Genomic DNA, 106,908 nt, shown 5'->3' on the forward strand with positions numbered 1-106,908 from the left:
TTTCGTTCTATAAAGACTCCGTTTATATCTGTTCGGACCCTTTTGTTGTGCGTCGCAATAGCACTGGTTACTGCCGGAAAACCCCTGTTATTATGATAACGTTACTATTTCGCCTTACCTCTCTCCTTGTTCACATTAAGGGGTTTGCTCCTGGTTAGCTCATGAGCAATGTCCCGTTAGATGGCGCTGTTATCAATAGTTCCTTTTTTCAGGTTTTTTCGTAAATTATGAAGAATTATTTCACCAAAAACTAGTGGCGGGAGTATCTAAGCGTAACCGATTTTTTGACCCCACACTCGAAATGAAATATTCCGCCAAAGCCGCAAACGAGGTGCTTTACTTTGAACGTCAATTGCGGCCGTATACGGACACTAGGAGCTCACGCACACACTCAAATAGACAGCGCCAGCTAGCGAAAGTCTATTGCGACACTTAGCTACCCGATCGGGGTACTCCTTCGAGTAATATTCACTTTTTATCGAGTCACGAAATTTTGTACTAACTGTACTTTACTCGAAAATTTTACTACGACCTATAAAATCTATAAGTATTTTATTGATAATTAGAAGCAGGGTCTTGGATAACTGTTCGCATATTATAATACGAGCCAAACGCCTTTCAAGTGGTCATAATATGTGTACGATAAATTGAGAAATTACCGAGATTCTGACCACGGTTTCTTGTCTTGGTTGATGGTCTTGCTATTCAGGTTATATTTATAGTTACTTTTCGTAGTTACTACTCTTGCTAAAGTGGTCATGGTCGTCGGTTGAAAATCGGTAGCAAATCTACAGGACGAGTTTCTTGGGAAAATAGTGCGGTGGTTTGTCCTTACCTTCCACGCCGCAGAGCTGGAGTTTGGAATTCGTAGTTGGCAATAGAGAGCGCTGCCACCAGGGCTCTTAGTCATCTTGTACGACACGCACAGGAATGCACAGGCAATCAAGTTTATCAAGGGCATCCGTAAAGCCAAAGTCCCTTAAGACACTGTTACACATGCTCTTTAGTAGCAAGAAAGCATGCTACTATTGAACAAATGCTAGCTAGTAGCATGTGTGAACAGGACATGCTACTATCGAGCATGCTTATTAGTGGCAAGCTCGAGACGGGGTGGAAGGGGGAAAGGTAATAAGCAAGTGTGAACGCGTTTGCTTCAGTCCAGTAACGAGCATGTGTAACAGTGCCTTTAGACATACCTAATATTTTATGAACAGTGCTTCGTGTAAGCTCTTTCTATCAAAAGAGGTAATAAAATCCATACAGAGTTTACTATCCTAATTATCATCATCATCATCACTCAATTTCTGTGGTAAGACTTTTGGTAGAGAATTAGTAATCATAAACTGCTAATATAAATTATTAATAAGTTGCTAACCATGAAAAGAGTTGACGAAGAGTTTATCTAGGCTTCTGCATCTGGATTTCTCAGTTCGTATATATAATTACTAGCTTAATCCCGCGGCTTCGCTCCCGTTGAAGAAAAAAATCTACTCTGTAGTGTAGGTATTCGAATTAAAAAAAAAACTTCTTGCACCTCTGCGATCCTCAAGGAATACGTTTGCCAAATCTCATGCATTTTTAGGCCATGTTTTGCCTTTATAGGTATAAATAAATACTTACGAAATACTTACATAACAGCAAAAGTTCACCCACTCGCCGATAACTTGCGCCGATCAAATTGCGGTAAAAATTATCCCGTGCTAATTTTGTACCTACTTATCTCTATAAATTGATTTTGTTAGGATATCATAACCGATGATTTGGCACAATCAGCAGAAGACTACGAGCAGTTCCAAAATCATCTACACTCCCTTTGTTACCTTCGAGTCGAAAACAGTTGTCGATTCGTATCATATAACTACCTATTGTAAGTATTATCTGCTAGGATTTTTTTCCGATCCAGCAGGCTTGTAGTCGTGTGTACTGGATTATTGGCAGTGTTTCCTTTGGATGTTCGTGCGATGGAACTTGCGTTTTTTTGCATTAGTTCCTTTACAAGACTTGAAGGAAAAACTGCGTTTATTTTTTTGCCTTTGTTCCTTTCGCAGTAGCATCTTCAGTTCTTGCAAAGGTACAAAGGCGGAAAAATAACGCAGTTCTTTCTTCAAGGTCTTGTGAAGGAACTAGAACTACCGCAAATAATCCGTCGTACTTGCAGACTACGGGCACGTTCAGTTTAGCTGACACGTCATCATCGGAGACAGATGTTGCATCAAACCCAATTCGAAGCAGTCAAGCTCATAGGTAGCTGAACAGTTTGGTACTTTGTCACAGCAAGCTACAGTGCTAAAATGAGCATTTCTAAAAAAGTTTGTACATTTGATTTTTTCGACTCCGATTTGGGAAATTTTACAGGTAGATAGAGTGAATCGTTCACTGAGTTTAAATAACATAGTCTCCCGAAATGTCCCAATTAATTTGTATGGAAAGTTCCTTTTTTGTTACCGCAAATCCATAGTTTTGGTAACAAAAAAGGAAATTTCCATACAAACCAATTGGGACATTTTGAGAGACTATGTTATTACGACTCAGTATCGTTCACTCTACATACCTGCAATTTTTTATCACAAATAGGAGTCGCAAATCAAATGTACAAACTTTATTTAAAAATGCTCAAATAGTTTTTTTCACACCTCTCCTTCAGAAAAGTAACTTTTCCTCCCTACCGAGAGGGAGCAAAGTACAATTTTTCTGTTCAAGGCTTTTCTAAGTGATTTATTGCAAATTCAATTTTTTTAAGTTGATAATTGGAAAGCCACGTCATTTTCTATACCATTTTGCTCCCTTGTGACACAAATAACTATTGTGTCACAAGGGAGCAAAATGGTGTATTTACGGCGAGGGCGTACATTGAATCCAGAATGTAGCGAAGGATTCTAAAGTAGAATCCTGAGCGTAATGAGGGATTCAAGTGTTAACGCACAAGATGAAAATAATTTTGCTCCCGAGTCGCTCATACAACTTTTCACACCGAGCATTAAGAAACTTGAAAAAAGTAAATTCTAAATATTATTAAAGAACAACCAGCATAGAAAATGGCGTGGCTTTACAATTATCAACTTCAAAAAATTGCATTTGCAATAAAATACTTAGAAAAGCCTTGAACAGAAAAGTTCCACTTTGCTCCCTCTCGTCAGGGAGGAAAAGTTACTTTTCTGAAGGAGAGGTGTGAAAATAACTATACATGTCCTCAAATACTAAGAGTAAAAAGGGAATGTATTTACTTTGCTACTTTTTGAGCGCTCTTTGCCTGTAGGATCTACGGCTAACTAGTCTGGTTGACCGGGCAGTGGGTATAATTAATTTGTAATTTTCCCGCTGGTACAGTAAATCCACACAGACACCCCACACTTCAGTCTACTCGTGACCACGGCCACTGTAATGTTGCCGAAACATCGAGGTAAATATTACTCGTGTGTGTTAGCGTGATAAGTCCTGTGCGTGGTATTTTGATTAATTCCAGTTTCTTTTAATTATTATGTTGCTTTATTCCTCTCATCTGTCCAAGCACGCGAGCAGGCTGCAATTACCAGGCCCATTACTGCCGTTCCGCCTGTGACAGTTGCAGTTCTACCATACAATCTTTTCTTTGGGGTAAGTAAAATGCAGTATATCGCATTAGACAGCGTTTGAGAATAATTATCAGAATCAGGGCGTCAGGTCTGCTAGTGAACAACGTCGGCATTAGATTCAGCTAATACTTTGAGAACAAAAAAAAGATATAAACTGTGATACAAGTTAAATATGCCCGCTGTCCAGTCAATCAACAAGCCAACCGTACCAAGCAAAAATTTTTTTTTGAGCTTGACTGTTAGTCAGTTTCTAGAACCTACAGTATTTAATTTTGCCCTAGGTTTCTCTGCTGTCAACCGTGCGGCACAGTTAGATCTATGTGATACGTTCCTACATAATATAATAACATGCAGTACACGCCCTCCTCCACCTCCCTCCTCCTACATGAAATAATATATATATCACACAATACCTAATAATAGTTGTTGTTGTTGTTGTTTCTTTAAAAAAATATGGCTCTGTCCATCGGAGGACAATTTTGCCAGTGTCTAGTAGTTTTTGCCGTTGTACGGTAAAAAAATTCTAGAAAACGAAATATGAGAGGTAATGGTGGATGAACGATGACAGCGCGAATAACCCTAATAATAGTTATATTTATATAGTAGGTATTTGTGACAGCTAGTCTAGCTTGTGTGACATATACTATACATACATAATAACATATTGTTTTACATGGAAGAGAAAGAGAGCGGGCGTGTATGTAAATTTATTGTATAGATATTTCACATGGACGTAGTTGTGGGGCACGGTTCGTAGCGAAGAAGTAAAGTAAAAAATATTGTTATCAATTTATATGAGGTTCCGCAAATTAACAAGTTCTCTGTCCCGAAGCAATGTGCAGCGTTCTTTTGACACGTCGCCATAGTAATGATAAGGTAATATAATATTCCCGTAGCAATTTTCATTGTTAATCTAAATGTGGTCCAAGAATAAAAATAATTATTATAATGTATGTAATAAAGTTTATTATTTATTGAAAGAACAACTCCATTATTTACATCACTGGTCATACAGCACATGTGCCTCATGGACATACCAGTAAAGCCACGCATCAAGGGTCAAGGAACCTGGTAACACCGAAACCACTCAATTATTCAAGTATTTATTTCGTTAATCTCTATCCACTCAAGACAAGATAGATACAATCGAACCAATCAAAAATATCACATACTATTACAAGTCTTTCTAGGTCAGAATAAAAGTATGTAAAACACATTTTTGAAGCATTATATTATACTACACCTCGTTGTTCCGGGGGGTCAATAGTTTGAGCGGCCCATTTAGTGAACGGCATGTCATCGTCTACTAAAAGTACAATTTATATGATATTGGAAAAATTGGAATGGTAGGTATCCGTTATCTCACTCCATATCTCGGTAATGCTGTATGCGGCATCCTATAACGCCATAGCCCACTCCATGTGAATTACTGTTCGGATCTGACAACTGTAGAGGCCTGTCCGCTAGCACATCCTAATAGTGTATTAGGGATAGACCTCCAAAATTCTGCTCATCTCATCTATATTAGATATGTTGGCTGTGGTCCCATGCCTTTCAAATGACCGGGTCCAGATGGGTTCGTGATCGAAAATCTGAACCAGCTATTACAATAATAAGTAAAGACCTTTATTTCGGACAATATGGCCCAGATTTCATTCAAAACATTTCAGTCAAGCATATTGAGTGATTTTGAAAATTGACAAATTTGAAATTTGGGACACTAGATTGGATGAAAATAAATGTACAGCCAATAAGACAGTTTTGACCAACCTAACTTCTATACTTACTTAGTGCCTATAATGTAATGCAAACTCAAAATCAAACATTATTATGATGCCACTATAATGAAAGCAGTGACGCGAAAGATACAATTTGTAAGCGGAGATCTTATAAAACTAGCTAATAGCCGCGTGCACCTACCATGCAATAGTCCTAAATACAAAAGTCAAGGTACCAGAAGCTTAAAAATATATAATTTGTAATAATAGTTACACATAATTAAAAAAAAGTAAGCTCACAATAAAAAAATATCAATATATGAGCTTATACAATTCTTCTGATTTTGGTTCTTGATTCTGGGTATCTGTATGCGAGATTGTCATTTTACACGAGTTTCCTTTTCTTCTGAAGGGCAACCTGACAGTTCAGTAGCAATGACACTCGAAAAAGAACGCCATACTACCTACTACAGTTATCGCGGCCGGCTCAGTCAAGAATGTCTCTAAAGCTAGACATGAGCAAAGTCTAAACATGAGTGATATTATTATCGATATGGATAGTCAATATTTAGTCATCCTGTGACATAGAGCATAACACCAACTCGTTTGTTAAAAAAATTGAACATATAATAATTCTACTATTTTTCTACTACAATGTTTATGTTTCACGCAGAAGAAGATTAAAACTATCGCGAAAAGACTTGTGCTAGCACGTTACTAGTGATATATATTTTGCCCGCGGAGTTAAATATAAGCTGTAACAAAAAGGCCTTAGCAGGATAAAAAAAGGTCAAGTTCGAGTTGGACTCGTACATACGAAGGGTTCCGTACGTACAATGTTTTTAAAACAGTTCACTAATAAGTTTTAGCAACGCCTAGTAACCAAAAAACGCTGGGAAAAAACACGTTTCTTGTATGACAACTCCATTTATTTTTTAATTTTACTTACTTTATTATTAGTATTTGTTGTTATGGAGGCCACAGTAATACCTACATAATCTGTCAACATTTCAAGTGTCTAGTACACACAAACATGTATGCCTAAATGGGGTAGGCAAAGCACACGAAACGTTACAGCTTCGGAGCCACTTTTAGCAATTTTAGGTTTTAAGTTTGACGAAAACGGTACAATAGTGACAGGTTGCTAGCCTGTGGCCTACGGTCCTCAGTCGCCTCTTACGACATCCACGGAAGAAATGGAGAGGTCTAATTCTAACCCATCACACGGGTAGCTATTACAGCTCAAGAGATAAAGCCCTGTGACAGACGGATGGACAGACAGACAGACAGACAGACAGACAGCAGAGTCTCAGCAATAGGGTCCCGTTGGCCTAACTATAAAAACTAAATAATAGTTACGAACCAGTAGAAGACAGACAGACAAACACACAGACAGACAGCAGAATCTCAGCAATAGGGTCCCGTTGGCACCCTTTGGGTACGGAACCCTAAAAAGGAGAAGCAACTCCCGTCAGGAATAAAGAAATATTCCGATATAAAGGGAAAAGAAAAGATTTATTCGTGACAACAGGGAAAAAAATATACAAAAATGATTTAGAAATGTGCATGTCACAAAGTGGTCACAAATCAGTCAATTTTGTTTTATTTCAGATATTTTAAAAAATGACAACTTGGGCAAAGTTATCTCAAAGGTCAAAGTTGTACGGTTTTATAGTACTTTATATATATGTACCCCTATTATCTCATCATCTGATATTACTGTAGTTTCATTCGACAAATAAAAACTTAAGATTGGTTTTTTGGAATCTTTTTGTATTTTTTATTTCAATTCCAAAATTTTTACTTTTACGGTCATCCCGTAAAACCTAAATTGAAAATACAAACTGAAATAAAGATGCACAGAAAAAACAGAAAAATAAGACCATCACTGGGAATCGAACCCAGGTCCTCGGTAATCCGTACCGCTTGCTATACCGCTACACCACTGATGGTCAAAAAATAAAAACTACATACCTGTTGGTATTCTTGTTTTTAGAAGCTCCACTAAAATTTCCACCCACGGAACGCTAAAAGAAAGATGCCTACGAAGACTTTATTTCGTTGTGTACATCATATTTATTTAGAACAAACTTTATAACACAGCGTTAATAAATAAATCAAACATAGTTAATCAGTCAGATATTCCTTAATTTCTTGCATATCAACATTCAACGTTTCTTCTTTTCTTCACCTTGAATATTGCATGACAGCACCTAGGCTACTTCAGCAATATAATGATTCCAGGCAAAATTATATGCAGTTAGTTAGCATTGAATCTGAAAGGAATTGTGTATTAATAAATACAGAAATAGTATTAGCAGACAGACTATAAGATACCTAGGTGTACGAATAAAGTGACCGATGCTTTTTAGTTACAGCATATGGACGTAAATCAGACTATCAGTAGGTAAATCCCCTAATGTACCTACATACTGTTGCACGCAACTCTGTCAGCGTAGAATTCGTTTATAAGCTATTCCGCGGGAATATTGCGATTAAAAAAAAACTACCCTATGTTTTTCTACGGGACTCAAACTATCTGTATCCCAAATTTCATCCTAATCGGTTCAACGAATTAGACGTGAAAAGGTAATAAAGAATTAAACAAACAGACTAACAAACTTTCGCATTTATAATATGAGTGGGATTATTGTCTTATTTTAAGTCATCATCATCATCATCATCATCATCGGCCTATCTTAGCCCACTACTGGACATAGGCGTCTCCAATTGCACGCCACTGAGCACGACCCTCGGCCACTCTCATCCAGTTACTGTCAGCTACCCAGTGAAGATCATCGCTCCACCTAGTCTGAGGGCGTCCCTCGCCACGCTAGGCTTTTACTCGTTTACCTTAGCAGTTATCGGTTCTTCGGCTGATATGGCCGGCCCACTGCCACTTCAGTTTGCTTCAGTTTTAAGTAATCCTATAGAAATAGACGGACGGACAGCGTAATATCAAATTATCTGAACTATGTCTTTGTGACAAAGTTTCTCCATGTCTTTCATTGAATAAAGTTAGAATTCGGCAGCGATGACATACGACCATCATCATCATCATCATCGTCATTAAGATCGGTTTGTGAACAATACTTATCTTTTTCAAAATATCCTGATATTGAATTTAGATTTTTGCTATTCCTTTCTGCCTGCATGTAAAATTTACAGAGATTAGTGATATGGAGATAGAGTTGTAAAATTAAATATATAACATTGAATACCCTGGGTATTAAAAATAAACTGGCCAAGTGCGAGTCGGATTCGCGCACGAAGTGTTCCGTACCATTATCTATACAACATTAGACATTAGCAAAAAAAAAACTTAAATATTTGTTTTATTCTGGTTTGAGTATTTGTTGTTATAGCGGCCACAGTAATACATAATCTGTAAAAATTTAAAGTGTCTAACTATTACGACTCAAGAGATAGAGCCCTGTGACAGACGGACGGACAGACAGACAGACAGACAGCGGAGTCTCAGAAATAGGGTTCCGTTGGCACTTTTTAGGTACGGAACCCTAAAAACTAAATAATAGTTACGAACCAGTAGAATTTTATGTAGGTACCTACATAATAAATCCCATTTTTTCCTTATCTTAAATTTCAGCTTTTTAGGATAAAAGGTTTGGTGTGTGCGTTGGTAAACAATAATTAAAAAATAGGACAATGATGTAATGTTCACTTCGAAACACAGACAGACAGACAGACGGACAGACAGATGGACAGATCAACAGACGGACGGACGGATGAGCCGACGGAAAGGTACACAGACAGACTCACATACGCATAAAATTAACAACCTGTGTCACTCCTAACAGAGACAAATCTAACGATGCCTCTTCTGATCTCTTTATCTCCTAACATGAGCTATTTCTCAAGACTCTGCTTCTAATTATCAATAAAATACTTATAAATTTTAAAGGTCATAGTAAAATTTTCGACTAAAGTACAGTTGGTACAACTTTATTCACCATCATCATCATCATCATCTCAGCCGTAGGACGTCCACTGTTGGACATAGGCCTCACCCACAGACCTCCAGTTGCTTCAACTGGCAGCAGCCTGCATCCACCGCGAACCTGCGGCTTTAACCAGGTCATCCGTCCATCTTGTTGGTGGACGTCCTACGCTGCGCTTGCCGATCCGCGGCCTCCACTCGAGAACTTTTCGGCCCCAACGGCCATCCGCTCTCCGTGCTATATAGCCCGCCCATTGCCACTTCAACGAGCTGATTCGCTTGGCTATGTCGGTGACCCTTGTTCTTCTACGTATCTCCTCATTTCTGATTCGGTCCCGTAGAGAAACCCCAAGCATAGCTCTCTCCATAGCTCGCTGAGCAACTCTGAGCCTATTTATAAGGCCTAAAGTAAAGCACCACGTCTCGGATCCATATGTCATCACTGGACAATAATGATGTAGTGTTCACTTCGAAACACAGACAGACAGAAAGACGGACAGACAGATGGACGGATCGACAGACGGACGGACGGATGGGCCGACCGAAAGATACACAGACAGACTAACATACGCATAAAATTAACAACCTGTGTCACTCCTAACAAAGACAATCTTTCGCTTGCCTCTTTGTCTGTTTTATCCCTATACATGAAGCTATTCTCAAGACTCTGCTTCTAATTATCAATAAATAATACTATAAATTTTTAAAGGTCTAGTAAAATTTTCGACTAAAGTACAGTTGGTACAACTTTATTCACCATCATCATCATCATCATCTCAGCCGTAGGACGTCCACTGTTGGACATAGGCCTCACCCACAGACCTCCAGTTGCTTCAACTGGCAGCAGCCTGCATCCACCGCGAACCTGCGGCTTTAACCAGGTCATCCGTCCATCTTGTTGGTGGACGTCCTACGCTGCGCTTGCCGATCCGCGGCCTCCACTCGAGAACTTTTCGGCCCCAACGGCCATCCGCTCTCCGTGCTATATAGCCCGCCCATTGCCACTTCAACGAGCTGATTCGCTTGGCTATGTCGGTGACCCTTGTTCTTCTACGTATCTCCTCATTTCTGATTCGGTCCCGTAGAGAAACCCCAAGCATAGCTCTCTCCATAGCTCGCTGAGCAACTCTGAGCCTATTTATAAGGCCTAAAGTAAAGCACCACGTCTCGGATCCATATGTCATCACTGGACAATAATGATGTAGTGTTCACTTCGAAACACAGACAGACAGAAAGACGGACAGACAGATGGACGGATCGACAGACGGACGGACGGATGGGCCGACCGAAAGATACACAGACAGACTAACATACGCATAAAATTAACAACCTGTGTCACTCCTAACAAAGACTTATTTTCTTGTCTCTGCTCTTGTCTTGTTGTTTGCTAAGATGCATCAAGGCCTTGTTGCATAGCGTGCGAAAGAAATGACCATACATACGCTCCAAAACCATAACCCCTGCCGTTTCTCACACTTATAAATAAAATAAAAAATCTTGAATCACTTCATAATAGAGTACATACAGTACATACTCGTACATATGCAGACAGACGGTGGGAAGCGACTTACTTCTATGGAGTGAAAATGTTCACGACGCAACTAAGAGTTAGGGAAATTTGGCATGTTTTCGTAGTAGGTTGCTGCAGACCACAAGTTTGGTACACACGATAAGCCATACTTTGGCCACCCAGTAGGAATTAAATTCTTACAGCCCTGCCTCTGGTGTTCTTGTAACAAATATTAATGTTTCTGACAAAAATGATAAAATAAACATACCCGTGTATCCAATTACATAGGTATTCTTTTCATCATCGAATCGTACATACATAAATAGTTTAAGAGTTGCACTCTTGCTCATTTCTCTCGTCCGCCAACTTTTTGACTTCTTGATTTGTGTTCAAACCATAATTATTCAAACATAATTGCTTTTGAATATCAATCTCATTGACTTGACGTTGTGACAAAAATGTATTATAATGACGTTTAAATTTTACTTATCTAGCCAGTTATAATAATAAAAAAAGGTACGAAAACTACTTCGATTGTGAAAACCTTTTTATTCACCGAGCCTAGATTTAGCGGCCGTAAAAATGCCGTGATATGTAGGAATTTATTTGAGCCTCACTGTAAAACTTGATATTCATACATACACATGCAATGTATGTTGATTGTAGACCTTATTTTTTAACTAATTAGTTTAGTGATTACACCTAGCATCTTTATTGTGAGAATAAATATGCTTTATTTAAATTAGTGGCGCTACTGTCTACGTAAGAGTAAATAACTAATATCTGTTCAGAATTTGTAAGTTGAATTTAAACCACTTGTCCTAGATCGAAGCACCGCATTATAATGTATGTAAAGTATGCAATGTTATAATTTTTGCCGAGGACTGGGTCTGTTACTTAAAAAATTATTATTTTAAATGTCAATTTTTAAAGTAACTTACCTATTTTCGTCTTACTTACAGTTTGCGTCCTTGCATTAATCAGAAATAATAGTTTAGGCGTTTCAACTTCCGAAAATAACAGATTTAAAAACAAAAAAAGTAGATACTAGACTCAGAAACTTGAACTTGATCTCTCAGTGATCTCATGCTTTCTGCATTTAGTTGTCGTATTATCTGAGCCAAAGGTGATGGTCACGTGACACACGAAATAGTCGATACCTATTTACAATAGTTTGATTTTGTGACATTGACTCACGCACCCATATAAGATGTCACTACATGCTCGCTGCGAACACTGTCAGTTATATTCGTATATTGATATTCAAACAATTCAACCGGACTTTGAAAGCCTCGTGACCACATCTCAAGTAATCCTTTGAAGTATTAAAACCCCCTCTTTAATATAACTTGAACAATGGCGAGGATCGGGAGTAACAATGACAAAGTTTTCGTTCTATAAGACTCCGTTTTATATCTGTTCGGACCCTTTTGTTGTGCGTCGCAATAGCACTGGTTACTGCGGAAAACCCTGTTATTTGATAACGTTACTAATTTCGCCTTACCTCTCTCCTTGTTCACATTAAGAGGATTCGTTGATAACATACAGTTTTGTTGGCTCTGTAAATACGAGGCCGGGCGCTGTTGGTGTTTCATATATTGAAGGAAGTTTACGTGACACAGTTTTGACAGTGGTGTTGCTTTTATGGAGTGTTTGAACGTATGTTCATACGAGTACGATCGAGGAAACTGAATCACGTACCAGAGTGGTACCTTTTCGTAATAAATATCATTGTGATTTCTTTGGCAAATGCATGGGATGGCAAGATCACATTAGTAACACAAAGGTTCCACCCTAGTACGCGATTCAGTTTCCTTGACTGTACGACTTATTACGATGCCTTGACCTGCACCAATAAATTAGATTTTCGATTTTCCTATTCATTTATGTCACCTAGGTACGTTCTAAGTTAATTGGGTAGGGTAATAATAAATCTATTTTGTCCGAAACTTAGATTATCGGAAAGTATTTTTTATTATGTTTGTAAATTATTTGTAGAGGCGCTGTAGCTGTACAATTCTCTATACAAATAATTTACACCTTCGCTATGGAGTACGGCCACTGTAAACTCATGGTAGTGGTACAGTTGTTTTATGCTTGAAACGCTTGACGCACATCAATTTGCATCAGATAATTATAATTAGCAAATATTGTCTTCAATTACGATACAAAATTGATGTGGGTCAAACGCAGCGTTTATCACATGAAAACAACCGAGTGCTTATATCTTCACAAATTCTTGTTTAGTTTGACGACAAAGAAATATATGTGTAAAATACTTTCCGATAACCTAACTGACGGATTTTTAAAACACTAGCATATTCTAAAAACGTTGAGGCAATCACCCCTATTTCATTACAAAATGATCATCGCTTGCGTCTAAACATCAGATAATACGGCGCAAAGGATTAAGAGGAATTAGGATCGCGCAATTTAAAGTTTCGATTTGATACGGTCCCACGAGAGATGACGGAGACTTAGTTGTGGACGAGTCCAAGGCGCCCGACTCTGCCAAGTTTGCCTAATTAGTCGCTAATACAAACAAGCAAGCACGTAGATAGAAGTACTAGAAGTGAGCGAAAATGTTTGTAAGTACTGAGAGTAATTTTTGGTGACAGTAATCTCATGATACGAGTACATAGAAGGACCGAACGTTGAGAGAGTTTTGTGTTATTTTTTTTATTGATGTGATCAAAAGGAAAATATCCATACTAAGTACATTAGATATTATTCGATATAGAAGTATCTACTTTTATGATTGTTTGGCGATTATACCCACTCGTATATATAAGTAGGTAAGTACAACCGAAACAATCAAATAGCTGGTCGCTACTTTGTCTCTCAATGAAAGTATTATAGAGTACCTACATACAAATTATTTAGTCAAAACTGTACAATGTATGTACAAATTATCAATGTATACACAATAGTCTCTAAACATTCGACATAAAAGTATAGCTATAACTAGATATCAAAGTTCCAAATTTAGTGTACTAGATTAATTAGCTATGCCTAAGCTGTTTCAAACAAGATTCCTAAGCACTTGAACAAAAATGCTACCTCCTTGAGCAAAACCAAGGGGTTTAGAAGGGTACCCATACTTTAAAAGCCGCTTGGCAAATAGGCCCTTCCTCCAAGCTCCTGAGAGGTGTTACCAAAGGCTTGTAACTTCCATTTCTCACACTGTGTATCCCCAGTACGGTAAATAAAACAAGCCTCTTCTCTGTGCCAGTTTTGCTCTGTTTTGGAATAGGAACATGTCGCACTTCACACCCCTTCCCGAGCGAAAACCAATATTGCCTTCGGAAACTTCTAAATGAATTTTGGCTATGAACTTTGTTGTCTATCCGATGCAGTAGGGACGTAATAGAAGTTTAAATCTTAGCTTATTTTTTTGCTTTTTTATCTAATTAGAAGAAATGAAACTAATGCAATTTCAGTAAACTTTTTAACCTTCAATGCAGAAACAGGGGAGTTAAGTTTGATGCCAATGCCCATCTGTCTATCTGTGTGTCTGTGGCATCGTAGCGCTCAAACGGATGAACGGACTTCGATGCTGTTTTTTAGTTAAAAAAAAAGCTTGCGGCGGTGATAGCTAATAATTTCATAAGTGATAAGAAGTCATTTATTTACAGAAAAAAGTGTACAATGACATAGTGGATAGGAACAATAATGACACAACTATTATATTCTTAAAAACTTTATTAAAATTGATTTAACCGTTTTTGAGATATCGAACATTGAAATAAACAATGTCGGGGGTTTTTTGACTTTTCTAAGTTGGGTTAGTAGGTTAGGTTATTCAGATCTTTCTACGTGATACAGATGTTAGGCTAATTTCAAGAATATCTATACGTAGACACTTTAGTACCTCTACTTATAGGTAGAGTCATTCACGATAACGCGTGCCGTGGTTCTTATACAATGTCATTAATGTCTAATTTTAACAAAATCACGCATCTTCGTGGATCGCACTAGGTATAATCCTTGCCTATCCTACTAATTCCACTTCCTATCCTACTAATATAATAAATGTGAAAGTTTGTGAAGATGTTTCGATGTTTAGATGTTTGTTACTCAATGACGCAATAACCGCTGAACGGATTTACATGAAACTTGGCGTGCAGGTAGACAAAGATCTACATGGAGACATAAGATACTTGATATCCCGGTAATGTGTTCCCGTGGGATAATATTAAGTATACTAGGATATAAGTATACCTCGGCTCTCAAGATGACGTATTAACTTTGTTAGCAATCAATTAAATGGCGTTGTGTAAGCGAACGTTGTCCTTTCAAATTGTTTTCAGTTGTGTCGTAACATGCAGGCTATCGTACCTTTCGCATTCTATTACAAATATGATTTCAATAATAAAAAATCGAAAGATCTATTTTTTCGCTATGTTCTAACTTATTAAACCTGTGCGTATAATCGAAAGACATTCAATACGCACATTGTGACGAATATATTACGAAAAAATCGAGAAGGAAATGAAAGTAATATCGAAGACGTGTTCTCGCTCCAGCGCTGAGATCCGCCAATATACTTATTTATTAGGTATACAGAAATTGACATCAGGAAATTATTCCTTCGGCATAATATGAGAATGTGAGCTTTATGGCTCAACATCTATAGATACCCACCTACAGTATACAGTGTTAGAGTGTGAGAGAGTTTGAACTAATGAGGCAAGAATAAATAAAACTCTACCGAAAACAGCAATCATTAAGAAGAATTATGAAAATAATATACTTCAAATTGCAAGGTTAGATAAAAAGTATTTGCACTAAGCCAACATTTAAAAAGAAAAGTCAACGTTTTTTCTCTCTTCTCGTAGTGAAGTTTATTTAATCTATTATTTATTTAATATGCTATTATTACTTTAAACGAGCAGTCCTTGTATGTAATATGAAATTATGGTTCGGTAGATGAGATGAAGAATTTTAATGAAACTGTTGGAATAGATTACATGGAGCGCTTCATTATCCGGTATGGCCATTTTCTAGCAACTGCTAGTTTTTTCACTAACGACTTTCCGCGGTAGCTTACTTATCGTTTTTATTCTACAAAATTGGCATCATATTTTATAAAAACGATAGATCATTGTATCGCTTGTTAGTTCCATAAATATCAACGTGTTGTAATGTAAAGCTAGCATCTGGAAAGCTAAGGTAATCATATGCCATCAAAAATATTTTTGTTACTACTCACCAGCCTGTTTTAGTTAATCTGGGGGCACGGAGTGCCCCCGTCAAGTCAAGCAAAACAAAAACAAAGGCACGGCCGTACCATACGTTTCTCGGAGCCATTCAGGCAATTTTCAACATCCTGTAGTTTTGTAATGGTTTCAGCTAGAACCCTGAATTTTCAGTTGCCTATAGTAACTTTTATGCGAAAAATCAAACATGAATTAATGTACTTAACTTACCGACAATTTATTTATATTGTATCTCCAGAGCTACAACCAGTAATATCAGCAATAGTTACCAGTACTAGTGACGAGTTTTTTTTCTCAATTTACGAAGCCCCCAAAGTTCCAGGCTTACATTTAACCATTACATTAGGGATAGCCATTGCTCCGAGCTTAACTTGGTATAAAAAGTTATCCTATAACTCGTTTTAACACGAGCCAAGCTCGGTTGCCCCAGGTACTGAGCTTTAATACCCCAATGATAAATAAGCACATAAATACTTTTTCTTTTTCAAATTTATCTTATTAAAGTTCCCTGAAACTTAGGTGGCAGTTTAATCATCTTCATCTACTGCAAACGTACACACAGGTAAGAATCCAAATGTAGATTAATAGTTAATTTACTTTTCCCCTGGCGATACGGCGTTTAAAATTCATGAGCCTTTTGTTCCGTCGTTATCATTGAACTTGATAGAATTCAATTAGAATTTTAGGTCCTGTTTAATATTTGTATGGGCTGGATCTTTATCTATAAATTGTGATGGACGAGCTGGCCATTTGAAACTGACGGCAATTTCAAAAGCTAGAATTAAACACATTACGAAATACTAAAAAAACTGCACAATATATACCACCAAAAATATTAAATGATCACCAAAGTTGGACTCTCATTTTGAATGTGATCTAAGATCTTACAACCTTTTTTATAGAAATAATATCTACCAAAATCAATATTTTTTGCGTTTTTTTAAAGTATTATTTATAAGAGGAATTCAACGAAGCTCTGCTTAGCGGAAATCATGTTCTGCATAGTATAGGATCGTCGCGCCTTGACGCAATTCTAACCTAACCTAACCTAACCCAGCAAAACGAGCAATGACCTGCTCGTTTTCATTTCGATATCATGTTATGAATTGGTTACCCGTTTAAAATTAAGTTGAGCTTTGAATGCTAATATAGCTGATAGTTTCATTATAGGTATTCGATGATTGTTTTGTTTTTGGTGGTCGTTATTTTTTTAAGTAATAAAGCGAAGTGTTAGGTAAAAATCTTGGTGGTCCTTTCATTTGTTCCCATTTCTAAGGTGCATACCCAAAATTAATGTGAGAGCGGACAGCAGCGCTTTTCATTGTCAACTAGAAACCGCAGACTCCAGCTCTGCGGTGTGGATCGAAAGGGGAAACCACCACACTATTTCCCCAAAAAAGTCGTCATGAAGGTTCACTACTGATACTCATCTGATGACCAGTACCACTCCGTCAAGTGTGTAGCGACATATTAAGAAGATTCTAAATTATAGTCAATGGCCGTTATGAAGCCAATCGTGACACATTGCAAAACTATGAAGTTTCTGAATATTAACAATATGAATGAATCATAGACAAAAATACAATTCTTACTTGTAGCGTGTAACAGAGTAGTAAGTATAGCATTTTTTTTCAACGGTAACAATAATTAGGAACTTCATAGTTGCGCAATGTGTCGGGATTGACTTCTGACGGACACTATAAGCTGTTAAGACAATTATGACATCGGGGCTTTCAAGAAAAGGGCTTATACCAAGCTTATACTTTCTTTAAAGGCCGGCAACAGACCAACGACCTTGAGTTTGAACAATGGGCGGTGGTGATCATTCGTCATCATATGACCCGCATGCTTGTTTGCCTCCCTCTTACACTAAAAATAAAAAAGAGGACTTACAAGAAAACTTTGAGATTCTTACGAGACCTACCAAGCTACCAAGAATATCTAGTACTAAAGTAAACTACAAACTGTTTATTATCCCTTAAAGGATGGAGACGAATACTCGTAAGTACTTAAATGTTTTCAAAGGCATTTGAGAGAACTCACGAAACTACTTCGAGGGAATAGTTCATAAGGCTAATCTTGGTCAGGCCACAATATCGCAAGTTACAACAATTTCATCAGAGTACCTAGTCAAAGTTACGCTATCAGTTATATATTTATTGCTAATGGAATATCTAGGGTACCTACCTATTCAGAATTATTAAAAGTTTTAATGAATGCAGTTCAACGCTTGAACTTGAAAGGAAATTTATATCTATGCGGAATAATTCAACTGCGATCCTGCAATCTAGGAAGGTATTGTTTGAGTACGCTGTAAAACTACTGAGCCAGCAAACTGTCTTAAGTACCTTTTTGATGGAAAAAACTTGTACCACGTTACGTAATACAATTACGGACAATAATTAATACTACGTTGCGTTGACAAACGTTGACTACGCGAGCACAGATGAAATGTAACTTTTTTATATATTTTCAGATATGTTTTGCCTGAGAATGATAAATAATGAAGCATATTTGTCAGTGGTCGCCGTTTGCAGCTCTCATCGGCCGTGTGTACGGCATGTTATCTTTGATAACGTCGGGAGCTCTGCTGTTTTAGGTGATACTTTATCTCACTTTGTAAAAGTTTCTTAGCCAACAAGATTAAATGCAAAGTTTAAATGAATTCTAGGATCGCGAACATTTTTGGTATTAAAATAAATCTCGAAATGAGAAACTGTTCCAGATAACTGCGGCTGTCTGCTGTTTTTAATAAAACTTTGTTAATATGAAATTTTGATGCAATTTTGTTTTTATTTTCGAATTTGATTCCCTATTGGCGAGTTTTGGATTTGATAGAATTACCGAAGAAATGTCAAAGGTTTCCCGGAAATGCTAGTGTGACTCTTAGATTTTCAGAACTAAATTAAATCGGTACTTAGGTACTTATACTTTTCAAAGATGTCTTTTATTAGGGTTCCGTACCTCAAAAGGAAACAACGAAACCCTTATAGGAGCATTATGTTGTCAATCTATCAAGACAAATTTTCTTTTTCTTAGGAACATGTGGAGTTATTAAACTGAAATTAATATCAGATATTTAGGTCTGCTCTGCTACATAATATGGCAGCAGTGAAAAAATGAAACTTAGTTAAGTAACGCAATCAAAAGATACAGTCATAAAAAAAGGTGTTTCCACACAAATTGCTCGAACCAAATACTCCGCGTTATCTCAGAAACTAGAAATTTGCTATGATTGTCCAAGCAATAAGAAAAGTTAGAAAATTAAAACTATCTAAAATGACCTCACACTGGGAGTATTTTGCTAAGGAGAGGGGCTCTGCTATTACTAGACATTCATCGATTCCTAGAAAATTGCACGAAACCATCAGTGTGCGAGTACGACTAGCACAAGTTTTTTTTTCTTTTTCAAATTGACATAGGTACCCGGGTTTATTAAATAGATACAGACAATAAATTTACACTATGTGTATTTTCTAAACCTAACAGCTAAAAAAAACATCCCTTCGTGTCGACCAAACTCGAATTAAACTGAACAATTCCCTGAAAAATGAAATACAAAATACGCCAGTATCGTTTTACGTTTTTCACACTGAACCATTTCTGTGAAAAAGTCCAGCCCAAGTTAATAATTTATTTACATTGAAGTTAAAAATATAGGTGCCAAAAATTGACACGCTCTTTCCCAGAGCGACCGTAAACCACGAAGTTCGTTCTGTGTTATAAAAAGTTAATACTTGGCACAGAGCAGACAGGGAAGGGTTGGCTTGCGCATTACTCGCTACATTATAAACAAGCCTGTCTGTGACAGCCCTTCCTTTATGACCCCCTCTCGCGGGTAGCATGCATAATTAAATCTCTGCGGTCAAATTAGCAATTTGGACCCCCGACAATAGGATATAATTATAGTTCAAGCCTCAAGGGCGATTTTCGCCTGAAGAAATTAATTCTTTCATTAGTGCTTCTAATTAATGCCACGAACTCATTGCAAGCATAAAAGCCATTTCAGCACATGTTTCTATTATAATGTTTTCAAATTTTACGAAAATATTCCTTTTGAGCGCGCGAACAATTTCTACTCCGGAGTTTTGCTGAGGTTAAGAGATGAAAGGTTGCGTTTTGTGTGTTAAGTTTCTGTTAAGAACCCTCTTTTCAGTAAAGAAAGACTGATTATTTAAATTGTTCTAAATTTGATAATTTTAGTAGGTACGCCGCGTGCAATTTTCATAATATACAGTAAAAATGGTAGGTAAAATTTAGGTTTTCTTTTTCTTTTGTAGTTTCCGTCAAACACTCTTTCAACAAGTTAGAAAACTTGGTTGGAAGTAGCCTCGCTTGCACCTCGATTCAACTTGTTGATATATGGCAAAGGAATACACCATTTTTCATACCAGTCTTTGCTTTGACTTTTTCTGATAAGGGCACCTGACCAAACACAATTATAAAAGTCCGCTTTGGGCTTATTTCCACTTTTTCGTTACTTGTTTCGTGCGTGGTTTGCACGATTAATTTTACTCAATACGTGTTTGCGACTATCTTGGTGTTATAGTCAGATAATGGTTACGCCTGTTAATTTAATTTTAGTAGAAATTGATAGGAGAATTTGGATACCTTCCATCATAGAAGTTCCATGTTTGCTAATGTGGACAAGTAAATAGTTATGATATGACAATAACCATATAACACAAGAGTAAACATGTTACCTTACAGGGGTATACGTGAAATTATGATAAGTATCTTCGGGATAGCAAATGAGCATATCTGAGAACATATATAAGTTTGTCCACAAAAAAATCCGTTCACTTGGCAGTAGTTAAAAAACTTGTAAAAGAGCCCTTGTGACCTACTTACAGAATAAACGTTTCATTTTGAGGTATTTCTTATTCCTCCAAGAATTTGAGAGATTCTATTACTTACTGCCATCAAATACGCACTATTATCTATCTAAACGCGGGTCATTCTTAACATCTACATAATGTGCTTTGTTGGATCAAATCCATACTATTCTAATTACTAATATATATATATATATATATATATATATATATATATATATATATATATATAATAATGCGAAAGTTTGTTTTTTGTATGTTTGTGTGTATGTTTGTCCGTCTTTCACGTCGAAACGGAGCGACGGATCGACGTGATTTTTGCCATAGATATAGTTTATGGGCCAGAGAGTGACATAGGCTACTTTTTATACCGTCAAAAATGCACAGTTCCCGACGGAACAACGCGCGATAACCAAATTCCACGCGGCCGAAGCCGCGGGCAAGAGCTAGTACAGAATATGAAGAGAATTAAGATTATTACACGCATATTCTAGGATAAGATTCTCTTTCAAATTATACCCTTTTAATATATTTGGCAAGTTTAAGAATTTTAATGACTAGTTAGGTATATCGACGATTTACAGTGTCGCCACGGATTGTTTACCTTTTTAACTAAGACTGTCTGATGCAATCATTTTAAAAAATCATGCGAGAGTGAGAATCCAGTAGCTTCTTCTAATACTGGAAATGCATAGAAGTGGAAATGTCACTGTAGACAAAATTGCCTAAAAAAAATTATCTACTCATACTTGTCAAATTGAAACGGCAACTAAATAGGACATATACCTACAATACACACGAGGACGTGTATATTTATTTACGATTTTATAGCTTTACACACTGTTGCAAATGTAAGTGACATTTTAACATTGTACAAAACTTCACATTAACTGTATTACGTTAACTGAGTCGACAATAGCTCGTAAAGCTTAAAAAGCGTAAGCTTCCTGCTACAAATAGTGCAGTTAACGGCAGCAAGTCAAATTACTTCATAATACAATCCGTTTTTTCTCAAAACAGAATCTGTTCAATTATATCTTTGGTTTTGCCTGGAATGTTCACTTGGTCTGATTTGAATTTCAGAGTATCTATAAAGAGAAGCGTTCGATAAATACCTATATGGAAATGAAGTAGTAGCGAGGCAGAGGCGTGTGCGGCGCTGATAAAGGTTTTAGGTGATATCCAATTTGGTGGCATGACGACCGAACCGCATAAGACTTAACACAGCGAGGAGTTAGGGTATCGAAGGAGTTATTATTAACACGATCACGTTGAGATACAGAATGTGCATATGGTACTTACCAAAATTATCTATTTAGCATATTGAAAATATTTTACATACCTATAATTTTAGGTAGGTAGATATAGAGATTATAGATGAAGATAGCGAGTAGAAAACTGGCAATCGATGGAGTAAAATTTTACATATAAAGCAATGTTCACTTAACTATTTTGTGTCTCCCAATACAATGGTTAGGTACAAATAAATGACGATCTTTTTATACAGTTTTATACTAGTACGGGGAACAGAAGACGCTTACTCGCACCTAATGAGGTGTAATCAAATTAATCTTAATTCTTAACACTTGTACTATTACTTATTCTGTGTCTTAACTATGTAATTCTAACTATGTGTATTTAGCATTTTTGCCTCAATTTAGTGTAAGTTGTTGATTTGTTAGTAAGCACTTGTTGTTACATTTATGGCACTGATTTTTTTTTATTTATTTCATTGATACTGCAACTTTGCTGTCTTAAAGTCTCCAATTTAAGCCCATGAATATTATAAAAGCGAAATGTATGTGTATTGTGTGCGTGTTTGCTACTTCTTTAAGCCGAAACGGCTGGACAGATGGCATAAATGTAACAGAGATGAAACCTAACACATAGGTTACTCTTTATCCCAAATCCCATTTTATCCCAAAAAAAAAACATGGTTTCATGGCAAGTGCGAGTCGGACTCGCGCACCGAGGGTTCCGTACACAATTATATGTGTAAACCGGAATCGTGTGTTGAAGATATTTCGGCTTTTTCAGAGTGATTTAAAAGCACGCAGTGTGGGGTCAGATTATATTGGTCATTGATATTTACAGCCATTAAAAATCAAGATTTTTTAGACTTTTCTACTTGGTTGTGTTATGATAGCTACCTTCACACCAAATTTTAAGTTTGTATGACAACTGGAAGTACCCTATAGGTTTTCAGTGCACGGCAATTAGTATGGAATCACGTGACTGTAACTTTTGATTGCGTTGACTTAAAAGTTTGATTTTTTCAAGGCTTCAAGGGACCGCAGATAGGAGCATTCGATATCAATTTCAGCTTCTTGACAGACGGACGGACGGACGGACAACCAAGTGATCCTATAAGGGTTCCGGTTTTTCCTTTAGAGGTACGAAACCCTAAAAATACCAAGATTCGAGAGAAAGAAGGACTTGTGTACATTTAAAAACGGGCTATTGTTTATTTTTTATCACATTGTCATCAAAAGTTTACAAAAAGAACAAAAGACGGTAATCTGACTTTAACATGCTTTAGCTAAACTGCAGGCTAAAGCTAGTGATCTAAGAACAGGCCCCTCTTCCCCACTGGGCACACTGGTCACGTGCCCAGGGCCCCGCGATGGATTGGAGCCACCTAGTCCTACTCCATTACCAAACGATAACCGATAGCTAAATAGTGCTTTATTATGGTCATAGGGGCCCCATTATCCTAATGTGCCCAGGGCCTCTAATAGGTTAAAGACGGCCCTATCTAAAAATCAATTATTCTTCCGAAGACAATGTTTACAACTGCACCTTGAGCAAAATAAGTAAAGAATCAGTAAATAGAGAACTCTCAGCAGATCGTTTTATAAAGAAAGCTTTCTAGAAACCCTATCTTTGCAAAACAAAGAGCGAGGCAATGAATCAATGAAGGATTGTGCTAAAAATATATTGTGACGTACAAAACCTTGGGTCTTTATTAATTAGCCCCTATTTTCTGTGGATCGTATGCTGTCGCAATCAGGGGGCTACTACGAAAACTAAAAATCGAAGTTATTATCGTACCGTCTTTCTCACTCTCGTATTTAATAATATTAGCGTCAGCGGGACGGCAAGATACCGAGTTCGAATTTTGCACTTCGTAGTATGGGCCATTTGTCCCCGTAGGCGTAGCCTGTCAAATAACACTAATTAATCGGCTACCCGATAGACGGGGGCCGCAATTCCATTGAGATATAGTTCCGAATTTGTAGTGCCAAATAAAACTGCTCATTTACTTCATTTACACTGTGGCAATAAGAATGCTAAAATAAAACTATTTATAGTCATGCACGCTCGACTATAAATGCAGACTGTAGACGTGTGGGGTTCCTACTCCAATTTTGTCCATAGCAATAAAATTTTAATGAAGAAATGATCGCACGTGACTTTTGACTGCTTAATAAGGTTTGCGCAGTTATTCATTATACATGAAATATTAATTCTAAGGTGCTTACAGCAGCTAAACATCTTAAAAGGTTTGAAAGAATATCCTGTGCAGTTCGAGAAAAAGATATACCTATACAAAGTTATTATTTTTGACTTCCTTTAACTTTAAGAGAGCATTCAAGAGGTCAAATAAACGAATTGAAAAGATCGAATGAAATACACTAGAAGACTACTTCTTACTGTTTAAAAGATAATCAAGAATTAATAAAATTGTTTTTTATAGGCAATAAACAGTATAAAAAAAGAAGATTCTTAATTTATTGCATTTTTTTAGTCCGTAAGTAGTGTTTACTTCAGACATATATGTATAGCAAAAGAATATTAAGAAACTAAGTTTTTTTGTGTCTCTCATTTGTGTGTTAACTTGAGTTATATTATATTATGTATCTTTTTTTATTTATCTAAAAAGTTAATTACCATACCTGATGAACTCTCTCTCGAATCTGTCGAAATTAACGGAAATCAAGAAAAATTGTTGATGAAGAAAAAACCCGATTTGTTGATGTGGGGGACAAAAACCGCCAAACTCAACTGGAACTGGGTAGGTCATGTCTGCCGGATGCATCCGGATCGTTGGGCCAAAGTCACCAATGATTGGGTTCCAAGTAAAATAAGTAGGCCTAAAAGAAGGTGGCGGGACGATTTGGAGCGATTCCAGCCGGACTGGCAACATTTTGCCAAAGCCAGAGACGAGTGGAAGGAGAAAGGGGAGGCCTTTGCCCAGCAGTGGGACACTGTATAGGCTATTTAAAGAAAAAAAAAAAAACTCAAGTGCCAGGTGATTCTCGTCAGCGAAACCAGTGTTAAAAACTTGTATTTACGTCGTAAAATGACTCTGATTTGATTACCTACATACAAATCTTAGGCCACGCAGGCGTAAATGTTCCATTTAATTATAATTTGGAAAGTGTTTGGAAACTAAAGTGTCACCAAAGTTTACCACTGTTACGGGTAAAAAGATGCTTAACTATCAAAGATACTCACTATCAGATTAGCTTTAGACCATGCCCTGCCATAATTTTCAAATTCTTAAACAAGATTAAACCTTGATAAGGGAGAGACGATTTAGCGACCACATGTATTGATTTGGAAATTCTACCTTATTCTTTTAGTAATAAGTTACAATATTCATTGTAATTATTGAAAATACTCTAGCTTTAAAAACATCCTTTGCGATAGCTGCTTTTAATTCTGTGATAGTATGTTCCAATAAATGGGGCCTTATAAAGGGTTAAGATAACTACTTTACAACCAATTCACATTTTCAATTTAGGTTTCAACATAAAACAAAGACCTTTTAAGTTTTCGTGGAACTGGTAATTCCTGAAGTAAATGGTGGTCTAACCTAATCTAATACTATCTAAGTGTCTTTAAGTACAATTTGAGTACAAAGTAATTGTTATTTTAGATAATAGATAATTGATCAATATTGTTTTAACTGACATAACTAGCTATGAGGTTAGGATTATATCTAATATGAAAATGAAATGAACTATAAATTATAACTTATACTTACCTAAAAAAATCTAAAAACCCGACTGCCTTAAAAACTAAAAGGAAGAAAATAAGTCTAGTGGTCTAGAACTCTATCAAGAAGCTCATTTAAGGTTCAACAGTCGGGACCCATTACGAATATTTTTTGAGCTGGTTACGATTTGAATGGGTCCCGACTGTTGAACCTTAAATGAGCTTCTTGATAGAGTTCTAGACCACTAGACTTATTTTCTTCCTTTTAGTTTTTAAGACAGTCGGGTTTTTGATTTTTTAAATTTAATGTTTTTTATTTTATACTTTTTGATATTTCTGTGAAAATAGTAGATTAAAAGTATTATAACCCATATATATTAAGAATGGGCTAATTATTAGCTTTCATTTGATTCCCATATTGTTAGAATGTAAAAGATTTTTTTTTTATTTCTTCGGCATATTTTTTTTCGCAGACGCCATTTTGAAATATTATATACTCTATGTCACTCCGACAGTTATGACGAATACAATGATACCTCATATGTTACAATCCGTCCAGCCGTTTAGGCTGCAGCGAGGACCAAAGAAATGGACATACATACTCACATACATACATACATACATACAAACATACTTACATACATACATACTTACATACATACATACTTACATACATACATACTTACTTACATACTTACATACATACGCTCGAAAAACATAACCCTCCTTCGGGCAGTCGAGTAAAAATGAAGTCAAAGAAAATTAAAAAGATTTGGTAGAAAAAATTAAGATACTGAAGAATAATAATAGGTATTAATATTTAGAAAAACGGTTTTATGGTATTCTAATAACAATGATAGCAAATAAATTATTCTAGATCGACAAAAACAAATGTTATAAGCTATGCTTGAAAGGCTAATTTGGTTGCAGCGGTTTTTATAGATATAATATTCAACTATTTTACCTTGTTTTGGTGAAAAATATAAATGATTTAAAAAAAAACTTTACATAATATAAACACACCTTATTAGTTATTACAATTATTATCAATTAGTGATTTAATTGATTGAATGAAATGAAATAATTTTAATTGAATAATTTAAATTTAAGTGAATTTAAAATTAAATTTAATTTAATTGAATTTAAGTTCGCAGCTCTGACTAGGGCGATCAAAACACAACGGAAGTACTGCCACAGTTGGGTAAAACATATTTTATTTACGAATAATCGGGATTGTAACTAAATTTTAATTGAAAGAAAGATAGATTTATTTGGGGCCATCAGTACCACCACCTTACAGTAATAGGACTAATACACTAAAACTAACAATAAAAACTAAGTTACGTAGTGACATGACAGGACACCGAAAAGGCCTCCACTCAGCATGTGTTGCCACACGTTATGTGCAGCAACGCTGTTTTTCTGTGGAGCCCACACGTTATCCACAGGTCTCCTCTCATAATAAGAATGCTTGAGCCCCTGTTCAGTGCGAATGGAGAACTTCACACACACCATTGAAATGATTCACAAGTTTGTGCAGGTTTCCTCGCGACGTTTTCCTTCATCGTAAAGCTTATTATTAATTTCAAATGTAATTTCGCACATAAATTCCAGGGCGAGCCTGGGTTTGAACCCACAACCCTCTGTTTGAGAGGCAAAAGGGCTACCACTAGGCCACCGAGGCTTCGAAAAAAGTAAGCATAAACCCGGTTAACGTCATACTACATCAGATTACACGTCTTTAACAATCTTCTAATTTTTAAAGACAACATTTTTTACCCTCGATTCGTTTTTAAAACGTGCCTTTCCTTTTGCTGGTTTCATAATAGTTCTCATTAAATTATTGTAATACCACCGGGTCTCGGATGGAGGATAAAGCTAAGTAATGAATATTTTAACGTCATCAACCAGCTTGATGAATTAATTCCGTGGCCTGTGCCAATTAAACAGTGGGTGATAATAATGTCACCTAGTCTAATAGGTATATGGAATTTTGTAAGCAAAGGAAACTCTCATCTAGGTACCTAATTGAATAACCGGCAAAACCAATGCTATATTGCAACAACAAGTCCCGAGGCTGTATTTTCTTACGTTTCTGACACTCGCGATCACAATCAAATGACAGTTCTTGCATGCGAATACTGTCATTTGATAGCGATCGCGCGCGCCAGAAACGTTACGCAATAGACCCTGAGTTCTACTAGGAAATCTTAAATTCTAGTTATTAATTTAAGCTCACACATAAATGTAGTGTCCGTGCTGTGCGTGGTTTTAGCATAGGACAGACACATCTCTTCCCGTGGGTCAAATGGTGAAGGGACCCAATGTGAGAGTGGGCAGTAGTCTCTATTATCAAGTACGAACTCCAAACTCCAGCTCTGCGATGTGGAAGGCAAGGGAAAATCACCACATTATTTACTACCCATGAAGGTTGCCATGAAAGTTCAGTACTGATCTTCAACGACGCCACGCTGTCAAGATTGTAGCAACAGCAACTTAGAAAAGAGAGAAGAGAGAAAATAATGTCTGATGAATCAGGAACAACTGACAGACGGGTGGACGGACGGACAGATGGATGGACTCTTACAGGATCACTTTGTTGTATCCTGTAAGAGTCCATTTTGATAAATGAGGTACGGAATAGGTACTTAAAAACCCTAAAAGCCGGCCAACAACAAAATTAAAAAATAAAATTGACTAGGTACCTGTTTAAATTCATAGAGTAAATACAGCCCTGTAACGGACAGACAGAGGAACCAGATAGACAGACAGACAGATGGACAGCGAAGACATAGTAATTGGGTAAATTTATTCGATTCTTAGGTTAAAGGCAGTTTAAATTTAACAAGACAATTTAAATCTCTATTGTAGGTAGATGCACTCGAGTTAGGTAAGTCGTTTACCAATTTTCAAGGGAGTTATTATTAGTTTCCCCTATTAAACTTTGATGGGCATCCCTGTTAATCAGGAGGTTATAAATAGGGGAGGTAATCCCGGATTGTCTCATCACGGTTTCGCTTAAACCGTACCTACATTTAATTAATGTTATTAATACATAGTTTAAGTTCGTTAAGTAATTCAACTAAATAATCTTTATCGTGCATTATTATACCTGTGTTAAGCAAAATAAGCAGACTAGCAAATTCAGCCACTAAATTTAAATGAGTGCGTCAATCATCAACATTTTAGGAAAGGTAGATACATAGATTTCAATGGCATCAATAAACTTTTTCAATTATGGCAGATCAGTGTGAAGATACATTAAAGTTAATATTTCTTAAGGACTCGTCAAACCTTCCGACCCAGTTTGCAGGGTTTTGTCTATCTGAATATATGGTTAGGTATGCCCGAAAAGAGTCAGGAAACTGTTATTGTTGCATATCGACTATGTACACTCCTCAGTTTATGCAAGAAACATTATTTTTCTATTAACGTACCTAGCAATTGAGCCGAATCAATCATTCACATTAGCTGAAATCCTCATCTCATCCTGCTCTTTCTATAATGTGACTATACCGGGTGTGGCCTGAAATATGAGCAAATAATTAAAACATAGATCATACTCGTCAAACTGAACAACATTAGTTCAGCGACTTTTAAAAATAATTAGTTTTTTTTTAATTTTTATTACACTTAAGTTTAATCGAAGAAGCAATGTAAAGCAAAATGCTTGATGTTTGTAGCGTGACAGGCGACGTCAGGTTGTGTTCTAGGATGGCGTACATTGCTAGCAGTATTTAATTTGTATGAAAAAAAAAGGTAAATTCAAAGACTCCATAATTTTTAAAACTCGGTGAACTAATGTTGCTCAGTGACGAGGACGATCTATGTTTTAATTTTTTGCTCGTATTACAGGCCACACCCGGTATTATTGGTCGATTTCGAACTCTCCGATTCGCTTTACTTAAATTGATGCAAAATTGAAATAAGTCCAGATTGTACATTTTGATAAAAGAAAAACTGTAACACACAACAACACACCATTGCATTGTCTATTCGAGCGCTGTCACAACGTCATTGTGACAACTTCTCGAGTCCTTTAGTTGTTTATACCCTTAGGTGTTGCCTGTTTACTATAGAACACAGCAAATCATTAAATCAACAGCTTTTTTAACTAGATCAGTACCTGGGCGACCGAGCTTTGTTCGGGCTAAAACCCGTTAATAAGCGTTTTCTTAGAGATAGGACCGAGCTAGATCGATTTGTCATCCCCGAAAACTCCTACATAGCATACCAAATTTCACCGAAATCGTTGGACCCGATTCCGAGATTCTGATTCTGATTATATGTATAGAAGAATTGCTCGTTTAAAGGTATTATTAGAAGATAGTCCTCGTAATTAATAGAAAGTCCAAATGAAAAATATAAGAAAAATGTTAGCGAGAATATTAGTCTTTGAACATCGAGGTGCATTGAATACCTGATCATCCGACCCCGGCGGAGTGGATAGAGTCCGAGACGTCGTTCTCCTCGCATTCCTATTATAACAGGCCACGGGTCTGAGTGGTATCAAAATTCCTCTTCAAGGGAAAGGCAAATAGAATTGGGGTTGGCTTTCATTTCATATCGTATGCTTGTGATGTGAAACTTAATAATAAATTCCTTTGTGGAAAAGGAACAAAAAATTAAAATTCCTTTCGTGTCCCGGGGTTTCCCTTAGCGCAGTTTTGTCATTTTGTTCGGAGGGATCTCGCGTGACATACGCAATCCCTCGGATGGGTATACAAAATACTTGATTAACATTACGCACGTTTGCCCATCTCACTTGTCAAACTTGTGCTTTACCTACATTATAATGAATATTATCAGAGTTACGACTTGTCGTTATGAATAACCTTTCCCACATCTGCCAAACGGTAAGTAATTAATTCTGGGTAAGACGCGAACGTAATCGAAAATACAAACTCAAATAAGATGCACAGAAAAACCAGAAAAAGAGACCAGCGCTGGGAATCGAACCCAGTCCTCAGCCATTCCATGCTGCTATACCCCTACACCACCACTGGACAGGAGTACAGACAAAAATTACTCCTATGCACCACATATCTCAGCTTCCCATCCCAGCATATATACCGTCCCACTCCTGGGCACAGGCCTCCTCTCAGAACAAGAGAGCTTGGACCATAGTTCCCAGGCGGGCCCAGTGCGGATTGGGAACTTCATACGCACCATTGAATTGCTTTTCAGGTTTGTGCAGGTTTCCTCACGATGTTTTCCTTAGCCGCAAAGCTCGTGGTAAATTTCGAATTTCATATCTCAGCTTGTTTGTTTCTTATTTAGTCACTTAAACAGCGACACTAGCGACATCTATGTTTTAGCCGTCATAGAAAAACTTTCAACACTTCATCGGAATTAACCGTAATCTAATCGTTATTATTCCCAGCGTTTGAGTAAATTTAAAATTTGATTTTTAAGTATGAAAAGCTGATTCTGACGGCTTATTTCTTATTAACGCTTATGCTTTCTAAGTATACTCACTGAAGTAGTAATAACTCTCTTTTACTACAACACTCACCAGATTATATATAACTAGACTTTAACCGCGTCGCGCACGCGTAGGCATTCAGGAACCTAACCAACCTAATTTGACCTAAATTTGTTCAGCCGTTTTAGTGTGCAAGAATAACTATCATACACACACATACACGCACGCAAGCACGCACGTACTCACGAACGTTGACATTGATAATATGTAAGTATTATTGATGCGCGATAATTTATAAATTACGGAGTTGTGATGAAGCCAAATTTCCTGAGACTGGCTTCAGAAATCAATTTTTGAATCCAAATTCAAGTCCAACACAGAAAAGTTAAATCGACACAAAAGAGTCACCGCAGATGTGAATTGCCATTCCACACTTCTTCCACACACTTTCACATTCGCGATTGGAAAAGCCCATTCAAAACCATACGTTACAAGAAAAGTAAGCAATGTGTGCTATACTATAAGGCTTATTAACTATTCTTTTGAGTTTTGAGGCGGGCAAACAACCCACACGGACCCGAGATTACTACTCTTTACTAACTTATTCTTCCTACCTCGCGGCTGTTTCTTTTAAAACTTTAATTCCAGCCCAGTGAACCGCACTAGTTTCTATATTTGATCCATTTTCAGTGACCTAGTTATATGACGCAAGGAGCGCATTTCATAATCTTGCTTGATAGATTAAGCTTAATGTATTAAATAAATAGGTGCTAAGTAATTCAAATTCAAATAGCAAAATATTAAAATAAGATTAGGTGAGATCATCATGTAGAGCGATAATTAAATACTGAAAGTTAAGACCCCAAAATTAGTCAAAGTCAAAATATAATCAAAAATTTTACAATATGTTTCTCCAAAGGTTATAACCCTAATCTTCAAAAAAGTAGTACCGGACATGTTTGTTGCACGAATCAAAATACTCATCGTGTGGTAGATCGAGAGCTGAGAGGGCGCTGCCGAAGTAATGGCGCGTGAAATGGAGTGCATCTTGTGGGCGCAGCATTAGCAGTGCCTGCAGGTAGTCTCGGACTGTATTGGTCAGGGCTCCACTCTCGGACACGTAGCGACCACCTTCTGACGTTCTGGTGCTCTGTACACATAACATTCGTGAAAACTCGCCAAGATTATTATTTATATTTTTTTTTATATAGGACACTTGACACCAATTGACCTAGTCCCAAAGTAAGCAAAGCTTGTTTTATGGGTTTTAAGCAACGGATAAACATACATAAATAGATAGATACATACTTAAATACATACTAAATGCCCAAGGCTCGAGAGTAAAAATTTGTATTTTTCATACAAACATCTGCCCCGACCAAGGATCGAACCCAGAACCTCAAGCTTCGTAGTTAGGTTCTCTAGCCACTGGGCTATACGGTCGTCGTTGATTAAAAGCTTTAGGTATTATCAAAATCTCATCAATGCCAATATATTCACGAAACCTCTGTAAAAAATTACTAAAGGGTAATGGTTTATGAAAATTAGGTTCTACCTGACGTAGAGATTGTAATATATTACTTACGCGAATTTAAGAATTCTGAAGCGGACTACACCAGTACCACTACCATGAATTTACAGTGACCGTACTCGATAGCGACGGCGTAAATTATTTGTAGAGGCGCTGTACAATTCTCCATACAAATAATTTACGCCGTCGCTATCGAGTACGGTCACTGTAAACTCATGGTAGTGGTACAGAACAGTGCTTCCATGCATAATTAACTTTCGTCCCTACCTATAAAACTGGTGACAAATAAAGACTTGTAATAGCCAAGCAATTTAAGCAAGCTGTTCGTACCTTGAAGTCTAAGTAGTCCGACAAAAGCTGTAAGTCTTCACGCCAATTTTCCCGCAAAGGCACATGAGGCTCGATTAAATCTTTTTCAGGGACAATGTTCAGAAGTGGATTTATGTGAATGATGTAGCTATTGTTGGCCCATTCATGGCTCACGAGGTAACCTAAAATTCATAAATTATAAATATGAACAAGCACACTAGAAAAGCAATGAGTAAGGTTCTAAGTGAAATCATATAAGAAACGGTACCTCTCAAGGTTAGCACTGATAGTGTTTGATGAAGGATTCCATTGGGCTCTATGATGTGGCGTTCAACCTTACAAACGAACAGAGATTTGCCATTTACGATTGCTTGGCTAACACCATGGCAGACCTGCGTAAAATCGGTTAGTTTCATAAATCGTTATGGATGGTTTGAAATGAAAGAAAAAAACAAACATCTTACGTATATGCTTTCGCAAATAGTTCCATTCATCATAACAGTCTCTGTTCTTATATTGCCCCTGTAGCGGCTGAGTCCGAAGTATCTCAGTAAAACAACATTAGCGCCCTCAAGCAAAAACAGGCGGGCATCCTCAAAGTTGTGGTAGAAGCGTTTGACGACGTCTTGTTCACCACAAATACGGGTCACCTTATTGTAATAACCGTTTTCACATATCGCCATATAACTCCGGCGCTCTTTGGTCAAATCCTTCTGTGTTATGTGTCTGCAATTACGTAATTAAATCATACATTTAAGACGACATACAACAACACACTTTATTTACGGCCAGGGCCTTGCTGTTCATGAACTTATTTATTTATTTTAGTATATCAATAAAAAAACCGGTCAAAAGCGTGTCGGACACGCCCAAAATAGGGTTCCATAGCCATTACGAAAAAATTAAGTACTTAATATTTTTCTAAGGATTTCGTATTTTGTACGGAATACTTATTCCAAGTTTAGGTATATTTTATACCTTAGGCTGCTATTTACTATTAAACTACTAATAATTCTCAAGAAAACTTAACCGTTATAGTTTTCCTTGTAAGTTTGATATACTTACTACCATACTGAATTTTTTCAAATTTTTTCACCCACCGTTTTAGATTTTAGAGGGGGGGTGTTCAATTTTAATGAAAATTTTCACTTTACATTGAATATTTTGCAAACAAATCACTGAATCGAAAAATCGTGTTAGCAAACCCCTAATGGTTTTAAAAGACCTATCCCACGATACTCCACACTACAAGGTTGGATGAGAAAAAAAAACACCCTCACTTTACGTCTGTGGGAGGTACTCTAAAAAAAATTGTTTTTGATTTTTTTATTATACCATTTGGTCGGAATAGTTTACATATATATTCGTGCAAAATTACAGCTTTCTAGCATTGATAGTCAATGAGCAAAGCCGCGGACGGACAGACAGACAGACAGACTTGGCGAAACTAAAAGGGTTCCGTTTTTGCCACTTTGGCTACGGAACCCTAAAAACTATCTAAGGTTTTCTGTTGTGGCTTTCCTAAAGCGACAACACCACACCATTCGGCCAGAAGTCGGAGCGCAAGAACCACTGCCGGTGGCAACTTGTCCAACTACGACAGTAAATAAATACTTTATGAAAACAATTAGAAGGTAAAAATATTCGGTAGGTATGGTGGAAGTGCTGTGTGTTAGACAAAATGAAGATAGTCAAAAAGTTCTGATAAAGGTTTTACTCTGTTCGATTTTCTTCCATCGTATGGAGATTCATATCCAAAATACTGACAAGCTTCGTTCCCGCCTTAGCTCCTTCTTTCGACGAATGTGAAACCACTTGAACGAGAAACTTGTCTTTGTCTTCACCTAGACATTCTACGTTAATGCTCATCCCTACAATAGAAAACAAGTTTAAAAATTATTATTATTATTATTGAAACTTTATACTCAATAAATACATGGATAGCCGGCATTGCCGCCTCAAGAGAAAGCCATTCTTATAATAATTGTATTGGCCATGTGTGAAAAAAAGTTTTAAAAAACATGTCTATGTCTAATAAGTAATAACCATCGCCAGAAAACCTGCTTTTAAATAAAAAAAAACCGCATTCAAATCGGTCCACCCGTTTAAGAGTGCCACAGACAGACACACAGATACACATAGCGGTCAAACTTATAACACCCTTCTTTTTGCGTCTGAGGTTAAAAATAGGACATAACATTAACGAAAGTCTTCGAGGGCGATATTCAGGGGCTGTTTCACCATCTCTTGATTAGTGTTAACTGACGGTTAAATGTGATGCCGTCTACGTCTATTCGAACAAAACAAATAGAGACGGCATCACATTTAACCGTCAGTTAACACTAATCAATACATGGTGAAACAGCCCCTAAGTCTATAGGTAATAATAAGTAATTGACTTGCCTCCAACAGTGCTACAGCAATCTAAAGATTGCTTTTTAATTTTCTTTTTATAAGGTGGAGCCTTCACTTCGTGAACCGCACATGTTTCAGCTTCTTCCTTTTCGTCATATAATCCTAAAATTTTTAGTTTCTCCCGCTCTTGCTCTTTGTAGGATATTTTATCATGTCTATCGTACGCATAATCAAAGTACGTATGCCGAGGATCCACATCATGGCACCAACGATAACCATGCTTGCCAATTCTTTTTTTCTTTAACTTCAATCCTTGGTCTTGTTTGACAGTGCAAGTGCATTCTGGTGCACTTGTTGGCGTATCTAGACAGACACACTCTTTTTTCTCAGGTTGTGTGTCACAAAGACAAGGCTGAGCGCACTCACACACAGTGAAGCAAGCACAATCTTCGGCATTCCCACAGGTACAACACGGTGGTTTGGGATAACACTTGCAACCTTCTGGTGAGTTCTTGTCGCATAAACATTGTTTTGAGACTTCACAGCTACAGATCAATTTATCCACCTGGTCTTTACATTTAACCTTGCCTTCTGCAGGGTCGCAAAGACAGTTTTTTTGGACGCCACAGATGCACATATTTGGCTTGCAAATACAAACTTTGCCTTTAAGACAAAGACAGGGATCTTTTGGTTCTGGTTTTTGACAGTCACAAGGTTCCTGTTCCGCTTCGATTTCTGTTATTTCAGATTCGTTTTCTTCTCCTTCAGACTGTATATCGTCTAATGTAGGTTTTTTACGTTTACGTTTGCAAGCGCATATAGGAGTTGGAAACTTTCCTGGGTGACAAAAACAGGGCTTATCAACTTGGTCACAAGTGCAAGTAGGGTAGGGTTTATTTTCTGGGTGGCACACGCAAACCTCGCTTGACTTGCATTCGCATACGGTAGTTGGTTTAAATTCATCACAGATGCATATTGTTTCTAATTGGCCACATGTACATTCCGTCGCAGCTTTTGCTCCGCAATAGCAAGGTAGTTTAGCAAAACAGTCACATTTGCCAGCTTTGTCATTATAACAAGTGCAAAACTGAATGCCTTTAGCCACAGGGTTTACGACTGGAAAACCATCGGGCCCTACTAAAACGCTTGCTTTGCTGTTTGCAGGAGGTAGGGGTTTTGTACAATCCGGAAAAAAGTAAAAGTGGAAATCATGTTCATCGTCTCCGTTTTCCTCTTCGACTGCTTCTTCTTCTACTTTTTCCTTAACTTCTAACTTTTTTTGCTCATTGTCTTTGACTGGTGGGATTGATTCTTGGCTCTCCGTTGACGAGAAGCAGGACCATTCAGAGTCGGATGACCCATCGACCTCCCCTTCATAGTGTCCACAGCTTATTATTAATGTTTCACCGAAGCATATCGCCGCCTTAATAGTTTCATCTATATATTAATAGATCAATCGATAAGTACATAAACAAAATTTGAAGCTCAACCTACAGCTGCTGTAAAAGTCGTGTTCAGTACCCTTGGTGTAAGTTTTCGGTTACAAAATACGTCTCGATCGCGTTTGGATTAAAATCTCAATTTATATGGAAACACGAACAGCGCTTCTAGCGGAACGTTTGCGATGTTCGTGTTTCCATACAAATTGAGATTTTAACGCGAACGCGATCGAGACGTATTTTGTAACCGAAAACGTACACTAAGGGCACAGCAGCTGACCAGATTTTACATACAGACAGGGTAACAGAATTACGTATCAAGGTGGAACTTTTTCACAATCAATTTCACAATGATTAGAATGTAAGCTGATATTATATTTAGAAAATATCAACATGACACTTGCAACGAATAGGTTCCACCCTGGTACGCAATTCAGTTTTTTCGATTGTACTTGAGGCAAGATTTTCCTGCAATTCTGCGGAATTGTATGACCCCACGTGTCACATTGTTAATTATATGTAGGTATAACCTTGAACAAAATGAATAACAAGTATGTGCAGAACTTTACATTGGGGTGGGATAGCTGGTAGTTGGGTTGAGGGACTACTGATTTTTGATTAAAAACACAAAATGTCGAAAATAAACATTATTTATTTATTACGAAAGAGAAACGATATAAGTATTCATATTTTACTTAGTTTATTTGTCTCGTTTCTCGTCTTATTTCGCTCTTATATTGACAAATATGTAGGCGCTGAAATGGGGGACCAAGTGAGACACCTCCGTGGCATAAATAAAAGAAAATACAAGACTAAAACCAAGAACAAAACCTATAGTTTAAAGAATGTATGCAAAGCGAGATTGTGTAAATCAACCTCCAACAGGTAGAGGCTACCAAGTTATATTAAGACTTTAATGTACGCCCAAAAAGTAATTAGTAAGTAATCATTAATATTAATCAATCAGTCATCCTACTAATATTAGGTATAAAATTTTAAAGTTCGTGAAGATTTTTGGATGTTTAGATGTTTGTTACCTACTCAATCACGCCATAACGGCTGAACGGATTTACATGAAACTTGGCGTACAGATAGTCAAAAATCTGCATTAAGTCAAGATACTTGATATACCGGTAATGCGTTCGCGAGGGATAATATTTTAAGTTTAAACAAGAATAGAAGGCACTGTCTAACTTCGTTTGCAATCAAGTAGATGGCGTTGTGCAAACGAACGTTGTCCTTGAGCGTTTTAAAAAAAAGTGTACCTAGCCTTTCTTTTTTTTTAACCCACGACGCAAAAAAGGGTGTTATAAGTTTGACCGCTATGTGTGTCTGTCTGTCAGTTTTGTCACCCCCATACTGTGTATAAAAAAAACGTCGCAAAACTGAAATTTTTGAAGGGGACATTTTTATAAACTATCTGAATCGATTGTGCTGTTGATTCTGAGAAGGAAAAACCATTTATTTCCAAAATTTCAAAAAAAAAAGAAACAGTACACTTTTTTTTGAAAACGCCCCCTTTCCAATTGTTACCGTAAACTTTTTCAGGCCAAACTCCAAGACATTTATTTATGTCGTTGCCATGGTAACAATAATCGTGTACTGTTAATTTTGTCGTTGTATATGGTGGTGTAGGTATTTCAAAAATTTCATAGGTACAACAGTTCAGTTAAGACGGCATTAAACTATTTCTAATGCGGGCGAATCCGCGGAGATTCGCAGTCATCAACCCGGCCTAAAAACGTCCCACTGCTGGGCACAGGCCTCCTTTCGGAATGAGAGGGCTAGGCCCATAGTTCCCACGCGGGCCCAGTGCGAACTGGGAACTTCACACACACCATTGAATTGCTTCGCAGGTTGGTGCAGGTTTCCTCACGATGTTTTCCTTCACCGTAAAGCTCGTGGTGAATTTCAGATGTAATTTCGCACATGAAAAAAAGAGAAAAAAAACTCAGAGGGGCGAGGCCGGATTTGAACCAAACAACAAACACAACGAGCCTGAGCCGAAAATGGTAAATAATGCTGACAAGATACGAATCTGGCGTTCTGCGAATCTGGTACAATGCGAATCTGATATTCTGCGAATCTGAAATCTGGCATCGTGCGAATCTGGCGTTTCGCGAATCTGGCGTTTTTTGAATTTAGTACAAAGCGTCAGAACCTTTAATAATTGCGCTCAATACTTAAAACTTAAATATAGACTAACCTACCTACATAAATTAAGAAAAGTAGTCTAATACAATATATAGGTAATTCTTACCTATTTGAAATGGAAATTGTTTCGATAAATCTACTAAAGAAATGTGAGAGCCAACAGACATTTTATTTTTTTTTTTTTTGTTTGATTCGTATTTTCCGTTGACAACTTTGACATTTGACAAATCAAAGCAAAGAGATTAGAGCATCCAAAAAAAGCATTCGACAAATCATAACTCACACGTTCTAATATTAATTTCTACACCTTTTTGTCATAAAACATAGTGTTAGATTAATTAAATAAGCAATGATAAATAATAATCAGGGCATGAAATAACTTTATCTACCTACAATGATACATTGAACGCATTCGTAGCGCTGCGTTTAGTTACTACTATAAAGATCCACAAATGTCAAAAACTCATTTAAACTGTTAGTAAATATCGATTAAAAAAATCTTTTAATTTACCTATTTATCCGTAAAGCTGTTATTTTTTGCTTTAAAATTGTCACGTCATTTTTACAATCCAGGATAAAATGACATGAAAAATCGTAACCATGACCACTTGTCAGTAACGCAATAACGAAACGATCGAACGACTTGACAGATGATGTGGCTAAACATCTTGTGAATTTTATATGAAATAATATAAAATAATCTAACTAGAAATTTGCATGTAACGATGCCAGAATGATTTTATTAAGAGTTGTATTATTTATGTTACTAGTCTCATTATATTACTGTAGGCGGCCAGATAAAGTGTATTGCGTTAACAAGGAATGTAGCGGTGAGTGTCTAGCTCGATGAAAGTGAGTTTTTCTAGCACAAATATGTTACTTTCTTAACACTGGTACTTCCATTTCAGAACCCATATCCAAGGCAAAGACACTCTTGAGTTACAGCAGCCCTGATGACGATCTTATTTCGTTTCGGACCAACTCTGAAGCAATGATTTACATGAAATCAGCGGGTACTAACGAAGATTTATGGTACGCTGTTATCAATGGAAAGAAAGGTTTTGTTAGCTCAAAGTTTTTAAGAGAGTCTAAAGTGATTAAGATACCAGAAGAAATTGTGCCGCTGCCGCAAAATCCTAAAGTACAACCGAACAAAGTGCAACAGGCTCACGAGGTTGTTGATGGTACCACTATTTATACTACCGAGTCTACTCCTACCAGTGCCCATCAAGATGTTGATGCCCAATCACCAAATGCACCCCAACAGGATTCTGCACCAATAATGAATACTGATGATAATGCTTCCAGTGAAAAAAAAGTGGAAAGTGCTCCTAGCCAAAATAGCAATGAGAATAAATCGGACCAAAGTGTTTTAAATCCCACAGCCATAGGAAATAATGACCAATCTGCTGGCACTACAGAAAAGCCTCTAGATAGTAAACCTATAGTAAACACAAACCCAGAGCTCCCTGCAATTTCAGTTCCGGAATCTCTCCCACAGCCACAAGCACTCACTGCCAGCACAACTGATGCTGCTGATCCTAAATCCGTACAAAAAGTTGACTATGTACAGCAAAGTCTAGATCAACCTAAACCTGCTGAAAATTCAGATCAAAATACTTCAACACCATCTAGTACCAATGTAGATAGCACCACCACACAGTCGTATGAAACTAGTACTGATAAAATTAGTACAGAACATAGTATCTTAACCAGTGCTAATGTAAATACCGATTCTAATACTCAACTCCCACCAATGCCATCTACTGTTAATTACCATGTACCTGATTATAATATTAACAATCAAAACCCTCAACCACAAGTCCCACTGCCGTCACAATATGGCAATGGGGCATATGGGCCAAATAACCAGAATTATGATTACAATGCCAATCAAGCACACTACCAAGGCAATACAGCCCAGCAATATTACCCAAGTACCAGTGGGTACCCAGAAGGATCGACAACAGGAGCAGTTCCAAATGAAGGAATAGTTTACAATGCTCCCACAACAGAAACTCCAACCTATGCATATACAACAGGATCTGCATATAGCTATTCCACTGGACAAACTAATCCTCCCCACTATCAACAAGTTGAAACAATAACAGGCAGTGCATTTTCTCAGAGTTCATCTGAAACCACATATCAATCAACTGAGGCACCCATAAGTAATACATATAACTACCCTAATTCAGCTGAGAATACATATTCACAGCCAAATACTTATACTAGTTCTGAAAGTACTAGTATTCCTTATCAAGGTTCTACACCAGACCATTACAACTATGGCAGTTCTGAAACCACAAAAAGTCCTTTAAATCAAGATTATACAACAGGGCAATACCATTATGGTAATACAGAAACTACCAAGGCACCAGTTTACCAAGAATCAACAACAGAGTCTTACAATTATGGTAGTTCTGAAATTACAAATACTCATTTAAATCAGGATTCTACAACCGGACAATACAATTACCCTAGTACAGAAACAACCAAGTCCCCAATTAGTGCAGAAACAACAGAACAACAGAGTCATGCTAGTATAGAATCAACAAGCACACCTTCAAGTCAAGAACCTGCAACAGGACCTTACAGTTATGCCAGTTCAACTACTGCTACACCACCACAAGAAACCACAACTGAACAATACAATTATGGTAATGCAGAATCTACTACAGAATCTGTCTCAGTACCACCTAGCACAGAAACAACACAATCCCTACATGAACAAAGCACAACAGAGACTCCGGAAGCACCAATTATGTTGGACTTGGATGACTATTTAAAATCAACACAAGTGCCTGATACTATACCATCACCAGTAACAGATGGTCCTGGTTTTCTATCAAAGTTATACACAAGTCTAATTGATTTGTGGCCAACGAATGCTGAAAAACCAGCAATAGAAAGTATTTATAATACTGACCAGAGTGAAAACCAAAGACAAGCTGATAGCTTCTCATATTTCAATTACTTTTTATCAACTTATTACTCTGTAATGGGAACTAAATCAGACTCAAGTGCCCTATTTGCATCTCCTGGTAAGTAACCTTAATAGCAGGGGCGTTTTCATACAAAAAAACTTCATACAAAATGTCCTGAGTGTACCTTCATACAGAATGTGACGCCCATAGTGAGTGTAAGAAAATAAAGTCACAAAACTATTTTTTTTGAACTATCTGAATCGATTGTGCTCTTGATTCTGAGTAGAAAAAAACATATTTTTTCCAAAATTGCACAAAAAAGAAAAGGTACACTTTTTTGTGAAAATGCCCAGGGCAATCACAACAACAATGAAATGAGTGTACTGCTTTCTCATTAACTGTCACATTTTTAACTTTAAATGGTTGAATGTGGCAACAATTTTATACAGTCAAGGAAACTGAATGACATGCCAGGGTGGAGCCTATGTGCTACTAATGTCATGTTGACATCCTATCAATCTGCCAAAGAAATCATAGCAACATTTAATATGAATCCTGCCGTGGAGCAGCAGTGCTTGCACTGTTGTGTTTCGGCGTGGAGAGTAAGACAGCCGGTGAAATTACTGGCACTTGAGGTATCCCATCTTAGGCCTCTAGGTTGGCAACGCATCTGCAATACCCCTGGTGTTGCAGATGTTTATGGGCGGTGGTGATCTCTTACTTGCTCGTTTGCCATCCAGTTGAATAAAAAAAAAAACTTTCATCCATTCACTTCTTTTTATTGTCGTACCAGACTTTTCTTATCTTATATTGTTCAGTTCTCTGTGATTTATCATAATCTTTTTTACTATCAATATTAGCATGACATTGATTTTTAATATCCATGAGTCATGTTTCAATTTAATTACAATATTGAAATACCTGCAAAAGATGCAATAAGTGTAAATTTTAATAATTTTTCCTTATAACTTTCTGATCATTATAAAAAATATTGGCTATGTTATATTGCAGGAGACACATGTTTCACGGACGAGTACTGTGATGGCACTTCTAAGGATCAAAACAACCGCTTTCTTACATTTTTATTGACAACTGCTAGCTCTGTCCTGTTATTCACACTGGGGTACTACTACATTGATAACAAAAGACGGGATGGCCAACTCATTGGTACAATCAATTCATTGCAAAGGGATTTACTTTTCTCTACAAAGGTAGGATATAAAATACAATGTACATATTTATAATTTATAACTGGCTGGCTGGCTGGAAACTCCTTGGCCTCTTTATATTCTTTAAATAAATAATGTTCTTGTTGTTTAACCAGGAGTGTGAAATCCTCAAAGAGGAACTTGCAACTACTAAGTCGAAGCTTGCCGGCATTGAAGACAATTCCTTTGGCATGGATGATATGGTGCAATCATTGAAGGAAGAAATTGAAGAGCTGAAGGCTCAGAATGAGAGGCTTCGGAAGTCATTAGATGATAATGAGAAGTTATTGAGAGTGTCAGAGAATACTGCAGGGGAGCTGCAGAACACTCTGAGTGAGGTAGAAAATACTCTTAGTGAGCTCTTAGGGGAGAGAGCTCATTCTGAAGAGCATATAGCTGAACTGAATAGTAAGTAGCATCATTATTCAAATAGAAATAAGTATAAATTGAGATGCTTACATTTTTTTTTGTTGCTTGAATTGATTGTTGGCAAAAGGACAAAAGTTAAACGCCAAATCACTATCTATATAACCTATTATCCTTATTGTAAGCTACCATTTAAAGAAAGTAAATTGTTATATATCTGTGTGTTGTTAATCTGTCTGAAACTCATACCACATGTATCATTATTCATTGGGTGTCTTCATTTGAGTAATATATTTAACAATTTAGGTAGGTATTTGAGTAGTTTAATTAAAAGTCACTTCCTTGTCTACAGGTAAAATTGAAGCTTTCGAAGAAGAATTAATTTCAGTCAGTCGAGAGAGGGACAATTTCCAATTAAAATTTGTCTCGGCCGAGGCAGCTTCGGATGAATCTAGAAAACAAAAGAAACAATTAGAAGAAATCAACCGATTGTTGGCAGAGGCCAACAATACTATTCAAATTCAGAGCCATGAAGTAACAGCTCTGAAGGTAATTTTTTTTTTTTTCTAGTCTATACCTGCTGAGCAAATCTCATAAGCCATAACTCAACCCCGACAATAACTCATTCATTTTACTATTTCAGGATGTCATTAGAGAATTGAAGAGTGGATCTAAGTCAAATATTGATGCTTCATCGTTGATAGATCACACCGAAATAAAAGCCAAACTGGCCAAGGCTTTGGAAGAGAAGCATACATTTGAGAGCAAGTTTGAGGTAAGGTTAATTAATTAATAAAATTGCTTGCGATTTGTTTAAACGTGCCCTTACATCGAAATTAATGCTATTTCCATCTGCATCACATTTGTATGATTTTTATTAACATCTTAATCAAATAAAATAAAAAATATCTCGCGTAGTGAGGACTATTAAATTGTGAACCCAGCTAGGGGATTGCAATCATATTATTCCGAGTAAAATATTGTGCGTATTTCACTAATTTATTAAAGAGTGATGATAAATATACCACCTGTGTAAACTTAGAACACAATACTTCCGATTTATCAAATCATGTCTTCTATTGTATTCGATCGAATGGTTAAGTTAATGTGGTTAGTGTGGATACACTATTTCAGAATAAACAACTTTTATTTTTTTTTATGTTTTTGTGCGTATACTTCGTATTTATACGGGATCTAGGCGACATAAAATGACCTTTTATGCACAAGTGCAAGTGCATAAAGTAATGTCTCCTTCTAAGACCAATTAAGGTTCAGGCGCCCACAACCATGAAAAAAAGAATATAAAATCAAGTTTTGTTTAATTTTAATTATTCGGGTTCCGTATCTCAAAAGAAAAGAAACAAAAAGGAGCACTATGTTGTCCGTGCGTTGGCCGGTTTTCTCTTTTATTTTTTTTCGTTTTCCCTTTTGTTGTATAATTTCTTCGCAATCAATAGCTATATAAAACCAGTTACAAAACCACCATACGTGGGATGCACCTTTGGCCTGATCTCCACTTTTCATCAGGCGAGATAGGGTCAATAACGGGTCAGTTTTATGTAAAAAAAAAAACACCGACAGCAGAAACCCGCGTTTAATACCGAAGGCATTGGTCCTTTACCTACTCGTACCATACAAATTATTATTTCTTCGTAATATTATTCCTTGTAATATTTTTTTTCTGTGTATCTGTTTTCTGTATCGCTTACTATGTCTGGTGTACAATAAAGAGTCTTTGTATTGTATTGTATTATTTAGCATTCGGATTATTTGATTAATGAGGCAAGAAACAAGAAACACCAGCATCCTTGGTATACAGAAAAGTCATATTTAAAAAAAATACAATGGATGCCGCCGATCGGCAAGCGCAGCGTAGGACGTCCACCGACGAGATTAAGGTCGCAGGTTCACGGTGGATGCAGGCCGCTTCCAACCGGACCAACTGAAGGTATATGGGGGAGGTCTATGTGCAACAGTGGACGTCCTATGGCTGATATAATGATGAATTGATGATGATGTTGATGACTATGGATTGCTATTTTACTAAGTATTATCCCTTTTCAACTCAGATCGAACACAAGGAGCGCGTGCGGCTGTCCGAAGAGCTACAGAATTCGCAAGAGTCGATGCGCACTTCCGGCCAACAGGCCACCGAGGCCCTCACCAGGCTGGAAGTACTCGGCAAATACTTCCAGGAAAGAGAGGGGGAACTTTTGAAGTAAGTACACTGTCCCTAAAGACAACATTCTACTGTTTTATGTCCAGTTTTCCCATTTCTTGCTTCCTGCCTTTCCAGGTACCATCAGCCAAATATGTGGTCTACCGCCCTAAATTTGATAATCGTTTGCATGTCATAAAACAACAATGCCAATAGATATGTCTGTCAACTTGAAAGATCGACTTTAGCGACATATTTATTTGAAAGGAACTTGTTTAAAAATTGATAGACCACTTACTTGGCTGATGGTACCTATCTAAAACGGTTAAGATTTTGGCATTCAAGGTCACTTAACATAACAGTCCTATAGTTATAGCAAGACGCAGTATTTTTGACAATAACATTAATTCTGAAACCGCTAGTTGTTCACAAAAAAATCTTTGCGAGATACTTAAAGAATGAACATTTTATTTTTGTTTTATTTATTACAATGAAACAGCCCCTAAAAGTAAATGTGATTTATTTCAGAGAACTTAGCGCCAAAGAATCACTTTGGCTGAGCAAGCAAGGCGAATCTGCTAGTACGGTAGAGAAAATTGAGCTAATGCAGCAGGAAGTTCAACGATTTAAGTGAGTGCAACATTCCATAATACGTAACTGAATCTCGAGAATAAGGCATACACTACTTTTTACTCCTATACTCCCACCAGATGAGGATGTACTGTCTGGATGTCTCTTTCTACTATCGTTCTATATCAGCGGTTCTTAAGTTAACCTTAACCTTTTAGTTAGGAGGGACCATTTGACAGAATTTCTGTCTTGCCATGGACCACCAACTGTTTGAAGGTAATATACGGTAAAAATAAAATTGTATGTAAATGAATGAACGGTTGCGACCGTTACTTGACTGGGGCGTCGTTTTGCCAATTCGTTGTTGATGGCTTCGCTGACCACTTCGAGTTCTTCCAGGGACCACCAGTGGTCCGCGGCCTAAGTTAAGAACGACTGTTCTATAAATATGGTGTAGCAGGGTTGGTTCGATTCCAGGGTAGACAGTTGGTTGGTAGATTGCGCCGCAGCAGCGCGCCACCCGCAAGAGCGCTGCCTACTCAATACACGCCGTAGTGTCTATGAGATGATGATAGAAAGATAGATAGATTAGATAAATTAATTATTACCTTTTGAAAAAATACATTCTAAACACGTGTCAGGTAATTATAAGAAATTCACAAAAGGATCGTCAAATGTATACATTTACTATGTATTTACATTGCTATGTATGTATACTCAGCGGCACAAAATTTGGCCCACTTTACGTACAAAATTACCTGTTTGTGCATACATTTAGAGGCTATGTTTTTGTCGCACAGTATATTTTCATATGTTTTATTTAGGTACAATAAAGAGTTATACAATAAATTAATAACTTTTTTTCCATAACAACAGGGAAAAATGCGACGCACTCACGCTGGAGCTAGCAGAACAGGAGTCGGCGCGTCGCGCGGCGGTGGGCGAGCTGGAGGCGCGCGCGCACGCGGCGTGGCTCGAGGCGCGCGCGGCGCGGCGCGACGCTGACGCGGCTAAAGATGACGCGGCCGCGCTGCGTCGCCGCCTCGCCGCCGTCACGCGCGCCGAGGGCGCCGCCTCGCCCCATGCACGTCAGTACCCTAACGGTCTCCCCACATCTAACGACGCGGAATCTGCAAAATCCGATAGAAAAAAGCTTTAAGTCCACGCAATAAGAGCTAAAAAGGGATGGTTCGGCTTGGATCGGCTCGGCCGTCGCCTGCTGATGCGTCGACGTCTTTTTCACTTTTATTGCGTAGATATAAAGCTTTTTTCTATCGGCTTTTGGCGATACCGCGTCGATAGATACGTGGAGACCCTAATCCTAACCTAAACCTGACCGTACAAACTTGGGCGCCACCAGCACTAGCGCTGTCTTCGGATGCTGCTTACTCAATCCACGCCATAGACTGCATTTTTATTTGCATTTTTTCCCAATAAACACAATAATTTTGAACACCCCATGCTCCCGCGGGATCGAGATAAAATCAAAGTCTCCATAGCTGGGTATGGAGTTACGAAATTTGGCACTGTGTATATATCTTAGACGACCAGATGGCCTAGTGGTTAGAGAACCTGACTACGAAGCTTGAGGTCCCGGGTTCGATTCCCGTGTCGGGGCAGATATTTCTATGAAAAATACGAATGTTTGTTCTCGGGTCTTGAGTGTTTAATATGTATTTAAGTATGTATCTATATCTATATAATTATATTTATCCTTTGCTTAGTACCCATAACACAAGCTTTGCTAAGCTTACTTTGGGACTAGGTCAATTGGTGTGAATTGTCCCGTGATATTTATTATTTATTATTATTATATCGCAATCGTCAATAAAGTACCATGATGTAATCCCTACGGGAATTTTAACCAGAACATCCATCCATCTCGTTGGTGGACGTCCTACGCTGCGCTTGCCGATCCGTGGTTCGAGAACTTTTCGGCCCCAAGGGCCATCCGCTCTCCGTGCTATATGGCGAGCCCATTGCCACTTCAACAAGCTAATTCGCTTGCCTATGACGGTGACCCTCGTTCTACGTATCGCCTCATTTCATATTCGATCCCGTAGAGAAACTCCGAGCATAGCTGTCTCCATAGCTAGCTGCGCCTCCATATGTCATCACGGGTAAACCTGCCGCTCCGGCCCCTCCTCTTTTGCGAATCTAGGGCAGCTTGCCCCGCCGTCACCGCAGTGAAAATTTATGGTACACGACCCTGGTTATAGGCCTCTCCTATGATGATATCTAAAACTTATTTATATAATAGTTCACTATATTGTTCACATTATGTAATTGAAATCAACTTTAAGGTGGTACCTAGACCACATATTTGGCTGATGGTTTCGGCCGTCATTCTTAGTGTTAATTTGTTCTTTATAAAGTCCACGAGGACTCACGTGGATATATTCTTAATAATTCCAGATACGACCGACGCTATTCGCCGGAGAGCCGCTATTCCCCGGAAAGCCGGTACTCGCCCGAGAGCCGGTACTCGCCAGAGAGCCGATACTCGCCGCCTCGGCGGCCGTCCGATAGAAAATACTCGCCGGACCGGCGGACCTCTGATCGGAAATACTCTCCGGATCGTCGGACGTCCGATAGAAAATATTCGCCAGACCGGCGCAAAGTATACTCGCCGCGGTCGAGGCGACGGTCCAGAGATAGGTGAATTTATTTTATTATTATTCTAAACGCAACGACTATGGATTTAGTTAGACGAGAAAATTATGCCCACTTTACGTCTAGAGATACGCCATTTTGACGGCGTGGTTAATATAGATCTCCAGCGCTAGCAGTCTTTAAGTAAAGCTGCGGATGAACGGAAGGATGTGTGGAAACTAAAAGAGTTCCTTGTAGGACTACGAAACCCTAAATAGAAAAAATACACATAGACTTTATAATGCCACCCTTAGCAAGCCGTAGTGTAGCCTTGTGAAACGTTAGATATTCTCAGCGACCACGGAAGCCATGACTATAGACCCCTATAGCGTGCATTGAGAGTGGCAGTGCTAGTGTTGCCTACAAACGCAAACAAATTGTTGAAATGTGTTCGGAATCCAGACGTGAGAAGAAGAGTTCTTGGCGGTTTGGGTCCCATGCACAATGGCCAGGTCAATTGTTGGCTTTCAGAGCCAACATCTGACAAAGACATTTACATATACCACTTTTTTGATATGTCCCTTGTGTAAGAAAATGAGCGAACACCCATGAGGCTGATATGATCACCTGGAGTGTTCAAAGCCTCAACAAAAATAAGAAAAAAGAAGAAGAAACGCAAACTGCTCTGAAATTGATCCACTGCACGCCAATGATACACCCCATTTGTCTTCAACTGCTTAGCATCTCATCTTGCAGGTACGAGGAAGGGCGCGGGTCGCGAGCACGCAACGGACCAGCGGACACGGAAACCGAATATAATTCGGACAGCCCCTCGAGGCAGCCGCGTCGACGCCGCAGATATTCACACTCAGGTATGATTACGCTTTTTTTAATAGCCTATACGGTGTGTCACTGCTGGGCAAATGCCTTCCCTCCTTCCACTCATCTGGTTACGCTTTACCAGTCCCTAAATACGTATAAGTCGTTTTTAGGTCAGTGGGTCATTGCGAGGTCTTGGGACTGTGCATTAATGTTAACTAAAAGTAGGTAATTAAAATAAATAATGGAGGATATGACACCACCAACTCGATGAACATCCTTTTTATGTCCGGTCAAAACGCATTTCTCCCATAGATTTATGGTAAGAATTAACTGTAACGCCACTCGCTAGCTAACTCAATCGGGTAGATTCTTGGGTAAAAAAAGAACTGTTGAGTCTGTCAGTTAGATTTTTCAATATCCATACTTCCATACTAATATTATAAATGCGAAAGTGTGTGTTTTTGTATGTTTTTCCGTCTTTCTTTCTTTCGAAACGGAGTGACGGATCGACGTGATTTTTGGCATAGAGATAGTTTATGGGCCAGAGAGTGACATAGGCTACTTTTTATCCCGAAAAAATGCACAGTTCCCGAGGGAGCAGCGCGCAATAACCGAATTCCACGCGGGCGAAGCCGCGGGCTAAAGCTAGTTATCATACTATAATATGGGACACGTATTTTTTCTTTTGCCAATTAAACAAAAAATTACAAAGATGAAGCGCGTCAAATTAAAGTGTACGTATGTATGACGTCTCACACAGAAATTTAACCGGCTCTTTCTTAAACTTTTCAGTCACGGACCACTTTCACAAGTTAAACATTACAAGGACCCCTGTCAAAACATATTTTTGGAAATTTCCTAATAAATATGTTTACAGACTGGCCTACTGCGGACCTCTGATACATATGCTACGGACCCCCAAGGGGTCCCTAGACCCCACTTTAAGAAACCTTGGCTATATATCTACATATTTTTTTGTTCAATTGACAAAATAAAAAATATGTGCTGATATTTTTTGAACATCTAACTGACAAACTAATTAAATAGTTTTAGGAATCTAGCCACTATTTATTTCTTTAAATCTAACGTTAATCTTGATAGAAAATTGGTCTGTTATTATAAAACCGGTAGTGGCGCAATTTTGAATTCTATTTTCACTTACTGTTACATATTTTTTTTCTATTTATTCTGTTTATTTTTGCGGAGGTACAACTACATAAAAATATCATGACAAGCCACTAATGTCCACTACATAAAGGACGACCTGTTTTCTTTTGCTTATTTTCGTACTGTTGAACAATCTGTAATACGTAATCTTCGTAGTAACTGTGACAAGGCACTTAACCTTATGACTTATCTGACGTGACATTATCTGTTCTTACACTATGTTGATAAAGCTTCTCAGAGCTAATGTCGCTATCTCTGTTCGAGGTCTTAATAAACACATTCTATCTCACAACACGAGATTTTTTCTTGTTTAACAGTCTTGAGTCTATATATTTTGTAAAGTTGTGAATACTCGAACAATTTACCCTTTTTGTGTTACATAAAAAAACTTAAATCGTTAACTTAACCATGTGTTTAACACAAAAATGTCAGTTCATTGAAAACTGTAATTACATTTTACGTTTAGACTGTGCGCACCTATCACATAGAAATAGACACAGTCATTCTATAAGACACTTGATGCTAATTGACCTAGTTCCAAAGTAAATAAACACCCAACACTAGAAAACTAACATTCTTAGTATCAAAGTAGAATCCTTATAAAATGAAATTTAATTTGTTTTCAGGACCAAGCTCAGGGTCGGGTTGTTCATCCGAATCAGACAAGTGAAATAACGGTATCTAATACATTACATAGTAAAGCAAAACTTGATCTTACTTTGCTGAGTTTATGAAATGCCAAACTGTATTTTTAATTGTAGATAAGTATTGCTCACATAATTCGAGACTTTTTTATGTAGATGCCGTTTTCTTAGGGTTCCGTGTCAGTGGAGTGCAAACGGGACCTTGTTGGAAAACCCCCGACATTGTCACTTCAAAGTTCAATATCTCAAAAACGGCTGAACCGATTTTGATAGAACATATCTAAGAACCATCGCTAGAAAACATTCAAATCGGTTCACCCATTTAAGAGCTACGGTGTCACAGACAGACACACATAGTGGTCAAACTTATACCACCCCTCTTTTTGCGTTGGAGGCTAAAAACTGCTGTCTCATCTCTCACTTTTTAATTTAGGTGTAAACACACGAACGTGCACTAAGTACTTTGGCCAATGTGACAATTGTCCAATGTTACGGAACCCTTTAAATTCGACGCGCATTTAATACGTTTAAAATTTTGTTCTGACCAATGTATCCGTCATTAGATGTTAATTAATTTCCTGGTTGTTGTAAGTTTGGTGTTATGTGAGCTTATTAATGCAAAGAATAAATTAAATACATAAGGGAGGAGAGGCTTTAAGGGTCAGACATAGGCAAGGTTGTTTACATTATAATATTATTAAGTAGAGATAGTTTTATTTACTTTTGCGCATGTACTCGGGTCAACGGACCGATGATAAATCGCCACTGATTATTGCGTTGTACGAACAAATAAAACTTACATTTCTCTTGCGGTTCCTATATCAGACCAATCAAGTTCCATTTATATTATAGACATATAAATAAGAAGATATGCTAAAACTGATGTAAACATGTGACCTTAACTTATCGCTTCAAGAAGATATGCGCAAAAGTAATTGAACTTATCAAAAGTTGAATATGGCAGGCCGATAAATACATATTATGTATAACGTGCCTAGCGCTTTAATGATTGTTTTTAATTATGTCTTCGAACTAGTGTTGTGTAAAACGCTCATTTCAAGGCTTAAAGAGTCGAACCCTAAAGACTCTCGAGGCTTAACGACTCAAAGGCCGCAAACACGGTTTCTTGCATCCATTCGCGTAAAATAAGCCAATTTAGTTGTCAAATATAGTCGAGTCTTTAAGACTCTGGAGTCTCAAGGGCTCGAGTCTTTAAGCCTCGAAAAAGAGCGTTATCCACAACTCCAATTCGAACTGCCATTTAACTTTATAGGTAACCATTTAACTCCAATTATGTTGAATAATTTTTAAATACAAATAAAAACTATCACCCTTTCATGCTTTAAAAGTTATAATTGCGGTAGTTAGTACAGTTCGCTAAATTTTAAATAAAACAACACACACTTTTTGAAACTATGTTATTAATATTCTTTATTTCTCTCCACACTTTTTCTTGTTAGGGTAAGGCTCACAAGCGTTTTGCCCGCCCGTTACAGTGTGTTATTAATATTGATGCATACGATAACTATTTGCGTCAACTTCTGATACAAGTAGTTTCTCTTTTTAAGTGAAGTATTCATCCTTATATTAGTAGAAACGGGCCATCGTTCGTATGCGTCAATATTCATAACACACTGGAACGGGCGGGCAAAACGCTCGTGAGCCTTACCCCATTAACTTTTCTTAAGCAGCGTACTATTTTAATGCCATACTAATTTATCTACCATCACTTGTGGCTTCCAATCAATTGAAATCTTCGTATTAGATATTGCCAATGTTTTTAAAATCAAGTTTGCCAAGTAAGCACCAACATCCTTTAGATCATGTACAACCATTTTTTTTACTATTATTTTAATACAATAAAATCGGCGTGCTTTAGCAAATGAAATCAAACATTACAGTCAAACTTTGTTTGAAAATAACTATTTTTAACAACGTTCCTTATCGCCTAATGGATTTTATACTTAAAGCAATAATAATATCCTGGTGAATTAGCCTCGTCTGAATTTTAATTTATTGATTTGTTAGTTATTAAAATGTATTATAGTAAATAATTTTTATCTATTAACCAAATGAGTATTATTTAGCAGCACAACCATCCTTACTGATCGTCATAAGGTTCACAACATAAAAACGATAGAATGACGATAGTCCGATGAAAGTTACGTGCTTCGGCGTCCTCGACAATCTTTAATTATCTAATTATTGACAAAACCTCGGTCTGCCTGGTCAGTCAGCACCACTTTACATCAATGAAATGTTCGTTCTAGTCTGGAGAGCCATTATTGCCGAAACAAATAGCTTGCATCGGTTTTATAATGTGTACACCATGTGTAAATATACTGACATAAAAAGCGCCATAAATTCCGACATAATAAATTATAAGAAATATACTGTATAGTAGTTGCCTTTTGCCTAAAGTAAAGAAATATTTACATCTAACTGTAATAATATGCATGCCCTTTAAAAAAGTAAACCGAGTTAGGTACCTGTAGTCCTGAAGCCATGTTGTTTAACGCACACAGAATCACCATTTCTTTCTGTCAAACTGCCTAAAATGATGTTAGTAATAGTAAAATATTCTATTGCAACTACGCTTTACAGTAAAGCTTCAGACACAGCTTCAAATACAGATGCGTAACACGATTTGTATATAAAAAAACAGTACCTACAGTGTTATCGATTTTATACAGGATTATTTGTCTTTTAAAATTGTCTGACTAATACAATCAATGTTAATCTCGTATTTGAGTTATCTTTAATCTCAGATGCTTCTAGGAAAATAACTATTTCAATGGTTGTTCACGGCACTATGTTCCATGGCACGAAGCTTCCCTTTGGAGGCTGGTCGAGCTGAAAGAAGAAGCAGTTCGATAAGTATTTAAAAACATATTGACTTGTGGTCATTTACAATATAGAAATATAATATAGCTGTACATGCTAAAATATATAGCTGTAAATGCCGCGTGCTGTCCTCTGCAAGTTACATTTCTCAATCATTTCTGGTGAAAAATTGTGAGCAGGTTCGATAATTAACCTCTTCACCGCCACCCAACAAACGAAGTGACGTGCTCTGTACGCCACAGAAAAACCAGCGACAAATCATCTTGATCTTTATTTCCACTGTAGAAGGATTAATTTCGGGTTAAATGTTGGTCATGTACCTATAGATGACCGTGGCGTGCGAGGCATTCCATTGGCTGGCATGACTGGATGACTCTGGCGGTGAAGTGGTTAAAAAAATATTTTTTGTAGATTATGTTTTTGTTTTTTAAATGGCAGATTTTTCTTTATTCTTTATTCAGGAAATATCGCGAGGTCAGCAGCAGCATTCATAGTTACTTCGCCTGTACTTACTCGCTGTTTCTCTTCTACAGTTTTGGCTACTTATTTTGCAAAGTTAAAATTAACCTCACTACTTTGCGGGGGAAGAGTAAGTTCCATTTACTATTTTAAGGGTAATACCTTTTTAGTAATATGGTCTTCGCAAGCCATACGTATGCGCGCCGACGTAGCAGGGGCATCCATGTAAAACTCTGCCGGAACACCCGCGTCCACGCGCGCTGCACTAATCGCCTCCTTGATCGCGAAAAACACCGACGAAGCCAGGAACAACGGCGGCTCACCCACAGCCTACAAAATAAACAATAATTAAATGAAATTACAATAGATGAAACTATAAAAGCCTAAGTATTTACAAGAAATACACAGACAGTGACAAAGTCTTCAAGTAGGTTTAAGTATATAAGTCAAATTAGGGTATCCAAACCTACCTTTGAAGAGTACACCGCCCTTGGATTCGGTGCCCCCTTCAGCAACGACACATTGAATTCCTGAGGAATATCGCCAAATCCAGGTATTTTGTACGCCCCAGGACCCCGAGAGAACAACGTGCCGTTTGGAGAATAAATTAATTCTTCGATTGTAAAGAGTCCTTGGCCTTGCACGAAGCCGCCTTCGATCTGCCCGATATCTATGGCAGGATTTATACTTTCCCCCAAATCCATGACAATATCTGTCCTTATTACTTGGTGATCCCCGCTGAGGCAGTCAATTTCAACTTCTGAACATGCGACCCCATATGTGAAATAATTGAAAGGGACTCCTTCGTTCTTTTTGAAATCGTATCCTATTCCTGGAGTAGCGTGGAACCCAGTGGCGGATAAACTAACTCGGTCTAAATAAGCTGCCAAAATCCAGTTCTCCCATTTTCCATCAGGATTCTTCTCTTTGTATGGTTGGAGGCGTTTCATAAGTTTTTCGCAAGCTTCCAGCACTGCCATACCGTTAAGATCCGAGCCAGCGCTGGCAGCGGTAGCTGATGTGTTAGGTACCTTATCGGTAGCTGTATCACTGATATGTATTTTGGATATATCAATGCCGAGAGCCCGCGATGCTACTTGGATCATTTTGGTATGCAGTCCCTGGCCCATCTCCGTGCCTCCGTGGGAGAGGAGCACTGATCCATCCACGTAGACAATAAGCAGAGCACCAGCTTGATTCAGTAACTTTTCTGTGAATGCGATGCCGAATTTTGTAGGAATTATGGATATACCACGCTTTCTCCAGCGATGCTGTCTGCAAAGAATGAAAAATATTGTATCAAGAAAGAAAGAAAATGTTTATTCGGTAATATACATTAACTTGTAGGTAACATACATCAGGGACATAACTTAATGTTTAAGTAAAATTATAGCTAGCCGAAAGGGCTGGCAGCTCAGCAATGCTGAGGTACGGAACCAGTCAACACTTAATAAGTGCATTTACTTACTTGTTAAAGTTCTTAATGCTTAATTTTCGTTCTGCAAAATTACTTTTCTCGACGCATTCATCCCAACATCTTTGTAATGTGCAATGCGTCAGTGTTTGGCCGTAGTGGGTTACCTGATTTTCTTGATACAGGTTTAATCTACTTATTTCCTCCACGCTTTTCCCAACTTTGGCAGCAACGTCTCGGATCATATTCTCAGCTCCAAACATGCCTTGTGGACCACCAAAGCCTCGGAAGGCTGTGTTTGATGGCAGATTTGTTCGGCATATATTAGCAGTTACTTCAACATTTGGAATGTAATACGCGTTTTCGTAGTGGAACATGGCTCTCTCAACAACCTACGAAATAAAATTAAAATCATTACTCGTACATCGCTATCTATGTCCTTGCCAGCGTCTCAAATTATCTGCATACCAAATTTCATCTAAATCGGTTTAGCGATTTAAGCGTGAAGAGAAGAGGCAACATGATTACTTTCGTATTTGCGATATTACTAAGATTTCGAGCAATAAGTTCTATATATCACTGAGTTGGTTGTTTATGTAGGTGTACTTACAGGTCCAGAAAGATCAATTGAGTACCCGCCATTGTTGTAAATATTTACGATAGCACCCATCACTCGACCTTCTTTCGTTGCTGCTACTTTATACTTAATCAAAAAGGGATGTCTTGTGCCAGTCATCATCATGTCTTCATCTCTATCGAGCATACAGCGCACTGGCCTTTGCAGCTTGTGTGCCGCGAGGGCTACGGGTAACGCTACCAGCATACCTCGTGACTCCTTGCCCCCGAAACCACCACCCATCCGCTTCACGCGGCACGCGATTCTATTCATAGGAACGTGTATGACGTGGCTCACGAGTTTCTGAAATCATAAAATATGAAGATTTGAAATTAAGAAATGAATATTACTTACCTACATATGTGTTTAAAAGTTTAAGTACTAATAAAATACGTACAGCTATTTCAGAAGGATGTTGGCTCGAGCAGAACATTTCCAACTCATCGTCTTCTTTTTTAGGCACAGCCAAAGCGGCGTGCGTCTCTAAATAGAAGTGCTCCTGGCCCCCCATTCGGCACTGGCCCTCGATAATTATATTGTTTTTGTCTTCAAACACACTTTTTACGTCTCCTCTGCGAATCGTTTTTGGAAACTGTGGATAAAATGAATTCTTTTCTATAGCATCCTCCATAGTTACTATTATTGGGTGTATTTCTTCGTATTCTATTTTCACTTTCCTTGCGGCAGCTTGAGCGATTACTTGGTCCTCGGCCACGATCACACCAATAGTTTGACCTTGACTAACAACCTTTTCACTTGCAAACAATTCCTCGTCGTGGAATATTGGTCCTATTGCATTTTGTTCAGGAGTCAAATCTTTAGCTGAAAAGAAAGCTACGACACCTGGTTCTTTTAGTGCATCAGTAGGATCTACCGAGAGTAACTTAGCGTGTGCTTTCGAACTGAGCACAAATGCCAAGTAAAGCTCCCCTTCCGCGAACGGCATATCGTCACAGTAAATAGCTTCTCCCGCCGCTTGCTTATAAGCTGACACATGCGTTATTGGTCGACCCACTGCATCGCTTTTAGTTTGCTTGTCACCAATAAGTTCAAAATACTGAGCGCTTTTTGGTACAACACCATGAAACTGTTCACCGCCACTACTGTGGTATGGTATAATAAGTTCTTCATGTAAATAATCTTTAGTAACTTCTTTACCTATTGATAAATATGCTTTAAAGAATAAACTCATTGTTAATGCGCGCCTAAACTGAATATTTCCACCGGGTGCAGAGGGTTGCAATGGAAGTTCTTCTAACATGTGCGAGTAAGCTCTTTCGAGCATTTCCTCATTCCATTTCTGGCCGATCAGTGCTTGACTAGTCTTTGTCGCAATCTTAGTAACGGGAGCCATACCACCGAATGCTATGTTCATATTCTTTATAATGTTCGTGGTTTCTTCAAATTCGACATTTATAGCAGCTGTCACAATAGATATATCGTCCTCTCGTCTTTTGGCCTGCTTGTACGCCTTTACGTACTGGTACCTGGTTGAATACGGAATTTCGATAGACAACAATATCTCATTGGGCTTCACAACGTTCCTTCGATAACCAGTAAAGAATGTTTCGTCCATTAGCACTGAACGATGGCCTCCTTCTTTACTTTGAAGATTAAGCTTTACTTTCAATGACATCAATATAGGATTCAAATCTGATATAGGACTTCCAGTCATAATATTGCCACCGATGGCTGCGACGTTCCGTATTTGTTTTCCCGCAAACCAATTTAGCATATTTACAATGGCTTTCAGTGTCCTTGTCTTATACTTGGGTAGTAGATCGATTGATTTTCTGAATGTGTTTTCTATTTCCATTAAAGTTACAGCGGCTCCCACTGTAAATCCATCATCCGTTTCAATTATTTTACTCATTTCTGGGACACAGTTGGGCATTATTATAACTGGATACACGCAATGCTTAAATTTCACTTCGACTCCCACTTCTGTGTTTCCAACAACTATTTTAGCATCAGGAAACTGTTCTTTTAATTTCAATATTGAACCTAACGTTGTTGGGCGGTACCATTTCGCCCGTTCGCCTCTGAATATTAGAAATTGATCGTCATAGGTGGACAATAGCTTTAGCTCTGGTGGAAATATAGGCTCTTGGCTACTATCGTAGGGTAAGAAACTTGATCTGTCAAATATGTGTTCAGTTTCTCCTTTGTCTTTTTCATTTTCTTTATTTTTGCAGCAGTCTTTGCCCATGGCGCATACTCCGTTGGTTCCATTTGAAGTTCCATTGGTCGTTCTGTTGGCAACGCGATGAGTTTCCCAGTCTTCTAAAAACGTTTTGTATCCCTCTATAATGGCCCTATATCCAGTGCATCTGCAGAGATTGCCTTGAAACGCGACTTCCATGTCCGAATAGTTAATTTTGGTGCAAGTCCTTAGTAAGGAGTACATAGACATGACGATGCCTGGCGTGCAGAACCCGCATTGGGAGCCATGTGCTTTAGCAATTCTTTCTTGTACGGGGTGCAGCTTGGTTTTGGTATTGCCGATACCCTCAACCGTTGTCACGGCTAGGCCGTGCATCGCGCATAGCGGTGCCAGGCAGGCATTAACTGCCAAATGACTGGTTCTAAATTAAGGATCATTATAAACTTTACCTATGCATCCATTATTCTTGCTTTACGACATGGTATCAGAAATATCGATTATGACATGTGTATAGAATATCAGATATTGATAAATGTGTAATGGTGATAATTTATTTATCCCATCAAAACATAAATGTGAAATGAGAGCCAAGTTCAATATTATGATAATATGCCTTGATTGTTGACTTTTAACGACAAAAGAAGTGAGATCTAAATGGATGCTAAGTTCTATGGTCAGTCCTGAAATTTATTTATAACAAAAAAAAATTATAACAACATAAAATATAATTTCTTCTTATAACTTAGGATAATATATTGAAGCCTAAGGTCTGACTTGGCTAGTTCTCATATACGAATTATTATTAAGTACCTACAAAAACTTTACAACTTGCGAAGGCTATAATATAATTCTTTTATAAAAACTAACCAAGTCTGACCTTAGGCTTCAATATATTATCCTAAGTTATAAGAAAAAAATATATTTTAAGTCGTTATTAAGTATTTTGTATTGCTATAAATAAATTTAAAATAATAAATAATATTAGCTAATTTTAAATAAATTTCAGGACTGCCCATTGAACTTGGCACCCATTTACACTTCTTTTGTCGTTAAAGTCAACAATCAAGGCATAGGTAGGCATTATCATAATATTGAACTTGGCTCTCATTTTCACATTAATGTTTTGATGGGATATCATTAATTTTTGTACAGAAATAATTAATTTTAAAAGTTATAACAAAATGATTAGTAAAAATTTACTAGTTTCTGATTTATTCCTTAGTATTCATCCAGCTACCTATCTGGATGCCATGGCACTATACTAGACCGATACCTCCTACGTATACTGGTACAAGTGACAAATTTCTGATTTTTAGTTTTTTGCAATTTTGTGATTAATATTTCCTTATTTACCTACCACAAAAAATTTGGACGGATATTCCTATTAGTTTTGGAAATAAAGTGACGTATATGAATGCATCTAACACCGTTTTGCTAATCGGTACAACGTATACTGAGGCAACCGACATGCACCACTATACGCGGCACCGATATTGTCGCGGGGCCGGAGAAGTCCAGTGTAACTGGCAGTTGCCTCAGTGTACGCGCTAGCCGTCGCTGCGTGCGGACCGTTTAAACTGTTCTACGAGCACATAATTTGATAGTATATATAAAAAAAACATGTTTTGGTTTGGCAAGACCACAATAACCGTATTTCTCATAGACAGTCATGGAAACTAAATCCAATGTGAAACCTTTTCGTGATCTATTTCGCTATGATTTCTTTGGCAAATGTATGGGATGTCAACATAACATTGGTAGTACAACGGTTCCACCCCAGTACCAGTACGTGATTCAGTTTCCTCGGCTATACCTACATGTACGCGTGCTAGAAATATAATATTGCAGTATTACATTGCATTTTGGTAGTTGAGCATCCCCAAAAAGAAGGCGAAGGCATGCATGCTTTAATTACAATGGGAACAGTAAATTTCAATATACCTACAGGTTGATAAAAAAAATCCTGTACTATACTGTAACCCATATTAGGGCTACTGATTACTAATACGATATAAGTGGGAAAACATCGAAATTAGAAAGTCTTCTTGCGACTCCACTTCCATACAAAACTTTTTTTTTCGAATCACAGTATTTTTCTACTTGGATCATATTAGTAATTAGTAGCCCTAATGTGGTTTAAAGTATAGTACAGGGTTTTAATAACACCCTATACACATTTTTTTATACACACCTAAGAAATGGTACCTGGCTATGTATATGGCGAAAACGGGTAAACCGTATGCAGTTATAGAAGTTTCCCAAGACTCAGAAACAGACACAAAATTTAAATCTATTGTCAAGAAGACATTAATATATAAGGCGTATTATTAAAATTAATGATTATATCATGGATAGGGAAATTTGGAAATAATTCCGATCCGCATTGGCGAGTGCTTACTCCAAATAGCGAATTGAGAACTGTTTTAAATATGTAGTTGTGTTAAATACTTGTGATGTATAGATATCACCAAAATATGATTGTAAATCTGTTTACAAAATTTACCTAGGTTTATTGCCAGACTCTTCTCAACAGAGGTTTTTACGAACCGGTGGTAAATTTTTTGACATTCATAAGTGCTTGTTACAATCTAAATTGAATAAAGATATTTTGACTTTGACTCAATATTTCATGTCAAAGCTTGTCTTAAGCAAAGTGCCAATCAGACTCGCGCACGAAGGGTTCTGTACCATCTATACAACTTCATTAGGATTAGCAAAAAAATGGCAAAAAAAAACATTTGTTGTATGGGGGCCCCCTTAAATATTTATTCTGATCTATTTTTTGTTATATATATATTATATCAACTACAGTTATACATAATCTGTGAAATTTCAACGTCTAACTATCATGGTTCATGAGATACAGCCTGGTGACAGACGGACGGACAGCGAAGTAGTATAAAGTAGTAGGGTTTCCGTTTATACCCTTTGGGTACGGAACCCTGAAGAGGCACAAAAAGCTAAACCGTTATGTGGATACAAATGGGTGCGATGCGATATATGTATCACATGAAGAACCTTTCACAATAAAATACGAGTACACATTTGAACAGGAATACGAATCCATTGAATGTGCTTCCATTAATTTAAAGCACTTAATACAATTACTTTTCTTAATAAAACCATTTATATTTCAAGTGAGGTTTTTTATAAAGGTATATTTCTGTATTTTGTATAGCACGTTTAAAACATTACTAGCGGTATATTGGTACAAGTGGCATGCTAATGTTAGCGTATATTGATGCAAGTGATAAAAACGTTTATAAATCAATAGATGAAGGTAAAAGAGCATCTGTTTTATTGTTCATTGCAAGCCATATAAGTATTTCATCTAAAAATTCATATACAATATAAAAATATCGTTAGATCAGTAATCTACGCATTACGCCGTATACTGGAGCAAGTGGTAATTAGCTCAGTATACCGCACAACTACAAGATGTAAAATACGCGTATAGTAGTGTATCTGCAATTTTCTTATAAGAAATTTCAAAATTCCATGAATACAGGTAGAAAGCAAATATTTTCTTTGGAACCAATGCAAAATTTTGAAAAGTTATATCATCAAATGAGAAAGTTACAGGTTTTGGAACCTTTGAACAGCTCTCCTGTAAATTTATGATTATGCACTTGTACCAGTATACGTAGGAGGTGTCGAGACATACTATGCGTATCAGCTGAGTAGATTCCAGTTAACAATGTCATCAACGTGTGACATATATTGTTCTAACAGATAGCAGTGTCTTTGTCGCTACGTCGAGAGCTCAATCATCTATATCATCATGTCAGCAGAAAGACGTCCACTGCTGGACATACCTCCCCCAAGGCTCTCCACTCAGACACATAACAGATATGTCAGGTACTTATCTGTTTTGTGAGTCAGACTGGTCTTGTGCTTACGGCATCCACCGCGATCCCACGATCTTAACCAGGTCGTCGCTCCATCTTGTTGGAGGCCTACCGACAGCTCGTCTCCCGGTCTGCGGACGCCATTCGAGAACCTTCTGACCCCATCAGCCATCAGTCCTACGAGCAATGTGCCCGCCCACTGCCACTTCAGTTTTGCAATTCTTTGGACTATGTCGGTATAATCATCTACATGTACTGTTTGAATTCACGTAGGTATGTGACTTCTACCTACCTACCTAGGCCTAAGCTATGCTAATTTCTAAGCCACAACCAGATCCATAGAGGTACCTACTTAGGGCTGTTCGTGATAGTAAGTTTATGACAAAGGATACATGACCCTCTTCTCAGCGCGGTTATATTTCGACACCATCACAGTGCACGCGCCACAGCCACCCTCGGCGCAGCCCAGCTTTGTTCCCGTGAGCCGCAGGCGTTTGCGTAGGTACCACAGCAGCGTCCATTCTGGGTCCGGATTCGGTTCTACCACCTGAAAACGAACGGCGCAGATGTTGAGAAAATAGTGGTTGGGGATGGCAAATCAAAGGCACAGCATAAAAAATAACAACCAGTGAGTAAACTGCCGTCTGGATAAGGTAGCTACCTACGCGGTGCGGTGCGGGGTAGGGACACGTCACCCCTAACACTTATTTTTTTAAACGGCGTGAAATCACGAGTAAATGGACCTCTACTATAATATATTCTGTGCCTCTAGGCGCCTAGGAGGCCCGATCGGTTATGTGGGGGGTCCAGCCGCCCGCGCCAAAGAGAGAGGTATCGCAACGTTTCGACCCCTCGTGACTGAGTGAGAAGAAAGTAAGAAGAAATGACAATAAAACGTCAAGATTCTTAAACCCAAAAGGTAGAGTTGGTACCATTGTCATTTTATTACTATGCCAATAGTGTGCTGAGATCAATACTCATAAGGGGGCGTCCATAAATTACGTGAGACATTTTTTAGGATTTTTTGACTCTCCCGCCCTCCCTGGTGAGATTTCGTAAGATTTTCCTTAACTCCCTCCCCCCTCCTCAAATCTCACGTGAGATTTTTTGAAATGTGTTGGCTGTAAACCCGTCGGATTTAAAAAAAAATACAAAAAAAAAATTCGTTCTATTAATTTTATTTACGACTTGTGATTTGAGAATATTGCCGTAGGTACTTTAAAATCACTGTGACAACAACTATTGTGTTAAATTTCGCCATATTTTTATTCTAGATTTTTTTTACTTTAATTTTAACTTTACTTTCACGCAATTTTACACGGTTTTCTGTTGAAAAAAAATTTACATGATATTTGTGAAAACCCCCCCTCTCCCCCAAGTGAGATTTGGAAAGATTTTACTTGACCCCCTCCCCCCCTTGAAGACCTCAGGTAATTAATGGATGCCCCCTAATTAAAGAAAAGGACCATTAGTAATAATAGGTACCTAAGTTTATTTTTCTGCTCTGCTGATTTATATGGATGAGTGATCTGAAGGATATTGCTCTACTCGTGCGAGTCGCAGTTGTAAATCAAATATAACTAGGTAACTGATAAACGTACCAGTTAGGTGAACACTTACTGAAGTCAACACAATAAGAGTAAGTTTAGTACAACTGAGGCAACAAATAATTTTCAATCTACTGAATACTATAAGTAAAGAAAAAATAATGACAACCTTCTTACGCACTCGTACCTACCGATCTACTAAATCCCATTCTGATAGATAATGAATGATTTATAAAAAATCAGAAACGGGAGGCCTTAAGAGAAGTTTCCCTGCAGGCCGCGACGCCGCGTTAGGTATCCGTTTAGGATATTGCTGTCTTTATCGCTCGTGACATAAGTCCCCCCCCCATGCCTTCCGCAACGACGTCCGTAATTTATATCGAGATAGCTGTAGGCTTTTCAAGATTTGGGCGGTTGAATTTTGGGTTTCGTTGTCCTCATATTATACGAAAAGTATAGCACAGAAATCAATGATATTTTCATCATCATCCCAGCCTATATACGTCCCACTGCTGGGCACAGGCCTCCTCTCAGAACAAGAGGGCTTGGGTCATAGTTCCCACGCGGGCCCAGTGCGGATTGGGAACTTCACACACACCATTGAATTGCTTCGCAGGTTTGTGCAGGTTTCCTCACGATGTTTTCCTTCACCGCATAGCTCGTGGTAAATTACAAATGTAATTCCGCACATGAATTTCGAAAAACTCAGAGGTACGAGCCGGGGTTTGAACCCACGATCCTCTGCTTGAGAGGCAATAGGTCAAACCACTAGGCCACCACGGCTTGATACGGCAATGATATTTTACAATCAAGATATTCATTATATTTTCTATGCCTGTGGTTTTTTTGATTTTTGTAAAAATGCTTTATTAGTCGGTAACTCTTGTGCAAAGTTGACATCTTTTTTTTGTCGACTTTTGAGCTCCTGTGATTCTGATATTACACATTTATATGACAATCTGAAAAACCACAGGCATAGAGAATTACGTCTAGTCTACACTTACAAAATTTCATCTATTTCTATTGCCTAGTTTTCAAATGAGACCGGGACTACGTTTGTATGTAGAATGGAACGAAGAGACTTCTCTTAACAGACTTTTTTATTTACGCCTTATTAAAGACATGTAAAATAATATTATTTAAAAATTCTTAAGATTCTTTTTTCAATGAACAATTTGTACTTTATGAAGTACATTCGGCCGGTATTCTTAGTGTTAATTGGTCCTTTATAAAGTACGCGAGGGCCCACGAGGCTATATTTAATTTCCTCGCATGGCGGACCTTACCTAGCTTTATATTAATGAAAAAAATAATGTAACAAATTATAAAATTATCTTTGGTTATCGACCAGAGTTTAAGCACTACTTAGTTTTTGTTTAAATACCTAAATAAGTACAGGTGCACCCACTAGCTAGCTGACCCACTCGATATTTCTTACTCCAGATAATATTTCTCGTCAACCTTGATCTAAATACTTAACAGTATAAATTGTCCATAAGTAAGCGGGTACAATCAATTTTCGTATAGAACTTCATACTTTGCACCAAATAGCGGTTCGAGAACCGAGGCGGAGAGGAGATTAGACATCTATGTATCCAAATAACTTGACTTGCGTGCGACCCGCCTGCAGGGCTACTACGAAACTCGAAGTGATATGTGTCAAAATGACCGCACGACACGAACTTCGAGTTTCGTAGTAGCCCTGCTGTTCACGCCCTAACACTCTCGTACTAAATAATATTAGCCTAAGCGGAACAGCAAGACACGAAGATCGAATTTAGCACTTCGTTCATAGTAAAGGGCCAGATCAGGTTGCATACCTACTAGAACACTATCTTTATAGTTTCACTAGCTTTTGCCCGCGACTTCGTCTTCGTCCGTGTGGAATAGTATAACTTTGGGAAGTATTTAATTTATTTAGGATACCTATTCCGCCAATAATAGTACATAGAAACTTCTTCGGCTTACCGAAAATAACCTATTTTAATACATTGCTAACTAATTTTACCCGTGTGGTGTCGGGTTAGAATAACACCTCTCCATTTCTTCCGTGGATGTCGTAAGAGGCGACAAAGGATATAGGTTAAGGAGGGTTAAGGTATACCTACTGTAGGCGACAGGCTAGCAACCTGTCACTATTGTACCGTTTTTGTCAAACTTAAAACTAAAATTGCTTAAAGTGGCTCCGAAGCGGTAACGTTTCTTGTGCCTGCCTACCCCATTTGGGAATACAGGCGTGATGTTTGTGTGTGTTTGTATAAACTAATTTTTATGTTCTTCCATCCATGTTCTTTGGTAAAACATAAATATTTTGCGGGTAGCCAAATTTTACCTATACGACGTGTACCTATTCTACCCCACCAACATAAAAGGACTACTCGTAATTCTTCATAGTGAACTCTTGACACCTTACGTCCTTTATTGTAAGTTAGGAGGGTAGGATTATAATTAAGACGGCATTTTTACTAAGCATAGCTACACATATTTCCGATAAATATACATATAGTAAATTTGTTTGGAATTCCTTAAGAACTTTCATCCCCATATTTTCAAGTAAAAATCGAAATTTAAAAAGCGCCGGTACAAATGTTGCTGTCCGTCCGTCCGTCTGTCTGTCAAGACCCTTTATCTCGTAAACGCGCGGAGTATAGATATCGAGTTCAACTTAAAACCCTATAAACTCAGGTCAATAGTCCCGAAAGCTGTGAAAAAATGAAACCTCTATCTAAGTCAAGGCAATCAAAAGCTACAGTCATTAAAAAGGTGTTTCCATACAAATTTGTAATTGTTAATTTTGCGGCTTTAGGTGTATCCGAACGTTTGTTTGTTTCTTTTTAGGCCTACAGATTTTGAAAATCGAACTTAGTATCGATTTGATCCTATCTCTCGCTTTTTTCATATTGAAGTGAAAGTGACAGATCAAAGTCAAGTTCGAATATTTGGAATTCAGTGAATTGAGGTGCTGAGGTGAAATTTTTTTTCCACCCCGGGCGGCTGATGCCTTCGCTACGCCACTGGATTAATAAACGATCGATTATCGACGACAACGCCTATTAACGCAACTCATACCATGTCATACGAGTCTGCTCCGCTGGCAAGGCAATAGAAGATGAACGTATTGGGCCTTGTCACACTGGATACATGTTGAGTCCCCGAATTGTACATTTTATTAAACTACCCGGATGGGAGGACGCAGAGCGCATTCTGTGTTTTCTAGCTCTCAAAATACCCTCAATGTAGGCACCGGACCTATAAAAAAGCTTTCAATTATTTATTCCAAACTTATTCCTACTGGCAAGTTTGAGGTATGAGTATGAGGAGGTAGGTTGTATTTATTTATTTATTATTTATTTATGAACATTTACATACATTAGTGCATTGTTATTTTACGTCCTTTGTCAATTTTGAATGGTGTCATCTTTTTGCAAGTAAAGTAAAACAAGTTATATGAACACCAGGTCTATTGTTTTGATTTATAAAGAATTCATAATCTTCTTATTAGAATAATGCACTATACTCAATACGCAATTTTAATAAGTAGAAGCCGTGTAATAAAAATAACAACTTAAGTCCGAAAACTTATTCCTTAACTTCCCAATTATTCCCAAAAACAATGTTAACATTTGTTTGAAAGGTATCTAGTAGTTGTCGTTTGGTGTGGTGCCATAACATAACAACTTTTTCTACTCCTATACTGTAATATGTGATTTACTTAATCAGGAATAGTAATATAACAACATACATAACAAGGTTCTGGAAAAGTCTATATTGTCTATTCCCCCATAACATGGTCGTACGCCACTGTCAATAACGATTGATTTCGTACGGAACGTCAAACGCAATTCATTCAGTATACGTCCCTCCGCTGCAATCATAGAAGTTTCGTATAAGCCCTGTCACACTTACTTTAAGTTCCGATTTACGTTTTCGTACTAAGGCTGCAATCACATATTTTTTTTGTTTTCGTACGTTCAAAACACGCTAAGGTGCCAGTTCCTATATATAGTTTTTTAAAAATTTATTCCGAAACTAATCATACTTGGCAACATTTAAGTAACTTTTACATACATTCAACATTAGTCATATTTTACTCTTTTCAATTTTAACAAATTTTCAAATTGTCATCTTTTTGCAAGTTGTTTTACAAGTATGCGGTCTTTTTTTAAAGTATAAACATTTCAATAACTTTTCTTAAATAATCTTATATTAATTAATAAGTACCCAAGTCGAATAAGTAGAAGCCGTATAAAAATAACAAGTAAGTCGAAAAAGCTTTTCCTTTTCTTACGATGTTCGCTAAAGCTCACATCGTAACTCACGCCACTCACCTTGTTGTCCCTGTTGTTGCATTGCATAACAACTTGATTCCCACCGGGTTGACGAAATCCTTTCGTGACGTCAGTAATGACAAGTATGGCAAAACTTGCGTACCTACCTATGTTTATGGTTATGTTATTCTATAGGTATCATTCATTTATGTTGATCTATAGACAATTACCTATTTTGCTCACCCTGACGATAGCTACGTCTATGCAACAAATGTGTGTACATGAAGCTCCTCCAACTCCAAACTGTAAGAACACACAAATCACACAAACCCAACTATCACCATCCCCACACAACACTGATGCGTTTCGAACTCAATCAGAGTTTATCCTCAGATCAAGAGACTTACAGATTAGTTGCATAAATAGCTATCGTAAAGGCACGGGTGAGAAAATATTGATATGGGAGGTCCAAAGTAACGCCTGATGCAAAAAATTATATTATTGTTAGCCTATTTTGTCCCATTGATGAGTAAATGCCTCCTCCGATACTTCGATAAATGATATAATAATATATGTTATTCTCGAAGGCCTACACACTACACATACTACTTTATCCAAACTCGTTTAGCCGTTTTAGCTTGAGAGAATAACTGAAACACACGTGTAAACTATCGCATTAATAATATTATCTTATCTTTATCTAGTACTTTTTATATACATTCCTGTAACAAAATACAATCTGATCGAACCGAAAGCATCCACACAGTTATTTTTTTTTTAATATAGCTCTAGCTCAAATGATACTATCGATGATTCCGCCAATGTAGATGTTGAAAAAACATCGGTCGGCCGTTGTTCGGTAGCTACGCATTCAGTGTAACACGTCTTTTATAAGTCGAGAGACGGAATATAAATCGCCGCAACGTCGTCGTCAAACTTGTTTTGATTATTAGTCTGTCGGAGAGCAGCGGGTCAGTAGGTATCAGGGTCGGCGAGCAAGAGAACATTCCTCTTTAAAATATTAAGTACCTTTGAAATAGTGCTTAGAAACATAGTTAACTGGGCCAATCAACTATTTTACCGACACTTTGGGCGTCTCCCGCGTTACCAAAATTGTCTCAGGCGTTACCAAAAAATCGTACTTCCAACAAGATATTTCACGGTTGAATAGCTTAAACTTACGTAGGATGGCATGTATTCATGTACGCACCATCTATTAAATTACAGAAAAAAACATGTTTACTTACAAAAATCTGCAATTGTTTGAAATATGTCGCGGACAGATTAGTGTCGGTAAAAAAGTTGATTGGCCCAACTGTAGCCGCAACATTTTCTGCGTGCAACGGAAACTTTACATTTTCTGGGGATAATTTATAATAATTGAAATAGGTAAACAAACATAATTTAAAATCTAAACTGTATGGGTGGAAAATTTGGAAAAAATCAGAATGGTAGTAAACATAAGTATCTAATTTACAAGGAAAATTATAGCGGCTATGATTTCTTGAGAATTATTAGTAGTTTAAGAGTAAATACCAGCCTAAGGTATAAAACATACCTAAACTTGGAAGATTCCGTAACACAATACGAAATCCTTAGAAAAATATCACTTGATTTTTTCGTAAGTCTATATACGGAACCCTATCCTGGGCATGTCCGACACGCTCTTGGACGGTTTTATTTGATATTTCTGGGAAGATGGCAGCAACTGTTATTTCGGTGTATTTCTAAATAAATAATAATTATTATACACATTGGACTAAGACGTTTGAATCTAAACTCTTCCTAACACTCCGTATCGCCTCTTGAAGTTTCTACATCATTATTCCGGGCATTAAAACGATTTGTTTACCTCTTTATTACATTTTGTATATAGCTACTTAACGTTTAGTTCTCAGTTGTAGATACTTGGTTTTACGTTTTATTCAAAGTATAAATAAATATCTTAGTGTCAAAAAAGTTAAATTTTGAGTTGAATCATGTTAATATTAGGACAAGATAGCGTCTTCTAAGTATATTGTATATCTCTCTCTAGCCTGACGCAATAAGACGCATGTTGAGAGAATACCATTCACAGCGACGAAAAGAGATAACATTGATGAATATTTGCGTAAATGTAGTGGGGGTTATTAGCAAACACGTGTAAGTATAATTTAATATTGCATTATATGCCTCAGCGCTATTTGTTCTGTTAAAGATAATGCCAAGATTCACAAGTGTCGAGTTACCTAATTAAATTACCTACAAAAACTTTATGTATATAGGCTGATTATAAGTAGGCTGCTAGTGCAGAAGTATTATAGTATAATACCTAGATTACTTAATGTTAAAAGGTATTCGCGTGTGTATAAAAGTCTGTAAGTAGTTAACTGTCTTATCAAAACCCAGCCCTAACTGATGGACATAGAATAATTGCATAGAGATTCAGTTATTAATGTGCTTAGAGAGAGAATAGAAATGATTTGAATTTTGCGAAATTCTCGAGGTAGGTATAGGGAACTTCGCAACGAGAGCAGAGCCGAGGGCGTAAACTAGTAATTAGTCGTGATAGCCCGGTTTCGGTTATGTTCGGATGTAATCGTGATATAAAACTTGAAGTAAATACATAAATATTGGTAGTTTATTTTTAGTTTTCGGGTAGGCCTGTCATAAAGTGTATATGGTATTTTTTACCGTCTAGTTGCCGGCGCTATTCCCCGACTATAAATATCGGCTTTCCCGCCTAGTTGGTACATCTCAACTAGTAATATTTTATTTCTTTAGGAAGAAAAACTATAGGTACGCTTTGTAAATATAAAGCATAAATTGAAAGAATAATACCATCCACACTGGACACGAGTGAGAACTACAGCCAAAGCATTCTCATTCTGACAGGTGACCTGTAGATACTCGATACTGTATTGGAATGTCAAAAGGCTGAAAGCAATAATCGACATAAGTACATAACAAGACCATTATCGACATCATATTTTTTAACTTTATAAACAAAAATAACAAATGTTCCATTGTTTGCGTGAGATAATGAACGTTTCTTTTCACCTTTATTCAAATAGATGTAAATACTTAACTTAAAACACAATAAATGCTAACGTTTAGGTACACATATTTAACAAAGAATGTAAATAGCTTAAAAACTCCATTCTCTAGTTTAAAAAGTCTTCCTTATAAGATGCTTACTTATTTTAGCACCTTCTTCTATGTAGGTATTTCTGTATAATAAGTTACAGTTGGGGAACAAAAGAAAAGCCCTTGTCAAAGCCGTTCTTGACTCCGCAATTACCTACGTGCCGGTTGCTGTAGCCCGGGGTCAGATGCACCGAAGGTCCACATGGACATAGTAATTTCAACTTTGGCATTTTGTCCGGTTCCGACATTTAGCGGTATTTCGTTATAATAATCAATCATTATTTTCCACGCAGTAAGCACTATTCCAAGTTGGTAGGTATATCAATTAATTATTGTTTGAGTAATATTTTATCGTAGGCCGATGCAGGATTTATACTTAACTATAACGTCTGTACCCGTGGCTTCGCACGCGTTACCTATTTAGTCTAACAGTGGGATTAAAATGCCGAGATTACATAAAAATCCCATGGTTATTTCAAGAAATTAGGTACATGATAATGATCATTTCATCTCATTCTCTTCTCTTCCACGTTGCATAAAAAACACACCCGCGCCAAATTCGTGACTCTACGAGTACACTTCGTTTTTTTAGCATTAGAAAGAAGGTAAGCGACCTTGACGTGCCTTTTTATTGAAAAACACTTTTGAAAAATAAGTCACAAGGCAAAGTAGCAAGGATATTTATGATCATTTACATTCTTATGGTATCATAAAGTAAAGTACCTAATAGTTAGGTACTGTTTTACAAAAAGTTTTTCAATAAAAAGACTCGTCAAAATTGTTTACCCTTTTTCTAATGATAAAAAACCGAAGTATAATCCTCTCAGATTGTATTTTGGCATTTTATCCTGATACGATACGAACATAGATTTTTGAATTTCGTGGTAGCCCTTCTGATCCGTTTAGCCGTATTGATCAGCGATAGTAAGGAACGAACTCACGCACACACGCATTCATAATTAAGCATATACTTAAATAAATAAGGAAGAGCTGATGAACGGGCTCAGGCACATAATCCTGAGGGGCTACTACGAAATTCGGAAATCGAAGTTCTCGTCGTTCCGCCCCTCTGGCGCTTATAGCACAGGTAAAGTAGGACTTAACACGACAGTTTGGGGGCAAAAAATTTACCTACTTAAATGAAACTTTAATTTATAACTTTATCTTGGCACTAGAAATGAGGATCTGCGTAGTCCTACCAAAATTTAGGCGTCCTGCCCCCTCCCAGGGGGTAGGTATAGGCAGGGGCAAACGTTTAAGAAATGCAAATTTTACAAAAAGTGAGTGAGTGAGTGAGTGAGGTGTCATTTTCTATTTAATTTTTTGCGCTGAATCGATTGAGACCATACTTAAGAGTATATAGTTACAGGACCAATATTTTGCCTGATATGAACGGTTTTTGTTGAAAACTAAGAACAGTCTAAAAACCACTTATTACCAACAATAGTTTCTAAAGATGTGGATGTGATGGTAATTAATACTGATTGCTCTCAGTGATCCTGAGAAGCCAAAATTCCTCGAGTTAGAAGAACAATATTTTGTTTTCTATGTTTTCAACAAAAACCCTTCATATCGCGTAAAATATTGATCCCATGACTATGATGATTAAATCCTATTTTTGACTGGAATTATTTTGTTTTTTTTTTTCAACAAGACCCTTCATATATCGCAAAATATTGATCCTATAAGTATGGGTATAATCAAGGAGACCCGCCTAGTTTATAAACTTTGCATTTTTGAATTTCCCCCCTCCCCTGCCCATACTCCCTGGCAGTGAGGTATCATTTTCTATGACTATGATATACTTATAGGATCAATATTTTGCGAGATATGAAGGGTATGGGTATAGTCTCATTCGATTCAACGCATAAAATTACATAGAAAATGACACCACACTTGCCAAGTTTGTAAAATTTGCATTTTTTAAGCGTAGCCCCCTGCCCATACGTCCTGGGAGGGGGTAGGACCTCTAAATTTTGGTAGGACTCGGCAGATCGTCATTTCTAGTCCCAAGATAAAGTTATAAACAAAGTTTCATTGATGTAGGTACATAAATATTTCTGAATTTCGGAGCAGGCCCTCTGATAAACATTCAGCACCTGGCGATATTAAGTATCGTATATATTTCATATTCTCAAAGTAACGTAATAAGCAAAAGGAAAACGTTGTCAAGTCTCTAATAATGCCCATCCATTAACCAGAAAGACTTGTTTGAATAAATATAAATAATGTTTCTCCTACCTATACTTACATCTAGTGTTTTATTATTGCAGTTAACAATAACTAGGTACAGGAAAATAGATTCCTCGGATATTTAGGTGAACTTGAGAACAATCAATTGTGTCGCGGCTCAAAGATACAAAAGTACGTATTCTTTTATATGTGTTCCATAAATAACATGCGTAAGTAATTTATCGCTACCCAGCCCGTTGGGGGCCACCGTGATTAAGTAGAAGTTTAAACGCCGCTTTAACAGTTGAAGAATTAGTATGTTAATCTTTTTAAATAGTTGTTAGATACTCACCTTCTTTCCATTAACAAAAAAAACAAGCACCGTGCCAACATCCGTGGCCTCTTCGTCAGCGTTTAGTAAGCCCATATTTCTATCAGCATTGGACACTCCGTAGCGAAAAAAAAAACGACACTTATGTCAGTACGTCTAACGCAACCGGACGTTGAAAACCGACTGGCCAAAGGCACTGTGCAACTGGCAAAGATACGAATACACAACGCAGGATAAAATGATAAATTACTGGCCAAGTAGTAAATGTGCTTGAGTTGAATCAAACAACAACATTGTATCTACCTACTTGCCTGCAACATTGAGTGGAACTTTACATTAATTCAGAACTGCATATATATATCATGGAACGGCACGGGAACGGCTCAAACGATTTCGATGAAATTTGGTATGTGAGAGCTTGGTCTTATCTCTGGAAAAACGCTTATTATCGAGTTTTAGCTCGGTCGCCCAGGTACTGTATTCATAAAAATAAGAGATTGATCTTATGTAACCCTCATAATTATATTCTCAGGTAAAATAATATATACCTAAGCTGTGTCAATCGTATTTAATTAAGTATTTACAAAAAGCTATCATTTAAAGATCATTCAAACCCTGCTCCTTCATGTTAAAATTCTTGAACGGATTTGGATGAAATTTTGTTCTAGATTGCTTGACGTCTGGAATAACACATAGGTAAGCTACTTTTTATCTTTTATCCCAATATGCCCACGAGATTCAGATTAAATCACAAAATTTCTACCGCTATTTTTATGCAACATTAATGAAAAGTTGAAAACTGAATTTTGAAAAAAAAACCAATGGAAATTTCCAAAACTTGCATGACAATTTTTGGAAATTTCCATTGGTTTTTTTTTCAAAATTCAGTAAATTCAATTCGACTCCTAGATGGTTTACGCGTGAGAAAAGGCTAAGTGTTATCATAATATCAATAATACTATACTCAGCAGCACAAAATTTGGCCCACTCTACATTAAAAATTATCTCTTAACTGCATACTTGAGGGCCAGATTGTTTTGCCGCTCAGTAGGTACATTTATTTGATCTTCGTATAGGTAGACAAGAACATTCAAAAGCCCAGTAACGATTTAAGACAAACGTGCCTTTTACCAACGTGTAGATAAATTCTATGAAGTAGCTTGTCAGTGACTTGCAATGACATATAGGTACCTATAAAGTTATCAGGACATTGTCTTATCTCTTTTGTTTTATTTAAGAACGCGCATGATATTGATACCGCTCGTATCATATAAATAGAAGGACGAGTCCCTTTTCCAATATTCTCCTTAAATAATAATTATTTTTAGAGTTACTTACCTACCTCAAAAAGAAAAATCTGAATCCCTGTTAGATCACTTTTTGTTGTCTTTCTGTCAAGACCCTTTATCTCAGGAACGCGTGGACGTTTCAAGCTGAAATTAATATATCAACTATTCAGATGCCTTTTTGTCTAACGCAATTCGGAATCATAATCATTTCCGTCACTTATTTTTCTATCACACACACAGTAGGTATAAAATGTGGATAGAAACAGATGGTGAATGCGATTGCGAGCGCCTGCGAATAAACAATATTGCCTCAGCTCTGTTACCCCTTGAAGCAGTGAAAAACCGGCCAAGAGCGTATCGGACACGCCCAAAATAGGATTCCGTGGCCATTATGAAAAAATTAAGTAATATTTTTCTGAGGATTTCGTATTTTATACGGAATCTTCCAAGTTTAGGTATATTTTATACCTTAGGCTGCTATTTACTCATAAACTACTAGTAATAATTCTCAAGTAGTTTTCCTTGAATGTTTGATATATTTACTACCATCCTGAATTTTTTCAAATTTTTCCACCCACCGGTTTAGATTTTAGAGGGGGGACGCTAGATTTTAATGAAAATTTGCACTTTAAAGTTGAATATTTCGCAAACATATCACTGAATCGAAAAATTGTCTTAGCAAACCCCTAATGGTTTTAAAAGACCTATCCAACGATACCCCACACTATAGGGTTGGATAAGAAAAAAAAATCACCCGCACTTTACGTCTATGGGAGGTATTTTTTTTTTTCCTAAAAAAAAATTTCAGGTTTTTTTATTGTACCATTTTGTCGGCATAGTTTACATATATATCCGTGCAAAATTACAGCTTTTTCTAGCATTGATAGTCCCTGAGCAAAGCCGCGGACGGACAGACAGACAGACATGGCGAAACTATAAAGGTTCCGTTTTTGCCATTTTGGCTCCGGAACCCTAAAAATCACTTCACTTTAATCACTTTATTGAAAAATCGTCTTCACAACTTAGTAATGATTTTAAAAGACTTATCCTAGACGAGAAAAAAAATCACCCACAGTACCTACCCCACTTTATGTCTATGAGAGGTAGGTAAGGTTTTTACAGCAGTGAACGTCATTCAGCTGATGATGATGATGATGATAATGAAGACTTCATAGCCAACGCAGTTGATTAACCAGGTATTTATTTTGTAACTCCTAAAAGTCTAGTTCTGATCTTGGAATTATTTATAGAATAGGCTAGACGACTAAAAAAAACTGTTTTAGTCCGTCAGTTACATAATTAAAAAATATTGTACACGTATTTTTTCTTTTGTTTGACAAACGAAAAATTACGAGGATACAGTGCTTAGAAGTTTCGAGTGAAGTCACTATAATTATTGTACGATGACGTCACAAGGCTCCGGGAGTTTGATGATCTATACCTTTATCGATTTTTAATAATTTGATAAACCACAAAATACGTGGCCCATATTTGTCCTTAATCTAACTGGCGGACTAAATATAATGATATATTTTTAACCCAGTCGTCATCCCTATTAAGTAGTGCCAAATTTAAGGCTATCTTTTTGTAAGCAGAATTTGTGCTTCTTAAAACAGATGAGACTAGAATGCAGTAGTACTTTCTTTAGGTCCCGCATACGAGGAGGTAAGGTATTAAACAAGGTAGTAAGTAAATTAAGGTATTAAATCAAGTCCCATATATATATAGCGTTTACCCGCGGCTTTGCACGCGTAAATCATTATATACAGCAGTTGAATTGAAATTCCGAGATTTTATTAAATTCTCGTGGGAATACGGTATTTGACAACTCCTGAATTTGCCATATCTTAATATTATTATGAAAATATAGATATACAAACCTGCGAAGCAATTCAATGGTGCGTGTGAAGTTCCCAATCCGCACTGGGCCTGCGTGGGAACTATGGCCCAAGCCCTCTTGTTCTGAGAGGAGGCCTGTGCCCAGCAGTGGGACGTATATAGGCTGGGATGATGATGATGATGATGATAGATATACAGACAATGTTTAGCGAAGAGAAAACTTAAATCGGTTGAAAATTGGATTTATATTGATTTTTTGAAAAATCTGTATACCTGTCTCTTTCTCAAACGCTTTTCTCTATGTAGCAAGTATGGAGCTACTGGCGTGTGACGTCACATGCAAGTATATCTTTCTCTGTCTAATCTTGAATTTCAAACGTTTATAACTTTGTTATTTGTAAAGGTAGCTTAAAAAATGTTTTTCTATTCGATAACAGGCATTGTGTAGTTTTAATGTATAAAACAAATACAAAATAGTCAAATACCGTATTCCCTAAAATTAAATCGTGGTTTTCATTGACGTTACATTATAACAACCATGCCAAATTTCATGACTCTAAACCCAGCGGTTGGTTTTTCAAGATTTTAACCCTATCCCGTGGGAATATCGGGATAAAAAGTAGCCTACATGTTATTCCAGACGTCCAGCAACCTACATACCAAATTTCATGACTCTAAGCCCAGCGGTTGTTATTTCAAAATTTTGTCCCTATCCCGTGGGAATATCGGGATAAAAAGTATCCTATGGTTTAATCCAGGTTATAAACTAACTTTTTGCCAAATTTCATCCAAATACGTCCAGCCGTTTCAGCGTGAAGAAGTAACAAACATACTCACTCACTCACTCACAAACTTTCACATTTATAATATTAGTAGGATATAAAGGAATTGCTCGTTTAAAGGTATTAGATAGATAGGTTTAAACAAAACAAACATATTTTGTGCATATTCAATATTTTAATTAAAATGGTTCTTACAACGAGACTTAATAAAATATACATAAAATCACTTTGATATTTAGAGAAAAAGATAACCGACATAATGCACTTATGTATATAAAAAACTGCATTAAATTTCAAACTTTAGAATAATAACAAATAAATACGAGTAGGTATGTAAAGTACCTATGTACAGTCAGCATCAAAAGTAGCTGGTTACTTTAGTACTTTGTCGTTTTACAGCCACGTACTTAGCGCCATACAAGATTGACAAATGTGTTAATGTGACAAAGTAAAAAAGTAACCAGCTACTTTTGATGCTGACCGTACGTACGAGTACTGATCGCATTTCCATTCAAACGAGCGTTGTTTCGTGCCAGCGACGTAAGTATCAACAGACACACTGCTACAATAGCTAGGTTATATAGCACGTACTGGTAGAGATCCCTTAAAAGCAGTCTTCCCCAAAGTGGGCGATAACGCCCCCTTGTGGGCGCTGAGGCCTAGAAGGGGGCGTAAGGGGCCCAGAAAAATATAGGTTTAATTTAACTCCAGGCGAGACTAATGTGTTATTGAGGTTTTTAAGGTGTAAAAAATGGGGGGCCCTACAAAATAACTGATTTTCAAAGTGGGCGTTACACGAAATAAGTTTGGGAACCTCTGCTTAAAGGGATAAGTTATTAATTGTTTGTTTCTTTACTTTTACATAGTAAAGAGTTTACATAAGTTCCTACTGTAGGTCCCTGCACTATAAGCACTTTATTAACTTATTTATGTGTTGGTACTATTGAACAAATTAATTGATTAATGATTACCTACTGCGGAACCTTCGCACAGAAAAGGACATAGTGACATTTCATTGCCTGCCAAGGAAAATCATAATAATTAAGTAATACTGAAAACTGAATGTGTGCTTAGTGTTTTTTCCCGTTCACAAAATACGTCTCTATCGCGTTCGCGTTAAAATCTCAATTTGTATAGTGGAAACACGGACAGCGCCTCTAGCGGAAAGTCCGCGTATCGTAACGAAAACGGGTGACGACGCCGCACCATGGTCATGTGGCGGCTTATCGACGATCGAACGCTCGATTTACGTCTTCGAATAGTTTTGTGAAAACGCCACACTAGAGGCACTGGTAACAGTAATTCTGAGAGGATGCTTGTGCCCAGCAGTGGGAATATTGTACGATTGTTCCAGATTTGAATGGTTAGTCTGTCTGTATGTATAATAAATAGTACGTGCCTAAATTATTATTAGATCTCTATGCAACAATATTCCATGGTTTACCGTTCCTGGTGATAGTTGGTTTCACCTGAAATTAAAAATAAAATTACAAGTTAATTTATTTATTTACGACCAACAGAATCTGTATTATGGTTACGTTAATAATATCCCAGATATATTATAATTTCAATGTCAGCAGGATCAGCAAGTTATTTTTAAGATACACGTGTGTATGAATGAAGATACAATATCTAGGGATCAAATTCGTTTGAAATGGCATAATGATATTGACATCTACGTAAGCACTAATGACTACGCTACTCTTTTAAGTAAAATTTCACGTGATATACTATTATTTACCTACTAGCTGTTGCCCGCGACTTCGTCCGCGTAATATTCGTTTATCGCTATCCCGCGGGAACTATGCATTTTTTGGGATAAAAACTACCCTATGTCCTTCTCCGGGACTCAAACTATCCGTATACCGAATTTCATTCACATCGATTCAGCGGTTTAGACGTGATTGAGTGAATGAGATAAGTTTTTGATATGTCATATTGACTTCTCACTTATCGACTCTACCTAAATGATATCGATTATAATATTATCGTAAAATAATAATCGTACTATCTATTATAAAGATACTAATGGAACACTTAGCACTACAACAGACTTTGAATATAAAAATGAATTATAAAATTAGAAATTGTTAACTCTTCATTGTTTTCATTGCATAATGCATATTTACTTCTATTTCACATTTTCGACTGCTCAAAAATTAATTGGAAGAGATCGCTCTTTAACGATTAAACCATCTAATGTTGATCTTTACTTTTAATCCTTTTTAACAAGTTGTGGTGTCGATATATCGAAATTGAATATCGGAATAAGTGAGAAATCACTATGACAGATCAAAAATGCCGCGAAAATTCCGGGCTCTGCGATATCTTTACAATTACTAATGATTTACCTGCTGAGTAAATTGATCTTCACATGCCATCCTGATTCGGGCGCAAGTAGCCGGCACGTCTAACACAAATTCTAAACTGGCTCCAGCATCCAGACGAGCTGAGCGGATAGCCTCCTTGATTGCGAAGTATACTGAGGCCGCCAGGAACAGCGGAGGTTCGCCCACAGCCTGTAAATAATGTCAGCAAAATAAGTTTTTGTTAAAAAATACCTTTTTAGTACAGTCGAGTTCATAAACTTATGAATGACCAAAAATCTAATCAAAAATATCTGAACACGACTCTATGAAGAGAAGTGAAGAAGTCGTAGAAGCGTGATCAGAAGTTTATGAACAAGCTTTTCTGCTGACTGTACTTTTAGTTTACTGTACTTGCATTGTACATTTCCGTATCAAATCTCATGTCGATGCCATTAACCGTTGAGAGGTTCCGTCCTGCGGAGACGATCCTGGCCAGACCACCAGGATGTCACTCACTACCAGATCATTGTATTGTCACCAAATTGACATAATTTATTGAATCAGGCGGTACTTTGCGGCGGTCCATATCAATGAACTGAAACAGTTTCAGTTCAGAATGCCAAATTTCAAGCCAATTAAGTAAACACGCAAAAAGCAAATAGAAAATTGTTCATAAGTACCTTAGAAGAATAAACAGCGCGTGGATTCGGTGCACCCTTAAGCAGCGAAACGTTGAAAGTTTTTGGTATATCAGAGAAACCGGGTATCTTGTAGGCACCAGGACCCCGTGATAAAACCTCGCCAGTTGGTGAAAACACCATTTCTTCAATAGTAAAATAACCATATCCTTGAGTAAAAGCGCCCTCAATTTGTCCAATATCGATAGCTGGATTTAAACTTTCTCCTAAATCCATAACTATATCGGTTCTCAATACCTGATGATCACCACTCAAACAATCTACTATTACTTCTGAACATGCAACGCCATACGTGAAGTACTCAAACAAGTTGCCGGTGTTTGTATCAGGATTGTAATCTATTTTCGGCGACGCGTAAAAACCTGTTGCTGATAATTGGATTCTGTCGAAGTACGCAGCAGAGACCCAATCTTCCCATTGGCCGGTAGGATTTGCAGTCTGATACTTTTCCAATCTTTTCTTGAGAGTGTTACAGGCATCAACAACTGCCATCCCGTATAAATCAGAGCTCATGCTCGCCGCTGTCGGTGAACTATTTGGTACAGTATTAGTTGCCATTTCACTTATATGTATTTTGCTAATATCAATTTCTAAAACTCTAGACGCAACTTGTATCATTTTCGTAAATAGACCTTGGCCCATTTCAATTCCTCCGATTGATATTAGAACTGATCCGTCTGTATACACCAGCACCAAGGCTCCGCCCTGCATGAGAAGGTCACCTTGAAATGATATTCCATATTTCGTGGGGGTTAGACAAATTCCTCTCTTCTTCCATCTGTTACACCTGTAAGTAAACGTTTATAGCTTTAGACATTTAAGTGCTATGAACCACTTGTTACTAGTAACGAAATACATTTAAAAGTAGGTAGTACATAGATTTGGTGAGGAGAATTGACAGGAAGTTCAGCTTGTTATTTATTACTATGAATACGACAAATTTCGCTCAGCTAAGTGAGTGAAGCTGAAGTCTATATCAGCTGCAGCAAAATTAGCGGACAGAGCGCGACAAATTAGTATTCAACCCTATTTTTTTTTTGGAAAGACTTTCATCTCTAAACATTGTTGTCGTATCATAACGGCAAGTATTAAGTAAATATGTAACCTGTTAAAGTGTTCTACATTTTTCTTCCTTTCCCAATAGTCGCAACTTTCAATGCATTCGGTCCAACATCTGGATAACGTACAATATGAAAGGGTCTGGTTAAAATGTGTCAACTGGCCTTCTCTGTACAAATTGATATCGACAATTTCTTCGTAATCCTTCTTTAAAGCAGCGGCTATGTCCCTTATCATTACCTCAGCAGCTAACATGGCTTTTGGAGCACCAAAGCCTCTAAAAGCTGTATTTGATGGCATGTTCGTTTTGCAGAGGTAGGCTTCGATGTGCATGTTTGGTATAAAATAACAGTTGTCCACGTGCATTAGCACTCTTTCTACCATCTGTAATTTAAATAACTTTCATTAGTTCCATCCAGTGATGGGCAGGAGTATTCATGTTATTATTATTTACAAGCAAAGCAAAAGCAAACAGTATCAATAACTAACCGAACATGATATGTCCATAGAATATCCTGCGTTAACATAGATCTCAAATTTAGTGGCTGATATTTTCCCTTCGTCATCAAACGCGGCGCGATATTTAATTAGACAAGGGTGCCGGTAGCCTGTAACCTGCATGTCTTCATCTCGGTCCAGGACAGCCCTGACAGGCTTCTTTAGTTTGTAGGCGGCCACTGCAACGGGGATAGCCAGTATACTTGCACGAGTTTCTTTTCCTCCGAAACCACCCCCAATCCTTTTAACTTTAGACACGACTTTATTATTAGATATCCCAAGAGCTCTAGCGGCAAAATGCTGTAAAATAAAATGAAAAATATGTATAACTTTTATTACACTTAATTTTATTTAGACAGATATGTTTAGTACACATACCCCAATTTCAGCTGGATTTTGAGTAGAAGAGATCACTTCTAATTCATCCTCTTTTCTGATGGCGAAAGCAGACATTGTTTCCAGGTAAAAATGTTCTTGTGCTCCAGTTCTAATGCAACCTTCTACTATGTGACTAAGCTTTGTGTTTTTAAAAACATCAGCCACGTCTCCTTTTTTCAGCACTCGTGGGGAGCTTGAATAGAAAGATTTATGGATCATAGCGTCCTCAATGCTGATTATTATAGGTGTGAGTGAATTGTAGTTAACAACGACTTGGTCTTTTCCTTTTCTTGCTACACTTTCAGACTCTGCAACAACGGCACCAATAACGCATGATCTGCTTGTCACGATCTTTGAAGAAAATATTTCTTCATCATCAAAGATAGGTCCTAACTTATTGCAATTCTCGTCTATATCTGATGCTGATAAAAACGCTACTACTCCAGGAACTGACAAAGCTTTACTGGCGTCTATTGATAAAATTTCTGCGTGAGGTTCTGTGCTAAATACTAGTGTAAGGTAGAGCTCATCTTCAAAATGTGGAACATCATCACAGTAAAGGGCTTCGCCACAGGCTTGTTTATTAGCAGACATATGCGGTATTGGTTTGCCTACAGCATCTGATACTTTTCTATTGTTGTCAATAATTTCAAAATATTGGGAACTTTTCCAAGGTAATGTAGGTTCTTCAGTAGCTGCACTTAAATATGTTGATGGCACTGAGTTTCCATTTAATGTTTTATTTTTACCTAATACATCAAGGTAAAATCTAAAAAAGAAGCTTACACAAAGAGATTTTCGGTATTCTGCCATACCTCCAGGTACTGAAATGTCTAACTCAAATTCTCGTGCTAGAGAATCACAAACAGCACTCAGTATTTTGTTATTCCACGTCAACCCTTTCATTAATTCCGAAGATTTAACAGCACATCTTGTTGTTGGTCCCATTCCACCAAAGCATAATCTCGCTTCTTTAACTACAAGACTGTTGTCTTCAAACTCAACATTAAATGCCGCTGTAACTATAGAAATGTCATCCTCCTTTCTTTTAGCCTGTTTGTATGCTTTGAAGGTTTGTGTTTTTGTTGTGAATGGAATTTCTACTGAGGTGACAATCTCATCGTCCTCAATAATAGTCTTCCTGTATCCTTTGAAAAATATTTCATTAATGACGACCTTTCTTTGCCCTCGGGCTAAACTGCGTACATTTAAAACAGCAGAAGATGCCATCAAAATTGGATTCAGATCAGATATTGGGCTTGCCGTCATAATGTTCCCAACAAGCGAAGCAACATTACGAACTTGAGTACCAGCAAACCAATGAAGCATGTCTTTTATTGCTTCAAACACTTTAGACCTTTCAGCATTTTTTGAAATTGTGCTTTTCAGAAACTTATCTATGTTGGTGAGTGTAGTGGAGGCACCTATTTCAATCCCCTTGTTTGTTATCGCGCAAAAGTTCATTTCCTTTAGTAAAGTTGGGGATACTAAAACTGGATATACCAGTTTTTTAAACTTCATTTCAACACCAAGTTCTGTGTTCCCAATTACTATTTTACTACAAGGAAACGTGTTCTTTATCGCTAGTAATTGTTCTAAATTTTGCGGCCGTAGCCATACTACTCTGTCGCCTTTAAAATAAACGTATTCTTCTTGATATTTCATATTTATTTTAAGCTCTGGCGGAAATATTGGCTCCTGTGTGGGATCATAGGGCTGAAAAGATGTTTTGTTGTACAGTTTTGGTGTAATTTCATTACTTTCCTTATTTAGACAGCATTCTTTTCCCATTATACAAGAATTTATGTCACTGCCAATGTCTCCGGTCACATACTGTTTTTCCCAAGCCTCTATAAAAGTTTTAAATCCTTCTATTATTGGCCTATATCCAGTGCAGCGGCAGAGATTTCCTTGAAAAGCTGTCTCGATGTCTTTTTCGACTATTTTTGTCTTATTTCTCAGCAAAGCGTACATGGACATGACTATCCCGGGAGTACAGAATCCACACTGAGACCCATGAGCCTTTGCTATCCTTTCTTGGACTGGATGAAGTTTTTTCTCAGAGCTTCCTATACCCTCGACGGTGGTAACTGCCAGACCATGCATGGAGCACAGTGGTATCAGGCAAGCGTTTACAGCTATATGTCTGTTTGTTTGAATTAAAGGTGTTTCATTAGTCATTTGAATTTATACGAGTAAGTAGAATTTTATTTAATAAATAGATTTGCACCTTTGTAAGATTTTAAAATTATTCGGCTAAGTAATTCTAGAATTTATATTAAGTAGGTACGGTACGACCCAACACTTAAGTATTTGGTTGCCGCATCGTGGATATAAAGGTTAGTTTTCATTAACCGACTTCAAAAAAAGGAGAAGGTTCTATGATCCAATGTTTGTATTTTTTTTAATGTATGTTCACCGATTACTCAGTTAATTGTGGACCGATTTTTTTAATTTTTTTTTAATCGAAAGAGTACCTATTCTTTTGAGGTGGTCCCATTGTCACCAAGTCAAGATCTGATGATGGGATCCTAGGGAAATCGAGGGCAAACCTCAAATTTTATAGGCACACCTAAGGCGATTTTGGCATTTTTAGCATTAAGATAAGCATTTACATTCAGAAAGTATCATTTGATAAACTGAACCTGATGAAGAAGACCGTGGACGACCAATGGAACTCGTCAAAGCTAAGTAATGCTCGCTCGTCTATAAACGATCATGATTAATATACCTAGATAAGCGACTAAGAAGGAGCTTTAAGTTAATGATTCTGTCGAACTGATCTGATGCTGAAGCCGAAAGATAGGCAACGGAACTCTGTTATAAAACAACGTAACTAAGCCGTGTTTGGGCTTAATGGAATCGTTGTGAGATGTACTTTGGCTACGAATCACTAAAAAGTGAGAAATAAAGAATTTTTTAACAAAAAAGTAAAACCGACTCCAAAAAAATAACAAAAAATGGAACCGACTACAAAACACTTGAAAATATTTTTCTAGGTAGCTATCTACTAGCTCGAAGTCGGTAAGAAAGTCGCTAGAAAAATATTTTCAAGGGTTTTGTAGTTGTTCCATTTTTTGTTATTTTTTAATTTTTTGGAGTCGTTTTTACTTTTTTGTTCAAATTTTTTTTATCTATAAAATGTATTTTTAGTTGATTTGAATTATATAAAATGAATAGTGATGGCACCGCCCATGATTGCCATACAAAATCTATGGGGGAATCACGTTTGGCCAGCTTATAAAAAATAGGTATTTAAGCTTATAAAAGTGTTAAAACACGAACCATATATCTAGGGGAAAAAACATGTCTCGTGATTTTTCAAAAGGATACTGCACCCTATCTTCCAGCTTCAAATACTGGGACACCATGACGGTACAAGCACCGCAGCCACCCTCGCCACAGCCGTACTTCGTGCCCGTCAGGTGGAGCCGCCTGCGCAGGTACCATAGCAGCGTCCATTCTGGATCCGGATGTGGTTCAGTTACCTGTAAATATATATAATTACGCAATTATCAATGTAATGTACCTACGGTTGGTCGATCGGTCGACTACTGAGCTAGTTGTTATGAGTGTACAGTCACCAGCACCAATATCTAACACAACAAGCGTGCATAAATATCTGATACGACTCTATTTGTAGGGCCGGAAGGACGTATGTTGATATTATGACGATGTATTTTAATTTAGAAAATACTTTCACTTGATCGCTGCAGTTTAGACTAAGATATTTTCTCACACATGCTTGTAATTTGTTGTAAACAAAAGTCTTTGTTAATTTCGCTGTCATGATCAAAGAGCAGATTGGCCTAGTTGCATTAGGCTAGCTAGAGTTTAGCCTACGCCACACGGCGGACACGCCATACAAAATACGCGTTCTTGAATCTACATAGGCACGACTAAATGTCCGTACACGCGTCAATGTGTGCGTAAGATACACAGGGCTGACTATCGCAAAACCCTAAATAAGTGCTACCAATGACATTTAAAGGTACTTATAAGGTATGGCTTAGATAGTGCAAATAAATGTAATCGTTAATATTACCTATTTATTTAAACCTACTTAAAATGTGTGTCTGTCTATTTAAGCATTATTATTTTCAAAGTCAAAGTCAAAATATCTTTATTCAATTTAGGCTATAACAAGCACTTATGAATGACAAAAAAATCTACCACCGGTTCGGAAAAACCTCTGCTGAGAAGAATCCGGCAAGAAACTCAACGAGGTATATTTTTTTTAAACAGATTTCAATTATAATAGATATACGACTACAAACTTAAACGAATTATTTGGTAGGTAGTTATTTCATGTATTAATCGCGAAAATTTCAGAAATCATTATTTATTTAGAAAAAGGAAGTAGGTAGGGTGCCGTTACCATTTCGCAAAATAATTGCTCCCGAACTTAGTGCCGTGCGGCCCAGTAGGTATAGGTACACACTCTCATCTATGGATACTGTCGCCATCCACTCACATATTGACAAAAAATATTTTGAACTTTATTTCCAGAACAATACAGGTCCAACTAAAAAAAAGGTATATTAGGTACGGTAAAATTATTTTAAGCTAAAACTATAATAAATCTAAGAATGGACACTGCGGCATGGTACCAAAGATGCTGGCAGCATTTCCCCGTTGGATCGCAAGACTGATGCGTTGAGCGAGGAAACTGCCAGCTCTTCGGTCTCCTGTGGTATTTCTGAGTCTCTTTGATAGATCTTTGAAGAGACTCAGAGCGCCAGGGCCCCACGGACCAAGGGTCTCGACGCCGAAAAGTACAAAATCATATTCGGCACCGAGACCACTGTATTTTCCTGCTTTGGCAGTTTCTGCCATTTCTGCTGCTGCTGCTGCCCTTATTGATGTTCGGTGGAGATGAGACGGGGTCAGTGTGTCAACACAAGTTGCATCCCACACTAGCACATGTCCCATACTCCACGGAATCAGAGACATTCCGTCCGGTCTCTTGCCGTCATTTCTAGATATGCCTGTCGGCTCTAAAATAGCCAAAAATTAACTAAAATAATCATCTATATTAATCAAAAGCTTTCTTTAGGTAAATAAACGTCAACAGATGTGATTTAGGTTTCAAATTATTCTTTCAAGCGCACATGATTGTGTAAATAAATTAGTACTAATGAAAATCGTGCCACCTTAAATTGCTTCACATTATTAAATGTGCAGTTTTCTTACATTGTTTTCCAGTCGCCTTTAAATATAGGTATTATGCTTTAAACAGTTGCAGCTTTCTCGCTCAAATTACATAGCCAAAGGGCAACTACATTACAGCAGCTAGGTAGGTACAACTTTCCAAGAAGGATCCGATTACTCTAGATGTAACCACGATGCAATAATAAGTCACAACTTTATAATTACTTATAAACCAGGATATCACCAAAAAATCTACTCTTAACCTTTCAATCGAAATGTAACTTAAATAAAATATTAGATAGGTAGGTACAGTCAAGTGCAAAAATAAGTACAGTAGAATCCGGTTATAGCGACGGCCAAGGGGCCGGTGATATTACGTCGTACTAACCGGACGCCGTACTAAACGAACGGATGTGTTCATGGTGGCTCATATTAAAACCAAACATATGTCTATACTTACGTCGCTAAAAACGGTTGGTTGTTAAATGCGAAGTCGTACTAAACGGACTCCACTGTATTTATTCGAACCACTCAAAAATATGTTACTACGGCCTTATTGCGTCGGAATAAGAGAATAGTACTTATTTTTGAAACTTTGAATAAGTTCACATTTTTACACTTGACTGTACCTATCACATTGATAGGGGCCATACAGCGCCGCAGGGGTTGCCTGGGAAATCAGTAGGTACTTTTTTTGTAGAAATGTACTTTTGATATAAGGTACTTTTTTCATTTGCTTGGAAAGTAGGTACCTAACCTATATGAAATACTGTAGAAAAGACATACATAATAAGTATATATAATACTAGCTGTTGCCCGCGGCTTCGCCCCCGTTATCGTTTACGCACAAACCTTGTCCTGACATTAACGAACACAACATAAAAATAATTATCTAATTCGGTGCCGTCGTTCGGCAATTCATTTTTATTTAAGCATACCTATATAAGATATAAAATAAGATAAAATAGAAAAACCGGCCAAGAGCGTGTCGAACACGCCCGAAATAGGGTTCCGTAGCCATTACGAAAAAATTAAGTAATATTTTTCTAAGGATTTCGTATTTTGTACGGAACATTCCAAGTTTAGGTATTTTATTAATACCTTAGGCTGCTATTTACTCTAACTACTAATAATTCTCAAGAAAACTTAACCGTTATAGTTTTCCTTGTAAGTTTGATATATCTACTACCATCTTGATTTTTTTCAAATTTTTCCACCCACCGGTTTAGATTTTAGAGCTCGATCTTAATGAAAATTTGCACTTTAAAGTTGAATATTTTGCAAACAAATCGTCGTCTTGATACGACACGAAACGTGCTTTATAAAATAGCTTGCACCCGCAGCTTTGTCCCCTTTGCAAAATACCATTTCCTGCGGAAATTTCGTAAAATATTGATTGCAAACTTCTACAAAACCATACAAAATTTCAGATTTTTATATCTAAAGCTAAGTTATTAAAATAAACCAGTATTTTGTAACCTGTGGATTGCGACCATGTGAAAGGCCGCGAATCTTTATTACGATTATTCATAGTTAATTCAAAATATGCTCAAAAGAATAATAATAATAAATATCATGGGACACTTGACACCTGACCTAGGTAGTCCCAAACTAAGCAAAGCTTGTACTGTGGATACTAGGCAACAAATAAACATACTTACTTACATTTATTTATTTAAGGAGAACCAACAGCTAAAACACAATATATGTAGTAGAGTATGTAGTTAATTAATTGTGATATAGCTGAGAACATTTATATACTTAGGTTTAAGTTGTCTTTTATTGTATTTTATTATTTTTACATTTTATATTGTTATATTTAAAGAATTAAATAAAAAGATACATAGTAAGCGATAAATGTAGTATATAGAAAAATACATACTTAAATAAATATTAAACATCCAAGACCCGAGAACAAACATTCGTATTATTCATACAAATATCTGCCCCGGCCGGGAATAGAACCCGGGAACTCAAGCTTCGTAGTCAGGTTCTCTAACCACTGGCATCCGGTCGTCATGTTGAATTGATCGACAGAATGTTTTCAATTTACAAATTTTCGACCCAAGGGTACCTAATTAAGTAGTTATTAAGTACATAGTAAGTTAATTTAAATTCAAAACAATGCTAAAGTAATCAGTGGAATAAAACTTACTTACCTTCTTCCCGTTTACGAAAAACACCAGCTCAGTATGTGCCTCTTTTGGGATCAACTTTTCTATCTCGTCCATACCTACTGAGATAACAAATTTAATAAAAACACGTTAACTATCAATTATATAAACTAATGACTTGAACGTGTCAATTAGGTAGACGTTTTAAATAAAACACTACGTGAAACTTAAGCATGTGTCCAGCCGACTCGCACGACCAACATCGTTTAACTGCGCTGTGTTGTGCAGCCAAAGAGTAACATAAAATGTACGGGGATTATAATATATACATATATAGGTGCCACTGAGTGAGACGCTTAAATTAAGACTAGTGTTGAGAGCCCTCTCTCGGGTTTATTTATTTCATCTACATTGTAAAGGAACAAACACATTATAATGTATTATTTAATATTATTCTTAATAATGTTATTAGGTCAACATTAATATGCCTTTGCACACAAATGTGGAGATATCAAAACAAGCAATAAAATACCTAAACAATAAAAGTTGACCGAAAATAAGCCATTTTTGCGCTAGCATTTTTAAAAACCGGCCAAGTGCCTGTCGGACACGCCCAAAATAGGGTTCCGTTGCCATTACGAAAAAATTAAGTAATATTTTTCTAAGGATTTCGTATTTTATACGGAATCTTCCAAGTTTAGGTATATTTTATACCTTAGGCTGCTATTTACTCTTAAACTACTAATAAACAATAATAGATTTTAGAGAGGGGGGCGCTCGATTTTCATGAAAATTTGCACTTTAAAGTTGAATATTTCGCAAACAAATCACTGAATCAAAAAATCGTCTGAGCAAACGATACCCCACACTAAAGGGTTGGATCAGAAAAAAAAATCACCCCCACCTTACGCCTATGGGAGGTACCCTAAAAATTTTTTTTCAGATTTTTAATTGTACCATTTTGTCGGCATAGTTTACATATATATCCGTGCAAAATTACAGCTTTCTAGCATTGATAGCAAAACCGCGGACGGACGGACAGACAGACAGACATGGCGAAACTATACCCTTATAGTTACGGAACCCTTTCCGTTTTGCCATTTTGGCTCCGGAACCCTAAAAACGGCAAATTAAGCTTATAGTGCCTGCTTTATATTAAATTAATTATATGTTTTGTTGATTTAGTAGTTGATCATTACAGCAAGACGAACATCTTGAGTAAGACAGGCACATTAGGATATAGCGTTTAGATAGTCAATAGACATGTAGTAACGCTCAGTGCCTTCTTTCTTTCCCAGAAAAGGGCATAAGGAATCCACCCTAAGAACCTCATCCATACGAGGATCCCGGAAGCCTCATTATATGTATGTATTCGCTTACACGAAAATAATGAGTTTCGTTCTCATCACATTCCCTTTTTGACGTTCTAACGAGGCTTCGAGGCCCAATAGGTATTCGTGGGTTTCTTAGGACCCTATCTTGCCTCATGGCGGCTCTGGTTACGTTTTATTTTCAATTAGGGACTACAGACAGTGGGCAAGTTAATCTCTGTCGCCCAGTCTCGCTTGGCAGTCGTAAACATTGTATTAGGTAGCTGCAATTAGCAGGCACATAAAATATGTTAATGTCTAAAACAATAGATAACACGCTAATATTTACACATCCTTCAGGGCTACTACGGCAACTCGAAACTCGAAGTTCGTATCGTTCCGTCCCTCTCGCTCTCGTATTAAATAGTATAAGTGTCACAGGGACCGGACGACACGAACTTCGAGTTTCGTAGTAGCCCTGCTTGTTTGATAAACGTAACTACATGCTCTTTTCTCAACCTTCATTTAAACTAAAGGGCATCTTAGTATTGTATACTAGAAATTAAATTAATATAGTTATTAATTATTTTTAAACCCGACACAAAAAGATGGGTGTTAAGTATAAGTTTGACCGCTATGTGTGTCTGTGTATCTGTGGCACCGTAGCTCATAAACGTGTGGACCGATTTGAATGCGGTTTTTTTTTATTTGAAATCCGGTTTTCTAGCGATTGTTTTTAGATATGTTTCATCAAAATCGGTTTAGCCGCTTTTGAGATATTGAACTGTGAAGTGACAAAGTCGGGGGTTTTCCAGCTTTTTCTTGGTTATTAATTAATTATGTTTATTTCAAGGTTATATTGGGTTGATGTTCCATCTGTACGCCTCGCTCAACTTCCCATTAGTTGGGTAATAATAGCACTTTATGGCACATGGTGTTTGTTCTTTGTAAACCTCGACAAAAAAGAGAGATACTTAGGTAGTACTAAATAGGTACATAATTAATTATACGAAACGACATAGGTAGTGATTTCTGTCTACTAATGGTACTTTGGACTTGGTAATCGCCTAACTTGAGGGTGCATGGAGCTTTAGGCTGGCTTTTTGTCCTCCTGAGTCCTCGCGTACTTTATAAAGGACTAATTAACACTAAGAATAACGGCCGAATGTACTTTATAAAGTAAAAATCGTTCATTGAATAAAGAATTTTAAGAATTTTTAAATAATATCCAAAATAAAGCAGGTCAACCACGTCTAGGTCTTAAGCACTAAGTTTGTTAAAAAATGTCAGGACTCAGGAGGTTAAAGCCGGGTCTCCACTGAGCGCGCCGATTCGGTGCGATTTTGAGCCCTGTGACGAACAAAATCATGCCACATGGTGCTTGCCTCGTGCGGCGAAACGCTCAGTGGAAACCCGGCTTTACAATGCACATGATGCGCTAGTCATCCAATACGAGTACACGTTCCTAATAATGCAATGACATTCGCCCTTTTATTGAAAAACTAGTAAATTACACATAAATGATGTAATATTTGGTTTAGATAGACCTATAGATAGATGCACCAATTAATAATCGTATTAGTTAGTTCTTAAAACAATCATAAAACGGTCGACATTAAAAACAAATCAGTCATAGAAAAAAATATACTTTCCATCCTGCGGCAACTTTTACTTTCCCGGGATAAAAAGCCTATGTTACTTGCTGTGAATAATTATTTACAATCGGTTAAGTAGTTTTTGAGTTTATCAATCAATTTCAAATAATCAATATTTAGCGCCTAATCTCATACTATAGCAATTGCAATCATCGTCCATAAACACTGTACCTATACAACGTGTATACATTTTAGTCGTAGGCGATCCTCTTTCTCTCGGCCTAAATGTCAACAATCGTCTAGACTCTAGAAGTCTAGACTATATCTAGCCATTCAGAATGCGTTAGGGCTGTCACAAAATAAGTCATCATCATCTCAGCCTATATAGGTACGTCACACACACACACACACACACACACGCACGCACGCACGCACACACGCACGCGTAAACCCTTAATTCTTCATAGTGCCACCAAGTCCTACGTAGACCAAGACCAGTCTTACGTAGTCTCATGTTCAAAATTGCGGTTTCATTGATTTCCGTAAGACGAACCAGAATGGATTGCTACCTAGTTCTAATAATATCGCGTTGCGTGCGTTCGTTACTTCACGCTAAAATGAGCTGGACAGATTTGATGGAAATTGGGATTCCTTGACCAGCTGGATAAGATGTCGACAGAGGTGTACCCGTCCAACAAAAACAATAGACTTCGGTTTTTTTTTCTCATTCTGACGAGTAAACACTACATTCCTTTTATTTGGAAAATCGTTTTTGGGGGGGAGCTCCACTCCTTTGTCCAAGGCCTCCATACCTCTAAATCTGGCCCTGCGAATATTTAACTCTGATCCGAGACATTGATGCACCTCGGAGAACGTACCGCCGCCCAATGAGTGTCTGCCGGTACGAGGGCCTGCGAATTATCATTTAGGTCGGGGACGCCTTTCTGACCCGCACCGCAGTTTCTCTGTCTAGACGCCATAGATCGCCAACTGGTTGTTTTTTATTTAATGTGACATGAGTAATATTTTACAAAGGAGCTGAAATTTTATTACGAAATTAAATTACATATTACAGTACGGTCGACGTTTTATATCAAACATGACTGTGAATTCTTTTAAGTGTTTTACAAAATCAACTTATTCAAGGGCTTATCCAGGGGGTCATAACCCTACCCCTGGGACTGGACTGAGTCTAGGACAACAGTAGATATTTTTGTGGTCATTGTTAAAAAAAAAAAACTGTGACAAAATTGAGCATGTGACGACCCATAAAGCTGAATCCGCCCTTGTATCTTATCAAAATATATTTAAATTTGTCCTGAATAAACCCAAAATGACAGTTTTTTTTATTTTTATTAAAAATGAAAAATTACAAAAAATTATACAAAAAAAGTGCATGTGCATGTTTAAAATTTAGATGAAATTTGGTTTGGAGATGTTTCGAGACCCTGGACTGTAAACAGACTAGTTTTCATACTGTAAAATTGCACAGGTCCCGGAGGATTGTGACAAACACATTCTTCACAAATATAGGTTGCGGGTGACAGCTAGTCTAATAAAACCAAAATATTTAACAACATAATGATTTATTAAAATTTCAAACTGAATCTATATAAATAAAACTACACAATGTATGCTTACTATACAACACTATTCTATAAATCAGGGGTGGCCAACTTGATTAGACCCAAGAGCTACTGTTTACTGACAAAACCCTGTGTGATCTACCAATTACATACTTCTTGAAATCTTAAATGAAACAGCATAGTTCAGTATTTTTTGCCTTGCCATGATCAACTGGACTAATAGTCTCAATCAACCAGTTGGCCACCCCTGCTGTAAATGAATATACAATGACTTTAAATTTCAATAAATGCTATGCTGACTTTAAAACCCCTTTTTGCTCTAGTTCCCTCTCGACAGCTGTACCTTCATACATGATCTTATCTTTTAATGCATCTTGTAAGAGTTGAGCATCAAACCGTTGTTTTGACCACTGATATCTACAGTATGACCAATACAGTAGAGTCGACAATGCAAATGATCCCACACCAACATGCTGAGAGAACATAGGTTTTGAGGTCTTGATGAAAGATATCAAGCCCATACCCACTCCTGAAGCAATTCCATAGAGAAAACTTTCTCGAAAACAGGGGATTTTAGAGACATCCCGACCCATTATTGTAAGTCCCTGAAACAATGGAAATTTTAATGCTAATTGGTGTTATGTATTTTTATCTTTGCTTTAGGCACTTGACTTCTATGAATATAAAGATTTGGCAGCAGCAAGGTCGTAACTCTTATAGCATTGTAAACATGTAAACATGAGATTAAATACTAAAGTATCGTACAGTCGAGTTCATAAACTTGTGAGCAAAACTTTGATCAAAAATATCTGAACACGCTTCTACACCGTTAACAATAGAGTCGTGGTCAGATATTTTTGATAAAATGTTTGCTCACAAGTTTATGAACTCGACTGTACCAGGTAAATAAAATATTCCGTGACTGTGTGTCAAAGACATTGCGCCTTGTTTATAACGTCTCAAATATTATTTATTAATGTATGATTCATACCGGTTTTTCCTCCGGATCTTCTTCCAGCATTGATTTCACGACTGTGTCCATTATTGCAGCTTACTTGGGTGGTTCCACTCGCTAATAAATAATTTTATTTCCGAATTATTTTTGTAATGCACTGACAAGTGCACCGTGCACCTACATTTGACAGAAATAATAATGACAATCTGACAACGACAGTGACAAGTGATAGGGTTGCCAGCCCATCAATCACAAGCCCTAGCCGCTGAATTAAATTTGGGAACTCTATTTTTTGTCACTTAAATTTAGATTTGTGACTAAAGTGCAATGCGATACCCTAATTATTATATCTATCCCTAAGAAATATATTGGTCAGTAAATTAATCAAATATGTCTCTAAGTATGAGTCATCGGATTAATGTAAACCTGTATCCTAAATTATAGTTTGATCATAAAAATTCGATCACCAAAATAATAGAGTTGTCACCTAATAAATAGATCAGTTCCTTAATTCGATGCTTCTACCTATTCTACTAAGGCAGGTTTGGTTAGGTACGACGACGAGCGAAGCGAGGAGTGTTAGTTAGAACTGCGACTCACAGCGCGCGAGCCGAGCGAGCGAAGCGAGCGTGCCGCGGCAGCGGCCAGCGAGGTGCCAGAACCGAACATTTTTTGTTAATACTTGTATGTTGAATATAAATGTTTGTAGTAGGTACTAGTAGGAGTCTTGGATGTTTGTATGTATTTAAGTATATATGTATATATGTCTACCCGTTGTTTAGCACCCATAGAACAAACTTTGCTTAGTTTGGGGCTGGGTCAATTGGTGTAATTTGTGAGAAGATATTATTATTATTATTATTTCATTGAACCGGCCAATCAACGCTCACGCGCGCCTGGCGGTCGACGTTGATTGGCCGGTTGCGACAAGATGGCCTGTGAGTCCCGGGACACTGAATAGATTTTTCTCTGGTTTCCTTCTTCTCCTTCATTTTTTTTTAAAGGCTACTCTAATTTGTAACTGTACTGCACACTGAAATATAATGTTAATGACGATGTTTTATTCACAAATCAAGCGTGTAAATTAAAATAAGAGGTCCCGTGGGTTTAATTTCTTAAGATATCCCATATAGTGCTTATAGTAATATAATTTATGAAACCCAATTATTTTTAAAGTTAAATAATTAGATTAATCAATTTATCTTTTTCAAAGCAAGGCATATTTATAAATTAAACTTTTTTGAATATATATATTTTTATATTAGAACCGATCATTTTAAAAAAGTATTTTCTTTTCATTTTTATTAAATAAAGATTAACTATAGGAAGCTTTTTAGTTTATAATTATTTGATTAATTTATTTGAATTAATAAATTAGTTCGGTGTAGTAGCATGTTTTGGAACACATTTTACTTTTCGATATGTAGAATGAATAATATTGAATCGTAAAAACGCTGATTGAATCGCTCGACGGATGTTGTAGTAGGGACTTTTTACCAAATTTATTTGATAAAGTGGTACGTTAAATTAAACGTAAAAACTTTGATAAAAAACCTAGAAAAACTTTGTATTATTCGTTAATTTGTAACTATTTTTAACATTTTTTAACGTTAATTACCGTTATTTTTACGGGTGAAATTTACTTTCACATTGTAGGGCTGTTAATTACGCCAATTCAAATTATTATAACGATGACCGAGTAACACTTTTTTTTCTTCTATGACTTGCGGCCGTGGCACATTTTTTGTTAAAATATATACTCTAATCCGAACTGTAACTGTAGGCACACTGGTGAATAAATGAAATAAACGTCTTTACCTAGTGCGTGTGTGTGTATCATTCCAAAAGACTCCAAAATATTATTATTATAATATTATTTTCCAGTGATTATAATTAATTTTTAGGAAGCCATTTCTATATTGTTTAGTTAATCAGTTTTAGTGAAGTCTATTACGTATAATTATTTGATGAATATTTCGTGATTCAATTTACGATCTACCATCTTATTTATTAGGTCGCCAAAAACGCATTTATTGGTGATCAATAAAATTATACTTACCCATTAAATTTAGCCCCAATAAAACATTTTCTTCTCATCTGCTTCTTCTTTTCAAATTAATCAGGTTAAATTTGACTAGTAATATTGAGATTGTATCATAATTTTTTAACAGTAGTAGTATAGTATAGCATTGATATTAATGCGCGGCCACATGTGTCGCTCGATGATCGTTTCCAGTGTCAAATCTATTCACGTGACATATTATAGCGGGAAAGCTGAAAATGTTGAGCTTTATCGCTGGAAAAAAAAACCTTCAATTTCGGCAAAAACACTGTTTTTTTTTCTTCGGTCACTCCAATTTCTTTTATTTGTACCACTGCTACTAAATGAGATTAGAAATCAGCTTCCAAGACCTAGATCATTCCTGCAACCAGCCATCTTAACGCTGCTGCTCGACGCAGCTACTTGTTGTTTCTTTAAAAAAAAATATGGCTCTGTCCATTGGATTTGGAGGACAATTTTGCCAGTGTCTAGTAGTTTTTGCCGTTGTACGGTAAAAAAATTCTAGAAAACGAAATATGAGAGGTAATGGTGGATGAACGATGCCAGAAACGACGCAGCGACTTGACGCTACTTTTTTGAATCGCGGGAAATTCAGAATCACATTCAAAATGGGGTCACGTGACCAGATTTATCGCTGCAAACGAGCAACGAGCGACTGCATGTGGCCGCACCTTGACTATTACTATCTTTGCTACTGTGACTTCAACGTTTTAAATATTATCTCAAACATCTTGGAGAACCAAGGACCTTCCAGCTGTCACTTTGACATTCTCTTCAGTGGTTTCCTCTCTCTCTGGCGAAGGCTTTTCTTTTCATTCTTTCAGTCCCCGTGTTAAAGATTGTGAAGTGCCTAATTTTAGATCGAAGGCATTCGCGTAAATCTCAGTGTACAGTAGTAAAAAATTACTTATGAATTAGACTGTCTGTTTATGTACTGTACTTAATCAAAGTGAAGACAAAATAGTTCGAAGTGAAAGAACTTGTGCCGCGACCGCGGGTGTTCTCGAAACCTACAAAAGAATACCTAGCTGTTACAGTTTTTACTTGGGTCGATTGAAAGACATGAACTTATAGTTTTAATTGATACAATTTAAACTGATTTAACGAAGTGCTTCGTAGTGAAGAAAATCTTATATAATGACTGAGTTATAATAGAATTAACAACGCAATCCTACGTTTTATGATAGGTAAGTGCACTATCTCGTCCTATCTATTAAGTTTTATTTGATATAAACTGGAGGTAACTCATTATCAACGTTTATTACCAACTTTGACTTACATGTCAACAACATAATTTCTTATTAGAATCAGTTTCAGTCCACTTGTTTTGAATTCACACTTCTAAATTTTATAGATATTTGAGGTAAATCACTTTCTTTTTTTCATAATTTGTTCTTAATTGGATGCGATTTTATATATTTAATAAATCTGAAAATAATAATAAGGAATAACGAAAGGGAGTTTTAATTTTAATTAATTTATTGCTTAAAAATAAAAATACATGAGTCTATACTGTGTTATTATCGATTTCCGTTTACTTCAAGGGAATATTCAAAAGGTTCAATGAAGTCAATTTCTCTAAGACTAGTGGCTTAATTTTTACAGTTTAAAAGATAGTCAAGAATTAAGATAGCTAAGTATGCACAGTAAAACAGTGTAAAGATTGTAATTTATGACCTTTCTGAAGTACCTAGTTAAAGAGTTTTTTAATCCCACATATTTATCAAAACAAAGGTTAAAAAAGTAAGTTTTTTTATGTCTCTCGTGTGTCATATCAATGCCACTTGCCAAGAATGAATGTTACAATTTGACCTTTAACAACAACTAATATAGGTAATAATTATTATGTGTATATGAAAAATAAAAACTATTTTCAGTTTGGCAAAAAATTTAATTAATGGTTAGTTTGTAGCAATGAACTGAAACTGTCTTATCGAAGTTAATAGAAGTCAAGAGAAACATGGTGTATATACAGTTATGGACTTCTTTAAAACAAGTTTGTATTCTTTGTTACTAAAATAAAAAATGAACCGGATCCTGATCTCAACGTAAATAAATACTGTACACTAATATACATATACAATATGTAAACAAGTGTAGTGTGTGTGTATATGTACATGTACTTATTATTTTTATGTTTTAACCACCTTCCTTATGTGGTTTTCATACGAAGGTCTTTAGAAAACCTATACATACATAATATATTTACCTATTTTATAAGAAAACCAAGTTGAGTGTGGAAGTATAAAAAGAGCTTCACATATGTTATTGTTACCAAATCATGTGTTATGTAGCTAAGCTATTGAGAGAAACACAATCATACAAACACTATCTACCCAGCAATATAATCTCAACCATTGGGCAAGCCTTTGCAATCTAATAATTTAATTAACACACTTTTCCTTAGGAAAGTGGTATGGTCAGGTTTCGAAGTTTTCATGTCATGGTAAGATAAAATTGAACCATGGAAATGAATACTCTCTCATTTATTTATTTAATCTCCAATTGCTGTCATGCAATCATCGAAATGCAATCATCATCATAAGTAAGGCTCCTAAGTAATAAAAAAAATTATATTATAAATACCTAGCTATATACACTATAATATGTTTCTGAAGTAACCCCCTTTATCCCTGAAAGTGTTGAAAACTTGCACATGGAATGGACATTGGACAATATAGACTATTTCTCAAAAAGTGGGTCCATTTTTCAATTTTTCAGTTGTCCACTTATTAAAAAAAAAATCCTGATGCTATTTCACCACAAAAAAAAAGAAATATTGTTTTAAAATATAATACAAAACCTTGTGGTAAAAGTGTTAAAAAATCAGATAATCTTTGTTGTTTGATCCAATAATATTTTTTTCTCACAATATTTCGTGACGTTTTCCTGATGTCAAGAAATTTTTGATGTTTTATCAGGATTCTATTGAAATTTTGTTAGTTCGAGGTGAAATGCATTTATACTTTTGAGGTAAAGAACTAACAAATGAATAGTTTATTGCGTTACATCACGAGCTATCACTGGGGCATCAGAATACCAGCCTTATCCTACTAACTACTAATGTAAATGCCAAAGGTTTGTATGTGAGTGTGTATGTTTGTTACTCCTTCACGCTAAGATCGCTGTACGGATTTGGATGACATTTGGTATGTTAATAGCTGGACATATGAATTAACACATAGGCTACTTTTTATCCCAATATTCCCACGAGATCGGGATAAAATTCCGAAATCTCATCCGCTGGGCGTAGGTATACATGAAATTTGGCACAGTTGTTTTTCGTACAACGTCAATGAAGACCATGGTATAATTTTTGGGAATTCACATAGGAATGTAATGTAATCCCAGAATTTAAATTCAACTGCTGGATATAACGGTTTACGAGTGCAAAGCCACGGGTAAACATTAGTAACATTACATTATAAGTGCCACGTGTCTAGGCTTCACGAACTCTAGCGGCGATTTTAGGCAGGACTGACGGATTGTCTTTGTGGTGACGCTGCGGCGCCGGCGCGCTCGAGTGTGGTTTGTATGCCTGCGGTAAGTCGTTCTTTGTGCAGTAGTTTATCTTGCAAATAAGTTTTTGTTAAAAATTACATTTTTAATACAAGCTTTTTTGTTTACTTATGTACTGGCATTGTCATCTAAACTACATATCTGTACATTACCAAATTGAAAATGAAATAATAATAATAATAAAGCCTCTTTATTTCCATGCACTTAAAAAAATATAAAAATACAATTTTCACCTCTCCTGTTTGGAAAGTTTAATTTTCATGGGTAGATAGCCGGGTGGAAAATTGCGTTTTCATCTCTAGGGTGTAAAGTATTTTTTTTTTTTTCGACTAGCCACGGAGTCGAAGATAATTGAATTACGTCAATGGCACTATTTTCACGTTTCGGCATGGCCATCTAGATGCACGTCGTGACGTGACCAAGGAGCTTATATACAACACTGGTGGAGGTTGAACGCCGTACATCCGTTTGAAACAAGAAATTTGACCTTTATTACGTCACGAACATATTCCATCTCTTTCTTTAGTTAGGTCAAGAAAGAGATGGAAGTCATTCTTGAAATGTGAATGAAAGAGATGGGATATATAAATAAGTAATAAAGGTCAGACTTCTTCGTTCGGCGTTCAACCTCCAGTTTTGTATATAAGCTCCTTGGTTTTGACCAACTCGATTTTTTATAGTCGGCTGTGGCAAGTGGCCAGTCTAAAACTACCTAAACTACTAGTAATACTAGTACCGTTGGAGGCTGAATATAAGTAAATTCAATTGATTATTATTCTCATTTTTTTTGAAGTATTTTACTTTCCTCACAGTCAAAATGAAAAATAAGAGTGTCTAACTCGGGTGAAATTACGCATTTGCCCTCGAACTATTGGAAACATCTCGGGTGAAATGGGCCACTTTCCACACTTGGTTATCAATGTACTATTAATTAACCAAACAGGTATAACAATTTAAGACCATGTCCCCATTCTAGGTAAAGGCCTCCTCCAACTGTTTTCATGCTTCGTTACTTTGCGCTTTTAGTATCCAGTCATTTCCTGCTATTTTTTGGATTTCATCTGCTCATCTATCCTTAGGCCGCCCTTTTTTCCTCTTGCCTCAGGGGCCCATCCATTCAGTGACTCGTTTTGTCCATCTTCTGTCTGTTATTAGGGCAAGGTGTCTAGCCCACCTCCATTTCAAGTGTTGTGCGTGCTGTCCTGCGTCTATTATTTGGGTTTGCCTCCTGATGTCTTCGCTCTTCGTCTACTCGTATTAGCAAGTTTGATGCCTAGAATGCTTCGCTCTATGGCGCGCTGACATGAAATACTTAGCAGTAAGTAGGTAGTGTGTAGTGAATATTTTCGATAGGCAAGCCGGAGTTTGCATTGAAATCTTGTAAAAATTAGGCAATTCAGTGAGAATCGAGATGTTACTATGCCCAGTTGCTATGCATCCTATGCTTTATCTTAAAAACGCTCAGAAAGAGGCGTTCGCGTTGCGCTCGATAAATGAATCAAATTAAACAACAATAATGCTGTATCCACTCAATTAACATTATTGAATCCTAATTTTGCGCATAATATTATAATTATGTAACAACTTTTCCGTTCCGACCTGACCTCGCAATGACTCCTATTCACTGAGACGAGGCAGAGAGCGTTAAGCAACGGATCCGAAGCGCGTCGGCAATTTGGAACTTGAAGGTTGCGTTTGATACAATTAGTTACGTATTCATTATTCCATAGCGAATCCACAAAAGATGGCGGCATAAGAAACGCTAATTACTTTAATATTTAATTTCCGTCCGTCGTCGCTCCTAAGTAAAAGTATCCTTTCGTACCTAAGATCCGCAAAGATTCCAGCAAAATCTTTAGCCCAAAAGGCAAATCAAATCATTTTCATAATTTTTTTCATCATTAATTACTACTCACTCAATAATCACTTACGGAGAAGCGAGTAAATGGTTGTAGTTGTAGTTCATTGATGTAGACCTACGATGCGCTCAATTAAACAAAAGAAAACCTACACGCAGAGATTAGGTATTTCACTACATTTTGTATAGTCGACCAAAAAATTGGTTTACCACCCTAAGGTTTAATGTCATTTGTAACGCTTAAAACGTCAAAGCCTATTTTCACTCACAAGTCAATATAGGTATGACAATCAGCCTTATTGTTTTATTTCTGAAGTAGGAACTGTCATTTAAATTGGTAAAGCAGGCACTTTCTTGGTCAATCATACATAATATACCTAATCCTAACTCTACTAAACTAGAAACATTTCGGATACGCTGCATGGGAAATGATCACTTGCTGCTTCTCATTTCTGCACTTCCGTTCCATTTCACGCAGGGAATATTCGCTCAAAATGAACTCGCCAATTTATTTATTTTAAGGAGAACCAACAGCTTATACATATGATTATGAAAATAGTGACACATAGCCAATTACAGGTTCTCACAGATAGTCAAAATAAAAGTTTAAGCTTAACTTAAATGTTCACAACCTATTTAGCTTAGTTGCCTACCTTCCTATTGTGAACCTATAAAACCTTAGAGATACAATTACGTTTGTAAACGTTAACTGCATGGCCTTTTGATCATCACTAAAGTAATACTTTACATAGGTAGTTTAAACGAGTACCTAATATATATAATATAACTAGTAGTAGTAAGTACTAGTAGAAGAAGTAGTAGCGGTAGTAAAGGCCTGTGTCCTCTTTAGGCTAAAAACGTTTGGGATTAGGTTTTCAACGCATAAACAAAGTAGTGTGGTGTAAACTATCGTCAGATACAACATTTCCTGTAGAACGGACGACGTTACACCTACGCTTTAAATGGAAAGAAAAAGAAAACCTTATTTAGTAAAAGCATTTACCAGGCGTTTTACACTAGTCTTCGTCTGTAATGCGAGGAACGCCTGTAACGAGGAGGTTAAAATTGTAAATTACGAGTTTACGTTATATGTATAGCTGTATTGCATTAACCGACTTAAAAACAGAATTAGCGCGAGACCTTATCTAAAATTGCTTGTCATATTGTAGCACATATTTTCTTCCTTGCTTCGTTTAAAGTCAGCAGCCAGAGTAATTTTGAATTTTATTATGTAGGTAAGTCAAGATCAAGTTACTACTTTGTCACTGTCATTTTATTTTTGAGCTTTTTGTGTAAAAAATACGAAAGGTTCACAGTGACAAGTTGCTGAAGCGTAAAGATATCTTTGTCCTGACCATGACTGTACTTGCTCTAATGTGATTACTAAAATTGGCATTCATATCATAATTAATACGGCGACTGCACCGTAGATAAGACGTTAGCGTAATTGATTGGCTTATTGCAAACGAGATGTCGCCCGGCGCCCTCAGCAATCAACCTATTGACACAAATATTGTACTTGTCTCGTAGCAATTCTACAAAATTGTTAATCGTTAAGTTCAATCATGAACAACCATAATTATCCACTTAGATTCGTTTAATCGAATGATTTTTTTAATGATTCAGATGGTAATGGTACACTAAACAGCTTACGTAGGTACCTAAGCCTATCCAGTTAAAATGTCTTTCATGAGTCCAAAGTAGCTATGAGCTCGAAGGTACTTGTGTTGTGTTGTGACTCGTAAATATTTTAAAGTCCGTTACCCCTACGCATCCTAACTCCCACTGATAGATATTTGGATAATAAAATATAAGCTCTTAAGAACAATACTGAGTGGGCAGGGCAGTCATGCGCTGCCTGCCTGAACTCGGACGTGGTTTCAAAACAGGGTTCGAGGATATATAGCATGATATATATCCGATATATATCAAATGATTTTTTATGATATATGTAAATTTAGCAAGCCAACTTCTTTCTCATATTATTCTCTTTATAGTTATAAATAGCACTCGAAACAGTTTTGAAATAATTATAACCTCGCGGCAAACAAGAACGTCTAATGAAAGTCAACATAAACAATTAGATTTCTGCGCAACACAACCGGAAAACGAAGGGAAAATTTCACGAACTCAATATCAAAACTATTCATAGTTTTTATAGCTATGATAGCAATACACAAGCTCACGAGCGTGAGTGTAAGATCTATAACTGTTCTGTTGTAATTCCGGGCAGACTAACGGAATCGATTGTTTACAGATTAGCTGGCTAAACGAATTTATAATTTGATTCGTTTTAATTTGTAGCTGTTCGGGAGATCTCGATTCTCGACCAGTGTAGTCTTATCAGCACTTGTTTGCTTCGTTTATGATAGCAGTTAAATGTCTCAGACTCATCAAATAGGAATAGCTTTGATTGCAATGGAATGCTAGCAATTAAATATTGCCCTACAGTTAGTCTATGTTCGTCGTAGAAAACCAAAATTTTCTACGAGGAAAAAAATAATCCCGTTTGATAACCGAGTTAGCTAGAAGGAATTATTTTTCCTAGTAGAATACTAGTTATCTTGGTTATCTGCGAGGAACAAGGGATATTTTCAGTGCAGATTGTCTGTACACTACACACTTTGCGGGTTAAAAATATGTATAACTATGTAGGTCATACGAAGTCCACAGAAATCATTCTAAGGCGCAAAGTCGGGAGGGACGTAAAGTGAAGTGGTGATAAAAAGGGGTGCCTTTTCCCTAGTGGAACATTAGCTTAGGTAGCAAACGGATGTCGAGCACGTCTAATTGTTGCTCAGTTGTTACACACTGGATTAATATGAAGTTTTCTTTGCCAAATTTCTCAATATTGACGTACCAACTGCCAAGCTTGCGTTATGTTCTTGCGTTGTCCTACTTCTTAAAGCAGCTTGTAAATCTCCATCGCGGCTTAGAGTGCTATTGTTATACTGTTTCCTAATACACCGCGTGATTCATGGTCGACCTTTTTGATCGTAAGAGATATGGTGCTTAATGCAGCGTTATTTTTGGTTTAAAATTATAATTAAGTAAAATCTTAGGTGACCCAGTCAGACAGAATTTCATCACGGAACCGGCCATAACTCTGTTTACGAAGGCATTAGGATCTATTAGCACTAAGTAAATGTGATACTACCGTAAAAATCTAGTCTCGGAATCGTCAAATACTGATTGTAATGTGGGGACTTGACTTTCTATGTGAATAAATAAATAATAAATATCACGGGACAATTCACACCAATTGACTTAGTCCCAAAGTAAGCTTAGCAAAGCTTGTGTTATGGGTACTAAGCAACGGATAAATAGAATTATATATTTATTTAATCGTATGGCGTAAAACATTAAACAATTACACTAAAGAAAGCAAATTACAAACTAGCTATAAGTCCACATTCAGGGTCCCAAGCCACGACATTATGTCAGGTGTCAGATTGTACAGATCTCCAGGGAGCCCGAGTATGAATGTAGAGGGCAGCGCTGTACAATGTGTCCATAGTTTGAGCCTCCTCGCCGCATTCGCAGAGGGCCGAGTCCCGCCAACCCCACTTGTACCGAAAGTAGTGACAGCGTCCGTGTCCTGTTCTCAGTCTGTTTAATCGGCACCAGTGCTCTAGTGTAGCTTTTCACAAACAGTCGTTTACTATTCGACGACGTAAATCGAGCGTTCGATCGTCGA

General features: G+C 37.1%; 6 protein-coding genes and 1 long non-coding RNA gene across 7 annotated transcripts in view; 2 read left to right on the forward strand and 5 right to left on the reverse strand.

Annotated features, from left to right (window-relative positions):
* Window positions 1-4,662: 4,662 nt before the first annotated feature.
* Window positions 4,663-11,360, reverse strand: LOC141432106 (uncharacterized). The gene is made up of 2 exons (XR_012451795.1): window positions 11,027-11,360; window positions 4,663-7,566 (listed from the first exon to the last, which is right to left on the reverse strand). It is a non-coding gene; the product is annotated as an uncharacterized lncRNA (long non-coding RNA).
* Window positions 11,361-32,032: 20,672 nt separating this feature from the next.
* LOC141431613 (uncharacterized) lies at window positions 32,033-39,163 on the reverse strand. The gene is made up of 7 exons (XM_074092795.1): window positions 39,073-39,163; window positions 35,422-36,810; window positions 34,736-34,889; window positions 33,483-33,744; window positions 33,287-33,410; window positions 33,040-33,200; window positions 32,033-32,328 (listed from the first exon to the last, which is right to left on the reverse strand). Exons 1-7 carry the CDS (start codon window positions 39,131-39,133, stop codon window positions 32,107-32,109), a joined length of 2,373 nt encoding a protein of 790 aa, XP_073948896.1. The 5' UTR covers window positions 39,134-39,163; the 3' UTR covers window positions 32,033-32,106.
* Window positions 39,164-39,600: 437 nt separating this feature from the next.
* On the forward strand, window positions 39,601-53,303 carry LOC141431758 (uncharacterized). Its single transcript, XM_074092936.1, has 12 exons — window positions 39,601-39,796; window positions 39,875-42,010; window positions 42,905-43,104; window positions 43,218-43,509; window positions 43,820-44,016; window positions 44,111-44,242; window positions 45,537-45,685; window positions 46,154-46,255; window positions 47,072-47,283; window positions 48,571-48,853; window positions 49,544-49,659; window positions 51,403-53,303. The coding sequence occupies exons 1-12, from the start codon at window positions 39,700-39,702 to the stop codon at window positions 51,444-51,446; spliced, it is 3,960 nt and encodes a 1,319-aa protein (XP_073949037.1). The 5' UTR covers window positions 39,601-39,699; the 3' UTR covers window positions 51,447-53,303.
* Window positions 52,823-74,426, reverse strand: ry (xanthine dehydrogenase rosy). Its single transcript, XM_074093515.1, has 8 exons — window positions 74,231-74,426; window positions 63,158-63,312; window positions 57,151-59,332; window positions 56,748-57,056; window positions 56,192-56,529; window positions 55,194-55,998; window positions 54,886-55,053; window positions 52,823-54,273 (listed from the first exon to the last, which is right to left on the reverse strand). The coding sequence occupies exons 1-8, from the start codon at window positions 74,303-74,305 to the stop codon at window positions 54,223-54,225; spliced, it is 4,083 nt and encodes a 1,360-aa protein (XP_073949616.1). The 5' UTR covers window positions 74,306-74,426; the 3' UTR covers window positions 52,823-54,222.
* Window positions 74,427-78,285: 3,859 nt separating this feature from the next.
* Window positions 78,286-90,595, reverse strand: LOC141432108 (xanthine dehydrogenase-like). Its single transcript, XM_074093516.1, has 8 exons — window positions 90,372-90,595; window positions 86,395-86,549; window positions 83,062-85,207; window positions 82,675-82,983; window positions 82,232-82,569; window positions 81,109-81,913; window positions 80,471-80,638; window positions 78,286-79,588 (listed from the first exon to the last, which is right to left on the reverse strand). Exons 1-8 carry the CDS (start codon window positions 90,441-90,443, stop codon window positions 79,538-79,540), a joined length of 4,044 nt encoding a protein of 1,347 aa, XP_073949617.1. The 5' UTR covers window positions 90,444-90,595; the 3' UTR covers window positions 78,286-79,537.
* A 4,205-nt stretch (window positions 90,596-94,800) lies between these two features.
* l(3)87Df (cytochrome c oxidase assembly factor COX20 lethal (3) 87Df) lies at window positions 94,801-95,971 on the reverse strand. Its single transcript, XM_074092796.1, has 2 exons — window positions 95,809-95,971; window positions 94,801-95,422 (listed from the first exon to the last, which is right to left on the reverse strand). Exons 1-2 carry the CDS (start codon window positions 95,857-95,859, stop codon window positions 95,108-95,110), a joined length of 366 nt encoding a protein of 121 aa, XP_073948897.1. The 5' UTR covers window positions 95,860-95,971; the 3' UTR covers window positions 94,801-95,107.
* A 2,652-nt stretch (window positions 95,972-98,623) lies between these two features.
* LOC141432109 (protein numb-like) overlaps window positions 98,624-106,908 on the forward strand; it is a 43,729-nt gene continuing 35,444 nt past the window's right edge. The window contains exon 1 of the mRNA XM_074093521.1: window positions 98,624-99,021. The gene's annotated coding sequence lies outside the window, so the exon portion shown is untranslated. The remainder of the gene's footprint in view (window positions 99,022-106,908) is intronic.

Source organism: Choristoneura fumiferana, chromosome 10 (assembly GCF_025370935.1).
Source record: "Choristoneura fumiferana chromosome 10, NRCan_CFum_1, whole genome shotgun sequence".
Taxonomy (NCBI): domain Eukaryota; kingdom Metazoa; phylum Arthropoda; class Insecta; order Lepidoptera; family Tortricidae; genus Choristoneura; species Choristoneura fumiferana.

Coding starts and splice junctions, on each gene's coding strand:
- LOC141431613 (XM_074092795.1), bottom strand. CDS start 39,133: ATGTCTGTTGGCTCTCACATTTCTTTAGTAGATTTATCGAAACAATTT. Junction 36,811..39,072: donor ACAATTTCCATTTCAAATAG/GTAAGAATTACC, acceptor ATTAATATATAG/ATGAAACTATTAAGGCGGCG. Junction 33,411..33,482: donor CTATTTGCGAAAGCATATAC/GTAAGATGTTTG, acceptor GATTTTACGCAG/GTCTGCCATGGTGTTAGCCA.
- LOC141431758 (XM_074092936.1), top strand. CDS start 39,700: ATGATTTTATTAAGAGTTGTATTATTTATGTTACTAGTCTCATTATAT. Junction 44,243..45,536: donor CATTTGAGAGCAAGTTTGAG/GTAAGGTTAATT, acceptor TTTTCAACTCAG/ATCGAACACAAGGAGCGCGT. Junction 46,256..47,071: donor CAGGAAGTTCAACGATTTAA/GTGAGTGCAACA, acceptor CCATAACAACAG/GGAAAAATGCGACGCACTCA.
- ry (XM_074093515.1), bottom strand. CDS start 74,305: ATGGGCTTACTAAACGCTGACGAAGAGGCCACGGATGTTGGCACGGTG. Junction 59,333..63,157: donor CGCGCTGAGAAGAGGGTCAT/GTATCCTTTGTC, acceptor ATTTAGAACCAG/TCATTTGGCAGTTAATGCCT. Junction 55,054..55,193: donor GGGCGGTGTACTCTTCAAAG/GTAGGTTTGGAT, acceptor TTTATTTTGTAG/GCTGTGGGTGAGCCGCCGTT.
- LOC141432108 (XM_074093516.1), bottom strand. CDS start 90,443: ATGGACGAGATAGAAAAGTTGATCCCAAAAGAGGCACATACTGAGCTG. Junction 81,914..82,231: donor AATGTAGAACACTTTAACAG/GTTACATATTTA, acceptor GTTTACTTACAG/GTGTAACAGATGGAAGAAGA. Junction 79,589..80,470: donor AAGATCAATTTACTCAGCAG/GTAAATCATTAG, acceptor TTTTAATTTCAG/GTGAAACCAACTATCACCAG.